Source organism: Homarus americanus, unplaced genomic scaffold, assembly GCF_018991925.1.
Source record: "Homarus americanus isolate GMGI-L3 unplaced genomic scaffold, GMGI_Hamer_2.0 scaffold367, whole genome shotgun sequence".
In the NCBI taxonomy this organism is placed as follows: Eukaryota; Metazoa; Arthropoda; class Malacostraca; order Decapoda; family Nephropidae; genus Homarus; species Homarus americanus.
This window is the reverse complement of record NW_024743709.1, coordinates 15,192,562-15,314,457: the sequence shown is the minus strand read 5'-3', so window position 1 is coordinate 15,314,457 and position 121,896 is coordinate 15,192,562. Positions and strand designations below refer to the sequence as shown.

General features: G+C 40.9%; 1 protein-coding gene across 1 annotated transcript; it reads left to right on the top strand.

Moving 5' to 3' along the window:
* Positions 1-618: 618 nt before the first annotated feature.
* Positions 619-97,202, top strand: LOC121877287 (galactose-specific cell agglutination protein gsf2-like). Its single transcript, XM_042382965.1, has 3 exons — positions 619-979; positions 96,353-96,766; positions 97,174-97,202. Exons 1-3 carry the CDS (start codon positions 619-621, stop codon positions 97,200-97,202), a joined length of 804 nt encoding a protein of 267 aa, XP_042238899.1.
* The last annotated feature ends 24,694 nt before the right edge of the window (positions 97,203-121,896 follow it).

Sequence of the window (121,896 nt, the reverse complement as noted above, 5' to 3'; positions counted from 1 at the left end):
GTGTGTGTTTGTATGAGTGTGTGTATACTTCTGAGTACCAGGAATAGAGGTTCATGTCCCAATCAATTTACTTAGTGACAGTGGGTAAAATTAAACATTCCAATTTCGTCCCGGGCCTCCGAAGATGTACTCCTAGAGACTGGTAACTCAAGAACATCAGGTAGTGATAACTGGAGTGTATTTAAAAGAAAAAAGCTTTTCGTAAATGCCCTGAACGTGGCTAACGGACGGTGAATATGACGTATGCCATGCTAAATATATATAGCACGTATACAACCCTTCCGCATCGTTATGTATTTTACCCCTCTTGAAGTTCAGGTGGAAATGAAAAACTGTGTATCAGAATGTACACGACAGAACGAAAGCTATTTATAACATCAACAGCAACAAACCAGTGCTGTTGCTGCTGTTACTTCTACCACTACTACTATTGTTACTGTTACTGCCACTGCTTCTACCACTACTACTATTGTTACTGTTACTGCCACTGTTTCTACCACTACTACTATTGTTACTGCCACTGCTTCTACCACTACTACTATTGTTACTGTTGCGGCCACTATTTCTATCACTACCATCATTGTTACTGATGCGGCCACTGCTTCTACCACTATTACCATGGTTACTGTTGCGGCCAATATTTCTACCACTATCACCATTGTTACTGATGCGGCCACTGCTTCTACCACTATTACCATTGTTACTGTTGCGGCCACTATTTCTATCACTACCATCATTGTTACTGATGCGGCCACTGCTTCTACCACTATTACCATGGTTACTGTTGCGGCCAATATTTCTACCACTATCACCATTGTTACTGATGCGGCCACTGCTTCTACCACTATTACCATTGTTACTGTTGCGGCCACTGCTTCTACCACTACAATTATTGTTACTGTTGCTGTCACTGTTTCTACCACTATTACTATTGTTACTGTTGCGGCCATTGCTTCTAACACTACTACTATTATTACTGGTATTGTTAATATTCCTACCACACTACTGTTACTACTTTTACCACTACTACCGTTTTTTTTTTTTTTTTATGGCCTCCAGTCTCCCCCAAGAGCTGTACCTTCGCCATCATTTTATTAACTTAGTATTAACTATCCTAATACATAAGAAGCTATCCTAGCTGTGTTGAGTTAGTTGAGCCGCAGATCTATGCGGCATTCAGTGACTGTTGCCTCATTGTCAATATCTGCAACTGTTGTCGGCTTTTGGGGCCGAAGCTCTCGTTCCCCTGAGGCAGAGCAAAGCCAACCGAAGGAGAGAGAAGGACAGTCGACATCTCATCCAGGCTGTAATATAACTTCTGGGCTGCTGCTTCTGTTCGGATAGCACCTCCGCGTGTGTGTCTGGCGTAGAAACATCTTGCACTTGGTCCCTTCCCACCAGAGGTTGTAAACACTAGAGGAGTGAAGCTGCCTTGATCAACGTTCTGAATTCTCTCCCCGTATGCCATTATCTTGTCGTTGTCGTTCCTCCTGTGTGTACCATCGAGAGCTAAGTTACAGTGATGTGCGGCCATGGGATAAAACAAATCCTGATGTCGAAGAAGGCTCGCTGTCCCCGCGTCCAGAATCCTCGAGCACTGACGTCAACACGGGCTTCGTTGGATGTATTTGAAGTCCTATGCTGGAAGATCTCACCGTCCAATGGAAGGAGGGTCGGTTCTACCATAACATCACGGCAGATTTCCTTTAACATATTTGCTGTGAGATCCCTTACTTCTTCATGCCTCATGCATATGAAGCCCCTTTCTTGCACACCATGGTGTGAGCGACGTCATAGGAAGAGCCACACACGCATTGGGAGGGCAAACCTTCAACTGACCTACCGTACCTTAGAGCATTGGCATCTGTAAATTCTTGTTTATTGAGACTGAAACCATTTGCCCTTATCGCTAACGTAGTTAACCAGTTCGAGGCGCCCACCTCCTGCGCTATAGCTACTTTTGTTTCAAATTCTTTGGTACTTGCAGCAACAGTTGCTGCAACTTATCACTTTGGCCGTGCTGTCGTTCTGTCGTAATGGACCTTCGAATCTTGTTTACTTCACTGGTATCCACCTCACCTGTTGCGTTCTGAGCTATTATATGGTCGGTGAGGGCTGCCGTGAGCTTAACTGAGTTTTGATGTTCGGTGGCAGGAATCTCCCAGTCTCGGCGGTAGTGCAAGGAGTGTTCTTTCTGCTGGGGTTAAGTGAGGGTGTTTCACTAATTTGGGAATGAAATTATCGCTGATAGCTTCTTCCAGAGGGTGGAGGAGGGGTCCGATATCAGGGATAGTGCGCATCAGGTACTTCCAGCGATGCTTGACTCCATGGGTGAATGCCGCAAAAGCCGCATGTGGCTCTGTGTTAGCAATCTCAGACAGATCTTGGATTTCCCTAACCCACTCATTCACCTTTCCCGTTACGTACTCGGTCTTGAAGTCCGTCGTACCGATTACTGCACCTAGGTATCTTTGGCCATCCTTTGTTATTTTGACTTCACTTCCACCGAACACTTCCATTGCCCGTTCATAATGTTCTGGCTTCACAATGAGAAAGGACTTGCTGGCGTTTGGGTGTTACCCTATTTGTGGGCAACGTGATGTTACCAGGTCTCACCACTTTTTGATGTCCTCCACTTTTCCTGCTCCTGTAAGGTCATGAGCATTCGCCACTTGCTTGACCTCAGTTGTCTTTAATTTTATTGTGAGTTGGAGCACGGATAGGTCTATTGCGTACATTGCCATTGCAACAGGGTCCCCTGCGTTGTTCCCTCAGTTGACTGTATGATGTATGATGGTATCACCTCTTAGAGCCTTGGTGTTTACTATATAGAGGTCTAATGGATTCTTATAGGTGTTTTCAACATACATTGCAAAGCTTGGACACTAGATCTTGATGTTGTGCAGTGCGGCCTTGCGGTTAAGTACAGTATGTTGAATGCATTGGAAACGTCAACCAGGAAAACGGCCTGACAATCACGCTGCTCAAATATCGTTCTCAGTGCGTGAATGGAAGCTTCCCCTTCAGCCTGGTGGCCAACACAAACTTGCAGGTTCCCTGCCGCTGCCCTGACATCATCCTTTACCACCTCCATTATGCCTTTTCCGATGATCCGCCTCAGCACTTCCCCCACCCCTATAGGCTTACATCCTGGACTCTCATCCAGGGGAATGAGTCGGCAGGCCGTCAGAGCATGGAGGTGTTGGCAGCACGAGGTTGCTAGCTTTCTTGCAAGGGCGTCAATGGCAGTGCAGAGATCACTTGCTACGGGGCCAAACTTGTTAGTGCTGAGGATGACTCCAACCGTTTGCATCCAGACCTGAAGGTCGGCACCTCCCTGAGTTTTCAGTGCCTTTTTCCACACCATCCCTTCTGTTATTTTCTCGAACAGGACAGCATTTGGTGGGATATAGTCACCCTGGAACCTGATGCCTTCGTCTTTACTTGCAGGGGGATGTTTTTCCAACAGCTGTTTTAATGTCTCTCTATTGGCAGAACACCACCAGAGGATTCCTCTGTGAGAGATCTTACCGCTAAAGACACTTTTCCCACACGCATTTTGTTTCCAAACTTTCTTGCAACGTCATCGGTGTTTTGCTTACCGTCTCTTATAAATTTTAGTCTTTCCTGTGGTGTTCTTGTTTCGCATAGGAAATCATCAAGGGCCCCACTCTGCCACATTGTCAATCTTATCTTCATTGCTGCCACATTTCCTTTGTGCTTAGTCTTTGTGTGTGTCCTCTGACAGAATAGATGGGGTATTATTACCAGTACTTGAAAAGCTAAAGGGGCAAGGAAGCAGCCCTTAGTGTACTCGGTTATGAGGCGAATCATTTCTTTGGTGGCCTCAAACTTAGGTGGTTCAAACAGGTTAGCTGTCGACCACCTGACAATTTCTGAGTAAGTTTCTTTAACCAATATGTCGCATTTTCCATCGACATGCCATGCCACTGTGGTGGCTGTCTCTCTTTCACCTCGTGGACATCTGCTACTATTGGAGCAGCGTTTATTGGTACTACATTTTCAGTTTGAGTAGACTCACTGCTATCATTTAGGTCTAGGATATCATCTGGCGGTTGGGTCCCGGCGATATCCACTGTGGCCTCCTGTGTTGGCTCCCTGCCATGTGGGTTCCGGCAATTGTTTCCCTTTCTGCAAACCACACATGGTCGGTTGTTTCTCGCACATTCACAGCTAGTGAAATTTTGGTACTGGCTAGCACAGACGCAACAATGTCTGTTACCCGGCATAGTGTTCCGCACTTCGGGCGACAGTTACGTCCGCCTCTGACATCTGCTTTGGTCCCATACAGAAGAAGAAACTCCTACTTATAAGGAAAGGGTGGAGAGATGACAGGCTGGACTGCTGTTTCCGGGTAGTAGGGGCATACGTGCGGGTGTGGGTGAGTAGGCCACCCCCCCTGAGGGCGACAATCCACACATCAGAATGATCCACTGGGAGCAAGAATTGTCACACCTAACACTTGTTTATATATCCTTGGCAGAAATAACCAATATTTCTATGGTCGCACTGATGTAAGATTAGTTATATATACTCACTTGGTCGGTCGTCACTACATGAAGTGACCGTTACTTGTGGGAAGCTACCGCAAGTGTAGAACACGTGGCCTTCTGTCACTGACCATAGGGGCGCGAGGCCACCCCCGCCAAAGTAGGCCTATCGACACTGGCACAGTGGCACACTGTACCAGCCGTCCCGCCAAGCACTCACAACTCGCTTCGTGATCGCCGGTGGATCCACGGAATATTTGCAATTAATGTCGTAAGGGATGAGAAGAACCTTCGGTGACAATGCTTAGGGTGACATCCGATATTCACCAACACTGTGAAATTCCCGCTCTCACACTGCCACTACTGTTACTGCTTCTACCTCTACTACTGTTCCTGCTTATACCACTACTACTCTTACATCTTCTACCAGTACTGTTGCTGGTATTTCTAATGTTCCTACCATTACTAATGTTACTGTTTCAACCATAACTGTTACTCTCATTGCCATAGATATTATTGATACTACTAATCTTTTTATTTCTCTTACGACTACTATTGTCTAACCTTTCCTTTTATTGATTCCGATAATATGCTTGCTGTTACCACCATTAAACACATCAGTAATAAATACAGCCAGTAATGCGACAACTCAATTTTTTTAAATTATTATATTCAGTTAACTCGACAATAATTGAGATGATGTCACCTAACACTTTAGTAATTCTGACCCCTGTTACTGTATTTTTTCACTTATACCAGATTTTAAATCGAGCTGGAAATTACCACGTATAAAATTAAGGAATAAACCCGATTATCCATATAAAAGTCTTAGTTAATCGCCTTATTGTACGGAAAACTTCTCTATTTTATAAATTCCTTTTCATCACGATAATAATTTTTCCAGCTGTTTCATCATCATATTGAAGACATACAATATCAGTCACCTTATTTTAGTCTTCTTTAAATCTTTATCGCGGTTGGAATCCTTCTCCGCTCTCGTGTTATGATAAGTCAGAATTCCTGTAGCCTTTACCAGATAACCTGATTATTCCTGGATAACTACTTTAACAGATTTACAGATCAACCTGGATTCCAGTTTTGGCATATAAAGTAAACCTTATGATGGAACTGTTTTATCAGATGGCTGCCTTATTTTGGTATTCCTATTGACTTCTTATCCGGTGATTATGTGGTACGAATGTTGGTGTAATAATAATAATAATAATAATAATAATAATTAACGGTTTATTGAAAGAGCTTGGCAGCCAGAAGGCTGAAAATATACAGTTACATATTTGGGGAATGGGTCACGAATTACAAATAATATACAAGTAACATAAGTGACACAAATAAGACATATAATAACTAGATGGGGAAAAGCTCAAACTACAGTTCATTTCAACATAGTGACAGTGTAAGGAGCAGTGTTTACTGTGAGTGAATACACTGATTTATTACAAGTTATTGATAATTTTTACAATGGTTGGGACTGGGCTGTTCTTATAGCGATCAGTTCGTGCACGTATGGGCTGGATGCAGTTGTGGTGTCGAACAGCAATTCTCGGACAAGGGATCTCAGGTGGTAGTAGGAGCCGGTGTCGGGGATGGTGTAGAAGCTTCTTACCAAATTTGCAGATGAGGTCGTGGTGATGGTCAGTGAGAGTCGAAAGGGTCAGTGTGTTGAGCGCTTCTTGATATGTGGAGTAGGAAGGGGAGAGAATAATCTTGCATGCCCTCTTTTGCACTTTTTCTAGGTGTTTACGTTGTGTGGCATTTAGGGAGGAAGACCAGGTGGGGAGGCATAGGTGAGCTTGGGAAGTATGAATGTTGTGTAAACACTGAGGAGCTCGTGTGCAGGAACTCCGAGGGACTTGAGTCGGCGGAGGAGGTGGAGACGGAAACTGGAGGATTTGATAACTTCACTGACGTGTGGTTTCCAATTTAGTTTGTTGTCTATGGTGACGCCGAGGAGCTTCGTGGAATCTACAACCTGGAGTGTGTTCGGACCTAGAGTAATGGAAGGAGGTGGGACAATGTCGGAGGAGAGGTTGATGTGCATAACCATGGTCTTGGTATGGTTGATGGTGACATGGTTGTTGGTGGCCCAGTTTTGGAGACTGTTCAATAAATCCTGAAGGGCGGTATAGTTGGGAGCAGAATTATTGACGCTGATCCCAATGGTGGAGTCGTCGACATATTTCCAGCGAGCAGGGGTTTCTCTTAGGGCATCATTGATGAGCATAAGGAAGCAGAGTGGTCCCATCTTGGTGCCTTGGGGGATGCCACAGGTGAGTGACTGAAAGGTGGAGACAGCCCCCGGAAGCGTACAGCTTGGCGTCACTGAGGAAGTCTGTAAGCCATGGTATAAGACTTCTCCGAAGCCCGAGGTCAATAGCTTTGTTGATGATTATATTGTGGTCGACTAGGTCGAACGCTTTAGTGAAATAAATGAAGGCGACAGCTACAGACGTGTATGTGTGTGTGCGCGTGTGCGTGTGTACGTGAGTGTGCATCTGTGCGTGAGTGTGTGTGTGTAAGTGGTTTGTTGTGGAGGTGTACTCGTCAATAATAAACGTGCTGGTTTAACTGACTGGCAGAACAACCCTTAATCTCGGACCAAAGCTGATACCTTCCGCTTAAAGAAAGCGCCAGCCAAGTGCGAGCTTTGCAGTCTATAGAATGAGTGGTTTAAAAATAAAGCATGTGGAATACAAAAAATTGCAGATCAACACAAGATGCCCGAATTGTTTTAATTCCACTAAAAATTTTTATGGGCCAATCACTCATGGCACAGCCCCCTCCGCTCATCCGACGGTAACTCCCTAATTAAAGACGAAGAAGGCATCCTTCAGCGCTGGAAAGAGCACTACCATTCACCGCTCTGCCTTAATACCGATGTGGATATGCTGCTTACCCAGCAGGTCCCTCAGCATCCAGAGCTGACCCATCTCAGCTATCCTCCATCCCTGGATGAGGTAGCTTGTGCCATCAAACAAATGAAAAATAGCTAAGACCCAGGGCCTGTTGAAATCCCAGCCGAGGTGTATAAAGCAGGAGGACCTCTGCATACCACCCATCTCCACTCTCTCCTGGAGAATACATGGGAAAAGGAGGAAATCTTCCAAGCTCCTATAGACACCTCCATTATTAATAGAAATAAGAACAAGGGAGACCGGTCAGACTGTGACAACTACCGCGAGATTTCGTCGCTGGCTGTAGCTCGAAAGATTATCGCCTGAGTCCTCCTCAACAGAGTTCTTCCTGAGGCGGAAACCTTCCTCCCAGAATCTCAGTGTGGCTTTAGACCATCATTTAGCACCGCTGACATGATCTTTGCTGCCCGCCAGATACAGGAAAAGTGCAGAGAACAGCATCGTGTCCTGTACATGGCCTTCGACTCAGTCAAGAGGGAAGCCCTCTGGTGGACGCTCAGCCGTTTTGGCTGCCCACCAAAATTCATTGCCATTGTGAGGCAACTCCACGATGGCATAAACGGCAGTGTCCTGCACAAAGGCACCCAGTCTGAGTTCTTCCCCATGCAAACGGGGTTAAAATAAGGATGTGTACTGGCACCAACTCTATTTCCATTTTCTTGGCTACCTTCATTACTCATACCAGAGCCAATTTAGCTGGCGGGGTGGACATCGAGTACCCGATGAAGGGTCTTTTCAATTTAAGACGACTACAGGCAGGAACAAGGGTGTCGACAGCTTCCATTACTGAACTTCAGTATGCAGATGACCTCACCTTTGTCGCTCATACTGACCGCGACCTACAGGAGATCCTGAACACCTACGAAGATGCGTTTCCGCACTTCGGGCTTGAGGTGAATGTAAAATGAAAGACAAAAGTAGTGTCGTAAAATTTGGTGAAAACATATGCTAATGGGCTAAGCTTTTCGTGCTCTCTGCCTTGTGGTAGGGGACTCATAATATTTCACTAGTTATATTTACTCTTCAGACAAAACCCCAACACGAATTTTATATATCATTGTACGTAAGACTCAGATTCTCTTTCAGCCTGCTCCTGGTTCAGACACACCACCATCCATCCAGCTTAACGGTACTACCCTCTCTAATACTACCCACTTTCAGTATCTCGGCTCCCACCTGTCCACCACCGCGGACATCGACGAGAAGATTCAACGTCGGATCAGATGTGCATCTCAAGAACTAGGAAGACTCCATACCCATGTCTTCAGCTGTTAGGAGCTGAAATTATTTACAAAGTTGCACGTATATCGAACAATGGTCCTCCCCACCCTGCTATATGACAGCGAAACATGGGTCACATACAGGAGGCACTTCAAGGCGCTTGAAAACTCTCACCATGGTAGAATCCGTGCCATCCTCCTAGTTTGCTGGGAAGACAAGAGAACAAATGCCAGTATTCCTGGTGACACCATCTGTAGGAGCATCGAAGCTACCATTATCCACGCAAAACTACGTTGGACTGGCTATGTTACCCGCAAGGACGACAGGAGACTGCCGAAGCAGCTACTTTACAGTCATGTAGCGAATAGTAAACGTAACACTGGCTGGCAAATGAAAAGGTATTTGGATAGTTTTAAGACAAAACTGAAAAGTGTCAAATCGACCCCCTCACCTGGGACACGATCACTCCACACCATAACGCTTGGAGGAGCACCGCACAAGAAGGTGTCAATACTTTCGATTTAGCCCGACTGCAGACCGAGGCAGACAAGCGCTAACTCCGGTAAGAAGCTGCCTCCGCCCCTCTCATACTAAATGTAGCCCTCCACACGTGCAACATCTATGGGCGACCCTGCAGGTCCCGTATCGGCCTCTCTTGTCACCTCAGAGCTCACCAACGAAGTTGACATCTTTAATAACTCATTTCATTATAATAATGATTATATTATAGGTGGATGATCGTCATACTTGATTCCGAGTGACAGCAAAGTAGTAGTAGGGGGTGTGAGTGGGTTTGTGCGAGGGTGTAGGGTGTGTGTATATGAGGAGGTCTGTGAATGTGGGACTCCATGAGTAGAGTATAGGGGAGTGTAGACGCTGTGTGGCCCTGGAGCTTTACATTCGGTCTCCCTCTCGTCGCTTCTCGCTCACATGAGCCTCGTGAACCATATCTCGTGCTGTCCTCTCAATACAGTAGGTGGGAGTAATTTCCGTAGCATTAATAGTCCAAGCAGCTATGATTAATATTGTTAATCTCATAAAATTTGAGCCAGTTTTTTTTTTCTTAACTTATAATGGTCAGTTTGCATACACTATCTACCTTAATTTTGTAGTTTACTTCTTTGTGTGCAGTAGATGATGATTTTAAAATATAACATTATTCGTAGAACAATCATCAATCAACATCATCTGCATCAACACTTGATCCGTAAAAGCTCGTATTAATTTATATGCTGTCAGTACGTAAGAATCAGTGTTGCTGATTCGTGCTTGGGGCACCCTCAGTCCTCCCAGCTGTGGAAAGGTACCTAACTTTACAGTTGGGGAAGCGAAGGTGGTCGAGTACAGTGCCGGCCATACAACCCTTATTATTATGTATCGAAAAGAGACTTAATCTACAGTGTGTTTCCCTTATAACAGGACGTCAAGCCTCTGGGACCCAATATCAATACTATACGAGTTTAATAAGTGAACGCATTAAAGAATATGACAGCCTTCACCTCCTCCAGTGTACACCTTAACAACTTTTTCTTTAAAAAATCGACACCTCTCTCTCTCTCTCCCCCGTATGGCCTCCCTAGTCAAAATCCCATTACAAAAATCCTGCACGTCTGGTTCCTGGTGACGGCCGTTAATGGCTTGGATGCCACTCACTCGGCCGTGAACCCCGTGAGCGCCGCCTTTAACGCCTTCCCAGCCTTCCAGTCAGCCACTGCTGACTTCAGCTATTAACACAACATCATTACCTATATAACCTTAAAACTCTGTCTACATCTTTATAACTCTCACCATCTGTAGTATACGACTCGTTGCGTCTATACTTCAAGAAACATTTAGTCTATACTACAAGACAACTTTTCTATACTACAAAACTCATTTTGTCTATAGATCAAAATTCATTTAATCTGTTGTGCGCGAGGTAGGACTCATAACACGGCTTTTGTCACCCACAGAACACGATAAAAAAAATTTCTTCCAACATGTTATTAATTTCGCATGCAATACAAGACTCACTTTTCTCCATTATGGACAATTCGTTACACCTTCAGCAAACTACTACGGGTATTTTATGTAACATTTGAGTCAGTTTCACGTGCGACATAATATTCACTTGTAACACGATTCATATCCCTGTAAGCCTTGCTACACACTGCGACTATCAGTTTGTTTACAAGGTAGGTCTCATTGTTATAATGTTTTTTTTTTTTTTTTTTTTTTTTTTTAACGTGGCCTCCAGCCTCCCCCAATAGCCACACCTTCGCCACCATTTATTTACCTTAATATTAAATATCCTAATACATAAGAAGCTATCCTATCTGTGTTAAATTAGTTGAGCCGCAGATCTATGCGGCATTCAGTGACTGTAGCCTCATAGTCAATATCTGCAGCAGTTGTCGGAGTAGGGGCAGAAGCTCTCGTTCCCCTGAGGCAGAGCAAAGCCGACCGAAGGAGAGAGAAGGACAGTCGACATCTCATCCAGGCTGTAACATAACTTCTGGGCTGCTGCTTCTGTTCGGAGATCAACTCCGCGAGTCTGGCGTAGAAACATCTTGCACTTGGGCCCATCCCACCAGAGGTTGTGAACACTAGAGGAGTGAAGCTGCCTTGATCAACATTTTGAATTCTCTCCCCATATGCCCTTCTCTTGTCGTTCTCGTTCCTCCTATGTGCAGCATCGAGAGCTAGGTTACGGTGACAAGCGGCCATGGGATCAAAAATCCTGATGTCGAAGAAAGCTCGCTGTCCCCGCGTCCAGAATCCTCGAGCACTGACGTCCACACGGGCTTCGTTAGATGTGTTTGAAGTCCTGTGTTGGAAGATCTCGCCATCCAGTGGAAGGAGGGTCGGTTCTACCATGACGTCCCGGCAGATTTCCTTCAACATATTTGCTGTGAGATCCCTTACCTCGTCATGCCTCATGCATATGAAGCCCCCCTTCTTGACCATGGCGTGATCGCCATCATAGGAAGAGCCACACACGCATTGGGAGGGCAAACCATCTACTGGCCAACCGTACCTTAGAGCAATGGCATCTGTAAATTCTTGTTTGTTAAGGCTGAAACCATTTGCCCTTATCGGTAACGTAGTTAACCAGTTCGAGGCGCCCACCTCCTGCGCTATAGCTACTTTTTTTGTCAAATTTTCTGGAACCTGCAGCAATAGTTGCTGCAACATGTCATTTTGGCAGTGCTGCCGATCTGTTGTAATGGACCTACGGATCTTATTTACTTCGCTGGTGTCCACTTCCCCTGTTGCATTCTGGGCTATTATGTGGTCAGTGAGGGCTGCCGTGAGCTTAAGTGAATTTTGATGTTCAGTGTCAGCAATCTCCTCTGGATTAGTTAGTCCCATCCCTCCCAGTCTTGGTGGAAGTGCAAGAAGTGTTCTTTCTGCTAGGGTTAAGTCAGGGTGTTTCACTAGTTTGGGAATGAACTTGACACTGATTGCTTCTTCCAAAGGGTGGAGGAGGGGTCCGATCTCAGGGATGGTACGCATCAGGTAGTTCCAACGATGCTTGACTCCATGGGTGAATGCTGCAAAGGCCGCATGTGGCTCTGTGTTAGCAATCTCCGATAGAGCTTGGATTTCGCTAACCCACTCATTCACCTTTCCCGCTACGTACTCGGTCTTGAAGTCCGTAGTGCCAATTACTGCGCCTAGATGTCTTTGGCCGTCCTTAGTTATTTTGACCTCACTTCCGCCGAAAACCTCCAATGCCCGATCATAATGATCTGGCTTCACGATGAGGAAGGATTTGCTGGCGTTTGGGTGGTACCCTATTTGTGGACCTCGCGATGTTACCAGGTCCCACCACTTTTTGATGTCCTCCACTTTTCCTGCTCCTGTAAGGTCATCAGCATATGCCACTTGTTTGACCCCAGTTGTTTCAAATTTTATTTCTTGTTGGAGCACTGATAGCCTATTGCCATTGCCATTGCAGTCGACTGTAGGATGGTATCACCTCGTAGAGCCTTGTTGTTTACTATGTAGAGGTCTGATGGATTCCTATACGAATTTTCAACATACATCGCAAAGCTAGGACACTTGATCTTGATGTTGTGCAGTGCAGCCTTGCGGTTAAGTATGTTGAATGCGTTTGAAGCATCCACCAGGAGAACGGCCTCACAATCACGCTGCTCAAATATCAATCTCATGGCGTGAATGGCCGCCTCCCCACCAGCCTGGTGGCCAGCACACACTTGTAGGTTCCCTGCTGCTGCCCTGACATCGTCCTTTACCACCTCCATTATGCACTTTCCGATGATCCGCCTCAGCACTTCCCCCACCCCTATAGGTCTACATCCTGGTTTCTTTTCCAGAGGAATAAGGCGGCAGGCCGTCAGGGCCTGGAGGTGATGGCAGCAAGAGGATGCAAGCTTTCTTGCAAGGGCGGCAATGGCAGTGCAGAGATCGCTTGCTACAGGGCCAAACTTGTTTGTGCTGAGGATGACTCTCCAACCGTTTGCATCCAGACCTGAAGGGCCGGCTCCTCCTCGAGTCTTCAGTGCCTTTTTCCACACCATCTCTCCTGTTATTTTCTCGAACAGGACAGCATTTGGTGGGATATAGGCACCCTGGAACCTGATGCCTTCATCTTCACTTGCAGGGGGATGTTTCTCTTTCAATAGTTTTAATGTCTCTCTGTTTATTGGCATCACCCCACCGGAAGATTCCTGAGTGAGAGATCTTACCGCGAGAGACACTTTTCCCACACGCATTTTGTTTCCAAATTTTCTTGCCACGTCATCGGTGTTTTGCTTTCCGTCACCCGTAGATTTTAGTCTCTCCTGCAGTGTTCTTGCTTCACATAGGAGATCATCTAGGGCCCCAGTCTGCCACATTGTCAATCTTCTCTTCATTGCTGCCACATTTTCTTTGTGCTTAGCCTTTGTGTGTGTCCTCTGACAAAATAGATGTGGTATTATTGCCAGTATTTGAAGAGCTAGGGGGGCGAGGAAGCGGTCCTGAGTGTAATCAGTCATGAAGCGAGTCATCTCCCGAATCATTTCTTTGGTGGCCGCACACTTGGGTGGTTCAAATAAGTTAGCGGGCGACCACTTGACAATTTCTGAGTAGGTTTCTTTGACCCATACGCCTGCATTTTCCATCGACATGCCATTCCACTGAGGCGGCTGTCTCTCATACTCCTCGTGGACACCTGCTACTGAGGGAGCAGCATTTATTAGTACTACATTTTCGGGTTGAGTAGACTCACTGCTATCATTTCGGATATCATCGGGTGGTTGGGTCCCGGCGATATCCACTGTGGCCGCCTGTGTCGGCTCCCTGCGACGTGGGTTCCGACACTGGTCTAGCTTCCTGCAATCCACACATGGTCGGTAGTTTCTCGCACAAACACAATTTGTGCAGTTTTGGTTCGGGCTAGCACAGACACAGCAAAGACTGTTGCCAGGCATAGTGACCAGCACCTTGGGCGACAGATACTTCCGCCTCCGACCTCTGCTATTGGGCCCATACAGACGAAGAAACTAGATCTTATGCGTATGAGGCACAGAGGTGACGGCCTGGCCTGCGGTGTCCGAGTAGTAGGGGCATACGCGCGCGTGTGGTTGTGTCGGGCACCCCCCATGTGGGCGATAATCCACACATGAGAATAATCCACTGGGAGCAAGAATTGTCACACCTAACACTTGTTTATGTAACTTTGGTAGAGATAGCCACCATTTCTATGGTCTCGCTGATGTAACATTAGTTATATATACTCACTTGGTCAGCCGACACTACATGGAGTGGCCGTTACTTGAGGCGACCGAAAGCGCGAGGCACTTGGCCCCATAGGGGCGAGAGTCGCGATGCCACCCTTGCTAGGGTAGGCCTATCGACACACTGGCACTGACACTTGGCAACTCCAGCCACCCACCATTCAAACACTCACCGGCTTACTTGAAGATCGCCGGTGAACACAAGCAATATTTGCGTTTAATGTCGTAAGGCATAAGAAGAGCCGTCGGCGATGATGCTCAAGGTGACATCCAACATTCATCGACACACTGTGAAATTCTCGCTCCCACAAACTGAGTATATCCCCACCAATAACACTTTAAATCAGGGAAGGCACCCCAACACACCCACGCCGCCCGGGCCTCCTCCTATCTACACTTTTGATAAATTCTTTTAGTACGCAGTCTGGAGTACTGTTTCCTCTAGTCATCAACAATAAAAAAAAAAAAAACTAATGGATAGATCTCTGTATTTGACAAGTGACTCTGCATGTTGAGAGAAGCTGCACTGGTGATAAAAACATTGAGTAACATGTTTATATCTTCGTTGTGGACGTCACACTCCTCTTCCGCTTTAATAACATATACAACTTGGGTTTTTTCCCACGAATTATGCTATGGTAGGAAGTTAGAACAGGATGCATAATACTGTAACCTTGATAGGATTAGTTTATTAAGGTACGTAGATCAATATCCCTCAGTAATACGTTTTTGTTCACCCTATTTACAGCTGTACCAACAAGGTAACTCGGAGCTGGTCTACTGGGGCTTATGTTAACGATGCAACAAAGATTTTTTTTACAGGGCTAACAATTGAAGCGTATAACAGTTTGAATGTGGGAAAAAAAATTATTATCTCATACTTAAGTTACGTAAGAATACTACTTGTGCCTTCGTAAGACAGATTTATTAACTTTGTCAAGATTTTCTATAAATTTAAGAAAAAATGCTAAAATAAAATTCAACGGATAATTAAATTAGACGTTAGGTTAACAATCAAATGAAGGAGGTAAGGTAGAATTTCTGCCTCTCCGGAGTCACAAGTAAGCATCCCTTAACCCCGTAGATATTCACACAAACTGACCCTCGCAGACGAAAAATAAAACTCATTTACAATTGCACTACTCGTACATAATGATAACATTTCAAATATTTTGTTTGAATACTCCGCATATTTTAATAATGTTTAATGAAATATCCGGAAGTGTGATGTTTTCCAACTGTTTATATAGTAAATAGTCATCGTTTAGTATCACCTTTATATGATGCGGGTGCTAAATACCAGGGCTTTGATTAGTGCGATGACAAATTTTTCCCAATATTATATATATCCCTAAACTATCTTCAAAAACAAACGAATTCACTGGGAAAAAATCTTATCTATAAATGCCAGCAACCATGTCACATCCAGACAAGTGGAAGAAAGTGTCTGTACCTGTGGTTTAATTGGTCAAAAGATAATCAATTGATAAATGGCAGGGTTGATGGCTAGTACTGGTGCATTGGTGGTTTTGTTTTTGTGCACACTCACTCACTCACTCACTCAATCACTCAAACATTTATGTAACATTTGGATCTTGCCTGATATTTGCCTCATAAAGTGTTAAATATTCCTCCAGGAAGATAAGAAAACCACGCATTGAAATGTTACACCGTAATTCTGCCACCTGACGAGTACAGTCCATGGGTATATCAGAACCAAAATACGGTCCACATATACTCACTCGTACTCTCATTCCCGTCTTATTCATTTACATTATATATTTATATACTTAAACTCACTCACTGTTTTTACGGATGTTTTAACTCTCCAACACCGAATGAAGATAATTAACATTTACAAACACTCCCATGTACACAAATGCACTTACAGTATATACATCTCATATACTGTAAATGTCCATGATGCATCACCTAGGAATACACATGATATATAGATATACATTTACACGCACAGATATATGCACACACAACCACTTTGTCCATACATACATGCATGTGTAGTTGCATGCATACTGCATTAAGTGTAGACACACTCATTTGCATGACTGGGAACTGTAAATGGTAAAGTCTTGTGTACACTTTAATGCCTTGCTTAGTATTCCTTTCTAAATGTCTCTATTCTTTAACCTTTTCAAAGAGATATTACTTTATTTATTACTTTGTTACTCTTTTACGGCATAAATGACATTAACTTATGTATGTACACACACACACACAAATACGCACACACACATACGCACACACACACACACATACGCCCACACACACACACTTACACACACACACTTACACACACACACTTACACACACACACTTACACACACACACACACACACATACACACACACACACACACACACACACACACACACACACACACACACACACACACACACACACACACACACACACACACACACACACACACACATATACACACACACACACTCACACACACACACACACACACACACACACACACACACACACACACACTGTAATCACCTTTAGAGCAATTAAGGGATAATAAGATCCGTCATGTTGAACTCGAATGTTATACAGTAATTCGGTCAAACCTGTTGAATACAATTCATTCTTAGTATTTCAAATAATAAATCATATATAGGTAATCATACATAAATGTTTATTCCACTACATATTCACATAACAAGCCTAGCCATCTTAGCTGTGCAATTGGTCCAATCATAACATTCATAGTGTGTGCAGCACTTCGTTTACTATATTTCCATGTTGTTACAATGCTAAACAATACAATGGACACAGTTTACCTGGTGTTCACCCTATGATGGTAAGAGTTAAATTGTCAGTGCCCCTTGTCGCATTTTTTTTTATTTTAACAAATTTATTGACAAAGCTTGTAGTACAGTTTGCCTATTCTGAGTAATTCAGTCAGGTCTTGACACTGAAGGTGGTATCACTTCTCACTGCCACGCAGGACAGAGGTTCATGCACAGAGAAACACATCATATTCATTAACAGCGAACAGTGACATCACCCACATGACTCTGACCCATATATACTGACATTACCCACATGAATCTGATCTATATATATATATATATATATATATATATATATATATATATATATATATATATATATATATATATATATATATATATATATATATATATATATATATATATATATATATGAGTCTTGACTAAACCGTACATGTATGGCGGTGGAGGGGAAGTTGAAGTTAATGTTTAATGAGAGTAGCTTTGCCCCTCAATAGAGACAAATTTTTTATTGAACTGGGTGAGCTTAGAATATGTTGCAGAATAACATAAAAGCAATCATCAAAGCAATCCAAGCCCTTAAGAAAAGTAAGGATCTACATGTTACTAAAGCAGATAAAGCCAACACAGTAGTGATTTTAAACAAAGATGATTATATTTCTAAAATGAATGACCTTTTCTACCTGTTTGACTGCACAGAACCATCAGTAAAATCATAACATTCACTTGATTTAATACTCTGTGTCTGTTAATAGTTTCTAGTGTGACACATCTCATCACATTGGTGTTTAACATTTGCTTACTACCAACAGGAGTGTAACTAATAGGAACTGATATATCCAGCCAAGGAGGAATGGCATTAATGGGTTCATCTGGGGTGATTGGGACATTCAGTTTCAAGAGCTCTGCAACACTCTTATGAAGCCATGCCCCAAAAAGAGTCTTTTGTGGAAGGTTAGCGAGATAGTCGGGATTACTTAGATAGAACATCAACTGAGTTTGAGCTGTAGTTTAGGGACCATTGTTCTTCAAAACTTTGACACAAAACATGGTATTAAGTAGATCTATCCTCTCAGATAGGGAGGGCAGTCCGAGCTCTTTCCTCATGTTTACAATTCTGGTTGATTTTGGGCATCCTAGAATGATGGGCATGGCTTCATTTTGCACTACCTCAAGGCTGTTGAGTTGTTTAGGCGGAATAGTCACAAGATGGAGAGCATGATAGTCAACTACAGAACGAATGAAGTGAAGATACAAGCATAAGTGATGTTAATTCCATAGCCCTTGCCAACAAGGGTTTTAAGGGGTTTAATGCATTGCATTAGTTTGGCACGAAGGTTGCCGACAAAGTTTGCATCGTTCACACAAATTCCAAGATATTTATAGGAGCTACATAGTTCCAAGGGCATGCTGTTAACGTTAAAGTCAGGAGGCAGAGGGTGAGCAGGACGAGGATTGAGGACCCTCGTCTTGTCAACAGATATTATGAGACCACATTCCACAGCACTCCGAGCAAATACATCCAGCAAGGCTTGGATCCTGAGCTTGATCTGTGTCATAATGCAGATATCATCAGCGTAGCATATTACAGCCTCGTTTGGCTGAACTGGAACGTCAGCAATAAGCTTGTGCAGCAGTATATTAAAGAGCATAGGACTTAACACTCCTCCCTGAGGCGTGCCAAGCTCAAATGCTCTCATTCTGGCACTTTTGACTCACCTAAACAGAACACTGGCATAACTGTTGGACAGATAACCCTTTATCCATGTCAGAAGGTTACCTTGGATGCCAAAATTAGCTAGTTGCTCAAGTATATTGTCTCTATTAGCTACATCAAAGGCTGATTTAAGGCCTTTGAAGGCTGTTTGTGTCTTATCTTTTGAGTGAACAAGATATTCTGCAAAGCATGTCTGTGTGCTGTGTCTGGGCATGAACCCATACAGATTAGGGGCCAGTTTGTCTTCGACTTGAAACATGAGACGGTTGAGAACAACTCTTTCAAGGACTTTACACATAGAGGATGTGAGTGAAATGGGCCTGAAGTTTGGAGAGTTAGCTTTAGGGATTGGTACTAAGCTTCCATGAGTCCATGTCTTAGGCAGAATACCCTGTGTGAGGCTCATTTGATACAGGTCAAGCAGTGGATGGTTAGAGATCTCATTTAACAATCTCAGGGTGTTATAGGTTATGACATCCTCACCAGGGGAGGATGATTCACCTTTTACTAGTGCTGTTGTTAGTTCGTGGTGCGTTCTAGGAAACTGGTCAGTAAGATCTGGTGAGGAACAGGCTATTTCAATATTGAAATCCCAATTTCATGTGTTGTTTTAAGATATTGCTGTATGTCAGGAGGCAGGGAAGTGATTTGTGACACACTAGACCATTGGTCTAATAGCATGTCAGCATATTCTGGGCTGAAACATTTCGCTGCGTCAGGTGTTTCATACACAAACAACCCCCCTCCACCACCACCACACAACGCCATCCTTCTTCCCGTCTCTCCATCTCCACCAACTCGACACTACAGGGTTATATACTGCCAGTGCCCAATAAAACATGACATGACTTACAGCCTAACATAATATTTGTTTGGGGGGTTATCTTAATCATTACTGCTTGCGGTAACACACACACACACACACACACACACACACACACACACACACACACACACACACACACACACGAGAGAGAGAGGGAGGGAGAGAGAGAGAGAGAGAGAGAGAGTGAGAGAACTTGTCTGTGCGGTCGTTACTTGACTTTGTACCTGGTTGTACACAGAGACGATCACGCGATTATCGCCGTAAAGTATTCTGAGATTCATGAAGGCAAGAGGAGGGAATTTAATTTTTGGTTCACGGGCCATATCATCCATTTCAAGGAGAGACTTGTGCAGTATATGAAAACTCCATCGTTTATTGCCGACTCAATTAGTTCATTCAGCAGAGCAACTGACTCAGCTTAGATGTGTACGAAGGAAAAGTTCATCCAAATATATGTTTAGTTATTTACTGAAAGAAAAAAAAATGTTGGAAGAGTGATGTCAAAATTTAACATCTTTTCATATATAATGTCTGCGAACTAAAACCTTTTCAACATAAACTGAAAATAAACACAGAGTTTGCTTAATATTTTGGCTGCTAACCCTGGGAGGGAAATGAGTCTCCGGTAGTGGGAATTGCTGGTCATAAATAGAAAGTAATTTATGTCCCGGAATGATTAATAATTTGTATACAGTGAAGTGCTCTCACTCTCCCTCGTTTCATTTGTATACGAACGACAATATATATTAAAACACTAAATATTACAGTGATTCATCATCGACTTGACGGGTTATCTCTCATGCGATGAAATAGTGAGCTCAGTATTGCACTATGTCATTTAATATGTAATTTATATGTACGTGCATCAAAAGCAGTCATATGGAAAAGTTGACGAATAAGTAACACGCATAGATAAAAACGAGTCTGGAAATGTGAACTGCAGGTGGTTACTGTGACATCAAAGCCCGGACAGGTAAATAAGCCGCGTTTGAAGTATTGCACACTAGGCTATTTAGAATAAATTTTGTATACTGTATATGTATCTGACTTTCGAAAAAAGTGGATTCAATTTTTTGCTAGCTTTGTAGTTAATCAAATGAGACTATCAAAAAACAAGGAGAAAGGATTAACAAAAGTTTTCTTCCTTGTGGCATTATCATCTTCATATTTTTTTCTTGACATCGACAGTGTTTTTCTGCTTTATAATATAACGGCTTAGTCGATACTGCTATTTTCTTCTTTTATTCTAAGCATTAAGTATTGTAGACAAAATCACATCAACAAAGTAATAAATGTTTGAAGTTCATTACCTGAATGAAGTTTGCTATGTTTACCATTTAGTCATACCATATTCCCGTGTTAAGGTTGCCAAGTGATAATTCTATAGGTCAGACATCCAGATCACCGTTCTGTGTAGTTCATCCCAAGGAATTTGTCACTGTTGGTTTACTGTAGGTTCATTCCTCAATGTCTTCTGAGCTTTGGGTTTAGGTGAATATATAACGAATTTCTTGAACCTACTGTAAAGGTCAAAGTAACTCCCAGTTATTGCCTTCACATTCTTAACAAGGTTAGTAGAATTTTTTTCTATGCTTGCCTTAAATCAGAAAAGAACGCAAATTAACGATAGTTTGGGGAATTCTAAGTTGCTGCTTTCAGACAGTCAGAGAAAATTTGAGGCAATATATTGGATGTGTTATGTTAGGTCATGGTAGGTGGAAGGGTAGGATGATACCGTAAAAGATGATGTCAAACGTCATTCTTATCTTCAACCAAAATAAAGTTTACCGATTTATCAGTAAACAACAACAGAAAGGTATGTACTATATGTATGTCTTCCCTGAATCTGATTAGTGGTTGCCAAACATAATTTGCTTGGCAACTACGTTACGAAATTCATTTGATTTTATGAACTGGTTTTTGCAACGTGTATGGAGTCCCTAGTTATTAAAACATAAAAAAAAACATATCTTTATTCAATTCATGCGACAAAAATGTACCGCATCACTTATGAAATCAGATAACATGTGATGGCCAGAGTAGTCTATACCACACAGTGTGATCTCAACCTAGTGCATCCCACACTGTGCCATTATCAGGTTTCATCCATTCAGCAACTGGAAAGGCGTCAGTTATTAAGATGCAACATGTTGTGTTGAGCTCTTAAAAATTTACCACGGGCCGCTCCTTGTAAAAGCTATAACCGATATTAAAATAGAACTGAATAATGTAACAGTTAAATATTTCCATATTTCGCTTTTAGACTTCCTAATGAGAGTTTAGAGTTGCAAAACAATGGACTTATAATTTAAACAAATAAATTAAAGTCTTCTATATAGAACACTGTAGAAGTATGTCATGTCTCCTGGTCTCAACATTCTTATCTTGGTGTGTTGACGTGATCACCGGCTGCTGGTCGTGGTGACACAACACTATTAGTCAGTGACCCGTATCTTGATAAAAAAAAATTATTTTTTCTTGTCAATGAGGAACCCTTCCTACATATGAGACACAATATTGGATAGCATAAAACTGTTGTGGCTATACCCTCTGGCTTTCCAATCCTGCGTGGGGAAGGTGGGCTCAAGCCAGCATCGCCTCACCCACCACAAGGTACCATGGCTCTCTGATTTCGGTTTACTTACATAAATATGGTCTTGTTTTCATGTATTTTACAATACATTCACACACAGTAGTATAGTGTATAAGGAAGCAAAGTGTAACAAAATTAAACCATAAGGAATCAGTAGTCACCCGAACCTTATGTTTTGTTCAAGGAGCTGCAGAAGTTACCCGAAAGGAAGCATTTGCTCATCAGTGGACACAGTCTCTGTCCGTTGTGAAGATGATCATCAATATGCTATGCGCAGTGGTACCAAAAGTGATATCTTGCACCCACTCCTGCAACAAGCAAATATTCAACAATCCTTTACCTTTCCAAAATCAGGTCTTCCGACCATGTTCCTGATTGGCGCTAGGGGATTTATCCTACGATACCAGACTCAAGGTGCAAAAACCTTTCAAGAGCTGATGACGCAGTATTGTAAAAAGAATCCATTTGAAACCAGTTAGCTGTTGTCATATCTACATTTCTCGGAGACAGATATGACTTTGATGCCACATCAAGTCTCAAACTGTATGAAAGGAAACATAGAGGAAACAAGTTACTGCCTAAGGAATATATCCCATCTGATATTCTGGATATTCCTGAATGGAAGTCATTCCACAACATCCCCTGTAACAAAGCAAACCTGTTACAATACATGGCGACACAGATCTTCCTGATGGCATTAGAGTCATATTTGGTGAAATTATTATTTACTTCTGCCACTTACAGCGGATAGTTCATTGTGCACCCCATATTCATCCTGTGAACGGTAGTGCAAAAGGATTACAGAGAAGATTTCACAAAGGGTCTGTATAACTAACCCCAGTGTTTAGTATATTAAGGCATTGAATGTTAGAGTATTTCATATACATTCTTTACTTACTTCTGTACATACTGTAGAGGGTAACTTATTCGCAACTGCGTGAGAACAGCAATGTGAGGCAATATGTCTGGCCGCACAATTTGTTATTCACATTTGAGTGGAAGGTATTCAAGCACATTGTGTGTTTGGTCCTAAACATGGGAAATGATATAGCTACTGAGTGCAAAAAAGTGGATACAATAATAATATGTAAGCTATCTTGCCATTAGAGATTAAGTGTTTTGCCATTTCACACATGGTAAACGGTGGAATGACTTTAGCCTGTTTGCATTTGTCTGCTTGCGTCAAATTCACCAATAAGTTCTTTCCTATTTTCAGTTTTAAGGGTTCTTTTTGAGAGACCCAGATTGTCTTTATTAGAGGCGAGTTTGGCGAGGGCATCAACTCTGTCATGTTCTTTGAGGCCGATGTGAGAGGGGATCCACAACAGTTTGATCTTTACACCCCGGTCAACAAGGTACGCATATTTGTGTCTGGCTTCAGAGACAAGCGCGTGACAACTTGAGTTGAGGGTATCAAGGGCAAAGTACTGAGGATAGAGAATCAGTGATGATGAGATTGTCAGTGACAGTGGTTTCAATAAATTTAGTAGCTGTGAGTATGGCAACTAATTCAGTTTGTCGAGTGGATGCCTAATTTGTTAATTCTAACTCCTTTCTCAATTGCATTACCGTTAGGTTGAGTCACAACGATAGCACTTCCAGCCCTCCCACAGGCGGTGTTACGAGATCTATCAGTGTAGATGGTCTGTGTGATTTTATCGTCAGTCTGTTGAGTGTGTATGTGTTCAAGAGCTCTCACTCTGGCAGTGTGTTGGAGATAAATACTTTGTATAATTAATCTTTTAGGTGGATATTTCGGCATTGTGATATCGAAGGGAACTGTCCGCCGGGATGGAAGGATGTGCTGTTGTGTCTCAACTTTGTGCAGATAATCTAGTGCAAACATCTTCATATGTGTAGCTGTAGTTTGAATCCATTCAGATTCACCAGTCCCATGATTCATACATTCTAGCAATTTTAAGGAAACAATGTTATCAGGATCACCACGCAAAATCCTCAGGACTATCATGAGGTTGACGTCAATAATTATTCGACCTTTGTCACTGGGTATACCTACAGTAGTTCTTTCCTAATATTAAGTACCTTAGTGCTCATGGGACATCCTAGGATATTTCTGAGGGCTATATTTTGCATTTCTCGAGCTTGACAATGACTTTCCCGGCATGAAAGGACCAGAACTGGTGCGTGGTAATCTATCAAAGATTTTATATAGCCTAGGTCCATTGTTTTAACACTTCTAATATTAACATCATAATGTGAGCTGTACCCCGCTACACTTCTAAAAGGTCTCATCTGTCAGTACATTGGCGGGTTAGGTCTTGTATGGCAGGTAGGGTACAAGGGACGGAAACACCAAGATATTTAAGAGACATAGTCAATAGTGTTGTTACATATCTTGAACTTGGCGGGGCCGCGTTTGCGGTTACCAGCTTGTTTGTTGAACACCTTAGTTTTCTCAGTGGAGATAATAAGACCGAGGTTCTCACAGGCTGCGTATACACGGTCCAGGGTGTTTTGCATTGCACGGTGAGTTTTAGTATGTACAAGAATATCAGCATAGCTGACTGTGATATTGCTGGGGTTGTCTGGTATTAAATGTAATAATTCATTCATAAGAACATTGAACAAAGTGGACTAAGTACTCCACCTTGGGGGGTATAAAGTTCCATATCTTTAACTTCACTTATGTAACCCTGAAACAGTGCAGCAGCCCTTCTGTTGGTGAGGTAACCACTTATCCAGTGTAACAGACGAACTCCTATATCCATTTTGGCTAGTTCGTACATATAAGATGCCTATTGACATTATCAAATTCAGCTTTTAGGTCAAGAAATGTGTTGTATCTGTGTCTTTCATCATCATGTACTAGTATCTGTGTTTTTTCTGGTAAGATACCATGTCAAAGTCAATTTCAATTGAGCTATCAAGCCTAGAACAATGTGAGGCGGGGAGTATGTTTTTTTTTTTTTTGGCACCACCACTACATCCTTGTGTAAGGTGAAGCGCAGAAGCGTTTACAGCGCCCAACAGGGAAGCATGCTAAGTTCATGCTTGCCTTTATGTCTCATGAATTAAGGCATAGAAGCCTGAAGAGTCAAGGGCGTAGAAGCCTGAAGAGTCAGTGGTTTATGTCATCAAGTTATTGGAAGCTCCAACAACTCCCTGAATACGAATTCGCAACTTTCGACTTACAACAGGTACCTACTTTACTGCTAGGTGAACAGTGCTAGGTGAACAGGGACTAATGGGGGCTAGGAAGTATGTCCAAATAACTTCCACCGGCCAGGGAATCGAACCCGTGACATCTTGCTTGCGAGGCAAGAGCGATACCGCTTCTACCACCGGCCCCCGGTATGTTTATACGTGGGACGCGGCACTGCAGGACTCAGTCACCTTTACCCTCACCACATGGGCGAGGGAGTGACCACGAGGGTAGGCCTGCCTCACGGGCACCTACACGCTCTACAGTGCCCAAGCCCCGAGTTAGTTCACTTGTTATACCGGCGACAGATGTGCAGTTATTGTCCTATAAGTTAAAGTAATCCTTCAAGTGACTGTGTTAAGAAGACCACCTAATATTCATTTACACACTGTGTGCCACCGTAATCATAAGATTATCACAGGTGGGTCACACACACAGCCCTGCCCGCACACACACGCTGAGGGGAAACTAGCGGTGACCATGGGAGAGCAGTTTCTGTGTCAAATACAAAAATCTTGATTTTGAATGAACTCGAGTGTCTGGATCATGAAGAAGCATACGACTATTTGCACACATTGCATACAGCTGTCGAACACATGGCTCCAGGCGTGTTGTGGTTCACGCAAATGATACTGATACTGTATAGTTCTTCTAAGTGTGCATCATTCAACAACATTGGCCTGCTGGAGCAGTTATGGATTCAAAGGAACGACAGGTGCACAGGTACCTGTGCATATGTTTGCTCAGTATGAAAAATCACCTGTAGAGTTGTGTGAATATTTGCTTAGTACCCAAGTTTGTACAGGATGTGACTCGGTCAGTAACATATTCAAACAAGGAAAACACAGAGAAGTTTCTGTTGCTCAGCGAATGGCAGACCATATTACAGAGTTTGCCAGATTAGAAGATACTGGTGTACAATGAAAGACAAAAGTCGTGTTGTGAAATTTGGTGAAAACATATGCCAAAGAGCTAAATTTTGGTGCGCTCTGCCTTGTGGTAGGGGGCTCTCATAATGTTTCACGAGTTATATTTAATCTTCGGACAAAACCGCTACACGACTTTTGTCTTTGATTGTACACGACGTTACACAGCAAGTCATCGACGATTTCAGGCACTTCATTGTAACTCTTTTTGGAAAGCCACCAGTTCCATCTCTGAATACTCTTCTGGAACATATTTTTGCTAACAGCAAAAGTAACACACGTTCATTGCAACATACAGAAGACTCCTTTTTATTCCACCTGTTGAGTGCTCCCAATCAGCTCATATTTGCAAGCAGGCAATAAATAGCAACATGACTCTTCCAGGTATCACCAACTTCGGTCGTTGCATTTGAAATAATCTGGTTCCCATTTTCATGTCAAAACCTGCAAGTGTGAAAATAATCTTCTGCAACTGCTCCAAACAGTTCTGTGGGAAACGGTGTTCATGTCCGAAAGCATCTGTACCATGTACTGCAGCCTTTTCCTGCTTTGAACAGCAAGTAGCCTACAGTGTGGACGCCTTCTGGATGCTCAAGATGAAGGCGACGAGAAGACGACGATGACGACAACGATGATGATGTAATAATGATAAAAATGAAAATAAAAAATTGCATACTATATCTTGATATTAAAATTTTTGATTCGTAAGCCTGTTGTGTTCGTGTACTAGAAAAAAATAAATGCAACTACTTTTCAACTTGAGACTCGCATACAAACATATATTCTATTATAGATAAAACAAAGACGGATTTGTGCAAAAATTTGCCAGATTCAATTCCGCACATCACTAACCTTGTCTTATATATGCTGCAGTACATCCAATTATATATGTTATGAATATAATAAAGTGGAACTAATGCCACTCGGCATGTGTATTTTGTATTCATAAATTGGTTATTTTTGACAACAAGGGTGCTTGCCTTTGTGCCTCTGCTGTAAGGTTGTGCAAGATAGCTCAGATGTCTAATATTGCTTCTGTAGAAGCTAAGATGTAACAAAAGTCAAAAGAGGTATTGATAATTTTATATCTTGAGGATTAATATTTTGCAAAAGACAAGGGTTTGGCTCCCTAACTATATGGCTTATGTCTCTCAAAAAGGATTAGGTTTCTACTATGAAAAACATATTAATATATACAAGAGTCAGCAATGCACATACGCATACTATTTTATTGTACACACACGCACACACGAAAATAAATACGTGTACGCATGGTCCGTGTAGATGCCTGTATAATTTATACATGGAGTGGCGTCCGGGCGTTGTGTTGAGGATGTGGTAATTCAGCTTACAACTCGGTCATAAACTAGGGCGTGAGATGATCGTCTGGGAAGAAGTTCGTACCCCGGAGGTTTGAAGTCGTGGGTAGTCGTGTGCGTGTGTTGTGAAATCAGGGAAGGTATTTATTGAGTGTTGAGTGAAGTCGGTGTGTGTGTGTGTGTGGTCGGAAAGGAACTGGGAAAGTTGTACGTTTGGAAAGGTAACTATGTACTATCGTAATAAGCCAGGCAGTTGTACAAATAATTGTCAAAAGAAGTGTCCAGCAGCACGGTACTAAAATACCAAACAGTCGTATATAAAACTAATTATTATAATGGAGAGAAGAGTCGCAATTATCGGAGTACGCAATTGCTGTACGTAGTTGGAATATAACATCAATAGTGTATAACAATATCGGTATATATCTATTCAATTACAGCACCACATTACAATATTTGTTGTAATTACAGCCATTTCATTATGTTTGTATTAATTTACTGCACGAGTATATTACATATATGGGCGTAATTACAATATTTTTGTGTGTGTGGAATACAATTATTAGGTGTACCTAGATATATTGAGGTCTATGTGGACGTGTGTCTAAAATGTGTTTTGTGTTCAAACTTTATTTTTACTCGCGATGTCATTGCGACTCTTAATTTATTTTGTAACTTGTTGAATAAAATTCTGGACCTTGAGTTTCATCTGTTAGATAAAGGCAGCGTCGTTTATATGGCAGATTAACGTTCGTTTATTCAAACGGTGAGAAAGTTTTATTTAATTACTCGGGTTTGGTATTATGACAGGTGCTTAGAATACTTTAAAATATAATCTATTTTTAGCAGACTTGATTTTGCATATAATTCATGGTATAATGCTTAGTGCTTATTATTATTAAAACTTTTTTTTTTCAAATATTGTCATCCATGATATGAAAATTATTTTATTTATACAACCGATTCTATTTGTACACATTAATGTTACTCATGAGGTTCACACACGCTCAAGTTGACTTCCCCCACATGTATCTTCTGGTGCTATATATTTAAACTGATAGCATTTTTGGAGAGGAGGAGGCGTAGGGGTGGGGGGAGGGGCATGGATGGGAGGAAGTGGGAGGGTGAGAGGTGGAGGTGGGAGGAGTGGAGGGGTGGGGGAAGGGGGAGGAGGGGAGGGTTGGAAGAAGGTGGGGGGGGGGGGCGGAGTGGTTGGGAGGGGTGTCCATAAAGCTAAAAGGCTGCATAAAACTCGAAGTCTTCATAAAACGTTGATGGTGGTGCATAACACGTGTCCCGCATAAACTCGCTTCGTCATAAACGCCCCGAAGCTTCATAGAGCGTTCGTGAAATGCTCCCATGGTTTCGGAAAGTGTTCAGATGGCTTCATGTAGTGCTGGGAATGCATGTATAAGAACGCTTAAACATAATATGCACACGGTGTTCAGATGGCTTCATGAAGTGTTTGGGAAGCAAGACGCCCCCGGACAGTATAAGTACAGTGCACAGTTTAGGATGCTGGAAGTTGTTTTTAAAAGGTTTCGAAAAGTGTTGATACATATGTCTAAAGGTTTGCTTAATGCGTGTGGTATTTATCCAGAAGATCTTCAAATCTTAACACAGCTTAGTGCTTATTAAGAAGGATTAAAGAAACAAGAGGTTTAAAACCATGTAAAGACTCTGAACTAAATTTCAAAGTGTTCTTTTGAAACATAACAAAAGTACAAAGAGAGAGTGATATGCTCTAGGTAATATAAGAACACTGGGGGAGGTTTTTCAAAATGTTGGGTTTATAAAATGTGTTTGTTCTGGGTGGCTGCACAAGGTATTGGGGGTGATTGTGAAAGGTGTTGGCAGTGGCTCTGGAAGGTGTGGTTAGTGGTTGTGAAAGGTGTTGACAGTAGTTGTGAAAGGTGTTGTCAGTAGTTGTGAAAGGTGTTGGCAGTGGCTCTGGAAGGTGTGGTTAGTGGTTGTGAAAGGTGTTGACAGTAGTTGTGAAAGGTGTTGTCAGTAGTTGTGAAAGGTGCTGGCAGTGGCTCTGGAAGGTGTGGTTAGTGGTTGTGAAAGGTGTTGACAGTAGTTGTGAAAGGTGTTGCCAGTAGTTGTGACAGGTGCTGGCAGTGGTTGTGAAAGCTGTTGACAGTGGGTGAGAGGTGAGAGAAATTTAGCTGATTTCCGAAGGTTTTAGCTTAATTAAGGGAAGGAGAGAGAGAGAAAGAATTTCATACCTAACCCTAGAATCCTTGATATCAAAAGACACACACACACACACACACACACACACACTGCAAGAAGTCTTTTTTTTTCTTTTCTTTTTTCGTGGCCTCCATTCTCCCCTTATAGCCATACCTTCGCCACCATTTTATTACCTTAAAATTAAATATCCTAATGCATAAGTAGCTATCCTAGCTGTGTTGAGTAAGTTGAGCCGCAGATTTATGCGGCATTCAGTAACTGTTGCTTCATAGTCAATATCTGCAACTGTTGTGGGCTTTGGGGCCGATGTTCTCGTTCCCCTGATGCAGAGACAAGGCAGACCTAAGGAGAGAGGAGGACAGTCGACATCTCATCCAAGCTGTAACATAACTTCTGGGCTGCTGCTTCTGTTCGGATAGCACCTCCGCGAGTCTGGCGTAGAAGCATCTTGCGCTTGGTCCTATCCCACCAGAGATTGTGAACACTAAGAGGAGTGAAGCTGCCTTGATCAGCGTTCTGAATTCTCCCCCCGTATGCCATTATCTTGTCGTTCATGTCCCTCCTGTGTGCCGCACCGAGAGCTAAGTTTCAGTGATGTGCGGCCATGGGATCAAAAATCCTGATGTCGAAGAAGGCTTGCTGTCCCCGAGTCCAGAATCTTCGAGCACTGACGTCAACACGGGCTTCGTTGGATGTGATTGAAGTCCTATGTTGGAAATTCTCACCGTCTAATGGAAGGAGAGTTGGTTCTACCCTGACATCACGGCAGATTTCTTTCAATATATTTGCTGTGAGATCCCTTACTTCTTCGTGCCTCATGCATATGAAGCCCCCTTTCTTGCACACCAAGGCGTGATCGACGTCATAAGAAGAGTCACACACGCATTGGGAGGGCAAACCTTCTACTGGCCTACAGTAAATTCTTGTTTATTGAGACTGAAACCATTTGCCCTTATCGGTAACGTAGTTGACCAGTTTGAGGCGCCCACCTTTTTTTTTCAAATTCTCTGATGCTTGCAGCAACAATTGCTGCAACTTATCACGTTGGTCGTGCTGTCGTAATTGACCTTGGAATCTTGTTTACTTCACTGATATCCACCTCCCCTGTTGCGTTCGGAGCTATTATGTGGTCCGTGAGTGCTGCTGTGAGCTTAACTGAGTTTTGATGTTCGGTAGCAGCAATCTCCTCTGGATTGGTTAATCCCATTCCTCCCAGTCTCAGTGGTAGTGCAAGGAGTGATCTCTCTGCTGGGGTTAAGTGAGGGTGCTTCACTAATTTGGGAATGAAACTGACGCTGATAGCTTCTTCCAGAGGGTGGAGGAGGGGTCCGATATCAGGGATAGTGCGCATCAGGTAGTTCCAGCGATGCTTGACTCCATGGGTGAATGCCACAAAAGCCGCATGTGGCTCTGTGTTAGCAATCTCAGACAGAGCTTTGATTTCCCTAACCCACTCATTCACCTTTCCCGTTACGTACTCGGTCTTGAAGTCCGTCGTGCCGATTACTGTGCCTAGGTGTGTTTGGCAAAAGCCTATTACTACATGATTTTAATAGCACAACTGGATTTTTTCTTCGGATAATCATTTCCTTTGCAGTTCATGCTCCATTTGGGTACTTTTTTCTAATATCTTCACATCGTCTCCACTCATGTGCTAATTAGGGTAGACGTTTCCTAGGTGCCATGTGAAGTTGTATTCTCTGGGTGGCCACTGATGGAGTTTTATATCTCTCTTACCCACTAGCTCTTTAGGTTAACCGGTTCATATTTATTTCAATTTGGGGTGATCTTCCTCATCCCTAGTGACGTTTTTTTTAGGGGGGGGGGGTGTATTTATTATTATTATTATTATAATTAATAATAATAATAATAATAATAATAATAATAATAATAATAATAATAATAATAATAATAATAATAATAATAATAATAATAATAATTGTTGTTGTTGTTTTGATCATCGCTTCAACTATCATTGGGAGTTTATTTATGGATGAAGAGAGTTATTTTTCCCCTTATTTAGTCCTCTGATGGTGTACGGAAAAACTCTATGCACTACACTACTTTTTCCTGCTCATTACGAAGGGGCTGTTTGATAAAAAGAAATAAAGAAAAAAATAAATAAACGTGCAACACAATTTTGGATTCCTCCATCACCTGAAGCTAGTCTGGAAATGGGCTGTACGCACCACAACACTATTTTGCCTCTCAATCACCAGGGGATAGTTTGGAAATTGGCAATACGGCGAGCAGAGGATCCTACTGCCAAATGGTGAGTGACAGCCGGGCGTGGACGCGTGTGTGTTTTTGACAGTGTGTTCACTGCTGTGCGCGGAGCAGCTTTCTGACCAGTTTCAAAGGGAAAAACACCCTTTAGCTCCCCTTTGCGTGTCAAATTGAACTGACAAGCCGATAAATGCGTTGTTATTTACATGGTTTTTCAAATTTGTGTTGTTGATGTGTAAACGACAGCAGGATTTCCGTTCCGTTTTGTGGGCAACAGCAGTCTTATGTGTCACTCATTGTGTCTTGTGGTAAACATTTATCAGATACCTGCTTGATGGTAGATCTTTTGAGATGTTTTAGTTGTAGTTCAATATTTCGATAGAGAACATCAAGAGACTAATAAATACTGGGGGAAAGAGAGGTATGGACGTGTATTTTAACATTATTTTATTCTTATACAGTTTATGCATACTCAAGATACAGTACTGGACAATTTATCACCCTCTGTTAAATAAACACTTTTAATTATGGGTTTTCATCTAAATCGAAGTAGCCTTTGCGTTCATACAACAACAACAAAATAAAATCAAGGACAAACTAAAAATGTTAGTAGACTTCCTCCCCAAATGCGTATATTTTAGTCAACTTAACCGTAAGATTGCTGTGACTACCAAAGCAATATAAAGGAATTTATCCGCCCATTATGAAAATATAGCAAAATGTAAATATCAAAAGTTTGCACAGCTAAACTATCCAGAGGCGTAATGCACTTTTAAAGTTGTCATTAATGTAGATGATACCATTATATAATTTACTGGATACTCCCATAGGACGGGCATTTTATGACGGCTCTGGCGCACTGAAGTGAATTAGTACATTAAGCCGTAATGGATCTATGTAGAGTGAGCTTTTATAGTGAAGTTCATATAAGGAAATTACAAAACTGGACCATTGAAGACACATAATATGAAGATGCAGTTATGAAGCAGTGTATTATATAAAACACCAAACCAGAGTGTATTAGGGGAAAAATTGTTTCTCACGTGGCAAGTTTTCTTAGCACGTGCTCATTGTTTTTGTGAGGCAGCTGTTTTTACCACCAAAGCTTGGGCGGGTTTAATTAACAGTTCTTCCTCTTGTTTATCCCATTCACCAGAAAACAACATCCTGCCCTCCTTTGTGTTTGATTATGTTGATTTGTTTGTTTTTATATACTAGTTGGGTTTAATATCATATAGCTCAAACCCCTTTAATTCTGAGGGTTTTATTATTATTATTATTATTATTATTATTATTATTATTATTATTATTATTATTATTATTATTATTATTATTATTATTATTATTATTATTATTGTTATTGTTATTATTATTGTTGTTGTTGTTGTTGTTGTTGTTGTTGTTGTTAATATATTTTCTGTTGTTATTGTTGCTCTTATTACAGTGCAGTTTAGAGTCAAAGTTCATTGTTGCTAAGAATAGAATCTGAGTTTTTAAAGGGAATTATAAGTTGGGACACCGGAGCTAAGAGTGTACGTCTAGACTCCTACTTGTACATTTGTGCATGTACTTCAGACCTCCATTATGTATGTAGAGCTTTTACATGTATGCTTGAGTTCCGGATTGTATAATATGAACCATACATGTACGCTTAGACTCCTGTGTACACAACGAGGCTCGTGTAAATACTCGTGGATCACTGAGTGTTAATTGAGGCCTACCTGTGTACACTAGTGCTACCACTTGTATGTCTAGGAACCTGGGTGTACACCTAGAGCTTGGATATGTACGTCTGGGGTCCGGCGTATACACAGGACTTGAAAATTCGACGAGCATACAGTAATATAGCACATGTCCCGGTATGTAAGTCCTTGGATCTTCCGGGTGATAAAAACATTAGAGATATGGTAGAGCGTCACGAAGTGTTGGAGGCAATAATAACCTAAGTTGTTCAGCAAGGAGGGGTGATCTGCCTTCATCTCCGCGTGTGTTAGTGTCAGGTGGTGGTGATCACAATATTTGTCATTGTACCAAAAGTATTCTCACGAGGAGCGTGATATTTGGTACAATGCCAGAGGAACAGTTTAGTTACGCATTCAGCCTCACATTCATGAAAGATGTTGGGCATGACTTCCTCTTGATCGACGCAGATGTGAGTTTACTGATAAAAAAAGACGAAGTGATTTATCAGTACTTATTTTTTTTTTTAATTTTAATGGACTGTTGGGCAAGATCCTGTCAATGTTTTAGTTATGGCGGAGTAATTTTTGTTAAATGTTCTTTAGCTTTTTTTTTTGTATTTTTCATGTACAATTTTTAACTTCTTTCTGCTTTATTATATTTTATTATCTAGTGTTGCCACACTTCGTAAAAAGTTTCCTAACTAAAATCCTCTTGTGGTTTAAATATTATTGTTTTGTTAATGGAAGAGTTTTAATGAAATTCTTTATTGGCAATACAATGATAATTATATTTTTTTCACGAAATTGTAGCTAATTAAGACATATTTACCAATAGTTGTGTTTGTTTTGTAATATATGCGGCTGATGAAGGCTCTTATATTCTCGTCCTGTAAAATTGTTGTTTGTTGCCATTAAATATTACTATGAAGACTGGAAGTGTTTACGTCACTGTTCATTGTCAAGAAGTTATAATAAAGGGTCAAGAGTTGCCTACAGTATATGTTGTGACAAGCTACAGTATATTGAACTCCTTATAAGACAGGTGATTGATGTAGCTCCTTATATGACAAGTGATTGATCTAACTCCTTATATGACAAGTGATTGATCTAACTCCTTATATGAGTAGTGATTGATCTAACTCCTTATATGACAAGTGATTGATCTAACTCCTTATATGAGTAGTGATTGATCTAACTCCTTATATGACAAATAATTGATCTTGCTCCTTATACGACAAGAGATTGGTCTATCTTCTTATATGACAGGTGATTTATCTAACTCCTTATATGACTAGTGATTGATCTAACTCCTTATATGAGTAGTGATTGATCTAGCTCCTTATATGACAGGCAATTGATCTAACTCCTTATATGACAAGTGATTGATCTAGCTCCTATGACTAGTGATTTATCTAACTCCTTAATTGTGACTATTGATTGATCTAGCTCCTTATATGACAAGTGATTGATCTAACTCCTTCTATGACTTGTGATTGATCTAACTTCTTCAATGACTAGTGATTGATCTAGCTCCTTATATGACAGGTGATTGATCTAGCTCCTTATATGACAGGTGATTGATCTAGCTTCTTATATGACAGGTGATTGATCTAGCTCCTTAAATGACAGGTGATTGATCTAGCTCCTTATATGACAGGTGATTGATGAAGTGGGTCAAGTCCAATTAGACCCCTAGTCACCGCCAGTGTAAACTAAACAATTTGACTGGGGTCGCTAATTGACTCCAACTCCAAGGGATCCCTATTACTGATTGGCCTCAATAATTATAGTTACGCTAGGTTGGGGCCTATTAGGACTGTGACCCATTTGTCCTTCACCCATAAGAAAATGAACGTATGACGCTACAAAAGTATTGGTATGAGGAGGGACCATTTGCACACACACACACAACACGAATACTTACCCTTAATTTACTATATACGTTTGTGAGTTATTGCACATCGAAATTTCCCCTTGAAGATGTGGTCTCATAATGTTATGATTATGTAACAAATGGTAACTTAGAAATTTGATTTTGCAGCTTAATAATACGGTTACAGAGTTTTAATTTCGATATGTATAAAGAAAGGTGAAATTAATCAATGGTTCGGCAGTTTCATAATCATAACATGGATAATTGTTACTGTATAATGATAGGGATATAGTCACCACCCTTGACGTTTGCGTAATTCTGAGGTATAATGTCAGCGTATTTTGTAATTATAATAAGAAATATCTTCTCTCGTACACGTTGTTCTCAATGTACACACGAATATTTTGTCCCGGTGCCGTTAAAACATTATTGAAAGGCAAAAGAGAGATTGTGAGCGTGCGTGCATGTGTCCTGACTACCCAGCGGGTCCCTCGGCACCCATAGCTGACCTACCTCAGCTATCCTCCATCCCGTGTTGATATAGCTACTGCCATCAAGCGGATGAAAAATAACAAAGCCTTAGGGCCTGATGGAATCCCAACCGAGGTGTATAAAGCATGAGGACCTCTGCTTACCATCCGTCTCCACTATCTCCTGGAGAATTATGGGAGAAGGAGGAAATCACCAAAGATCTTAAAAACACCTCCATTGTCAATATTTATAAGAATAAGGAAGACCGGTCGGACTGTGGCAACTACTGCGAGATCTCGCTGCTGTCCGTAGCTGGTAAGATTGTAGCCCGAGTCCTCCTAAACAGACTTCTTTCTGAGGCGGAAAACATTCTCCCAAAATCCCAATTTTGCTTTCGACTCAACAGGAAATGTGGAGAGGAAGCGTCATGGCTTGTACATGACCTTCATCGGTCAACAGGGAAGCCCTCAATCGTTTTGGTTGTCCAGCAAAATTCATCGCCATTGTGAGGCAACTCCATGATGGCATGAACGACAGTGTCCTGAACAATGGCACCCACTCTGAATTCTTCCCCATCCAAACGGGAGTAAAACAAGGAAGTGTACTGGCACCAATTCTCTTTTCCATTTTCTTGGGTGCCTTCCTTACTCGTGCCAGTGCCAATTTAGCCTGCAGGGTGGACATCCAATATCGGATGAAGAGACTTTTCAACATAAGACGACTCCAGGCAGGAACAAAGGTGTCGGCAGCTTCTATCACTGAATTTCAGTATGCAGACGACCTCACCCTCGTCGCTCATACTGAACGCGACCTACAGGAGATCCTGAACACCTACACAGATGTGTATGCACAGTACGTAGATGAGTTTGTACACTACGTAGAAGAAGCCTATGTACACTTCAGCGTTGAGGTGAATATAAGTAAGATTCAGATTCTTTTCAGCTTGCCCCTGGTACAGCCATACTTTCAATATCGATCAACGTTAACTGTACTACCCTCTCTAATGTTACCCAGTTTCAGTAACTTGGCTCACACTTGTCCATCACTGCGATCATCGATGAAGAGATTCAACATCGGATCAGATGTGCATCTCAAGCCTTTGGCAAACTCCGTACCCGTGCCTTCATCTGTAGGAAGCTGAAATTATATATTAAGCTGAACGTATATCGATCAGTGGTCCTCACCACCCTGTTGTATGGCAGCGAGGCATGGGCCACACGCAGAAGGCACCCCAAGGCACTTGAAAACTTACACCAACGTAACCTACGTTCCATCTTCCGAGTTTGTTGGGAAGACAAGAGAACAAATGCCAGTATTCTCGCTGACACCAACTGTAGGAGCATCGAGGTTACCATTATCCCTGAATACCTGCGTTGGACTAGCCATGTTACTCACATGGACGACAGCTATTTTACAGTCACCTAACGAATGGTAAACGTAACGCTGGCGGGCAGCGGACAAACCTAAATAAGTGCCAAATCAACTCCATTCACCTGGGAGACGATCACTCTACTCCGTAACGCTTGGAGAAGCACCACAATAGAAGGTATCAATACTTTAGAGTTAACCCGACTGCATACCGAGGCAGATAAGTGTCAGCGCCGGAAAGACACTGCCGCCGCCCCAACCACACTAAATGTAGTTCTCCACACGTGCAATATCTGTGGACGGCCCTGCCTCTTGAGTCACCTCAGAGCTCACCAATGAAGGTGACATCTTTAATAACTCATATCATTGTATCACAACTGAATGATCGTCAAATTCGATTTCGATTGACAGCAAAGTAATAATAGTAGTAGTAATGTGTGCGTGTGTGGTGACCTGTGTTTTAATGGTCAGCATGATCGCCTCACAAGCGAGTGGACCTGGGTTCGATCCCAAGGCAGGGTGAAACTATGGACAAGTTTCTTAGGTTATTTGCCTCTTTTTCCCATCATTATTTGGGAACTTGGATGTTAATTGATTTGCGGATCGTGTTTCAGGGTAATGGTTAGCCATTTCAGTTGGCGGGTTGTCCAGTTTTCTCGAATTATTCCTTGACTATAAGTCATGCAACTCGTTAGCTTAGGGCGTGGCTGTTGTGTTAGCGACAGCTTCTACACCTTAAACAAATTCACGCCCATGTGGCCATCCTCGTACACAAGGGGCAACCATTATTATTCTTATTATTATTATTACTATTAATATTATTTTTATTATTATTATTATTATTATTATTATTATTATTATTATTATTATTATTATGTGTGTGTGTGTGTGAAAGAGAGGGGGAGCATAAAGACTGACCGATAACGCTGATAGTAAACTAGATATATAATCAAAGAATCACGGTATAAAATGAGGCGAGTATCGTAATTTTCTGATATCGAAAGACTCCACCATCTAATTTGCATTTAGTAGGACTTTCTTCGCTCGATCTATGAAAGTCTCGTGTTTTTTTCTATTCCCCACATTCTTATAACAGGTAATCCTGATGAACCATGAAAGTGGTTAACTTTCTTCACCAAACTTCCATAACGTAATAACCAAGATAATATAAAGCCACCTTTAGGAGGTACCTTGTTACACAGGGCCAGTTTTAGGAGGCTATTCTAAACGTCGCCATGAAGAATTATGTAGTAAAATATCCCGCCTCATTACCCTCAAAGATTTTTCAGAGAGTTGTGAAATTTTCCTAAACTGGCAGATGCAACTTATACGACTGAGAGACATGGTTAAGGAGACAGTGAACGGCTGTGAGACATGGTTGAGGATACATTGAACGACTGAGAGACATGGTTGGGGAGACAGTGAACGACTGTGAGACGTGGTTGAGGATACATTGAACGACTGAGAGACATAGTTGGGGAGACATTTAACTACTGAGAGACTTGCTTGATGATGAACGACTGAGAGACGTGGTTGGGGAGACAGTGAACGACTGAGAGACGTGGTTGGAGAAACATTTAACTACTGAGAGACTTGCTTGATGATGAACGAATGAGAGACGTGTTTGGTGAAACATTGAATGACTGAGAGACATGGCTGACGAGACACTGAACGACTGAGAGACATGGTTGGGGAGACATTGAATGACAGAGACGTGATTGAGGATACACTGAACGACTGAGAGAAGTGGTTGAGGATAAATTAAACGACTGAGAGACATGGATGAGGATACATTGAACCACTGAGAGACGTGGTTGGGGAAACATTGAACGACTGGGAGACATAGTTGAGGAGGCAATTGAACCACTGAGAGATGTGGTTGGGAAGACAATGCTCATGTGATTGTACTTGCAGGGCAGGGAAAACGGATAATAGGTACAGCCATGAACAAAAATCTGTTTACACTCCGGAGACTCCGAACGGCTGGAACGAGCCCCCAAATTGCCTGTCTACCCATGTGTTGGGTTGTAGTATGTCATGTGGTTTTGGTACAATTTCGTTTTTTTGTTCGTGACTGTACATTAATATAAATTCGTTTCTTGATCATCAAAGTTTTATTTTGATCACCTGCATTTGGATGTTTCCTTATAAAGACATTTACCAAAAAAAAACGTCTGAATAGTGACGATCGCTAGACACTAATAAAAAACCCCACTTATTCCGAGGTCTCAAGAATTAGTTTATATCGTTGTTCTTTATATTAGATTACCTGCCACTCAAGAGATATATTACACACAAAATCAAATTGTCATGATGAAGGAGGTCATTAAAAGGACTTTTTACAGAAAACTTGGGCAGTGGAACCTATTATAAAAGTTTAACCCATAATGAAATTTGAACATTCATCGGGAGATAAATAGGTTTAAGGTATGTGTAAGATTAAATTTATTACCACAAATAATCAGCAATGTTTATTATGAGGAATCTCGTATTTGCTCTGTATAAAAAAAATGAAGTAACTTTTAATCTGAAATAATGAACCGAGTCTTGAAGTTTTGATAATCTTTCGATAGTTATATGCTTCCTTTCATTGAGTAATAGTCTCAACTCCTTGAGTATGATGACCTTAACCTATTGAGTACGATGATCTTAATACTGTCGTACTCATGGGGTTAAATAGTGTGTTGTTCTTGTAATTGTGTTACAGTAACGCATTAGGTAGAACATGTTCAAAGGTCGCCGATATCACCAAGTCCCATCGTCTGCCTGGTGAACACTCTTGGTACTTTAACTTTTCTCTATCAGAGTGGAGTATGGTAATGTCTCTCTATCGCTATGTAAACTTGTCATCTTTGGAGCACAGCGTATATATATCAGTGGTGTGGTTGGCTGATGAAAGAATCACACGTACTGGCATCACTCACTCTTAAGTCGTCTTTATTACTACTGACTCCCCAGTCTACTTTAGTAATAATCAGCACCACCTTGTTCGCCACACTGAGGTCTGCACCATTCTCTATCCTAAACCGCCCCTTGAATGAGCGTTATTGAGCAGGTCGATCCCGGTCACTGTTCTATTGCTCCTATACACAATTGAATATTCGGAGCTCTTGTTTGTTCTCTCGTTGGTGATACAATAATATTACATATTGGTTCACTGAGGTGGAACTTATTGACAAGCTAGGTAATTGGAGCCGCGTCAGGCGGATGTTCGTAGTATTTATTGCTCTGTTGAACACCTATACCGGCTTCCACCACCTTTTTATAAAGTACACTGTTGAAAGTCAGAATGTCTCTCCCTATAAATTATTTTAACCAGGGTGAATTATATTGCTTGTTTGTATAAGGTGTCCACGTTTTTGTCTTCCACCCAATGTTTTGTTCGGGGTGTCCACAAGGGTCATGTTCATCCCATGGCTCTGTTCAGGGTGTCCATAATGTACTGTTCCTCCCATGGCTTTGTTCAGGGTGTCCACATTGTCCTTTTCCTCCCATAGCTTTGTTCAGGGTGTCCACAATGTCCTGTTCCTCCCATGGCTTTGTTCAGGGTGTCCACAATGTCCTGTTCCTCCCATGGCTTTTTTCAGGGTGTCCACAATGCCGTGTTGCCCCTAACAGGACTTTACACACAACCTGTATAAAACTTCGGAGATCATTGTGGACATCCTGTATGGTTACACATAATACAAGGGCAGCTGGGAAAAACAACTTTAATTTTGTCTTCAGGCTCATCACATTACTGTATATACAGGACCTATCAGCAGTGAACACCAGAGCCAACAAACAAGAAAAAATATCAGTTTTGACAGTCGAAGTGAAATTTTGAAATACAGTTTGGGGTATTGTAGAAGGTCAATCTTTGAAGCGATGTAATCTACATACTGACATAAAGCAAGAAAACCGATTTCCAAGTTTTAAAGTCTCCTCTATAGAAAACAGAATGAGAAGAGGGACAGCAAGGAAGGAAAAATTATCCACATTGGTTTATTGATATATTTGTTTATTCAAAAAATTAAATAAATGTGAATGTTTAAGTAATTTTACTATAAATTTTGGTGTTGTGAGACACAGTTGTCCAAGAGATGTATGCAAAGGCCTGAAATAAATACAAGAGACCTTAATAATAAGGCAACCAAAAATGGATAAAATAGGTCGTGTTACTAATCTATGTTACTAATCTCTGAAGTGTTCATAGTTCAGTGTTTAGAGGATATTGACTTGTATAAGGTGGTCGAAAAGTCTGTTTACCTGCAATAATTATCTATAATAGTTCCTTATTATACCTTCATAGTTATATACCAGTCTTACTTACACGATATATTGGAAATGGTATCCACTTCTAACATTTACTGTGACTATTTCAAAATCGAATACGGGAGATGAGTGTCAGTAGAAGGTAAAGTAACTTTAGATTAAGTTTTCTCTTTATTACTGTGTATAAGCCATCCAAATGATACAAAACTGATAAACTGTGAGCTGCAGTACTGCATATACAGTAGTGTATTTAAAAACAAATCTTTTCGATTGTGTTACAAGTAGAAGATGATAATTATTATTTCGTAACATGTTTTATTGGAACATTGATTTAAGAATTTCTGTGTATGAAGTTAAAGGACCAAATTATTTTAGGTACAGTAGAATATGTTAATAATGATTTGTTTCTTTGCCCTCAGGTAAGTGACTTCACCGTGACGTAGTGTTATACGATAACCAGTGTTACAAGTAAGTGCGGTTGATGTTTGTTTTAATTATTGGTACTACTGTTACAGTCGGTCTCATCACCTGTCAAAGAGTCTCAAGTCTTTCATCAAGACCAACCGCATTAGTCACCAGGTGTGAACGAACAATTTCCCTCCTAAGTGTAGCATTAATTGAGTTAGCTACAATAGGGAGTAATGTGCTGGGGTATGAGATATGCATCCTAAGTGTACTAATGACAATGGTTTAGGGTAAATAATACCCCGAGTATGTTCAGTGATGCTTTAATGTGGTCATAACAGTATATTAGTTTAGGTAATACTTAACTGGTGTCATTACGCTGAAGAGAGTAATGTTGAATATGGTACGGCTTCAGACACACTTATTAGGCTACCTTGATTAGACAACAAGTAGGAAATTTAAAGCTAAGATTGACAGTTCTTGTGTAAACTACCACAGTAAATACTGTGACAAGCGTGAATAGGTTTTTTTGCATTGGGACATTTGCCTACAAAATATAAATATTTGACTATACGACCTATGTGTGAGCACGTGTGTTTGCACGATCGTGTTTGCGTGCGTGTGTGTATGTTCGATAAACTGTCAGTAACTTAGAGGAGACTGTACTGTAGACTCAGTATACATATTATTGTACTACCTTGAAGTTAGGTATGATATAGTTTAAAACATTAAATATCGTTGTCGACCCACACGAGACTAAGTCCTTTAACTACAAAGAACGACTTGTTTACCTTCAGTAGGCTATGGTTTTATAGTCTATATATGCTTGTGGCGTGAATAGTGACGTATCGTATATGTTTATTATGTAGCCATCAGCATCATTTGCCTGGATGAATATGATAATTCAAACTAAGGAAAAAGAGTCACTCAGCTGTGATTGAAGTTTACCAACGAATAGAATGAGGATATATATATATATATATATATATATATATATATATATATATATATATATATATATATATATATATATATATATATATATATATATATATATATATATATATATACTTTTTTTTACAGTAACAGACTTTCATCGTTAATTGTGTTTTGGAAATTTCACCAAATTCCTCCACACGAATTAACTTTATAAAGAAGGGAAAATTCGGTAGCTGCAGTGTCATAATTTCTTTCGGTGACGTTTGTTACGATAAAGTAATCGCGTCTGTGTTTAGCAGATTTGACAGAATATAATTAACCTTTATAAAGCTCTTAAGAATAGTTACATTTAATTACTTTCCCCCTCTACTTGGATCTCTAAAAAGGAAATATCGCTTCTCTATATGTGGCAACACCTTCTTCAGTATAAGAGCACAAGAACCGTATCTTTGGAGACGTTGCCTTTAAGGTGACACACTTCTCCCTCGTAAAATATTCATTTGGTATATAATGGCATCAGTACCCAGGAGGGATTGAACAACCTCGTCTTCCAGTCCTAACCTGCCAGAACTGAAGGCCAGGTGAACATGTCCATCTTACATTCCCAAATAAGGTCTCAAGTTAGGACATCTTTCACAGGAGCCTCACTCTCTTCCGTCCAGTAGAGTTTAGTGTATTGTGGTGTATGTTGCTTACATTGTGGACTTACTGTACACACAACAACCTTTAATCTATCAAGTGTAGTGTTGTGTTACTGTAGGAGACAACACACACACACACACACACACACACACACACACACCTATTCCCTCATGGGGTGAGTATTGATCCACAATCAGCTAGATAAAGTGTTGCCGAACAGTCAATGGTGTGCATGAAGGTAGAAGAGGTAGTGGACGTTGGTGGTAGAGATACAGTGGGCGTGGATGTTAAGGATTACAGTGGGCGTGGGTGGTAAAAACACAGTGGGCGTGAATGGTAGAGAGACAGTGGGCGTGGATGTTAAAGAGACAATGGGCGTGGGTGGTAGAAACACAGTGGGCGTGAATGGTAGAGAGACAGTGGGCGTGGATGTTAAAGATTACAGTGAGCGTGGGTGGTAAAAACACAGTGGGCGTGAATGGTAGAGAGACAGTGGGCGTGGATGTTAAAGAGATAGTGAGCGGGGGTGGTAAAGACATAGTGGGCGTGGTTGGTGGAAGAAAACTATGACCGCCCCTAACCTCACCAATCACTGCCAATAACCTCAGCAATCACGACCGCAAAACTCTCTTGGCCACCAACCTCACCACCGCCAGCAGATAATCCGTCAGCTGACCGAGAGGCTCCGGGAATGATCCAGTGTGAATGACACCTGACAATTATTTTTACATCCCAAGGAATTAACGAGCTTTAAATATGCCATGGAAAATGGGTATGAAAAAGTTTGGCGAAAAGAAATTGACCTTCGTGATATATATATATATATATATATATATATATATATATATATATATATATATATATATATATATATATATATATATATATATATATATATATATATATATATTATTTGTTTTGTTTTTTAATTTTTGAGATTTTTTTATTGGTACATGAACCAGAAAACGTATTAGGTTTCTTATTGGAGTTGTTCAGTGGTTGAAAACATCTTTATATAATAATGTCTTTGTATTGAATTTGACTTTTTCAGTTAAGATATTGTAGCTTGTAAGATCCAAACACACATGAATTAAACAGTTTTATTTACCTTTTTTCTCTTTAATTATAAAATATGTTCATCTACAGGTCAATCAGTGGAAGAACACACCATTTCCCGAACAGTGTTCTTGTTTCTGTGTTTTTGTTTGTTTGTTTAGGTCTCTTGTACTATAGCTGTTACCAGCAGTTAATGTTCCATCAGGCTTCCGATGCTGCACTGGAAATTCTGGAGCAGTCATCCTCATCACCTCTTAACTTTTACCTGACTACTACAACGGTAGTTTAATTCAATCCACAGTGTAATTCCCAATCATTTTTGTATTCCACATTGCCGCCACCTGTCTATAATGGTTAGATGTTCAGGGGCCAGCGCTCCCCTCATACATACAAATGGATCTGTGAGGTGCAGAAGAGAAAAACCTCCCCACAAAACTTCTGTGACAGTTATTTATTGTAATTGATTAAATTACGTTCCTCGCTTACATTGTACTCGCTGGCCAGAGTGTGAAGTTTTGGTTTATGTGGACCTGACTTCATTAACTTTACTTTTACTTATATCCACGTGAACTGATGGTCGCTTTAGGGCATTTTTATCAATTCTGGACTTTGAAGACACGAAAAATGTAATCTCATTATAATTAACATTATGATATATTATAAATACTATATCTTTACCATAACCTGTCAATTGATAATGTACTAGATGTTAAAAATACTTCACTGTTTATAAATTGTCATACAAACGGACAAAAGACAAGATAGTTCTCTCCTCACGATGGTGCTATACCAAGACATGTCTGGAGAAGCAAGCATAATAACACGCAAACAGGGAAGTTTACTTTGCTCATAACACTTGATTATACCAGGTCACGTGTAAACGAGCCAATCCCGCGAAGTAAAATAATGCTTGATGTAACGTAAATTATAATTACTCGAGTGTGTGTGAGTGTGTGTGTGTGTGTGTGTGTGTGTGTGTGTGTGTGTGTGTGTGTGTGTGTGTGTGTATTAAGAAGAAGAGTGTAATGCCTCATCCAATGAAATATTAAAGAAGTGGATTTCTTTTCTCGTTTGCATCTTACTCCGTAATATATGTGTAACAATAATAATAATAATAATAATAATAATAATAATAATAATGGAGATGGTGGTGATGATGATAGTCGGTTCTATTGTGGTGTTAAGCCTTCAGTATGTTTGTCCTCTCCGTCCTTGTTGTACACTTATTGGTCCTACAGCTCTGTTTTCAGTCTTGGCATGTGGGATGATAGTCTCTCCAAAGATGTTCAATGGGGGGAGGTGAAAATAACGGTAGATAAAAGCTATTGTACCAGTTTAATGTAGGGGAATCACACTAATATACTATATACCCTTTCCATTTTCATATTTAGTACTGTTCCTTACAGGTATCTCCAGACAACGACCCTAACCTCCGTTTCCGAACTATATGATTCATACTTGCTTCCTTCCGTCAAGAAGGGTGAACTTGTATCTTCAACAAGTATAATCTCAGCTCCCGTCACCCTAATTTCGAATTCCCAACTCCCCATCCCACACTAACCAACCACGACCTGTTCTGGCTTAAGGATTCACTTCCCTACAACCTTCATTTGTATACTTTATCTTTCACTCTCGTGGCAATTATAATTTAATTCAGACTTTTTAATTTCTAAAATTAAAATCATTCTTCTAATCACTCGACTGAAATTATTGCTAGTATGATTTTAGTATCTACAATATATATATATATATATATATATATATATATATATATATATATATATATATATATATATATATATATATATATATATATATTCAATCTTATCAGGCAGCTATAGATGATCCTGTAGTATAAATAATCCTTTGTTATTAATAATCTCGACCATTAAAATTATTCAAGCGATGACGCAAACTACGTACTTTTAGCCTTGTTCTTTTAGTCTCTTCTGTGATTGGTTCTTCGGTCAACGTCTTGTTTCTTTACCATGCACTCTTTCTTCCTGTCTCAGATCCTCCCTTTATCCGACATCCTCTATCTGGCCTTACTATAGAGCTGATTTATTCCATCCCACCGGGTACAAGCTCTCTGGAATCATCAGAGCTGAGCAGACGAGGTTGTCATCCTTCTGGACGCTGGGGTGCAATTCCGCTCCTCTTGGTAACGTAGAATAACTTCATTGTGCCATGTCGTCTAGGGGAGTTGCTATAATTACGGTCGTGGACTCATAATGAATGAATACCACTATTCTCCATACAGTATACACTTTAATTCAGCGTTAGCTTGGACGGTGAGGCAAAGCCATGCCAATATGAAGTGTTTGAAGATCGATGAGGAAATTAGGATGGTCACAAAGATCCCCGACGTAGAGGACAATTAGGGCTCAATCTGGTTTATATCTTTGTCTGATGATGCTTACTAAAGCGCTGCTCAAATCATATTTCTCCGTAGAGTGCTAACTCACCTAGATTGTTTATAAACTTCTGTGGCAGCTGCACTTGGCGGTAAGGTTGTTTTGGCATCCCATATTAATAATGTGCCCAGAAAGAATTTAACCCAATAGCTCATTGGTTACGATGGAGGATTATAGGAATAATATTAAGGCTGTCTGAGCGTCCAGGTACCTGAGACTGTAACTTACTTACACTGAGAGAGGTTAAAAGATTTTCAAACAAAAACTTAACCAAAGTGTCTTACTTACTTAACCTGGATCTGTTGTAAATGGGTGAAAAGGTGAAATGCTTTATGAGGGTGCACCTCTTTTACCCTGCTGGTCCTCCTGGTCAAGTTAGCACGGAGATCAAAAACACGTCGCTAGAATATTTTGTTTAGTGTAATAACAGATGCAAGTCGCATCTCACTTTGCTGATAAATAGACGATATGAGGTCATTAATAATGTCAGACATAATGATTTATAAGTCAAGAAAACTGAATCAACTGATACTTAAGTCTATTGTAACTTGTTTAGACGTTATCGATCACACGTGACCGAAACTAACCTGAGTCAGTCTGTTTAAACCGCGCACCTAATTTGTGACCTCGTGTCAGCGTTGCGTATGGCAGGTACTGGACAACCAACTCGGAGAACAAACAATGCAAACGTACCTACAACACTACATCTTGTGACTTTAGGTCAGCTGGGGTACAATAATGATGCAGCTGTCTTGTAACTCCTTGTGATCTATTCCATGTATCATCAAACATTACTGAGAGGCGCATTATTATTATGCCTTTTAATCCTGTACTACTATTCATACCAGTGTAAGGACCCCCCACACCAGTGTAGTGTAGTAGAGGGTGAACAGAATAAAATATAAATGAACTGAACAACTCAGTGTACGCGTGATGACATTTTTCTGCCGTTTTGGTACATGTTTATTAATCAAGTTATGAGATAGAAAATGTCATATAATAAAAAGTAATTTGACTATTCCATACGTTTTCGGTGTAGCATATATTATTTTATGTTCACATTATTATTTTTTTATATTCGTTTAACTTTTAATGAACACTAAAATAGAGCAACTGATATATACGAGGCGAGGATATATATATATATATATATATATATATATATATATATATATATATATATATATATATATATATATATATAATGCGCGCGCACTCACTCACACACACACACACACACACACACACACACACACACATGTACAGTATAATAATACATAATAATAATAATAATAATAATAATTAACTTGTCAATAGGCTTTATAGCTGAAGGCTGAAAATATACAGTTACATATTTGGGGAATGGGTTACGAATTACAAATAATATACAAGTAACATGAGTGACACAAATAAGACATATAATAACTAGATGGGGAAAAGCTCAAACTACAGTTTATTTCAACATAGTGACAGTGCAAGGAGTAGTGTTTACTGGGAGTGAATACACTGATTTATTACAAGTTATTGATAATTTTTACAATGGTTGGGACTAGGCTGTTCTTATAGCGATCAGTTCGTGCACGTATGGGCTGGATGCGGTTGTGGTGTCGAACAGCAATTCTCGGACTAGGGATCTCAGGTGGTAGTAGGAGCTGGTGTCGGGGATGGTGTAGAAGCTTCTTACCAAATTTGCAGATGAGGTCGTGGTGATGGTCAGTGAGAGTCGAAAGGGTCAGTGTGTTGAGCGCTTCTTGATATGTGGAGTAGGAAGGGGAGAGAATAATCTTGCATGCCCTCTTTTGCACTTTTTCTAGGTGTTTACGTATGTGCGTGCTGTATGTACGTATATGAACAAGAAATAATAATTAAAATTTTATAGCAAATTAACAAGAAAAAATCACGGTTTATGAAGTATTGAAATGATATAGGCAAATAAAATTAGGTCCATTTTACAAGTGATGACTATTACAGGGAGAGCCATGTGGGGTAATGTGTGGACCGTACAGGACTTTACTCCCTGTTAATAAAAATAATAAATTGGGTGATATTTATCAGTGAATTTCGTAAAATAGTTTAAAAGCATAATGAGCTCCACACCTAAGCATATTTATACAAAATATGCTGAAATATTGCTTAATTTTTCGAATAATTAATTAATGATATGAGAATTTATTTACTGAACAAACGGTTTGTTGAAATAAAGTTTATTTTGGTATTTGACGTAATTCAATTTGTTTCATTTCCAGTTTGTGTGTTTTTTAACTTATCTTCTTGATCTTTATCCTTTCTTATCCCATTCCTTCCTTCATGATTGTCCACTCTACTCCATGCTACTCTTGCCTACTTCACCCTACTCTTGCCCACTTCACCCTACCTTTGCCCACTTCACCCTACCTTTGCCCACCTCACCCTACTCTTGCCCACCTCACCCTACTCTTGCCCACCTCACCCTACTCTTGCCCACCTCACCCTACTCTTGCCCACTTCTCCCTACTTTTGCCCACTTCTCCCTACTCTTGCCCACTTCACCCTACTCCTGTCCACTTCACCATACTCTTGTCCACTTCACCTTACTCCTGTCCACTTCACCCTACTCTTGCCCACTTCACCCTACTCTTGCCCACTACACCCTACTCTTGCCCATTCGCACCCCCTCCCTGCCCACCCCACCCCGCCTTGCCCACTCTGAATCCCACTCCCTGCCCACTCTAACCCCACTCTGCCCATTCTCCAATCCTAATCCAATCCCCACTCCCGTCCATTCCAACCTACCTTGGGCCCCACCTCCAATCCCCACTCTAACCCACTTCAGCTCCACCTAATTCCGGGCTTCAAATTAATTCCAATCCTAATTCCTGGGTCTCAACTTACCCAGCCCAACTTCTACCAATCTCACCCCAGTTCCACACTCACCCCAACACTGGTCCACTTCACCCAAATTCAGACTTCAGCTCTGCCTACCAATCTACCTGCCCACTTCACCCTACTCCTGTCCACTTCACCCTACTATTGCCCACTTCACCCTACTCTTGCCCTTCCTTCGGTTGTGTTGATCATCTCCCGCCAGATCCGTGACTCTCTTCTCAGCCACCCTTACCTCCCCACACCCTAACTCTCGCTTGTTTCCACATTCTGGTGCCCGCTAAGCCTCTCCCTCTATCATGTTTCCTTCTGTAATTATGAAACTTTCTCACTCCTTTATCATCCTCCTGTTCTGCCTTACTGTACCTACCCTCCTAGCCCTTAATCTCTCTCTTGCTCCCTTTGCCCCAGCCTTCCCTCCCTTCCTTCCTTTTCTTCAACCTGTCCTTGTTTCTACCCTCCCTCCCTCCTTGCCTTCTATCCTCCCTCTTTCTCCAACATCTCCCTCCCTTCAACATTCCCTCCCTCCCTCCCTTCCTCCCTCATAATCACCTACTCTCTCTACACCATCCCAGGTCACATAAGTTTTCCCATTCCCTCTTGGTCTCTCCTCTTTTTGTTTAGTCTAGTTCCTTGTCTCTCTTTCTCTGTCTCTCTCCATTACCATATAATCCTACTTCATTTTCATCTCACCCTTGTAAGTAATGTTTAAATTCACATAACTTAAACCATAGCTTATGAGCCCATTATTTAATTTTCACAAATCAATGCTTTTAATGTCTACTAATTAATGTGTACATAAATTACCCCATAACTCGTTTAAATTCAAAGTTCAAATTATTTTTTTTAATGGATTCCGACAACAAAATGCATAAAATGGTGGTAAGCTGCAGCATAAAACAGTGTTATTAAGGAAGTCGTCAGAGGCAAGAGCTCTGGTTATAAGCCCATTAGGGAGTGTCTTGCTGTATTTTGTCTTGATGCCTGAGTGAAGATGTGTTGACACTGGAACACTCCCTCTGCCGTATTATATATATATATATATATATATATATATATATATATATATATATATATATATATATATATATATATATATATATGCGCGCTATCTTGTTATCCGTCGAGTTCCAATTTGATTCTTCGGGTCACTGGAGATGTAAATGCTAAGAGGCACTGACTCGACCACTAAGAGGCGTCATCCTGTCAGTTTGGTGTTAACGTGTTGGCCCTCACGGTGATTCATTCGGACTCACTCTTAATGGCACTCTCAAGACGCCTCTATTAACGCGCTGTGGATACGCTAACGTTAACGAAGACATAAATTTCAGTGTTATGGATTCTATTTTTTGAAGTATACAGAACTATTTTGTTACGAATTTTCATGAATGCAGTTATGATAGTTTCACTACGCCTCTCATATTAATTAATATGCAAATAGCACTTAAAAACATTACAATATGTACAAATGCAATTAGGAATTTCTGAAATTTATTTATATATTGTACGGAACTTAATTATTCACTCACCTGTATTGTTTGATAAAGCGCTGTATTGTATACGCCTTTAATATGAAAACATGAAACTGCAATTGTCTGTAGACTGAAACATGACGAAATTCCTGAATTACACCCAGTGTCAACTAGGACGGCAAGAGTGGCAAGTGTGAGTCCATTGACTTTAATATACGAGTGTAACTACGGCGGGTACTGGAGGCTCTCATCTCCCAGCGCACCATGACGCCAGACTATCTCTAGTGAAGCGAATTGGATACAACAAATGCAGGGTGGATGTGTGTCAGTCCAGGAGGGATGGGCTGGCATGCCACTCTTGTTATCACGTCGAGTTTTACTCTAAATAACGTCCCCGTATATACCTGTCCTGTAAATAACTACTATATAAATACCTATCCCGTAAATAGATATATTTTAAATGTTCGTAAATAAATGTCAAATTTATAATACCTGTCTTGTACATAATTACTTAGCATTTACGTATCAATAAGTACCTTACAAATAGCTGTCTTATAAATACTTAACGACCTTATAATTAACTGCCCATCGTTAAAAATACCTCCCTTGTACATTATATACCAACTGTGTAAATACCTCCTTTGTAAATAATTGTCTATAATATGGTTATCCTTTGAAATAACTGTTCTGTAAATGCTTCCCCTCATATCTCCTTTTAAAATACGCCCCTTAAAATTCAACCCCTAATAAATACGCACACCTGAAGATATATCAAATACGCCTTCTTAAAAAGTCTCGCCTTCAAATATTCCCCTCTATAAAATGCTCTTACTATAGCTTCCTTGTTAATTCGTACCTTTAAAATATCTCTTTATAAATACGCCCCTTTATAATATTTCGTCCCCTATAAATACACGCCTTAGAATATTTCCTCCCTGTAAATACCCCGCTTTAAATTGTCTTCCCCTCATGAAAACGTCCCCTTGACATAGCTATTACTACTTTGCTGTCACTCGGAATCGGGTATGAAGATCATTCAGCTATGACACAATGATATGAATTATTAAGGAAGTCACCTTCGTTGTTGAGCTCTGGGGTGACTAGAGAGGCCGATACAGGACCAGCAGAGTCGGTCACAGATGTTGTAAATGTGGAGGGCTACATCTAGTGCGGAAGTGGCGGCGGCAGCATCTTTCCGGCGTTGGCGCTTGTCTGCCTCGGTTTGTAGTTGGGCTAACTCGATAGTGTTGACACCTCGTGTGGTGCTCTTCCGAGCATCACAGTGTGCAGTAATCGTCTCCCAGGTGAGGGGGTCGATTTGGTACTTTTTTAGGTATGCCTTAAGACTATCCTACCTTTTCACTTGTCTGCCAGTATTACATTTACTATTCGTTAGGTGACTGTAAAGTAGCTGCTTTGGCAGTCTACTGTCGTCCATGCGAGTAACATTGCAAGTCCAACGTAGTTGTTCCTGGATAATGGTAGCATCGATGCTCCTACAGTTGGTGTCAGCGAAAATACTGGCATTTGTTCTCTTGTCTTCCCAGCGAACTCAGAGGATGGAACGTAGACTACGTAGGTGAAAGTTTTCAAGTGTCTTGAGGTGCCTCCTGTATGTAACCCATGCCTCGCTGCCATACAACAGGCTGGGGAGGACCACTGCTCGATACACCTGCAGCTTTCTGGATAATTTCACCTCCCTACCTCCCTACAGCTTAATACACGGGTATGGAGTCTGCCAAAGGCTCGAGATGCACATCTGATCGGATGTTGAATCTCCTCATCGATGAGGAGGTGGTGGACAGGTGGGAACTGAGATACAGAAAGTGGGTAACTTTAGAGAGGGTTGTACCGTTAAGCTGGATGAATGGTGCAAGTGTGGCAGAAACAAGGGGCTGGCTGAAAGAGAATCCGAGTCTTACGTACATTCACCTCAAGGCCGAAGAGGCCATGTGCATCTATGTAGGAGTTCAGGATTTCCTGTAGGTAGCGTTCAGTGTGAGCGACAAGGGTAAGGTTTTCTACATACTGAGGTTCAGTAATGGAAGCTGCCGACACCTATCTTCCTACCTGGAGTTGTATTATGTTGAAAAGACCCTTCATCCAGTACTGGCTAAATTGGCACTGGCACGAGTAAGGAAGGCAGCCAAGAAAATGGAAAAGAGAGTTTGTGCCAGTACACATCTTTGTTTTACCCCCTTTTAAATGGCGAAGAACTCTTACTGGGTGCCATTGTGTAGGACACTGCCGTTCATGCCATTTTGGAGTTGCCTCACAATGGCAATGAATTTTCGTGGGCAGCCAAAACGGCTGAGCGTCCGCCAGATGGCTTCCCCGTTGACCAGGTCGAAGGCCTTGGTTAAGTCGATGAAGGCCATGTACAGGTCACGGCGCTGTTCTCTGCATTTTCCGGCATCTGGCGGGCAGCAAAGATCATGTCAGCGATGCCAAGTGATGGTCTAAAGCCACTGGGAGATTCTGGGAGGATATTTTAAACCTCAGAAAGAGGTCTGTTCAGGAGGACGTGGAAGATAATCTTGCCAGCTACGGACAGCAGCGAGATCCCCTGCTAGTTTGCACAGTCTGACCGGTCTTCCTTGTTGTTATGAATATTGATGATGGAGGCGTCTTTAAGAGCTTGGGGGATTTTTTCCCTTTCCCATATATTCTTCCATGAAAGAGTGGAGACGGCTGGTAAGCAGAGGTCCTCCTGTTTTATGCACCTCGGCTGGAATTCCATCAGGCCCTGAGGCTTTGTTATTTTTCATCTGTTTGAAGGCAGTAGCTACTTCACCCAGGGGTGGAGGAAAGCTGGGGTGAGTCGGCTCTGGATGCTAGGGGACCTGCTGGGTAGTCAGAACATCCTTATCGGTGTTTCGAATGAGCAGCGAATGGTAGTGCTCTTTCCAGCGCTGACGGATGCCTTATTCATCTTTAGTTAGGGAGTTACCATCGGATGAGCGCAGGGGGGCTGCACCATGAGTGATTGGCCCATAGATTCTTTTAGTGAAATTGACAAATTCTCGCATCTTGTGCTGATCTGCAAATTTTTGCATTTCACCTGCTTTATTTTCTAAACCAGTCGTTCTTTAGTTTGTGAAGTTCATGCTGGGCCATCGCTTTCTTCATGTGGAGGTTATCTGCTTTGGTTTGAGACTGAGGATTGTTTTGCCAGTCAGTTAAAGCAACGCATTTATCATTGAGGAGCAATTTGATTTCCGGGTCATTTTCATCAAGCCAATCCTGTTGTAGTCTTTCGATCTGGCCAAGGGCCTCTCTGCAGGTTTTAGTCATGTCTGTATCGAGAATACCCAATTCAGCACTGGGATTTGGGTTGTTTGTTGTCGGCTTGTTTATTTGCCCATGTTCGAGCTGCTTTCCGAGAGCATGTGCTCTGGCTGGATCCTCCAGACTCTTAGGGTTAAAACGTCTTCTGGAAGCTTGTTGCCTTCGCCGTTTTGAGGAGACGGGAAGTGAGAGCTTGGCTTTGACGAGCCGATGATCAGTGTCGCAGTGGTCTGAACCATGCTTGGCTCGGGTGATGAGGTTATATCGGTGATCTCTTTCTCTGACAATAATGTAGTCAATGAGATGCCAGTGTTTGGATTGCTGGTGTTGCCACGAACCCTTGAACATGTCGGATTTTCTAAACAAGGTAGTGGTGATAGTGAGGTTGTGTGTAGCACACGTGCTGAAGAGAAGTAGGCCTTTGGGATTACACTTGTCAAGTCGATTTCTTCCTCTGATTCCCTGCCAAATGTCAGCATCTCTGGCATTGAAGTCACCCTAGAGAACAACGTTATCTTCTCTTGGGATAGAGGTTAGCACTCTGTCAAGGTCGGCATAAAAGGCCTCCTTGAAGTCATTCTCTGTGTCCATTGTTGGGGCATGTACACTGATGAAGAAGGCATGATGTGACTGTTTCAGTGGGACTCGGTGCGTCATGAGGTGCTTGTTGAACCCAAAGGGCATTTCATTTAGCCTATGTAGGATGCGTTGGTGGATGGCAAAGCCAACTCCATAAATGCAGTTTCTCTCCGGGTCAGGCTTATCCTTCCAGAAAAAGGTATAGCCAGAGCCCTGTTCTGTGAGTCGACCTCATCTGGGAGCCGGGTCTCACTAATCGTTGCTATGCCGATGTTATACCTAGCCAACTCCTTTGCCATAAGGGCGGTTATTCATCCAGGATGCTCATTTGTGCTAGAATCCAGAAGGGTCCTGACATTCCATGCAGCGACCATAAGAGGCTGTATAGTTTGTTTCTGTTTTGTTCTGTAAGTATGACTGTTTTTTCAACCGCATTAGGATGACCTTACTGGGTTTGGTTGCCCCGTTAGATTGGTTCTCTTAGCAGGCTATGTTTAGGGCACTTTTTCTAGCCCCCTCCCCATGTGGGGTGAGCAGAGTGGCTCCTCGAAAGGGTTGCACAGTCGCACAGACATGACCGGATTGCACTGTTGCCTAGATCCAAGTGCATAAACGACTTCTTATCTATGCCACCCATGTGCAGAGTTGTGACGAGAGACTCCCGGCAGACATCTTTGCCTGTCCCCGTCGCCACTCGTCCGTCTTATAGGACCTTTGAGGGCATAGAGGTTTTGATGATGTTTAGAAGTATGATGAGCTGGATGATGGCTGCGCATGAGTTGATTTACGTAGTGAGGCAGGAGAGTAGGCTGCAACCACATAGCTTGGCTTTCCCTTTTCCTGATTCAGTGGTGCAAGGGTTGCAATGAGTGGAGAGGAAGAGTTGCAATGGACTGCCAATAGCCCAGTTTGTTGGGTTTTGCCTTAGTAGCCTGTCCATCATGCATTGCCTTCGTCTGCCTATACAGCCGTTGGGGACTTGTTGGAGCTGTGTAAGCAAGTCTGCCTCATGCGGGGCTCCACCACATATTTTTTGTTCGGGGTTTACTTGCGTAGCCTTATACCTACCAAGGTTAATCTGCAGGGCAGCGGGGCAGTGGTTGGTAGGAGCCAGGACGTTTCCACATGCTAGTGGGCCTATGCGTCGTCCCTCTGGGGTCCACTGCTACTCGGAGATCCACCTGTTGGTCTAGCCTGGGCCCACGCGGCATCCAGTTACCGTGTGTTGCCACGAGGAGTATGTTTACTGGCAGGGAAAGACTTATGCAAGATGCTTCACTGCTCTCCACAAGGGATAGACAGCGGCGGTAGCTGAAAGCGAGAAGAAACAAGCAATGGTTGCACCTTAACACTAACATAACCTGGTGCTGCTCTGGCAGCAGCCACATCAACTGTTATGTTGGCCCATACTAACTCCTTCCCCTGAACCCCTCCTCCTCACTGGAATATCAACAAATTCTCGCCAGAAGTTACTATTTCATTTAGGAAAGGAATGGAACCAGTGTTGAATAGTGGTGAACAGTGCTTAAGTCAGTGAAAAACAACTCGGCAGTAACAGCTGAGTGGTACACAAGCTAACCTTCACACAGTGAGGTCCCAGGTACCCAGTGATAATTCCCCCTGAGACTCTACAACACCAGCTATGTGTTAATCCGTCCACGATAGGGAGGCCTGGGACCGCACCTCACTCACTTGAGTGAGTGAGGTCCTGTGACACCAGACCACGTGGTGTCCCCATGATGCTACGACACCACATAGTGAATGAGTTGCTTCAGCATCATGTGAGGTTCCTCATAACACCATCCGTGAGGGAATTACTACACATAAGAACATAAGAATGGAGGAAACTGCAGCGGGCCTATTGGCCCATACTGGGCAGTCCCTTTTACACCCAACCCCTATTGCTCATATAAGCATCCAAGCTATGTTTGAAACTATTCAGCGTATTCGAGTTAATGATGATATTTGGTAACTTGTTCCATTCATCCATTACTCTGTTTCCAAACCAGTGTTTACCTATTTTGCGCCAAAATCTAAATTTGTCTAATTTAAAACCATTGTTACGAGTTCGCTCCTGGTTGGATAGTGTGAGTACCTTTGTAATGTCCCCTTTGTTTAGCCCTGTCTTCCATTTATAGACCTCTATCAGGTCGCTCTACGTCTCTCGAGGGAGTGCAAATTTAGATGCTTTAACCTGTCTCTATACTCAAGGTTCCTAATGCCTGGGATTAGTCTTGTCATTCTCCTCTGAATTCTTTCCAAGGATTCTATGTCCATTCTGTAATACGGTGACCAGAACTGAACTGCGTAATCCAGGTGTGGTCTCACAAGCGCAAGATACAGTTTTAGGATGACCTCGCTAGTCTTGTAACTAACACTCCTTTGTATGAACCCAAGTACTTTATTAGCCTTGTTATGAGCAAAAACACATTGTTTACTTTGCTTAAGGTTCCTACTTATCACTACTCCAAAATCTCTCTCGCAGTCGGATTTCTCTATGGCATCGTTGTTCATATGGTATCTGGTTTCCCTGTTTACATCTCCTATACTGAGTACTTTACATTTGTCCACGTTGAATTTCATCTGCCATTTTTCAGACCATTCGAAAAATTTGTTTAGATCTTCCTGTAGTTTTGTGGACTACTCGTCAGATTTAATAACGCGTCCTATTTTAGTGTCATCAGCAAATTTACTTATTTTGCTGTCTATGCCGATATCTATGTCGCTTATGTATATAATAAATAATACTGGTCCAAGTACTGAGCCTTGGGGAACTCCACTAGTGACGTTGCTCCAATGGGACTTAGTGCCGTTAATGCTCACTCACTGTTTCCTATCCTGTAACCACACCCTAATCCATTTAAGGATATTACCTTTGATGCCATGTGCTTCTACCTTTCTAATTAGTCTTTCGTGGGGGACTCTATCGAAGGCTTTGCTAAAGTCGAGATATACCACATCATAATTGTGCCCGTCGTCCACCAATTCGAAAACTGATGAAAAGAATGTTAATAGATTAGTTAGACATGAACGTCCGCTTGTGAAGCCATGCTGGGAATCATTGATCAATCTGTGCTTCTCCAGGTGATTTCGAATAGAGTTTGAAATGATTGCTTCCAGTAATTTGCCTACTATTGATGTTAGACTGATTGGGCGGTAGTTAGAGGATAGTGATCTATCCCACTTCTTGAAAATCGGTATTACATTCGCTATCCTATAGGATTCTGGTACTACACCTGTTTTTAAGGACATGTTAAACGACTTTGCTAAGGGCATACTAAGCTCTTCCTTACATTCCTTTAATACTCTGGCAAATATCTCATCAGGACCAGATGACTTATTAGGCTTTAGTTTGTCTATTTGCTTACTAACATCGTTACTAGTCACTACTATCCCGCTTAATTTGTTTTCTTCACTATCTCTGAATAGAGTCGGTGCCTCTGGTATCATGTTTAAATTTTCGGTGGTGAAAACTGTTGAAAAATATTTTTTTCAAATTATTGCTCATTTCTCCTCCGTTATCAGTGAGCTCGCCGGTATCTGACCGTATTGGTCCAATCTTTTCTCGTGTTTTTGTTCGATACATGTGGTAGAATCCTTTGGGGTTTGTCTTCGCCTCCCTTGCTATCTTACCTCATTATTCCTCTTGGCTTTCCTTATCTCGGTTTTAACCCTACTCGCCAATATCTTATAATAATCCCGGAGGTAAATTTTGCCACGATTTATCCTTCTATCTATAGCCTTCCTTTGGCCAGTGATGTTCTTTAAATAATTATTTATCCATTTAGGGTCATTGTTGTCTGATCTGAGTTTCTTGTATGGTATGTTCTGCCCTTATGCATTAAGTAACTCATTATTTAAATTGTCGTGGAACTCGGCAATCTCAGATCTCGTTATCAGGTCGGTGTCATCTGTCAGGTTCACGCCCAAGCGCGACACCCCCTCTCTCAGCTGCCTCTTTAAACTGTCAAAGTTTGCCCTTCTGAAATCTGGTGCTTTAGTGGAATTTTCCTTACGTCTGCCCTGAAAATCTAAGTGGAATCTAATTTCTTTGTGATCGCTGTTTGCAAGTTCGTTCCCTACCTCGACATTGCTAATGAGGTTTTCTCTGTTCAACAGAACTAAATCGAGTATATTATTACCCCTGGTGGGTTCGGTTATATGTTGACTTAGGAAACAGTCCTGGATCATTTCAAGAAAATCCTCTGATTCTGAGTTACCCGTAAGGTCAGTCCAATCTATTTGGCCAAGGTTAAAGTCGCCTACTATACAGACTTTCGTGTGTATGGAAGCCCTGCGCATTTCATCTCAGATAAGTCTCTAATTGACTCTATCAAGATTGGGAGGTCTATATATTACTCCTGTGATTAATTTTTCCCTACCGTCTATTTATTCTATCCAAATTGTTTCTGTATTCCGCTCAGTTTTTATTTCCTTATTTATTTCACACTTCAGATTATCCCTGACATAGATTGCTACTCCGCCTCCTTTCCTGGTCTGCCTATCGGTATGGAACAATTTGTAACCCGCAATTTGGTATTCGACCGGTAACTCACGTGAGTCTAGGTTGATCCATGTTTCAGTGAATGCTATTATATCAATTTTTTCGGTACATACCAAGGCCCTAATATCATCCATTTTGTTTCTCATACTTCTACTGTTCGCGTAGTAGACATTTAAGTTAGTCGTGTTCTGAGTCCTCCGTTTACCGCGTTTAGGTTTAAACTCGCTGTCTAATTTAGTTTTGTCATCATTCCTAACACTATTTACCTGTAATCTTTCACTTTGTTTACCCGCTCCCACTGCAGTCTCCTCCACCCCCGTCCCCATATGTTCCCCTAGCAGTTTAAAGACTGATATCTTTTGAACTGCCCCTCTAGAGACCCAGCCAGGGTTGCCACCCCAATGTGATGCCCCTCACAACACCATCTGTGAGGGAATTATTACACCACATCAGGCCCCTCATGCACCATCTGTGAGGGAATTACTACATCATCAGGCCCTCATAACACCATCTGTGAGGGAATTACTACACCACGTCAAATCCATCATAACACCACCTGTGAGGGAACTACTACTCCACGTGATGCCCCTCATAACGCCATCTGTGAGGGAGTTACTACACTACGTGTCTTCTGTTCCATACCTCAGCGCACAAGATCTACTTGACCTCCACTGTAAACATTAATCTGTATGTTCCTTTACCTTTCTCTAATGAAGGCTTTTGTTAAACCACCAATGTCAATGTATGTAATAAGTCATTTATGTCCAATGTATGTTTTCAGCCTTCGGGCTGCAGAACTTTTTCAATAAACCGTTAATTATTATTATTATTATTATTATTATTATTATTATTATTATTATTATTATTATTATTATTGTTATTTTTATTATTATCATTATCATTATGATTATCCTTATCATTATCATTATTAATTTTATTATTATTATTATTATTATTATGATGCTGCCATACTGGACGCATTTCACCACCCTGTGTACACACACACACACACACACACACACACACACATGAAATAGCTACCCTAATAAGTACGCCCCCTTAAAAATATACCCCCTTACAATTGCTCCCATTATAAATATATATCGTATAAATAACTCCCCCTATGAATACGTATCGTGTAAATGGCTCTAATAATGAATACTTCCTCCTTTAAAGTGCACCCCCTCCCCCCTGTAAATATGTATCGTGCAAATAGCTCCCTCATCCCCCAACGCTGTTATCACAAAATTACATCTACTTTCAGTCCCTGCGCCTGTGGTCATTATTAATTATCTAGATTACATGGTTGTGTATCGGGTCATGATATTCAAACATGTCATGGGGTCATTATAGAGAGTTATGACACGAGATGAGCCTATTGATGACGTTGCTTTACTTGTGCAGCCTGATCTAACAAGGCACCGAGTGTGTGAATATAGGAGAGATTATTCCTTCTATGTTGTTCATTTTGGTTTAATGAGATTTGCTTAATCCTAACCCTCAAGGGCGACGGTTTTATTGTGTTTTTTGTGTGTATGTTTGTTTGTTTATTGTTAGTCTGTGTTGGAGGAAAATAGTTTTAAAAGTGGGTCAAGGGCGACGGATTATTGGGTTTGTGTTCGTATTGGTCTCTTTGTCTACCTTTGTTATTTGTCCTTATATCTCCGTCTATCTTCGTCTTTCTATCTTTCCTTTTCGGTCTTCTTTTTTGCCTCTCTGTCTGCCAGTGTTTATTGGTATAAAATAATTGTAAAGTGGATTAATCGACGTTGATGAAACTTATGGATTGAGTGTTGACTAAAATGACATGGTTTGATCTTTGAAAGTCAGGTCAGGTAAGGCTGAAGTTGTGCACGGGTTGCTTTGGGAGCCCGCTTGAGTGTAGTTTAATTTATTATATTTTCATAAAATTTTCGACAATAGTTTCTTTAGTGTGGAGTTTAGTGACGCTACTGCTCCAGAACTCTCCTTCTGCCCATATGTGCTTTAACTGTTAGCTGGATATTGGTATCGCTGTTAGCTTTACTAATATTACTACAGATTAAGTGCTGAAGTCATCTTTGAGCTACGGAGGTGAACTGACGCATGCTATCATAACGTAAATTGACAAAATTTAGGAAAATCAGACCAAGCTATTGATAAGCAGAGAAAATTTAATATCCATAGATTGCTTTAATGTAATTAGACGTATTGGAACGTGACCTAAACTAACCTCAGTCAACCTATTACAACTTTGACCCGAGCGTCAGCCGGGATGGGAAGGAGCTACTGGGCGAATTTACGCATTGCTTGTATAACACAAAGTTCTGCGGTGTTTTTAATACACTACCCTCCCACTCCCCACACCCACAAAACGAGTGCCCGGTATCTCGGACACTTTTGAATTTAAATGATGAAATTTTGTTCATAACATGGTACGTCCGGCTACTTGTTACTAATATATTTGAATATACGATGGTGGTGAGGTACAACAGCCTTCAAGCCTCTGTGTACACACCAGTGTGGCCTTAAAACTGACTCAACAAAGCCCTCTCTCCTTGACACCCCCTGTTACTGATTATTTTGGGGAAATTTCTTGCACTTTGCTTCCCTCACTGAAAAAAATAGTTACATAATTCGTCATCGGCATCGATAACGTTTGACTGATGAAAGGTGACGGGTGGATTTTGGGCTAATAAATGGTAACTAAGGAAGAATTTTTCTCGATACTAAACCGTAATGTATAATCATTACCTAAGAATAACGACTATAGCTAGGTAATACCCTGATACAGTAACTGAGTTTGTGTTAAATTAGCTTAGTCACTGGCAGGACAAACACACAATATTCATCTCTCAATTCCTGCCTTTGTTGTCGATCTTGTGATGCTATCTGCATAATCAGGTAAGGAATAATTTGAATATCTCCAGCTCTGTGTATTTCCCTTTCATTTTTCTGGCTTCATTTTGTTAAGTCTGTGTTTGTTCACTCGAGCTGTTTCTTTTATATTCGTAAATTTTGTCATTCACTTTTTATTTATATATTTTGGGTATTTGTTAATAGTGTTTAACCTTCTTTTCATAACACTTTCTCTATATTTTTTCCTTCCTTTGTTGAGTTCATTTTCTATTTTCTTTCGTATTTGCTCACATCTGTTTGGAGATGTCTTCAATGACTGTATTAATTTTTAGGTGTTTCGACTGCCCAGTGTTGTTTGATACGTTCTGTATACGTACGTTATAGCATGGTAATTACCTCGTTCTAAAATGCTTTAAGATACGAACTGTCATTTAGATTTTGTTTGCATATAGCCTAATATAAAAGAGGGTTTAAGATGTACGTACATAATGGAAAACAAACAATAACAATATGTAAAATAAATATACAAAAATGAATATGAGATACCGGCATTTAAAATATGGGAGGGGAGTTAATGTATAACAGTGCTGTACCTATAGAGGTGACTCGTGAAGTTTAAAGTTGTGTTTACAAAGAAATGTAGTAATTACGGATCATATATTTAATATATGTCGGGCATAACGGGGATTACACTACACAACAATCCCACAGTGTTAAGTTATGATATTAGGAAAATATACCTTAGCTAATCTCTTCAGTTTAGAAGAAGGGTATACTAAAGTGATTAACTGCCTCACTGAAGAAAAATCTCACTTTTCATCATATAACAGTAATAGAGGAGAGTGAGAGGTGAGGAAAAAGTCTGAAGGAGAGTGAGAGGTGAGGAAAAAGTCTGAAGGAGAGAGTGAGAGGTGAGGAAAAAATTTGACAAGAAAAATAACAAAATATCGTTAAGAGTGACACGTAATTTTTAGCTCTGTACACGACTATTGATTCACCATCTGGTTATTTTAATCAAGGTTGTTTAAGACTTTTCCCGTGACAACTAAGAGATTTTATATGGTAAAGAAGAACCTTTTGTAAATACCCGTCTAAGAAATTGGTTCACCATACTCTAGGAAACTATTATATATATTGAAACCATTGACAAATTTCCAGGAATGTTTAGTTCGTAAACCGATAATTAGGAGACAGTTTTGTACGGGTGTCAGTCTTATATATATATGAATATATATATATATATATATATATATATATATATATATATATATATATATATATATATATATATATATATATATATATATATATATATATATATATATATATATATATATATAAATTATTACGAACCACACCATCTATTGTGTCATGATCTAACTACCCAGCACTACCGAGCAACGCCATCTGGGGACGAAACCCGAGTATGACTAGTCTTAGTCACCACTGCGGGTTTCCTTTCTCCATATCCTGGTTGTTGCGTCACCTCCTCCAACTCTTCCTCATCAGCTCCGGATCGAGGAGAGTTCAGTTCACTCTGGGAAGTGACCACCCTTGGATTACCTATCCTGGAAACCTATGGCACAGTGACTACCTACCATATTCTTCAATACTCAGCCCTACTCGTCAGACACTTCAGCACCGCACTTGAGTATTGTAACCCTATATTGCCTCCCACCTCCACTTGCTTCAGATTGTTGTATGTTGTATAAATATGTATATACTGTTAAGCCAATGTTGCGTATGTTTAAGTTAAGTATGGTTAAGGGTAAATTATAGAAAGCTGGATATTTTGTTAAGGAATTTATTGTACTTTATTATACACAACAAAAACTCGCATCCTTTGTCTACCCTTTTATAGTCCGATTGTCTTTGTTTGTTTAGTTTTTGTATTGTTGTTGCCTGTTGGGATCTGGGTAGACTTTTAACTATTTTCTAAACCAGTTTCTAAATCCCCAACTCGTAACAAAATATATATATATATATATATATATATATATATATATATATATATATATATATATATTTATATATATATATATATATATATATTATATATATATATATATATATATATATATATATATATATATTTATATATATATATATATATATATATATATATATATATATATATATATATATATATATATATATTTATATATATTTATATATATATATATATATATATATAAATATATATATATATATATATAAATATATATATATATAAATATATATATATATATATATAAATATATATATAAATATATATACCTGTATATAAATATATATATATATAAATATATATATATATTATTATTATTATTATTATTATTATTATTATTATTATTATTATTATTATTATTATTTCGTCCCCCAGGCCCGTTGTGGGTCGATGACTGACTTGTGCCCAGATGGGCTATTCCCCATAAAACAGCAAGAATGTGTACATTCGCATCATTGTAAAAATGCTAAGTAGTTTACAGACACCCAAACAACAAAGGGAAGTAAAGGGGGAAAGGGTGTACTGTACCTATGTTTTCTCCCATGTTTTATCACAGAGCTCATGCATCTTACTGCTGTGTTAGGTTGACATGCCACTCTCTTGAGGAGTCGACACAAAGTCTTAAGAAAACGAGATGCGTGATATTATCTATAAAGCAACAAAACCAATTTGTCTAACTTCGGGGCTGTAAACTCCGTTGTACAATAAAGTTGTTCGTCAAAAATTTACTCAACTTTTTGTATTGAGAATTTGACGTTACATGCAATCTTAGGCATTTCTATAGCGAAACTCATGTGTAAAGGTACTACAGTATACATAATGGCTTGACGTATGTAATTACTAAAAGACAAATGTCTCTTTACCATTTACGTGATAAACCTGATTTGTAAATATTAAATGCCTAATTTCAAAACTTGTGATTGATAGATAAATATTACATTTTATTTTGACGTTTTAATCCCCACAAAAAAAGATTAAATATGTAAATCAAAATGGTTGTCAGCCGATGTACCCGAATGATTCCCGTGGTAAATGTTACATGACGCCCTACAGTAATGACTGACACAGTTTTACATATTAAGTGGTTCATATATAACGGTGAAGATTCATTTGTTTTGATTATTTAATACTTTTAAATCGGAAATAATTGTAGATTCGCTCTAATTTGGAATGTGGAATCATTTGTGTGCCCCCTTCTTTCTTTCTTTCTTTATTGCACTATCTCTCTCCAGATTTTAAATTATTATTATTGAAGTGTTTCCAAAGTGACAAAAAAGTAAATATCTGAATTATTAACATTTTCGCTTAACTCCTCCAGGGGATTATCTAGTATGAACCTTTTAATAGTGGTGGTATTTTTTCATTATGTTCATAAGTGGATAACGAAAACAAAAACATTAAATGAAATACAAACAAGTTGATGCCTCGATTTGTTTACACAGGAGTCATAATTGTGCAGACTATTAAACATTTCTTCACAGTTAACGAGAATCATCTTCGTGTACAGGGAGTCTCAAAAGATGTGCACCACCTCAGGTATCTGCCGTGGCTCTAAATACAGGAATGTACAGGTGTAAGACTCTGTATCATCAGTTGATTACTTTTATTTACTGTTCGTGAGGAAGTTCTTGTAAGTGTGAGTAAAAGTTGTCATAGTGGTAATAAATGCAAACACCATTAATTAATTTGTTCTATCACTTTGTTTAATTGCATGGTGTCTCAGAAAAAGATATATACACACTGCCTTACAGATTTTCGTAGAGATTTCATGAGTGTTGGTATTGTCTTCACTTGTATGACCTATTGACCTCCCACATCAATAAGTGAAAACAGTCAAGTATTATGTTTTAATTCTTCGTAATGATACACAGATAAATGTTCGTCTTTCTTTCGTGAATCCCCAAATTACGATTCCAAGACGAAATGGGAACTATTTTAACGAATCCTTAGTTGCAGATTTCTTACATCTTAGATACACATCAAATCAGCCCCTATCGCATTAGGCTGTAACCTAACCATTAGGATTAAAACCCATTCGGAACTGAAGCCAATTAGGTCTGGGCTCCAATCCTAATAATTTGAATAGCTTAGGCTGGGGCCTAGTAGGACAGGGGCCTATCAGATGGGCCACCCTAAAGATTTAATCATTCCAAACGAGAAATGACAACAAGGCCTTGTAATAGTCTTTATGCGATCGACGAGACATAATTGTAAGACAGTGTTTGAAAAGTTTTTACAAAAGACGGGATTAAGAAATAGAAGTTTAATATTGCATATCTTCATTCTCCCACAATCACTCCGTACACCGACAAATATGAAGAGTACAGAGGTGTTTAAACGCGTGAAAGAAATATAGATCACAAAGTCCCTATAGATTTTAGCCCACAATTATTTTCTTGAGTAATCTAAATGAGACTTTGCTGTGGTTATAATTTCAATAACTTCGCAAAAGAAAATATAAAAGAGTTTGTATGGAATGAGCTCGTGAGTACCGTACCATAGAGCAAGTCATAATAGAAATATATTTTCAGTGAATCAAATGTCTTAATTCAATGCACAACACTGATAGTTCAACTAAGCCCTGAGTAAACATCTTCATGAAAAACGTAGCTTTGTTTCTAATGTTTTCTAGAACCGACTCACTTGATCTTAAGGACAGGGGCTGTAACACCTCCAGAGGGAAGGATTTTGTAATCAAAATCTATTACTTAATCTTACATCCCGACACAAAGAGCCAACGGCTGAGGATTAGGGAGACAGGTCAGCCTTAATCTGTCTAGTGGATCACGTAGGTGTTGCATGATGCCAAGACCACATACCCAAGTCTTTGTTGGCAGCTGACATATTGCTCACCTTTTCTACTCGTTTCTTTTACCAGCGATTGGTTTTCTGTTGATTAAATTCATGCCGGAGATTCCTGCCAAAGTGATATGCTGAGTGCTTTCTCTCGTGTATAAACTTTTAGATATTTGTGAGGGAGGAGGCGCAGATTGTTCTTGTGGATTAAGGAAGGATTTGTACACGCTAACAACATTTTTCTTATTTCCAGGCCCTATTTCTCTTTTGTTTTGTTGTTGCTGTGCGTCTTGACAAGGGCCGCCCGCGTATCCTACTCCCCGCCTCTCTCACTCAACTCGTACTGCCATCAGCGGAGTGTTTACTTACTTCACAGCTGAGCGAGGTAGTACAATCGTCCCTAAAGAATATATGAATGTTTTCGCAGTCCACTGGAGGCTGACAGTCGTGTACAAGGAATTTATAATTGACATGGCAAGGACCAGACACCGTGGAATACTCCAAGGGGTAAATAAAGGCACGCTGGGGCGTTTTCCCTTGACAGGCTGCTAGGTAGTTCTAGCGGGTTATATTATTAACCTCTTCCCGGCCAGGTAGACTACACCAGACGGTGTCTTTAACTGAGCTGTTTTTGACTTAATTATTTTTTTGAAGGTTACCTTTGGCAAAACCTTCTAGATATCATCATTACCGAAGATTTCTACAGATTCACTTACCACGAGAAACTTGTGTGCCTTTTAGAATAAGTTTCTACCATTACCGTTGCTTCATTTTTTATTTCGTTCTACTTCAAGTATTTGTTTTGCATCACCAATAAATCAATATACACCTACGTTTTACTTAGTAGTGGCTCCTCTCCTCTGTCTCGCGTCTCTTTGGGTCTTTCAATTGATTACTCAGTCAGTCTCTTAACCCACCAACATTGTAGAAGATCCACTTAACACTGATCTACGCTGCTCAACTGCCGTTCACACTCAACCCTCACTCCTTTTAGAGCACGTTGCAGTAGCTGGTGCAAATAGTTCAATATCTCCCGCACTTGACTCTACTTCATTATTTAACCTCCCCTTTCCCACCCCAACTAAAAAATGCTACGTAAATATCTGAAATTCTCTGGTATCTCGGTTATGAGCCGTTCAGCCATATTACACATTCCGTCTCTTCGCACTCACTCACGATCTTGCTTTTTTTATTGTGTTCAACCTCAGCTCTTTTTTGTACGTCATTCTCGCCTTCTTCGCCTGACTGATTTTGTTTTCTTTTCACTTAAAATACCATCGAACTCTGGCAAATACCATTTCTGAACCTTTAAAAAAAAATCTGTTTAACTTATGATTTTAAATTCCCAGTTACCATGATCTCTCGCTGTCAGTCATTTGCAGTGATACACCAGCACAGGTGTTCCTCGTCTTTGTTTGAAGTCTATGATATTTGTTGGTACAGAAAGCTTTTCACACACACACATTAATCATTACAAAATGTTCTCACAGCTTGCTTGCTTGCTTGTGTGACCTTGTCCAATTCACTCATTCTGGTTCACCCCAGAATCTATACACAGCGCTACTGTGCTTGTTCGTAACCTACCGCACTGCTGAGATTTCGTAAGAAAATTCTCTTTCCTTTCATCTTTTTTTCCTCGCAAATCCAGTGAATTAAATCATCTCACACCGTTGAATTTGCCTTCTACTGTATATATAACCTTTATCTTTCATCATCAGTAATATACAGTCTAGAGGAACTTCTGAACATTTACTTACAAATGTTCTTTTCTATAGTTTATGGCATTGCATCAGGTAATCTCTGCACATGCCATTTTTCATTCCAGAAAATTAGTTAAATAAAAAAGGTAAATAAGAATGAATTATCATTTACTGTCACATAACTTTTCGTAATCGACTGTCTCAATCGGTAAGCGAAAACGTATTATTTACTCCAGGAATAAACTTAGTCCCCCACCACTTACAAAGACAATGACATAATGTAGTAATAAAGTAAAATAAAGACTCTCTGAGCCTGCAAATCTTGTGGTAAATAATGTGTTGATATACCCACCAATAATGAGATGTCATAAGTATAGGGAGGTCTTGTAGGTAGACACCAAAACAACAAATATTGACCAAATTTGGTGCCGTAGTCAAGAGACGAATAAAGAATTACATGGACAAACAGAAAAAGACATGACGCTCACCCTCTCGTTACTTCTTGTATAGTACGTACATGATGATGGAGACTCAGGCTTAACTCTTTCCTCCGTAAGTATTCTTGAGGCAAGATATAACCCAGCCACGTGTAAGAGATTCACTTTTCACGGTGATAGTGTTGAGCCATGAGTCTCTCTGTAATCTTTTGTATTGGTTTAAAAGTTTATTTCTGTGCCCAACGTCTCTTAATCCAGAGCCCAGCTTTGTCGGAAATATTCTATTTTATTTAGAGCCCCGGCATGATAGTATAACACAACGTATATTTTTTCTGTCTCCTCTGGAGATTTGTTTGTTGAACACGAGGTTTACAGGAAAATTCCTATGGAGACATTGGCTCACAAGAATGAGACAAATGTCCTTTGATTTTATGCAAGCATTTGCATCTTGTTTCCGAAGGACAAATTAATATGTCTGTTCGATATTTTCATTATATTTTCACGCGAACGGAATTAAAGTTAGAACACACATGAGAGATCGTCAAAAACATTTACAAACTGGATATACAGTATAATGGAGAAGCAGAACCACAACATGCATTTTATTTGTCAATATAGCTACTGTAGTCTCCGCTGACTTCAATACATATACTATATTTTCTTTCACTTACTATCTCAGTCTTTTACAAAAATTTTAACTGCTCCTCAAACCACACCTCGGTTGTTACCGACTCTTTCTTCAGGTAGGGAATTATTTTACTTCAGACATGATTTATCATGTGTACAGAAAATTAATTCTTCAAAAAGATCCTCGATCATACGTCCTTATCGCAAACATTATGTCAACATGTAAGGAAAGGAAATGTGTCATCGGCATTTCTTGAAGCAAACAAAACATCGGGCGATAAATAAAAAGACAAACATTAGTTCCCCGATACAACTAATTTACTGAGGGGCAGGAAACAAGATCAACAAGTTCCTTAGTTCCCACCTCGGAATGACCTAAACAAGGTGCACGTTTTCTCATTACGAGACAAACATTTCTTAACGTGCTGGAGACAGACACCGCTGTCTATTACTTAATGATATAAATGTACTGTAGATGTGTAACTTGAGGTTCACATTGACCTGGTTCGTGCTGCAGTGTCAGGTCATACAATTGTTGTCTGTCCTCCACACTACCCAGAAGGACTATTTGGTGGTCGTGGGAAGGAGACAGCTGGGGCCACTTGGCAGAACATTTTTTGATATGACTGAACTTGAAGATAGCCTTTTGGAAACATTTTAGTGTGGCTTAGGAACTCTTACCTTTCTTCTGCTCTGGACAATATGACTTATGACATCTGTATAGATTTAGTATTTGAAAAAGAGTGAAAATGGGTCCTTTAGCCCCCTGGGCTTCGGGCTATGGGCGTTACCCCCCCTTCACGCGGTTATATTCAGGAACATTGAAAAAATAAACTAAATAAAAAGCAATTTTAGTCTTACAAACTGGCCATGAATAATATAAACAGGAAATAAATAAATTTCCTTATCACAGGTTGAAAATACCAGGGCAATACTATGTTTTTACTATTTGCACTATTAACAATCATTATTAGTGTTCCAGTAACTGATCACAATACTAAACATGTGCTTGGGGGTTGGGGGGGGGATAGAAGCACATGGTGAAGTGAGTCAAGTCCAAGGACGAGATTCCTACATCACAAAAGCTGAGAAGCTACTGAGAAGAGACTGGGAGGCTCTCATGTGTGAGTGAGTGAAAAATAAATACTGTACCTATTTGGCAACATAATCTAGCCAGGATCGCCCTTTTTATAGAAATGGGCCTGGGAAAGATCAAAACGTCATGTGACGTGACCCGAAGTTCTACAGACACACATCACAGGACGTGACCCGAAGTATGGCGGCTGGTTAGAGGCAGTGGGGACACAGCAACCTTTCCGATGCACAAAGAAGCAATCATAGTCGACTGCTTTCATTTCCCCAATTGTAAAGTTAAGTATCCAATGCCATTCATAGCTAAGCGAAATCCTTGGCACTAACCAGGGACTCCTGGGACATAATGCATTTGTGGACAACTTAAATATTTTGTTGCATTCGTAATGTCGTGACATTTCATATCAAGTCTTTCGGAATCATTTCTTCTGAAAAGTAATCATTATTCATTGTCATCCATATTCTTTAGCAGTCATGTTATTAAGAAATTGTTCCTCTCCCTTCAAAAACAGTTGAAGTTAAGGGAAAAAAAAATAGTAAGCAGACAACACCGCAGCTTGGAGCGCAGGTTTTTGGCCGGGAACAAGAGCGTCTGCACGATAGTTGAGGTGGCGATATACCTCATTATGGTGCTGTTTCTCCAGTGTTCTGGTAAATGTGTCAAAGGTTAAAGAAAGTGTTTTTAAAATTATTTACTGATAATGTGAGTAACAGCAGGGACCTTCGTCTACAAATTAATTAGTCCTCAAGAAACAGGATCTGAAGCCCATGTAGGAACTGAGATGAGTTATGAATATTAATGCAATAATAGAAAGTTACAGGTAGTATTTGTGGAGCCTAATTAATTATTCTTGCTACGATTGGAATACAAATATCCAGCCCACCGTGATCATTTCCTGTACGGTACATGATGATGACAAAACATTACTATAAACCTACTGTCCGTTGTAACGCAATCTACTGTAATGATTATATGGAAATTATCAGCACTATACCAATATAGATGCAATTAACTCATTATTTGAGAGATATTAATGAGTAAAGATTCATTGTTATATTACTGTTGCATAATCGTTCTTTGAATGAAAAAGTCATTAAATTGTAAGGCTGCTCTAATTGAACGACACTATTGTTTTTGTTTTAGATTGGCAGTGTATTGGAAAACAATTATCATATAATCCTCTTCAAATGTATCGGGTGTCACTTTAGCATTAAATGTGAAAATTAATGTGTTTTTTCAGCTGCTTCAGTGGACCGTAATTATATATATATATATATATATATATATATATATATATATATATATATATATATATATATATATATATATATATATATATATATATATATATATATATATATATATATATATATATATATATATATATATATATATATATATATATATATATATATATATATATATATATATATAATTTTTTTCTGAGCCATTTACTTCCACCAATGAATCTGGATATTTAGTGTCTGAACGTTCATCTTCTATATATATATATATATATATATATATATATATATATATATATAAAAAAATACGATATTCACCCGTAATACATAGTACGGTATTTAAGCATCGCGAGTCACGTTACTAAAAAGGTAAACGAATATTAAACCTGGTCAGTTCCTCATCGCCGGAGTTTGAATATAAAGACACTAATGATCTTTAGGTAAAGTCTCATGAACACGTGCAGAAACATTTAACTTGTAATTGGAAGTAAGGAGAAGTGCAAGTAGCTACCTGGGGTCTTGGTCCTAAGGGAGGGAATTTAAAATATTAAAGGAAAGAATAGATTCACAAGTGAGAAGAGCTTCACTTCCTCGAATTTCACTTTTGCACAGTCCTGGGAGTGTTGGTTATGTTAAGAAGGCCTTGGGCAGGAGTTTTTGCTGTAGATGGCGGAGTGTTTAGGGGCAACGATAAATATATGATCAACATGGTTTTGGACATCACCTTGCCAACAAATCGTGGCATTAATGTTAGTTCTGTTAGTTCCTGGCAGATACAAGCCCTACTACTGTATAATCTGATACGCAGTTTCAGAATTTCAGCTCTAAAGCATACCGAATGAAACCTGTGATTTGTTGCAGATTATTTGATGTTGTTCATTCATTTGCATTTGTCAAAGTTCGAAGTACTGTATGAAAACTAATTAGTTCCTGGTAATCAACGGTAAGGTATTAAAGTTAGAAATTTTCGGTGAATTCTTCAAGAGTAACTGTTCCAGCAAATTATTTTATGTATTAGTTATATGATGAAGGGCAACACATTACATCATATGGTAAAATTCGTTATTTATAGACTGACCTCGTGAATCACAAAGGGATTCTTTATTCCGTCGAAGGTGACTTCACACAAGTGAAGGCAGTGCTACCCCCGTGGCTTCGTTAGACACTACTAATTGTTGGGTATCTGCCTTCAGCTCTACCAGGTTTATAGTAATAATCGTTAATGATTCTGCTAATGTAGTAACAGTAGAAATACTAAAACCAAATGATAACTGTTACCATGTTATCATTAACATTAGTAACCAAAATTGCCAATAGAAATTTTTAATGTTATTTTCCATAAGGTTGTGAAAATACCATTGATAACACTGAAACAGAATATACAGCGAGGAAGGAGAATAATGATGGTTAATATGGTGGAAAGTATACCAGGAGAGATTGAATGGTGACTGGTCTGTGAGGGGTAAGAATACAGTGATGGTGTACATTTTGAATATACTAGCACAGGAAGGGTGTGTAGTGAGATTATATTGTGAGCAGGATTATAGTGAAGGCTACTACAATGAGCCAGCATGTTGTATGGGGTAGTATAGTGAGTGTTAGAGAAAGTATATAATGAGGGGCAATATAGCGAAAGTGTATTGTGAGGGAAGATTTAATAAGGGTGGTTATAGGAAAAGTATACTGTATATAATGATAACAGCACAATGAGATGTTATTGTAGTGAAAATAGATGTGATGGAATAATAAAGTGGAAATGAAGTTTAGAAGGTGTGAATGTAGTGTCTATATAGTAGGTGAAGTGTAGTGAAGATGAGTTTTTGGGTAGAAAGTGTTTGAGTAGTGAAAGTGAGTGATAGTATATGATCTAGGTATAGTGATAGTTGGTAATATAGAATGTGTGAGCATAGTAAAAGTATGAAGTTTAGAAAGTGTTCGAGTAGTGGGTTATATAGTGATAGAGGGTAGAGTGAAAGGGTAAAAAAGTCATGGGTGGTGGTGGTGGTATGGTGGGAGTATAGTGGAGGTTGTTGACAAGCTACACTGGCCAGACTAATTACACACCTTTGTCGCAGGTGCCGTCTGCTCTTTTGTACCCCAGCTTCTCCCCCTTGTTGTCTCTCTGCCTCACTACCTCTTTCTCTCCCTCCCTCTGCCTCACTGCCTCCCTCCCTCTCACTGTCCACCTCCCTCTCACTGCCTCCCTCCCTCTCACTGCCTGCCTCTCTCTCACTGCCTGCCTCTCTGCCTCACTGCCTACCTCCCTCGCCCTTCCTAACTGCCTCTCCATCTCTACTTCTCCTCCCTCTACATCCCTGCCTCCCTGCCTCCCTCCCACTCACTTTTGTTTTCCTCTTTCCGTTCTCATGTTTTTCTCTCGAATTCTGTATTTCACCAGACGCACTTTTTCATTTATCTTTTACGGGGTATATTTTCACCTTGTTGTTATTGTCAATGTATTTCATTGTGTATTTTTTTATCTTTTAAGTATCAACATGTTTTTAATTTCAAGTAATCGTCTTTTTCCTTCATCCTTTTCGTTTGGTTTCTCATTTTTTTTCTTATCCCCATTGCTCGCGATTCTTTGATATGTCGTTTACACAAATGAAGAACTTATTACTATCACGTTTAGAATTAATGACTATGCGCACTTACACACTGTTTTTTAGTGGGAATTTGCTCGTATTTATCAGTCAATTGATCCACAGCAATTTGGCAATATGAGGACCTCCTCTACATCACACTGCTGAGTTAGTTTCCTGGATTTCCTGCACAAAAACCTGCAGAAACGTAAGGAATCACTGGCCGTTGCCCTTGTTGACTTCAGAAAGGCTTTTGACCTTGTTGATCACCGCACTGTTATCAACAAGGCCATTGCACCAGAGCTGCCCACCAACCTGGTCTCATGGCTCACTGATTTCCTGAGTAAGCGTCGTCAGGCAGTCAGGTACCAGGGTTCTATCTCTACAATCCAACACCTCACCTGTGGTGTTCCCCAGGGGACCAAGATGAGACCACTGTGCATCCTAATTCTGATCAACGACGCTCTATCGGACACTCCTCACAGGTGGAAGTACGTGGATGACTGCACTGTGGGGGTTATAGTAGACAACACCTCACCGGACTACTCATCGCTACAAGGCACCCAGGACAGGCTACAGGCATGGACTATAGAGAACAAAGTCACCATCAACCACACCAAAACCGTAGTCATGCACATCAATACCGCCACCACTCCAGTGCAAGCTCCAGCACTCACAGTGGGTGCCCATCCTCTCCAGTTAGTGCAGTCTGCCAAACTCCTGGGTGTTACCATAGACCACAAACTGGACTGGAAAGCCCATGTAAACAACACAATCAAGGAAGCCTCGTACCGACTCTACATGCTACGACGACTCAGGTCACTTGGGGCACCCACGCCAGAGCTGAGGACTATCTACAACGCCTTTATTCTCCCCAAATTAACTTAAGTGTCACTAGCCTGGTCGTCTTCCCTCAACTCTATCCAACAACGTCAACTAGAGAAGGTACAGAAAAGGGCCTGCAGAATCAGGCTCGGTGCAGACATACTCCGGCTACAACAACGCTCTCTCCACCCTGGAAATGCCATCCCTCAGTGACCTCCACTGCCAAGCACTAGCAAGATTTGGCAGTAGACTACTGTACCATCCTTGTCATCGCCACCTCCTGCCACCGGCAGCCCCCCGCCCGCCCCCCGGCCACTTCGTGCAGTCCGCCACTACAACAAAATTCAGCCCATTAGAGCCCGCACTGACAGATATAAGAATAGCACCATCCCATCTATTGTTAAAATAATAAACAACTCCTGATTTATGTACTGTACAGCCCTGTAATTGTATTGAACGCATATCATTAAACTTACATCACATGTAAGTTTGTATATTTTCAGCCACCGGCTGCAACTCTATTAATAAACCGTTTATTATTATTATTACTTTATTACACACGACTACTACTTTGCTATTACTCGGAATCGAGTATGACGATCATCCAGCTACGATGCGATGTTAAAGAGTTATTAAAGATGTCACCTTCGTTGCTGGGCTCTGAGGTGACTCAAGATGCCAATACGGGACCGGCAGGGCCGTCCACATATGTTGCTGGTGTGGAGGGCTACATATAGTGTGAGAGGGATTCTCCTGCCAGTTCACACAAGGACCTGGTGGTACCCCCCAAACACAAAAGATGAGGACCATTCCTTCAGTTACACAAGGACCTGAAGGGACCCTCCAAGAAAAAACAAACAAGAAAGAGCAACACTATATGCGTAACCTTAAAGATGGGGGAATATCCTGTCAGTTTCACAAGGACCTGGCGGGACCCCCAGCACAATCACAAAAGATGAGGAACATCCCTTCAGCTACACAAGGACCTGAAGGGACCCTCCAACAAACCCAAAAACATCACCTATATTAGGATGGCATTTTAAACTAGCTTAGCTTAGCTTATCTAAACTCCCTTGCCCCTGGAGGACTGAGGGACGTCTGTCACTGGTTTAACCACAAAACAGCCCCCCGCAAGGTGGAAAGCCCACCTGCTTTCATTATCCTTCTGTACTTCCCACTTCTTAACTGCACCTTGCCCTAAATATCCTTGATCACCTCAGAGCCACGGCTCTCTTATCTCGGTGTCCTGACTGACTGACTGAGCTACGTCTTTCCGGTGCTGACGCATGTCTGCTTCTGTATGCAGTTGAGTTAACTCTAAATTATTGACATCTTCTCGTGTGATGGTTGTCCAAACGTTATAGTGTGGAGTGATCGTCCCCCAGGTGAGGGGGTCGATTTGGCAATTTTTTCAGGTTTGTCTTAAGACTGTCCTTATACTTTTTCAGTTGCCCACCAACGTTAAGTTTCTATTAGTTAGTTGACTGTAAAGTAGCTGCTTTGGCAGTCCATGCGGGTAACATGGCCAGTAGAGCGAAGTTGTTCATGGATAATGGTAACCTCGATGCTCCTACAGTTGGTGTCAGCAGGAATACTGGCCTTCTGTATGTGACCGATGTCTCGCTGCCATATAGCAGGGTGGGGAGGACCACTGCTCGATATACGTGTAACTGTGTAGATAATTTCAACTGCCTACATGTGAAGACACGGTTTCGGAGTCTGCCAAAGGCTTGAGGTGCACACTTGATCTGATGCTGAATATCTTCATCAATGTCCGCGGTGGTGGACAGGTGGGAGGCAAGATACCGAAAGTGGGTAACATTAGAGACGGTAGTAACGTTAAGCTGGATGGATGGTGGAGGTGTGTTTACGCAACTGCGTAGGTGTTCAGGATATCCTGTAGATCGCGTTCAGTGTGAGCGACAAAGGTGAGGTCGTCTGCGTACTGAATTTCAGCAATTGAAGCTGTCAACACCTTTGTTCCTGCTTGGAATCGTCTTATGTTGAAAAGACCCTTCATCCAGTCCTCGATGTCCACCCCGCCGGCTAAATTGGCACTGGCACGAGTAAGGAAAGCAGCCAAGAACATGAAAAAGAGAGTTGTGCCAGTACACATCCTTGTCTAACCCTCGTTTTGATGGGGAAGAACTCAGACTGGGTGCCATTGTGCAGGACACTGCCGTTCATGCTATCGTGGGAGTTGCCTCACAATGGAGATGGATTTTGGTGGACAGCTAAAACGGCTGAAGGTCTGCCAGAGGGCTTCATGTTGAACCGAGTGAAAGGCCTTGGTTAGGTCGATGAAAATCATGCACAGGTCACTTTTCCTGTACCTGGCGTTCAACAAAGATCATGTCAGTGGTGCCACGTGATGGTCTAAACTCTTAAGCCACATTGTGATTCTGGGAGGAAGTTTTCCGCCTCAGTAAGAAGTCTGTTTAGGAGGACTCGAGCAATAATCTTGCCAGTTACGGACAGCAGCGAGATCCCCCGGTAGTTGCCAAAGTCTGACTGGTCTCCCTTGTTCTTATAAATATTTACGATTGAGGCGTTTTTAATAGCTTGGGGGATATCCTCCTTTTCCCACATATTCTCCAGGAGAGAGTGGAGATGGCTGGTAAGCAGAGGTCCTCCTGCTTTATACACCTCGGCTGGGATTCCATCAGGCCCTGATGCCTTGTTATTTTTCATCTGTTTGAGGTGGGTCAGCTCTGGAATCTGAGGGACTTGTTGGGTAGTCAGGACATCCACATCGGTGTTTCGGTTGAATAGTGAATGGTAGTGCTCCTTTCAGCAGTGAAGGATGCCTTCATTATCTTTAATTAGGGAGTTACGGTCGGATGAACGGAAGGGAGCAGCGTCTCGAGTGATTGACCCATAAAATGTTTTAGTGAAATTGAAAAATTCGCGCATCATGCGCTGATCTGCAAATTTTTGTGTTTCACTTGCCTTTTTTTTAAACCAGTCGTTCTTTAGATTGCAAAGTTCACGCTGGGCCACTGCTTTCTTCTTGCGAAAGGTATCGGCTTTCGTCCGAGACTGGGGGTTGTTTAGCTAGTCAGTTAAAGCAGCACGTTTTTCATCGACGAGTACATTGATTGCCGGGTCATTTTCATCAAACCAGTCCTGGTGTATTCTTTCGATCTGGCTGAGGGTCTCTCTGCAGGTTCCTGTTATGAGTGTCGAGAAAATCGCATTCGGCACTGGGTTTTGGGTTGTTTGTTGTCGGTTTGTTTATCACACCAAGTTCGAGATGCTCTCTGAAAGCATGTGCTACCGCTGGATCCTCCAGACGCTTAGTTTTAAAACCTCTTCTGGAGGCTTTTTGCTTTCGCCATTTTGGGGCGACGTTAAGCGATAGCTTGGCTCTGACGAACCGGTGATCAGTGTCGCAGTGGTATGAGCCATGCATAGCTCGGGTAATGACGACATCTCGGCGATCTCTTTACTCTGACAATGATGTAGTCAACGAGATGCCAGTGTTTGAATCTTGGGTGTTGCCACAAACACCTTCAACTTATCGGCCTGCCTAAACAAGGTATTGGTGATAGTGAGGTTGTGTGCAGCACACTTGCTGAGGAGGAGTAAGCCGTTGGGATTGCACTTGCCTAGTCCATTTCTCTATGGTTCCCTGCCAACTCTGACATTGAAGTCACCATGGAGCACAACCTTATATTCTCTGGGGATAGAGGTTAGCACTCTGTCGAGGTCGGCGTAAAAGGCGTCCTTGATGTCATCCTCTGTATCCAGTTTTAGGGCGTATGCACTGACCTAAAATGCATAAACGTAAGTGATTCAGTGAGACTCGGAGCATCACGAGGCGCTTGTTGATCCCAATAGGCATTTCAGTTAGACTGTGTAGGATGCATTGGCGGATGGTAAAGCCGACTCCATAAATGCGGTTTCTCTCCGCAGCAGACTTACCCTTCCAGAAGAAGGTATAGCCAGACCCCCGTTCTTTGAGTTGACCCTCTTCTGGGTGCCGGGACTCGGTAATGGCTTCTATATCCATGTTTTACCTAGCCAGTTCTTCTGCCACAAGCGCATTTCTTCTTTCAGGATGCTCATTAGTGCCAGTATCCAGAAGGGTCCTGACATTCCTTGCAGCGTCCAGAAGAGGTTGTATAGTTTTTATTAATGTTTTGATCTCTGATTATGATTGTGTTTTCGACTGCATTAAGATGGCCTTACTGGGTGCAGTTGCCCAGTCAGGTTGGTTTTTTAGGCAGGCTATGTTTAGGGCACCATTTCTAGCCCCCTCCCAATTTGGGATGAGCAGAGTGACTCCTCTAAAGAGCTGCTGAGTCGCACAGACAGGACCGGATTGCACTGCTGCCTAGATCCCAGTGCATAAACGACCATTATATCTGTGCCGCCCATGTGCAGAGTTGTGACTAGAGACTCCCGGCATCATCTCTACCTGTCCCCTTCTCCACTCGTCCGGCGCCATACGACTTTTGGGGGTATAGGGGTTTTGATGATGATGATGAGAGGTATGATGAGCTGGGTGATGGCTGTGCGTGAGTTGATTTACGAGTATGTGCTGGAGGCAGCCTGCAACCATACATCCTGTCTCTCCCCTTTCCTGATCCAGTTGTGCAAGTGTTGCAATGACTGGGGAGAGGGAAAGTTGCAATGGACAACTGATAGCCCAGTTTGTTGGGTTTCGCCTTCTTAACCTGTCCATCATGAATTGCCTTTGTCTGCCGGTGTAGTCGTTGGGTTCCCATGGAGGTGAACTCTTCCGCCTGTACCACTGTTTGGTGGTCTTGTTGGAGCTCTGTAAGTATGTCTGCCTGATGCGGGGTCCACCGCAGATTTTTCGTTCGGGGTTTACTCCAGTAGCCTTATACCTACCAAGGTTAATCCACAAGGGACTGGGGCAATGGTTGGTAGACGGCAGGACGTATCCACAAGCCAGTGGGTCTATGCGCCGTCCCTTTGGGGCCCACTGCTCCTCCAGCCTGGGCCCACGAGGCACCCAGTTACCGTGTGTTGCCATGAGGAGGCACAGCAGGAGTATTGATGGTGAAGAGGCTGTGTACTGGCAGGGGAAGACTTATGCAAGTTTCTTCTCAATTCACCACGAGGGCTAACCAGCGGCAGTAGCTGAAAGCGAAAGGAAACAAGTAGTGCTTGCACCTTAACACTAACATAATGCTGCCACACTAGACGCATTTCACCACCCTGTGTGCGAACACACACACACACACACACACACACAAACCATATTATATGAACCATAGGTCAATAACCCGTTGGTGGCTTATTGAGACGCATCTGTGATTAGTGGTAAACATTGCTAATTAGCCGCTTTGACGGAGATCAACGCTTTTTTCGTTATGAAACATTCGATGTGAAGGCCACTATTGCTGGTGAAGCCAGGGGAGTGCGTGGGTGTGATGGAGAGGGAGAGAATACTGATTACACGTCTGTGGGGGGGGGGGGTGTTGTTAACAAGAATTCTGGTCAACGTTCCGTTTAGATATTCCCGCCCCATCCTTCCATTTTGCAATATCTTGATAATCATCCCACCATTCCCTCATTTGCGGTTATTAACATAATTATGATCACCCACTTCTGAATCCTGATTAACAATCAATTAATAATTTAATACTTAGAAATGTTCTCATATTAATGTGACCTTTAATGGCTTGATAAACTCGTCGTTCTTGAGGAACGTTTTATCAAGTTCTCTGTGATAGTCTTTTTCAGAACCTTTAACAGTTTAGTTTCTTCCTCTTCCTCCTTCACACCTCCATCACCATCTTCATCTTCATCATATTTTATGAACTTCTTCACCATCATCATAATTTTTTTTATTTTGCTCACTGTGAAACATTCATTCAGTCTTATTTTTTCCTGACAATTACCTTACTGCACTTTTACTTACAAACTTCCCACGGGTAGCTAATCCAGAACCACCTCGTTGAAACACCATGATCGCCATAAAGCTAATGGCAGTTCGTATACAATATTCTTGACCTCTCCTGTTGTCTGTGTAGCCTAAATATTATATCCAACATTGACAGATGACACCCACTTGTCTCTCTCTGGCTGGTCTCAGAATACACTGCTACAAATATTTCATTGTTCTCCCTGAAGACTTTCTGTTCCAACTGTTATATATAGAAGTATTTTTTAAGGCTGAATTCATATGCCCCTAATACACCGCATATTTCTTAGCACCACCACTACTGACGTATACTCCCACCTCTACATCCACACCACTATATCAAAACCACTACATCCACACCACTACATCCACACCAATACATCCACACCAATACATCCACACCACTACATCCACACCACTACATCCACATCAATACATCCACACCATACATCCACACCAATACTTCGACACCACTACACCCAAAACCACTACATCCACACCACTACAGCTACACCACTACATCCACGCAACGACATCCACACCACTACACCCTCACCTCTACGCCCTACACCCACATTACTACATCCACATCCCTACAAACACACCACTACAGCCACACCTCGACACCCACACCTCTATACCCACACCTCTACCTCTCACGCAAATGTGAATAACAAAGTGTGCGGCCAGACACACTGTCCCACACTCCTGTACACACGCAGTTGCGATTAAGTTACCCCCTTTATGCTTAATAACTAAACAAAGAATTTAGTTGAGATACTCTAACATTCAATGCCATAATATCCTGACCACGGGGGGCTAGTTATAGAGATCCTTAGTGAACTCTACTCTGTAATGTTTTGCGCTACCGCTCACAGGATGAGTTTGGGGTGCACAATAAACTAGCTGCTGTTAGTGGCAAAATAAAAAAAAATTAAATCACTACACCCACACTTCCACCCACACCACTACAGCCACACCACTACACCCAAACTACTACATCCTACACCCACACCACTACATCCACACCACTACACCCACGCTTCTACTCCCACACCACTACACCCACACTGCTATAGCCACACCACTACGCCCACACCCCCATGACTCCTATCACATCTTCAGTACGTGTAACCTGCAAGAACACAACCTGTGACGGAGCTGTTAATATTCAATTTTGTTTCAGTAAATGTTATTTTGTCGCCATTATTTTTCTCAGCTCATCTACGTAATGCTATAAACCTTTGAAAATGTAGCAATTTGTCGTGCTATAGTGCCTCTTTAAATTAACTTTCTCGGCCTTGGTTTAAGTAGTAAGGGAGAAGGATGTGTGGTGGGGCAAGGTAAGGAGTTCACGTTCATAATGTGAACGTGAACAACTTTAGCGCCTTCTCCCCTGGTCTGTATTAATGTCCAGGGGAGAGAGCGCCGAGAGCAGTGAGTTCTTATATGTCTGATAGTAGGAAGGAGGGCAGCTAAGACTGCGTGCGTGTATTAATATTTTCTGTGAAAAGCAAAACAAAAAACACTTGAAACCGTTTACGGGTTTATGACTCGTGTTATGCATGCACTGTGTGTATTAGTTCTTCGGAAGATAATGTATCTTTATTGTGAAGATACATAAGTAAAGTTATTTTTATATCTTCCTCAGTTTAGTGTTCTATAGATTGTACTAGAAATGAACTTTGTAATAATTAGCACAAAAACTTAGTTTCGGTTGTCAGAAGCAGGATACGTAAAGGTTCTTCTCATAATGTCAAGAGTGATACAATACAACTTTATTTTTTTAACTAAAAACCTCAATTCAACGGTGTTATACTCTGAGACTTGAAGTTCTTCGTCCTTCAAGGCTTAACTGGTAGGAGGAGCCTAGTATAATATCTCGTTCTTGATTGGTGCGCCAAATGCAGGTAGGAGGAAATAAAAGATATATATCACAGGTAATTGGTGGAGGAGTTTGTAATGGGCGGAGCCCCAATGTTTATTTTGTTGTTGTGAACTCTGGAGGTTTTTGTATTGGAATTTTATGATAATTACCTCGTTAGCGAGAAGCAACTGCGGTGGAATTATTTTCAGTTCTTTTGTGTGGGTTTTGTTTCTACTTTGTCTACAAAGATATACGATACCAAATTCAGTCTCCTTTACTTTGTATATTGAATTTATTTTATTTTATGGACTGCTGACTATGTGATTCATACCATCTTAAAGTGACAGCTCTCGCTCACCTTACCCAACCGAGGAGTGTTTACAGCTGCTGATGAAGAATTGGGTTAACCTTTTGGCCAGATTCTCCCAAATTTCTCCAGTTTTAAAGCAAGACATGCAGAAGTGTGCTAATATTGATAATTCTGGGTGTATTAACGCGTTGTGCGTGCATGTGCGAATTGGTGCGTAGGTGCGGGTAAGAATTAGTGCCGTGCAATAATAATAATATAATAATAATAATAATAATAATAATAATAATAATATTTAACGGTTTATTGAAAGAGCATGGGAGCCAGAAGGCTGAAAATATGCAATTACATAATTGGGGAATGGGTCAAAAGGTTGACAAATAATATACAGGTAACATAAGTGATAGAAATATGATCTGTAATAACTAGGTGGGGGGAAGGTTATACTACAGGGCATTTCAATATAGTGGCAGTGCAAAAAGGTAAGATTGCCTGGGAGTGAATACACTGGTTGATTTCGAGTTATTCATAATTTTTACAATGGTTGGGACTGGGCTGTTCTTATAGCGATCAGTACATGCTCGTATGGGCTGGGTGCGGTTGTGGATTCGAACAGCATTTCGCGGACGAGGGATCTCGGGTGGAAGTAGGGAAGCCGGTGTCGGGGATGGTGCAGAAGCTTCTCACCAAATTTGCAGATGAGGTCGTGGTGATGGTCAGAGAGAGCCGTGAGGGTCAGTGTGTTGAGCGCTTCTTGATATGTGGAGTAGGAAGAGGAGAGAATAGTCTTGAATGCCCTCTTGCACTTTTTCGAGGTGTTTACGTTGTGTGGCATTTAGGGAGGAAGACCAGGCAGGGGAGGCATAGGTGAGCTTGAGAAGTTTGAATATTGAGTAAACAGTGAGGAGCTCGGGCGTCGGAACTCCGAGGGACTTGAGTCGGCAGAGGAGGTGGAGACGAAAACTGGAGGATTTGACAACTTTACTGACATGTATTTTCCAATTTGGTTTGTTATCTATAGTGACGCCGAGGAGCTTAGTGGAGTCTACAACCTGCAGTGTGTTGGGGCCTAAAATAATGGAAGGGGGTGGGACAGCGTAAAGGGGAGAGGTTGATGTGCATAACCATGGTCTTGGTATGGTTGATGGTGACGTGGTTGTTGGTGGCCTAATTTTGGAGCCTGTTCAGTAAACCCTGGAGGACGGTGGAGTCGGGAGCCGAGTTGTTGACACTGATCCCAATGGTGGAGTCGTCGACATATTTCCAGCGAGCAGAGGTTTCTCTTGGGGCATCATTGATAAGCGCAAGGAAGCAGAGCGGTTCCATCTTGTTGCCTTGGGGGACGCCACAGGTGAGTGACTGAAAAGTGGAGACAGACCCTCGTAAGCGTACGGCTTGGCGTCGGTCACTAAGGAAGTGTGTATGACATGGTTTCAGACTTCTTCGAAACTCGAGATCGATAGCTTTGTTGATGATTAAATTGTGGTCAACTAGGTCAAATGCTTTGGCGAAATCAATGAAGGCGATAGCCACAGACGTTTTTCGTTGTTCCAGATGGCGGTATATGTAGCCGAGAAAGCTGACAAGACAGTGAGTGGTGGAGGAAGTTTTCATAGTGCAATGTCAGCAATAAGCCCAGTCAAACACGAAACTTTCACACATTAAACTGGGAATTGGGGTGATGACAATGGGTCGTAGCTCATTTAAGGATTGTGGGCTGGTTGACTTGGGCACTGATGACACATATGAGGTCTTCCAGTCAGCTGGGCATCTTGCTTGGCTGAGGGAAGCATTGATGATGGAGCAGAGGGGTTTAGCTAGTTCCGGGGAGAACTCCTTGTAGAGTTTCATTGGTAAGTCAATGGGGGTGGTGAAGCGCTTTAACTTCAGTTTGTCCAGACGTTCTTGCTACCAGCCCTCTTCCCCACTGACTTAATAGAAGAATTTGAAGTAACAAACGTCTGGACATTAGATAATGCGTGTGTGTGTGTGCGTGCGCGAGCGTCTTTAAACCACGTTCTTATCTGGTAATGTTAATAACCATCTTCTCTTTGTTCCAGGTAAATGACAGATCGGAATAGCTTCGTCTTCGTCTACTTTATACTCGAGATACTCAGGTACAGTAGTGCTGCCTCTTGATGCTCTTTCTTGCTGCGGTTCGCTGTAACACATTATCTAGTGTTGAGTAAATTCCATATAGACATTAGATAATGCTCTCCTCTCCATACTGTGAATTGTCTGGTAGCATAACACTTGTCAACACACACACGCTGGTCAACACTTGCTTTTGCTACCTAGCAGCACTTGTCAGCGTTATATTGCCCCACGGACGTTGTAATACAGAAGAGAATAAGTATTTACTTAGGAATCAAATTAAAAAAAAAGGAGAATTTTAGTCACCATTAATGCTACGAGACGCGTGAAGGTAAACACCCAAAAGGTTGTGAATTGTCTCTGGCCATCTTGTTTAAAGTATGACCAAGTGAAGGACTATATTCCTCAAAAAATCCTCTGAGGATCCGTTACTGTAACCCACAAGGCGCTACCAAGAATTTATGCGTTAAACCTCTCCCCTTATTTTTCTCTCTAAATTATTGTCTCGGCCAAAGCACACTTTAAGGATCATAATCCAATTAGAAAGACTGTGAGCACAATAGACCTCTTTTGACCCATCCCTGTAGAAAAATGTTCAGCAGAATCTGTTTACCGCGAAAAATCACAAGCTCTTAATTAGTATTTGTTATATACTTGAATAATTTTTCTCACTAATTTTTTAATGCATATTTTGACAATACATAATAGACCCTAAATTTAACTACTTTCTCTCCAAAATGCTAATATCAGTAAAGTGTATATATGAAATAGTAGTACTGTACTATTACAATGGGTATTTACTACAAATACAAAAATATCGCCGTCTTTGCATTCCTTAAAGCATTCTTATTCATCTCCAAATCCCTCGAAACTTTATAAGTAATTGTAGTATTAGTGTTGTCCCTCCGCATATGTTTAGAATGCTTTCGTTTACACAACCCATTGTCCTATTCGTAAATTACTAGGGTAGATATTTCAGAATCAGAAGAAATTAGCTGTTATCAGGGTTTTTTTAATCATTGTTCAGTAATATTATGGGATATCACAAGTACCAAGGCTATACCCCACTGCCCTACTTGAAGTTAATAATTTCACCTGGATGTCATAGTCAGGGCCTTGGCTCATACAACCACTGTTTACCAGGTGTTTGGTCAGGAACACTTCACTACATGTGTAAACATCGGTCGCTGTCAGGTGTTCGTCTCTCCTGACGCTCATGAATATCTATCCATGAAACGAACATGAACTTAAATGAAGTATTAAACAAATTATTTAGTCTTTCGTAGAGCGAGTTGTGACGATGTATGATCACCAAGCCACAGCGAGTCATGATGACCTCGTGTGTAGAGCAGCAAATCGTCAAGTAGTTAACCTATGGATGCAATATTAAGAGGTAAATAGAGCATTTTATATAAGAGTTGAAAATCGAATTTCTTTACTTCCAAGAAATAAAGTTTATATTTTTTTATAGCTCACACAGTTGTTTAATGACTGCCAAACCTTGATCTTTTTCATATAAAGCCTTAACAACGTGTGTGGTTTAAAGGAGATCGTTGCAAAAGTTATCGAGATGTCGTCTTGAAACAATCGGCAGAAGAACCGAGAAATGTAGACTGAACCAAGAAGTTTCCCCTGCGCTAAAGAGTTATTAGTGGGTGACCAATTTCTATTTGTGGTATTAAATGCCTGCCTATATAAGTTACAACAGTGACTTGTATAATATTGGTAAAACAAGAGGTTATGAAAATTAAACAGTTTTGGAGATATGTTTCTGTACACTGTGTCACGAAGAGTACAATACTTGGGAAAATCATTTTACCTCCAAATGCAGCAGAAAGAAACACAATTTGCCATTTAATATGGAGGTCGTAACTTGACCGACAGTATCATAGACATCATTCCTCTCAGTTTCATTTTCGGCTGACTTCCTGTGACTGCAGTGCGTCCTATAAATTTAGACTATAAAAGAACTCTGAGGTCAGTGTTCGCCCCTCACACTCGCCCTACATCCGCACACTGCAACTCCCTGCTTCACTAACACAAACCATCCACCCACCCATATATATATTTATATATATATATATATATATATATATATATATATATATATATATATATATATATATATATATATATATATATATATATATATATATATATATATATATATATATATATATATATATATATATATATATATATATATATATATATATATGTATGTGTGTGTGTATGTATGTGTGTGTGTGTGTATGTATGTATGTATGTGTGTGTGTGTATTTATATGTGTGTGTGTGTGTGTGTGTGTATATATAAAGACAGGACAACAACGCTTGATCTAACAATTATTAATTAATGCTAGCGGACAGTTCTACATCTGCTAGAATGCTCAAATAACTAACATGATCGACGAGTGACCTGAGGGACGGAAGCACTGCGTGTCCCCGACGTGACAACCTGACCTGCCTTGTTGCTACCCTGGTCCTTCTGTTGTGTAAATGATGAGTCATTGTGTCACGCAAGATTAGCCTTTCTCTTGGGACAGTATCAGGAATACACATTGTCTGTCCTCCATCACATCCCCAACTTCATTACCGTATGTGCTGAACCGGTGTTTTATTTTATACATTGACAACAACTGAATTCAATAAGTCTTACTTAGTATACATAAGTTAAACACCATCTTATGGTTTTCTCAGCAATATAACCACTAGTTATTTTCTGTATTTGTTTCTACCCAAAGTTAAATATTATTCTGTACATGGCGACTTACCACAATGTACCAACAGTGACCAAGGTTTTCCCAAATAGAATCAAGAATATTAAAGGCTGACAAATGATGAGACATAGGTAATTTAGATCTTAAAACTACTCTTAAGTCAAGGGAGATGTGCCTCATTTGTGCTACAGAAATGGCAGTATAATTTACTGTCGTTGAATAACCTTTACTCAAAAACTTAAAACATCAAGGTCCGGTTAATCAATGCCTCGCGGCTCAAGGGATCATATTACCAACGTCTGTGTACTGCTTATTAATCTGTTTTATATTATGTTTACTTGTGTATCATTATTATTATTATTATTAGTAGTAGTAGTAGTAGTAGTAGTAGTAGTATTGTTATTATTATTATTATTATTATTGTTGTTGTTGTTGTTGTAATTGTTAATTTTGTTGCCGTTTTTGTTGTTTATATTGACAACTTTTTTAAAGCTTCTGTGTCTCCGTAGTGTTCTCTTAATGTATTGAACGGTCTGATCTTAAGACTAGTATTTAATGCTTTGTTATTTAACACCATGTATGACGTAAACTGAAGAATACTGTACGCGAGAGGTTATACATTTCTTAAGATCTAACTAGCTTTTATGTACACTAATTTTGTTTACGAAGTTTATTCACTTAAATTGGTTATCTTTAATTGGTTCCCCTTAATTGATTCCCTTATATTTGTTCCCTTTTGTTTCTTCCCTTTAGTTTATTCAAACTCTCCTTAATAGGATGTTACTCGTTCTAGCGAAACAACCCAAGAAGGATCACTCTTGTTCGCCATGCAGGAAATATTCACGCTACGAAAAACACAGACACGCCTCCAGGGGACGTCTCCAGCTATAACATTTTCAAAAGGCCAGAAAATTCCACTTGGTGAGCATACACTAGAGTTTTCTCGAGGCTTGACAGAGTTAAACCACACAATTTCCAGAGCTGTTGAGACAAGTTGGATACATACACTGTGTGGTCTGTAAAGCTTTGCTCTAGACAAGGAAATAATTTTCGTAAAGCTAAGATGTACGATGCTTCTCTTCAAAACATTTTAAGAAAGTTCATTTTGTTGTCTGTCGGCACTACTCCGGTTTCCTAGGAACATCTTTCTTAACCACTTTCATGATATCTGGCTCTTCCCTCTCATATTTATGCAACTGCCTTTGTTAACGTTGACTTTTATCAGTGTAAAACAACTGAAACTTGTCCTCAGTATGCTGCTGCTCCTCTCTAACAATCCATTAACCAATTACGGGAATTTTGGTAACTTCTGCAGCAAGCGCAGTGGTGGAAGAGACCGTCCCAACAACTCTAGAACGAGAGAAGTTGTTTTGGTTCTATCTGGCGACCCTTCAGTTTGGCCAGCTTCGATTTGGCTTTTAATTCGTCTTGGTTGTCTTTCTTGAGATTCAAAAAACAGACGAGTTCAGCTTGGATGTGTTCATTGTTTGATAATTTTGGTTACGTTTATTAAGAACTTTTAAAAACATAATCTATTGAAGAAAAATCTGACTTATATACATTAAAACATATGACACGAACACAACCGTATCTCCCCTAGACATGATAATTATATACTGAACGGATAAATGCATAATAACCATTATTATTATTATTATTATTATTATTATTATTATTATTACTATTATTATTACCGTTTATATTAATATTCTTTACCTATGCATCTTGCATGAATTTTATGGTAATTATATTTTTAACTTGAATTTCTAAAATCTTAGGCAGTTATTATTTTGGTGAGGGGACTCCATAAGTTCTTCATAAAAGTCAGAACCATTTTTCCCTTGCAACACCTTAGGTTAGATTTCATTAAAGTTAGTCATATGGGTTTGTGGTTTTTCTCGCTACATAATTTTTTGGGGGGGTTAGTGAAATCTTAGACATAATTTGGCTGTAAGGTTTTTGCTATGAGGTCCAATTATCTTTGGGAGAGGAAAAAGACGTAATTATTCGGTAAAGATATACTGTAGATTAGCACATGGATGAGGCACTGGTGATGAAGATATTTATATTAATTTTTATATTAAAACATTATTTAGACAGATATAAATTGGGCAATAACAACAACATTGACACGATTGAGCCAAGTGAGAGCCTGAGCTCTCTTAGTGGCACCTGGTATATACTGTTCATTTATCTCACGGATTTATTATATAACATTTAGTATCATGTGGATTGCTGCATGTAACATGTGTTGGTAATACATATTAGAATGTTACCACGATTATCATCGTTTTTTAAATTCATGTTATATATATACACTTATTTATGGTATACTGTAATCGATATACAGTAATGTGATAATTGGGTGGCAGCGATTCAGCATGAATTGTGTAATGTTGAACACAAAGAAAGACACAGTCATGATCGTGTCGTGGTGACAAAATATACTGCAATAATATTTTTTTTCATGATGGTATATAATGGTGCAATAAAGTAAAAAGTAGAAAAGTAAGAGCTACAAACATCTTAATACGCACCTGTAGACCGTAGATGTCTTTTAGGAGGTTTCTCTGGTTTGTCCGGAACTTGAAATAATTATTTCCAATCACGTGATTAACTGACTAATAAACAATAAAGTACAGCACAGCAATAAATATTAACATCCTCAAACTTCAATATTTTCAATTTAGAAAACTGTTAGTTTGTGTGGTCAGATATTTTTTTTTCAGGACGTGTGACAGACAACTGGGGGCTCAAGGTTTATGTTAGTTATAACAGGAAGCACGAGGGGGAGGGTGAGGGGCGTAGAGAGTGAGATGTTTAGGTTTTCAGGAAGAGACCATGAACACTGGAAACGATTTGTTGTCTCAAAATGGCATAACAATTGATATATATATATATATATATATATATATATATATATATATATATATATATATATATATATATATATATATATATATATATATATATATATATATATATATATATATAGGATCATATGAAGATCCTCCCCCAAACCTGCTTGGGGAGGATCTTCATGATCTCTTGCCACCTGGGGAAGGTGGATCATCAGTTGGATACTTTGGGGAAGGTCTTCCTTAGTCCCAAGCGCTTTCGTGTAATTCACATCTTCAGGGGTGAGTACAGACTAGAGAGAGAAATACAAATCAAGGTGTATATATACAGAGGAGGGTGAGACCAGGTCCACAATGGTCAGGTATTAGGTAATGACCCTACTAATCTTTAAATAGCACACAACGGTTGGTGGTCAGGTCAGATGGTCAAGTGACCCGGCCTTCTCACCTGATCACAACAATTCACAGGAGACCATATCACAAATGGATGGCTTTACTTTATACTGATACATGGCTTCCATAATGAGGAGGTCCGTCTCACAGTTGCTCCTGCCAAGAACTGAGAAATCAGACGGCGAAAACAGATGGTCATGTTGGTGGGCGTGGTTACGGATAGCTGAATGTGGTGGTTGTGTGATTAACTGGCCTTTCCGGACGGAACGGCCCAAGTGTTCATGGATGCGAGTTATCAAATGTCATTTTGTTTTACCTATATATGCTGCCCTACAGCTAGCACACGTAAATTGATAAACAACTGAGAATTGCAGGTGTGTGGGTACGGTGTCTTTAATTTTAAAGAATTTTGTAATTGAACTCTGGGTTTTGAAGACTAGTCTAAGAGAAATTTGTGGATAGAATTCCTTGAAAAGCTTCTTTAAGTTTGTTTTTAATTTTGCGGAAAGTAAATTTTATTGTATATCACCTGTATTTTTTAAAACTTTTTAAAACTGTTTTGTTCTCTAGGCTCTGGTGATGGAAAATGATTTTCCGAAACGTTAGTGATTAAAGAAACCCAACTTAGTCAAAATGTTTGTGTTTTCCCTAGTTCTCTTCAATATGAAACTACGCGTTCTACGTAGCAAATCCATGAGACAAAGTAACACAAAGTACTAGTTATTGTGATATGCTAATGTTATAGGGTTAATGGATGTGAGGGTGACAGCGTTAGCTGAAATGGACTGTGGAATGTATAAGTTTACCATTAATATGATTCTTTCATCATAGTTCAAGCGATGGAGTAATTTAGTATAGTTTTGTCATGGATTTTCTTCGTGTATTGAGGATTTGAAGACCCCTTGGCTAGTGACCTTTTACACGAATAAGGGAATCTTGTCTTTAACCTGTAAACCCGATAGAAACAGCTTAAACAAAGCTTTGACGTTTAGCAGGAGAATGTTGTTCTAGCTTCAGACATTGTGGGAAGGTGAGAACTTGTACTGATAAACTAATATTCTAACAACAGTGTTGACGGGGTTCTCTGGCCAGTCGCCGTGTGTCTCTGGCACATTTTTCTTCTCACTCGTCCACTTGGGTTTTATTTTTACTTTGTTTTTAACACCTGCCATCCAATGCCACTCTACCTCTATTTGTGTGTGTATTCAATAAACCCTTTTTCTGTTTCATTTTATGTTGTTGCTTGTATGCTTTATTCGCCTGCTGTTTTTCTTTCATATACTGCATATATATATAAATATATATATATATATATATATATATATATATATATATATATATATATATATATATATATATATATATATATATATATATATATATATATATAATGTGTGTGTGTTATTCATCTCATGGAGTGGAGAACACGCCTACACCTTCCTCTTAAGCTGTGGGGGATTGTTCCTTATTAATGGATTTCTTATTATTCTATTATATCGTATCGAAGCATAACGTTGATATTAAGAGCCTTCACTTTTAAGGTGAGTCAAGTCATTATGAAACGGTAGAGTTGAGGTCTTATTACATAACTGGGGTCTCTTACTCCTGGAACTAGATGACAATCCTTTATCTATAAACAATCAGGATAACAAACTGTCCTGGTAAGATTACAGAATGAATTCCTCTAAAGAAATACAATTCTATAGTTATAATAAGAAAAACAAAACAAGGTAGGTAGGAATCTACCTGCGTATGTTAATTATAAACCTTAATTTCAAATAATTTTCAGACATCTAAAAAGCGAAGCAAATTCTTGATTTCTTATTCCATCGTGTAAGTAATGGAGGGGATCAGGTTTATTTAGTTGGCTTCAGGATGCAGTAGATCCTATCCAAGGGTAGCCATGCACAATATCAAGAGACCTAAAAGAAGGCAACCATAAATTGTATATACGTATATAACCATATACATGTTTCAGTGAATTCTCTGAACATATATATGATAGTATGTAACATGAAATATATGTGTATTTGTTACTCTGCACTTTTTTTTCTGTATTGTCTTAATTTCTGTATCCTAAAAAAAATCACTATAAATACAGCGATCCAAATTTAGTATTCCATCAGTGTTAGTTGCGTCATTCAGTCCTGTTGTACTGTATGTGTGTTGTTCTCACGGGGTCTACTGTATACTCTTATCTTTTTTTTGCATGTGAAGTGTTCATTGTTATTAATCTGTTTGTTTTTATCCATCATACAGTATGTTTCATACCACTCTCGGATATTGCCTTGCCCTCTGTGTGTACTCTCACGCGTCATAGTTTCGATGCACCCTCTACCCCTACTCCTGACTCGATGGAAGTCGTAGCTCTGGCTTCATACCGAACGTCCCCCCCCACCCTCAACCCCCTTTCAACCCCTCTCAACCCCCCACCCCTCCTCTCACCCCCTCTATCACCCCCCCCACCCATCGTTCAGTAGTGCAATGTGGTAGCTCGAAGCTTCGCTGGATTGTACGAATAGCAGTTCATGATGTAATATTTGAGAGAATATATACACGATACAGGTTTCATAAGTGACTTCATAACACTTTATTTACCATCACTATACTTAACATCACTATACAAGAGGGACCGTTCGGGTTGCAGCCCTGACTACGACTTCCCGCTAGCCAGGCGTAAGGGATAGAGGGTGCATTGAAACTATGGAGCGTGAGTGTACATGTTTCTCTGTTTTACCATTTATCATTCACACATTCACCTCTCTCTCTCTCTCTCTCTCTCTCTCTCTCTCTCTCTCTCTCTCTCTGTTTCGTTGTTTCCCTAAACCGTGTATTTCATCACATGTTTTTTTCTTTAGAATTTTTTCTTCTTGTCCATGCAAGAGTAGTAGTCCTCCTGTCACACATCCGCAGATGTAAATGAGGTCTTGTCGTGTACATGTTGGCTCGGATGGCAGTGGAGAGATCCTTCTAAATGATGCTATCCTTATCCTCAGTCCCTCCTACAACACTGGGGATCCGTCTACAGCAATTGGGGTTCCTCATGTAACACGAGAGATCCTCTTGCAATACTGGGGGTCCTCCTGCAACACCGAGTGACGCCTGCAACACTGGGGTCCTCTTGCAACACGGGGTCCTGTTGCAACGCTGGGGTCCTCTTGCAATGCCGGGGTTCCTCTTGCAACACTGAGGGTCCTCTTGCAACACTGGGGGTCCTCCTGCATTACTGGGGGTCCTCTTGCAACACTGGGGTGGTCTTGCAATACTGGGGGTCCTCTTGCAACACTGGGGGTTCTCTGAAAGAGGGTTGTTGCTCTCATCCTCAGTCCTTCCTGCAACACTGCAGAGATCTGCCACCCAACGTGAGCCTTGTTATTGTGTTCAGCGTTTTTATCCCAGGATGCACCAGAGTTTCTCAAATTGTTCTCTTGGTAAGTTTTTCCAGCGAGTGCAATCCTTTTTTCTGCCTTTATTTTGTTTGTTTGTTTGTATGTTTTTTTATCCTTGAAACTCTCCTCTTGCTTGTACGTTTTATATGCTTGAATACAGTTGTGTGTGGGTGTTTGTGTGTGTGTGTGTGTGTGTGTGTGTGTGTGTGTGTGTGTGTGTGTGTGTTTAATTTTGTTGTTATTATCACTACACACACACACACACAGTGAGTGAGGTGTGTGTTTATCTTCTGGTTGATTTCCTCTGTTTATTCATTTTTCATCTTGTTCCGTTTACAGTTTAATGTTCTTGTACGTTTTCCCTGTTAGCGGATATACACCGAACACTTAACGGTATTATTATGTTCTGGAAGCTTGTACAGCACTTGTGTATGTTCTGTGTTGATATACTCTACTTGCCTTGGTCTCTCTGTTTGTACTCTTGTATTAATTATATTGTCTCTTATTTTACTCTTCTGCTTGTACACTTTTCTCCACTTGTGCAAATTTCTTGATTAGTACACTCTTTCCAGCTTGTACACCTTTATCTAACACTTTTCTCAGCTTATACACTTTTCTCCGGATGTACACTTTTTCCTCGTATGTACACTTTACCCTGCATGTACACCTGTCCCTACAGGTACACTTTAACCTATATGTACACTTTCCCCTGCATGTACACTTATCCCTGTAGGACCACTTTCCCCTGCATGTACACTTATCCCTGTAGGACCACTTTCCCCTGCATGTACACTTATCCCTGTAGGACCACTTTCCCCTGCATGTACACTTATCCCTGCAGGTCCACTTTCCCCTGCATGCACACTTATCCCTGCAGGACCACTTTCCCCTGCATGTACACTTATCCCTGCTGGTACACTTTCCCCTGCATGTACACTTATCCCTGCTGGTACACTTTCCCCTGCATGTACACTTATCCCTGCAGGACCACTTTCCCCTGCATGTACACTTATCCCTGCTGGTACACTTTCCCCTGCATGTACACTTATCCTTGCATGTACACTTTCCCCTGCATGTACACTTATCACTGCAGGACCACTTTCCCCTGCATGTACACTTATCCCTGCAGGACCACTTTCCCCTGCAGGTACACTTTCCCCTATATGTACACTGATATCTTGATACATATCATATACCACTTTTATTTTTCTCTACATTTTCATTCTCCTCGTGAAATTTATATACATGTGTTACATTGAGACGTGTATAGTGAGGCTGTTGTTATGTGAATTCTATTGTTAGTGTCTTAGGTTCTTGTATTATGACTTGTTATATTGTTGTTCTTGCAGTATGGCTCTTTATTTCAGTGTGGCCCTTGATTCAGTGTGGTTCTTGATTCAGTGTGGCTTTTGATACAGTGTGGCTCTTGATTCAGTGTGACTTTTGATGCAGTGTGGCTTTTGATGCAATGTGGCTCTTGATTCAGTGTGGCTCTTGATGCAGTGTGGCTCCTGATGCAGTGTGGTTCCTGATGCAGTGTGACTCTTGATGCAGTGTGGCTCTTGAGCCAGTGTGGCTCTTGATGCAGTGTGACTCTTGATGCAGTGTGGCTCTTGATTCAGTGTGGCTCTTGATTCAGTGTGGCTCTTGATTCAGTGTGGCTCTTGATGCAGTGTGGCTCTAGATGCGGTGAGGCTCTTAATGCAGTGTGGCTCTTGATGCAATGTGGCTCTTGATTCAGTGTGGCTCTTGATTCAGTGTGGCTCTTGATGCAGTGTGGCTCTGATGCAGTGTGGTTCCTGATTCAGGGTGGCTCTTGATGCAGTGTGGCTCCTGATGCAGTGTAGTTCCTGATTCAGTGTGGCTCTTGCTGCAGTGGTTTTGATGCAGTGTGGTTCCTGATGCAGTGTGACTCTTGATGCAGTGTGGCTCTTGAGCCAGTGTGGCTCTTGATGCAGTGTGACTCTTGATGCAGTGTGGCTCTTGATGCAGTGTGGTTCTTGATGTAGTGTAGCTCTTGATGCAGCGCAGCTCTTAATTTAGTGTGGCTCTTAATGCAGTGGTTTTTGATGCAGTTCGGCTCTTGATTCTGTGTGGCTCTTGATTCAGTGTGGCTCTTAATTCAGTGTGGCTCTTGATGCAGTGTGGCTCTTGATGCAGTGTGGCTCTAGATGCGGTGTGGCTCTTAATGCAGTGTGGCTCTTGATGCAATGTGGCTCCTGATTCAGTGTGGCTCTTGATTCAGTGTGGCTCTTGATGCAGTGTGGCTCCAGATGCGGTGTGGTTCCTGATTCAGGGTGGCTCTTGATGCAGTGTGGCTCCTGATGCAGTGTGGTTCCTGATTCAGTGTGGCTCTTAATTCAGTGTGGCTCTTGCTGCAGTGGTTTTGATGCAGTTTGACTCTTGATTCTGTGTGGCTCTTGATTCAGTGTGGCTCTTGATTCAGTGTGGCTCTTGATGCAGTGTGGCTCTTCATGCAGTGTGGCTCTAGATGCGGTCTGGCTCTTAATGCAGTGTGGCTCTTGATGCAATGTGGCTCTTGATGCAGTGTGGCTCTTAATGCAGTGTGGCTCTTGATTCAGTGTGGCTCTTGATGCAGTGTAGCTCTAGATGCAGTGTGGCTCTAGATGCAGTGTGGCTCTTGATTCAGTGTGGCTCTTGATTCAGTGTGGCTCTTGATGCAGTGTGGCTCCTGATGCAGTTGTGGTTCCTGATTCAGGGTGGCTCTTGATGCAGTGTGGCTCCTGATGCAGTGTGGCTCCTGATTCAGTGTGGCTCTTAATGCAGTGGTTTTATGCAGTTTGGCTCTTGATTCTGTGTGGCTCTTGATTCAGTGTGGCTCTTGATGCACTGTGGCTCTTGATGCACTGTGGCTCTTGATGCACTGTGGCTCTAGATGCAGTGTGGCTCTTAATGCAGTGTGGCTCTTGATGCAATGTGGCTCCTGATTCAGTGTGGCTCTTGATGCACTGTGGCTCTTGATGCATTGTGGCTCTTGATGCACTGTGGCTCTTGATGCAGTGTGGCTCTAGATGCGGTGTGGCTCTTGATGCAATGTGGCTCCTGATTCAGTGTGGCTCTTAATGCAGTGTGGCTCTTGATTTAGTGTGGCTCTTGATGCAGTGTGGCTCCTGATGCAGTGTGGTTCCTGATTCCGGGTGGCTCTTGATGCAGTGTGGCTCCTGATTCAGTGTGGCTGTTAATTCAGTGTGACTCTTGCTGCACTGTGGTTGTTAATGCACTTTGGCAACTGTGAATATGAAGGTCGAACTGCAGATTTGCGTCCATATTTAGTATTGTTCTTGTGTTGCAAAATTTCTATGTAGATGTTCCATCTTTGCAATGTTTCAAAATGAAATTCAGCGCTGTTCTGGATTTGTCTCTCATCATTTTTTTTAAGTCTTTTCTTTCTTGATGTTTCATTCTTATGTTGTGACGTTGGTTTCGTGTGTTGCTACTTAACTTTCGTCTGTTGTGAAACTGCATTCGTGTGTTGTGATGTTGTATTCGTTTGTTGTGGTGTTACATTCGTTTATTATATTGTTGCTTTCTTGTTATGTTCTTGTTTCGATGTAGCATTTGTTTGTTGTGATGTTGCATTTTTGTTAAACTCTTGTGTTGTGATGTTACTGTACATTTTTTTGTTGGTATGTGTGTATATACTATATTCTGTAATCACATACTGTACTGTTACCTTGTTTGTCAGTGTTGCTTCCGTGTGTTGCATATTCTAGCCCAGGGATCTATTGTTGTTGTTAGTGTAGGTCAATGTTTCTTGTCTTCTATTTTTGTATTCTTTACTTTCATTTGTTCTTTTAAGTCTATACCACAGTTTTCATGCCTTAACATTTTTATTCTTTTGGTAATCTTTCTTACATTCATTTTTGTTGCATTTCGTTCTTGTCTGTACGTTATTGTATTTTCAAGTTATATTTATAAGTTCTCGTATAAACAGTTTACTTCAATTTCTCTGTTTTCGAGGCCTTTTTAAACTTGGGGAAAACAGTGGATTGTTTCTCCAGCTTTGCAAGTTTAGGATGTCGGTCTTACTTTGTCGGTTGCAGTCGGTGTGTATTTTCACAAAGTTAGATCGCGTTGGCTGCTGTGTGTGGGCACGGAGCCGAATATACTTGGAGTTGTGTCACCTGAGAGTCCAGCCAGTGAATGTGGGAAGGTGAATCATAAAATGTCGGTCGTAACAGCGTATCTGAGAGTACACTACAGTGTCACTCAATGCACTGTGCCTGGAAGAGTGCATCCTACTGTAAGACATGTCTGTTGGTATGTCAATCGATTCCTCTTTTGTGGGAGTTGTTATAAAGTACACCGCACTTAAGATAGGACGAAGCTACTGTAAATGATTGTTCGTTCCGGGAATAAATGAGTTTTAATAATATACTTTTACTGGGCGTGGCAGATCAAGGGTCACCATGCTGTGTGGTAAACTCCTGGAATTGGCGATTCTAGGTAATTTAATTGAGTATACTTAATGCCAGATGGAGATGGTAGACCTACATTTTCTACGACATACACAGTGATCTACGTTTAAGTTCAGATTTTGAATTAAATTAACCTTAAAGTAGCACGATACCCCATGCCTCCTTTTACCCACTATTAGTACTACCATAAGTAATGTTTGGGATGCCACTGTTGGCCCAAAAATATTCGGAATATTACAACATAGATTCACCCCAGAATGTATTCCTGAATGTCACCAAGGTGGAAGTCAGGCCTTGCCGGGCTTCGTGTTGGCTACTTCAGCCTGACACTTGGTTTTTTAAATTTATCAAGGACGCTGACCTGCAGAAAATATATTGTAGTTTTATCATATTTAAGTATAGCCATAAACTTTTAAGTATTTTATCTTTAATTTCGTTATATTAATTTGAGGTAGAGCACCTATAAGTGAATACAACGTTACATGACTTACGCTGTTACGACGCCAGATCATCGCATCCTGACACTCTCCAGTTTCATAATGGCCTGGCACCAGTGGAAACGGTATAGTAAAGAGGTATACAGTGATACATCTCCTTTATATTCATTTCTCACAGTGAACTGTATATGTCCTGTGGCAACACAACTGAGGCCTCAGTCTGTGACCTATTAAACATGCACGCTGGCCACTGTCACCCGTGTGTTTGTTACCTGACATGACGGAAAGTCGATATCGTCAAACCTCTCGGTTGGTTGTTTTTATGTTTGATTCTTATTTGTTGATTGTTAGCACACTAGTGGCCTCAGTTATGAACTGATCCTTAGGAAACTCTCAGTTAGTCTGATATGTTGACATCTACGAGGTAACTTTACTTAATTTACGTCTTCATATCACTCTGATTCTCTGCAGCGCTTTCTTGCATGTTGCTACAGATGTGTTCAGTCTTTGATTTGTCAAGTTGTAATATATTTATATGATAATTGTTTTCTTCAAGTTCCGCACAGTGGTCTTCCATGTAACTGATTTTTATGGAGAACCACAAAACAAGAAAGAATATAATTAAGTTCAGTGCTTTTTCAGAGCAGACAATGCTCCTTTACGAATTTGCATTGCAGATGAAGAGCAAATGGTGTTCTCCACTGTAATTTCATACAATGAATTTTTCTCACCCAAATGACTGCAGATTACCAGTGTTGTAATTTTTCAGAAAACAGTTTTCTTTGTAGTGTAGGATGTTTCATACTTAGCCGCATTAATATTATCTTGCATACCTCTAATGCAAATTATATGTCTGTGTATGAAAAGGATGTTTTCAGTAAAATCTTTCACGTATACACAAATGCGTAAATGTAACATCTGGACAAAACACGTCTTTCATTCCGGCTCACCCACACTTTAACTCACTTCAAGAACACGTCGGTGGGTCGAGCGAGGCGCCTCAAGTCCGCTCGTTATCTAGATCCCAGTGAGAGTGTTCTGGCTCCCTCCTTCACCACACCCACGGAGGCGCGGTCTTCCCTGTTGGCAGGGCTGGATGTTGACAAGTGTCAGACCTAGTGGTCTCTGCAGTGTTGGGAGGGGACATAAGGTTCAGTGTTGGCAGGGGTGTCAGACATGAATGTTTAGGTGTTGGGAGAGCATCTGTTTTGGTTGTTCGGGGAGGGAAGGAAAGGACGTTAGTTGGGGTTATTAAGGTAGGAGGAAAGACCTAAAAGAGAGGAACGTGAAGGTAAGATGAAGGGGAAGGTTCCAGGACTTGAGGTGGAGGGGGTGAATGAAGCGCTTTAAATCTTGGAGGGCCCAGGGGTAGTTTAGTTTAGTTTAACAAATTTATTGACAAAGCTTGTAGTACAGTTTGCCTATTCTGAGTAATTCAGTCAGGTCTTGACACTGAGGGTGGTATCACTTCTCACTGCCACGCAGGACAGAGGTTCATATACAAAGAAATACATCATATTCATTGATATATATATATATATATATATATATATATATATATATATATATATATATATATATATATATATATATATATATATATATATATGCTGATAACCACAAGGAAGAAAATGTAGTTCCTCGTGTGATTTTATCAGATATATATATATATATATATATATATATATATATATATATATATATATATATATATATATATATATATATATGTATATATATATATATATATATATATATATATATATATATATATATATATATGTGTGTGTGTGTGTGTGAGGGGGGGAGTACAGGGTGAAGGATGCGGGGAGAAAACTGGGGTGAAGGATGGGGAGTATACTAGGTGAAGGATGTGGGGAGTATACTAGGGTAAATGGGGGAATATACTAGGGTGAGGTATGTGGGGAGTATACTAGGGTAATGGGGAGTATTAGGTGAAGGATGTGGAGGGAGTATACTAGGGTGAAGGATGGGGGAGTATACTAGGGTGAAGGGATGTGGGGGATATACTAGGTGAAGGATGGGGAGTATACTATAGAATGAAGGATGGGGAGTATAGGTAAAGTATGTGGGGGAGTATACTAGGGTGAAGGATGTGGGGAGTATACTAGGGTGAAGGTATGGGAGTATACTAGGGTGAAGGATGTGGGGGGACATACTAGGGGTGAAGGATGGGGAGAATTAGGGTGAAGGATGTGGGGAGTATACTAGGGTGAAGGATGTGGGGAGATACTAGGGTGAAGGATGTGGGTAGTATACTAGGGGTGAAGGTTGTGGGGAGTATACTAGGGTGAAGGATGTGGAGGAGTATACTAGGTGATGGGGAGTATACTAAATGAAGGATGTGGGGAGTATACTAGGGTGAAGGTATGTGGGGAGTATACTAGAATGAAGGATGTGGGGAGTATACTAGGTGAAGGATGTGGGGAGTATACTAGAGGTGAAGGATGGGGAGTATACTAGGGTGAAGGATGGGGAGAATACTAGGTGAAGGATGTGGGGGAGATACGAATGGATGTGGGGAGTATACTAGGTGAAGGGTAGGGGGAGATATAGGGGTGAAGGATGGGGAGTATACTAGGGTGAGGGTGATGTGGGAGTATACTAGGGTGAAGGATGTGGGAGTATACTAGGGGTGAAGGATGTGGGGGAGAATACTAGGGTGAAGGATGTGGGGGGGAGTATACTAGGTGAAGGATGGGGGAGTATACTAGGGTGAAGGATGTGGGGTAGTATACTGGGGTGAAGGTATGTGGGGAGTATACTAGGAAGGATGGGGAGTATACTAGGTGAAGGATGGGGAGTATACTAGGTGAAGGATGTGGGGGAGTATACTAGGGTGAAGGATGGGGAGTATACCAGAATGAAGGATGTGGGAGTATACTAGGGTGAAGGATGTGGGGAGATATACTAGGTGAAGGATGTGGGAGTATACTAGGGTGAAGGATGTGGGGAGAATACTAGGGTGAAGGATGGGGAGATACTAGGGTGAAGGATGGGGAGTATAATGTGAAGGATGTGGGGGAGAGGGGGTGAAGGATGGGGAGAATTAGGGTGAAGGATTGGGGGGAGTATACTAGAGTGAAGGATGGGGAGTATACTAGGGTGAAGGATGGGGAGATACTAGGTGAAGGTATGGGGGAGTATACTAGGTAAGGATGTGGGGATATACTAGGGTGAAGGATGTGGGGAGTATACTAGGGGAGGAAGGATGTGGGGAGATACTAGGTGAAGGATGTGGGGGAATACTAGATGGAAGGATGTGGGGATTGGTGAAGGATGGGGGAGTATACTAGAATGAAGGATGGGGGAGATACTAGGGGTGAAGGTATGGGGGAGTAGAATAGGTGAAGGATGGGAGTATACTAGGGTGAAGGATGTGGGAGATACTAGGAATGAAGGATGTGGGGGAAAGGGTGAAGGATGGGGAGAATGAATGAAGGATGTGGGGAGTATACTAGGGTGAAGGATGGGGGAGTATACTATATATAAGTAGGATGTGGGGGAGTATACTAGAATGAAGGATGTGGGGGAGTACTAGGGTGGGATGTGGGGAGTATGCACTAGAATGAAGGATGTGGGAGTATACTAGGTGAAGGTATGTGAGGAGGTACTAGGGTGAAGGATGTGGGGAGTATACTAGGGTGAAGGATGTGGGGGAGTATACTAGAATGAAGGATGGGGAGTATACTAGGGTGAAGGATGTGGGGAGTATACTAGAATGAAGGATGGGGAGATACTAGGGTGAAGGTGGAGGGAGACAGGTGAAGGATGTGGGGGGAGAATTAGGTGAAGGATGGGGGGAGTATAGAAATGAAGGATGTGGGGAGTATACAAGGGTGAAGGATGTGGGGGAGACTGCTAGGTGAAGGATGTGGGGGAGTATACTAGGGTGAAGGATGTGGGGGATATACTAGGTGAAGGATGGGGGAGTATACTAGGGTGAAGGATGTGGGAGAGCATTAGGGTAGAAGGTATGTGGAGGAGTATACTAGGTGAGGATGGGGAGATACTAGGGTGAAGGATGTAGGGGAGAGCATTGAGGGTGAAGGATGTCGGGAGTATACTAGATGAAGGATGTGGAGTATACAGGGTGAAGATGTGGGGAGTATACTAGGGGTGAAGGATGGGGGATATATGGGTGAAGGATGTGGGGAGTATACTAGGGTGAAGGATGTGGGGATATACTAGGGTGAAGGATGTGGGGGAGTATACTAGGGTGAAGGATGGGGTTGCAGAAGGATGGTATACTAGGTGAAGGATGTGAGGACTAGGTGAAGTGTATATACTAGTGAAGGATGTGGAGGATATACTAGGGTGAAGGATGTGCGGGAGTATACTAGGGTGAAGGATGTATATACTAGGGTGAAGGGATGGGGAGTATATTGGGTGAAGGATGGGAGTATACAGATGAAGGATGTGGGGGATAATGAGGTAAGGATGGGGGGATATACTAGATGAAGGATGTGGGGAGTATAATAGGGTGAAGGATGTGGGGGAGTATACTAGGGTGAAGGATGTGGAGTAACTAGGTGAAGTGAGTTATGATGTGGGGGAGTATACTAGGATGAGGGATGGGAGTATACTAGGTGAAGGATGGGAGTATAATAGGTGAATATGGGGAGTATACTAGGATGAAGGATGGGGGAGTATAATAGGGTGAAGGATGTGGGGAGTATACTAGGGTAAAGGATGTGGGGGAGTATAATTAGGGTGAAATGTGGGGAGTAATTAGGGTGAAGGTTGGGGAGTATACTAGGGTGAAGGTTGGGGGATTATACAGGGGTGAAGGATGTGGGGGAGTATACTAGGTGTGAAGGTTGTGGGGAGTATACTAGGGTGAAGGATGGGGGGAGTATACTAGGTAAAGGATGTGGGGGAGTATACTAGGTGAAGGATGTGGGGAGTATACTAGGTGAAAGATGTGGGGGAGTATACTAGAGAAGGATGGGAGTATACTAGGGGAAGGGATGTGGGGAGTAAACTAGGGTGGGATGTGGGGAGTATACCAGGATGAAGGATGGGGAGATATTAGGTGAAGGATGTGAGGAGAAGGGTGAAGGATGTGAGGGAGTATACTAGGGTGAAGGATGTGGGGAGTATACTAGGTGAAGGATGTGGGAGTATACAAGGTGAAGGATGGGGAGTATACTAGGGTGAAGGATGTGGGGAGTATACTAGGGTGAAGGATGGGGAGTATACTAGGGTGAAGGATGGGGGAGTATACTAGGGTGAAGGATGGGGGAGATACTAGGGTGAAGGATGTGGGGAGTATACTAGGGGTGAAGGATGAGATACTAGGGTGAAGGATGGGGAGTATTAGGGTGAAGGATGTGGAGTATACTAGGGTGAAGATGGGAGGAGTACTAGGTGAAGGATGGAGGGGTATTAGGGTAAGGATGGGGAGTATACTAGGGTGAAGGATGGGAGTATAATAGGGTGAAGGATGTGGGGAGTATACTAGATGAAGGATGGGGAGTATAATAGGTGAAGGATGGGGAGTATACTAGGATAAGGATGGGAGTATAATAGGTGAAGGATGTGGGAGTATACTAGGATGAAGGATGTGGGGAGATATGGGGAAGGATGTGGAGGAGTATACTAGGGTGAAGGATGTGGGAGTATACTAGGGTGAAGGATGTGCGGGGAGTATACTAGGGAGAAGATGGGGAGTATACTAGGGTGAAGGATGGGGGATATACCAGATGAAGGATGGGGGAGTATACTAGGGTGAAGGATGTGGGAGTATAATAGGGTGGGATGTGGGGAGTATACTAGGATGAAGGATGAGGGGAGATAATAGGGTGAATGTGGGGAGATACTAGGTAAAGGATGGGGATTATACTAGGGGTGAAGGATGTGGGGAGTACTAGGTGAGGTTGTGGGGATATACTAGGGTGGGTGTGGGGAGTATACTAGGTGAAGGATGGGGGTGTGGGAAGGATGTGGAGTATATTAGGGTGAAGGATGTGGGGGATACTAGTGAAAGGATGGGAGATACTAGGGGTAGGGATGTGGGAGTATACTAGGGTGATGTGGGGAGTATACTAGGTGAAGGATGGGGAGTATACCAGGATAAGGTGTGGGGAGTATACTAGGTGAAGGATGTGAGGGAGAGTATACAGGGGAAGGATGTGGGGAGTATATAGGGTGAAGGATGTGGGGAGATACTAGGTGAAGGATGTGGGGAGTATACTAGGTGAAGGATGTGGGGGAGTAGACTTGGGAGTGAAGGGGGAGTATACTAGGGTGAAGGATGTGGGGAGTATACTAGGGAAGGATGTGGGGAGTATACTAGGGTGAAGGATGGGGAGTATACTAGGTGAAGGATGTGGGGAGTATACTAGGGTGAAGGATGGGGAGATACTTGGGTGAAGGATGTGGGGGAGTATACTAGTGAAGGATGTGGGGGAGTATACTAGGGTGAAGAATGTGGGGAGTATACTAGGTGAAGGATGTGGGGGAGTATACTAGGTAAAGGATGTGGGGAGATACTAGAATGAAGGATGGGGAGTATACTAGAATGAAGGATGTGGGAGAGTATACTAGGGTGAAGGATGGGGAGTATACTAGGGTGAAGGTATGTGGGGAGTATACTAGGTGAAGGATGTGAGGGAGAATACTAAGGTGAAGGATGGGGAGTATACTAGGAATGAAGATGGGGAGTATAAGGGGTGAAGGATGGGGAGTATACTAGAATGAAGGATGGGGAGTATACTAGGGTGAAGGTATGTGGAGATATACTAGGTGAAGGATGGGGAGTATACTAGGGTTAAGGATGTGGGGGAGTATACTTGAATGAAGGATGTGGGGAGATACTAGGTGAAGGTGGGATTATATAGGGTGAAGGATGTAGGGAGTATAATAGGTGAAGGATGTGGGGGAGTATACTAGGATGAAGGATGTGGGGGAGTATACAAGGTGAAGGATGTGGGGATATACTAGGGTGAAGGGATGGGGATATACAAGGGTGAAGCATGGGGGAGTATACAGGGTAAAGGATGGGGGATATACTAGGGTGAAGGGATGTGGGGGGAGTATACTAGGGTGAAGGATGGGGAGATACTAGGGTGAAGATATGCGATAGATATAGTGAAGGATGTGCGAGATACTAGGGTGGAGATGTGCGGAGTTTACTAGGTGAAGGATGGGGAGATACTAGGGGATGAGGAGATACTAGGTGAAGGATGTGGGTGAGATCTAGGAAGTGATGGGGAGATATTAGGGTGAAGGATGGGGAGATACTAGGATGAAGGATGTGGGGAGTATAATAGGGTGAAGGATGTGGGGGAATACTATGTAGGATGTGGGGGAGATAATAGGTGGAGGATGTGGGGTATACTAGGATGAAGGATGGGTAATAGGGTGAAGGATGGGAGGAGTACAGGGGAAGGATGTGCGGAGTATACAGGTGAAGGATGTGCGGGGAGTAAACTAGGGTGAAGGATGGGGAGTATACTAGGGTGAAGGATGGGGAGTATACTAGATGAAGGATGTGGGGGAGATACTAGGGTAAGGATGTGGGAGTATAATAGGGTGAAGGATGGGGAGTATACTAGGATGAAGGATGAGGGAGAAGGTTAGGGTGAAGGATGGGGAGATACTAGGTAAAGGATGTGGGGGGAGAGTGAATAGGTGAAGGATGGGGAGTATACTAGGGTGAAGGTTGTGGGGAGTATACTAGGTGTGAAGGGGATTATACTAGGTGAAGGGATGTGGGGATACTAGGTAAGGATGTGGGGAGTAACAGGTGAAGGATGTGGGGAGTATACTAGGTGAAGGATGGGGAGTATACTAGGGTGAAGGATGTGGGGGTATATAGAAGTATGAGTGAATGAGGGTGAAGGATGTGGGGGGAGTAAACTAGGGAAGGATGTGGGGGAGTATACCAGAGATGAAGGATGTAGTGGAGTATACTAAAGATGTGGGGAATATACTAGGGTGAAGGGATGGGGAGTATACTAGGAAGGATGTATATACTTAGGTGAAGGATGTGGGTGAGTATACTAGGGTGAAGGATGTGGGGAGGTGAAGGATGTGAGTATACTAGGTTAAGGATGTGGGGAGAGTATAGGGGAAGGATGGGGGGAGTATATAGTGTGAAGGGGATGTGGGGGAGTCTAGGGTGAAGGATGGGGGAGTATACTAGGTGAAGGATGTACTAGTGAAGGATGGAGGAGTATACTAGGGTGAAAGATGGGGGAGTAGGACAGGTGAAGGATGGAGTATACTAGGTGAAAGATGTGTGGAGTATACTAGGTGAAAGATGTGAGTATACTTTGAAGGATGGTGGTGGTGTGAGAGTAATGGCTATGATATATATATATATATATATATATATATATATATATATATATATATATATATATATATATTCGTTATCCTGGGGTCCAGCGGTTCGCGTTCCCGGTCAGTCATAGGCTCGTGGGCCGTGGTTTCGAATCTTGGGTTGAGGTGTTTATATATATATATATATATATATATATATATATATATATATATATATATATATATTAGTGAGGAGATATCCCCTTCAATCAATATGGATAAAGGTCTATCTCTAAATGTGACTATATATTTCCAGTAAATTGATTGCAAAGTAAGAAATACAAATATATCCTACGGTCTTGATACAAGCGATAAAAATTCTGCATTTTTACCAACACGATTTCTGCTGAGCACAAAAAAAAAATCGAAGACAGCAGTATTCCAATTTCGCTTATCTGGCGGAGTCTGACTGAGACAGATCTGTAGGGAATTTTGAAGGCAATTTATGATCTTTTACGTATATATCTTTCTGCTTCGTTGTTTTTTTTTATTTTTTTTTATATACACACGTTTGGGATTTGTATCACACATTTACTTTACCCTTTGGAAGAGCTGAACTATGTGACGTGGTAATACCTATGCTTTGTGTTAAGTTCTCTTATAAAAGAATATTTCAAAGTAAACAAAGTCGATTACATTTTTCCATTGTTTCGTATCACAACGAAAATGCTGGAAAAAACAAACGGGGGTGAGCAGTCGAGCATTGTTTTACCAGTGGCGTATTTCCTTGGTCTTCTCTTTGTATTTTTAGCTGCGCCCCAGCTCTATGAATACTTATCCTGGCTGACTGCGTGATTGAAGAACTGACTGACTGAGTGACTGACTGACTGACTGACTGATCGATTGATTGATTGATTGAAGTGAAAATTGTTTTGTCTTTCCTGCCTTATGCAGCTTTTGACCAATTCTTGGGCACTCGTGCTAATTCCTAGATAATCCGTCTGCTAGATTTTGCGTCCCCGGCCAAAAGAAAAGAGGTGTAGGATCCGGGTTTGGAATATAACCAGACACAAGGTGTCACATTCAACCAATTTATGTCGTATGAGTGGCATATCTCCTCGCTAACATTATATATATATATATATGTATATATATATATATATATATATATATATATATATATATATATATATATATATATATATATATATATATATATATATATATATATATATATATATATATAAAATCACACGATTTTATCAAGATTTATCTTATCACGTTTTCATTGTGGTTACATATATATATATATATATATATATATATATATATATATATATATATATATATATATATATATATATATACACTCCATACAGTGATGTCTTCCACGAATTGCCTCATTTCCCAACCGGATCTCTTGCTGTTCCCGGCGGCACGGATATATTCTGCGGTATATCTGGACCTTTTAAGCAAGTTTGAACACAGAGTGTCACTCTAAACATCAGAGCTTATCCTAGCGACACATCTCCCCACTCCTGATATATTTTTTTTAATTTGCTCTGTTGTCTAAAGGTCTCCCGAGTATCGTCCCTCGCCACCCAAGGGATCTCAAGTCCCCGGTGACAAGGAGGAAGGCGGACGTGCATCTGAGTTTATCGAGGTGGCTGTGGACGTGGCAGGTCTGAGATGCGGGAGTAATGACAAGAGTTTAGCCGGTGATGCCTCACTGACACCTCCCTCACTTTGGAGGAACACTGCACAGACTCATACCTCCTGCTGCTGGTGGGAGGTGTGGAGGTGTAAGGAAGGAAGATGTGGGGAGTGGAGAGGAAGTAGGCGTGGGCGACCAGAGGAAGGAATGAAGAGCAAACGACATTACAGTTCGAGTGACAGAGAGCGAGAGTGAGAGATAACATGCGTTGGTGGAGATTGAAGTAGGAAACGTAAGAGAGAAAACGGAGAAAGAAAGGAGTAGAGAGTAAACGCAGGGTATGAACCATAAACTTACTTTCTCAGTATTAACTTTCTCAAATTACGTAGGTATAGAGACTCCAGGGTTGACTAGGAGTACCACGAAGGCTTATTAACAGGAAGGCTCAACACTGTACTCGTATACTGGGGGTGGAAATTACCCTCCCCTCCTCGACCAAGGCTTCAGACTGGCCCTCCCTTCCCTCCTCGACCAAGGCTTCAGACTGGCCCTCCCTTCCCTCCTCGACCAAGGCTTCAGACTGGCCCTTCCTTCCCTCCTCGACCAAGGCTTCAGACTGGCCCTCCCTCTCCTCCTCGACCAAGGCTTCAGACTGGTACTCCATCCCCTCCTCTGCCAAGGCTTCAGACTGGCCTTCCCTCCCCTTGACCGAGGCTTCAGACTGACCCTCCCTCCCCTCCTCGACAAAAGCTTTAGACTGGTTAACTCCACACCGGGAGGCTTGTACCCAACTCACAGGCGAAACGTGACGTAAAGGACAACACAATATCAATTTAGGGAGATAATTGTCTACTGCGATCGTAGGAAAGCGTCAACAAACACAGGCAGGTTAGCATGAGGATAAATGGTAGCGCACCGATGACACTTCCATGAAAACGTGACAATATTCTATTTGCTTGTCAGTTATTTTCTCTGATATACTGATTTACACCGAACCTCCATGTTTCTAATACAATAAAATTAAATAACTTGTGGGACATTAGTGTAAACAAGGGTTAAAAGTTCTTATTGAAGAAATTATGTGATTCGGATCTTATTTTATTTTGGGCTCTCTCTCTCTCTCTCTCTCTCTCTCTCTCTCTCTCTCTCTCTCTCTCTCTCTCTCTCTCTCTCTCTGGGTTTCTCTCGCTTTCTCATGTGTTTTTCTTACCACCCCACACTGCTTTCTATTTCAGTTTCTTTTTACTGTTTCCTCTCTGTGCACCCTCCACCACCTCCACTGCTCCAATTCCTGTCATCGTTCTCTTCCTCCCTCACCACTATCTCCCCTTCCTCCATTTATTTCTCTCCTTCCCGCCCTCTCTCTCCTCTCCTGTGTCTCTTTTCTTATATTCAGCCTTTAGGGGACGTGACCTCCAGTCTCCCTTTGCCTAACAGAATACATGTTGAGCTGAAGAATTTTCCCTGTCTATAAGCTGCTCAGTGTCTCGCTAAGTCCCCAAGTTACCACCCGCTGAGCAGACAGCTAAGACGACAACGCTACTCGATACCCTCCCCAGCTGAAACTCACCCAACAGAATCAGTCGTCTACAGCTGAAACTGAGCGAACAATATCATTGCTTTCTACAGCTAAGACTGAACAAACATTAACTAACTTCGACTGTTGAAATTAAATGTATATTTATTTTCTACAGCATTAACTACTTTCTCTGGCTAAAACTGAACGAACATTCAGAACATTCACTACTTTCTACAGCTTAGGCTGAGCCAATATTAACTACTTCTGTACAGCTAGACGCTGAACGAACTTTCACTGCCTTCTACAAATAAGACTAAACGAACACTCGCATTGTTTCAGCTGAAGCTGTGTGAACCTACAAAATGTACAACTTGTGACTCAGAAGCAGCAGTATAAGTGGTAAACTCCTGCGCACTTAACCTGAGGTGGGGAAGGGGGTAGGAGACGGGGTCATCTCTATTATCTTATCCTGTGTATGTCTGTGTGTGTGTCAAATAGCTCCACGATGGTTAAACGATTATTATATGGGTGCTATAACCGCCTGAGATAGTGCGTAAAACCTTCTAATGTAAGGTGAGCGAATTTTCATATTTCGGGAGAGGCATCAGGCACTGAACGCTCGTCTTCAATCAACACATCTTGACAAGGCTGCCGCTCGTCCAAGTCCAAGTCCAAGACAAGGTAACAAAGAATAACAGGCAACTTAATAGTGACTAAATAGTTATACCAGCCAAGGAAGAGTAGATATACCCGCTTAGGAAGACTTAATTTACTAGGATAGGATATATGCCAGCTTATGAACACTATATACACCAGCTTAGGAAGACTTAATATACTAGGATAGGATATATGCCAGCTTAGGAACACTATATACACCAGCTAAGGAACACTATATACACCAGCTTAGGAAGACTTAATATACTAGGATAGGATATATGCCAGCTTTGGAAGACTTAACAAGCTAGGATTGGATATATACCAGCTTAAACTATATATACCAGCTTGGAGGACTAAATATGCCAACTAGGATGGATACACTCAACTTCGACAGGTGAGTATAAGTGATAAACCTAACTTTAATAGACAAGGGAGGGTGACTACACCAAAACTCGCCTAGTTAGAAGCTGAGTGAATTCACATAACTTTCCAACCATCCAAAAGTTATTACGCATGATATTAACAGTTTAATGTGAAGTATTACACACAACGATACCAGCTGAAAGTGAGTGATATTATTTTGCATGTAGGGGTGATTTAAGAGTGAATGCACAAACAAAGAGTGAGTGCACAAGGAGTTTTACAAACAATGAATGAGTGCATGTAACTTTAGTGATACATGTGACTAAATGTAACTCATAGAGGCACAGTGTGGACTTGACAGGTTAGAATGAGTGAATAATCGTAATGTCGGATAAGAGTAAAACGTAACTTTGCCCAGTGAGTGCACATAACTTACCGTACGTCTGAGAATTAGTAAATACACATTGGTCGGCCACTTACACGTGAGCTAACACGGGGTGGGGTGATGAGTCAATTTAATTACTGGGCAGTACAAGGCCATGTGCGTATTTTGTGTTGTGTTTGTATGTTTTGTATGTGTGTGTGTGTGTGTGTGTGTGTGTGTGTGTGTGTGTGTGTGTGTTTGTATGTGTGTTGTAGTGTGTGTGTGTGTGTGTGTGTGTGTGTGTGTGTGTGTGTGTGTGTGTGTGTGTGTGTGTGTGTGGTTTGTGTGTTGTAGTGTGTGTGTGTAGGTAGGGGTAAAGACCTTCTAACCTTGCATCTCATTATTGCCATTACGACATCACCTTTGATTTACCTGTAATAAATATGTCAACACGTTTACCGTCAGTTAAATACTTTAAAATAGTTTACCTTCTTTTGTATTTGTAATTGATTTTTATTTAGAGGAAATATGTTCGGAAACAGAACAACTATAAAACAAAAGTTACTCGTTATCACATACTTACGGTAAACAACGTTGAATAGATTACACATCTCCGGGGACGCGAGACGAATTAATAGCAAGACCGGAGATGAGGTGTAAAATATCCCAAATCTTGAGAGGGTGAGAAAAGAGTAGTTAAAAAGAGAGTGAGGAGAGAGAAAGCTAGAAGAAAGAGAAAGCAAACAGAGAAAAGCGAACAGAGAGAAAGTGGAGAGAGAGAAAGCGAAAAGAGAGAGAAAGCGAGAAGATGTAGAAAGTGGGAAGAGGGAGAAAGCGACAAGAGAAAGAAAGCGAGAAGATGGAGAAAGTGAGATGGATATAGCGGAAAGAGGGAGAAAACGGGAAGAGGGAAAAAGCAAGAAGAGGAGGAAAGCGCGAAGAGAAAGAGGAGACCAAATATTACAGACTCCGTTTTTTATTACAAAATCTAATCATTGTGGTGGTTCTTGGTCGCCTGTCCTTCGTCTCTAACTTCACTAATAATATAAGCGGACTGAAATTAGACCTTGATTCATTTACATGTTCCTGCTGACCTGTCGGGAAGCATCTTGATTTGCCAATGTTCCTCTCTCCGTCCTCCCCTCACTTGTTAACCCTATTACACAAACTACCTGGTATAAGGAAATTAGCTGTTTGTTTGTGTATGTCATAATAATAGGTGATCTAATTGTACATTCGTATGTTTCCATATAATTGGCCAGAACATTGAAGTTTTCCCCTTGACTTTTCTCTGTGTGATGGACATAAGCGTTGACAGAGATAAATCAAGTAACTCTTCTTCCCTTTGCTTCTTGTAGGATTCGAGCCCACACCTTGCAGAGTAGTAGGCGACGTCGTTACCACTGTAATTTATTTCAACCTGACATTATCACAACCCACGAGGAAGTTAACTTTCTAGTGGCTTGTGATAAGGTCAGGTTCAATTGATTTCGGGGCTCATCACCTGAGTGAGTGTTGCACTCGCCGCCTGACCCAACAGTCGCCTACTCGAGTTGTGCAACTAACCACTAAATGGAACCAGAACGGGTAACTAAATCTGCTGAAAGGTGATGGACTGCAGCGCCGATCACGCTGACTCCCTCTATAATGAAATCTGTCTTCAGCTTACTGTGTCCACATTGTCTTTCATTAGGGACCCACATTCTCCTTCAAATGACTCGACCATTCATGGTACACTGGTGGGAGGGTCTCTGCATACCACCGTGGTCTATGTGGTTTTTTAAGTTTTCCAGGAATAATGTTTCGTTATTTCACATATGACGCGCGTCGGAAGGGATATTCACTTTATCCTTTTGTTAATCTCTTTCTCAGTTGACAAAACCGTTTCCGGATAAGTTTCTATTATTCAGTTGCCCCTAAAAAATAATATAAGCTATAAGAGTACTTGGGTCGAGGAAGGATTCCATTGATTGTTGGGGTCAGAAAATCGGAAATGAAGGTCACATACAGTCACTAGAGGGAGTGGATGGGGGGGTCACCAGTAAGCCATCAACTCTGTGTTCTATTAAACACTGCAAGTCTCTCCTTCCGTATCTTACTTTGTTCAACCATGACGATTTGCTGCACATTGTGATCACCGAGGCATCACTTACCTATGTTATCTACACAAAAAAGCCCTCTTCAAAGTAGAATTTTTTTGTGTGCTATTTTTTACACTCGGAGGTTAAGGTGGGTAATGCTTAGTAATGTGACAGGATAAATGTGTTTCCTTTAGTGAGGGAGGTAATCACCAGATTATAGGTGATAAACGTAAATGGGAAATCAGACCAAATCTCTCACCAGCCATAATCAACCAAATGTATATAAGAAGGTTATGGTTCAATAAGTAAATAAATAGAAACGTCTACTAGTTTTGTTCTTGCGAGTAATACTTTGAAGACAGAGAACAACCCACATTATTTTACAGAATAGCTTAGTATTGGTGCAGTAGGTGATATATAATAATATTGTTGTGCAGGAATAAACCACACTATCATAATATAGTAATTATTGTATTATTTTCTTACAAGTAGGTACAGCAGAGAGAGAGAGAGAGAGAGAGAGAGAGAGCATTGCCTGTAAACAAGTAAACAAAAACAAAAAAAATCCCCAAAGTTAGGAGGGAGAGTGGAGAGTTGAGGTGACTACAACAACATACATTAGTGAATCGTGAAGTGTTCATTCATTTACGTTCCTGAATTTAAGTTTGTCAGCCTTATGGTAGAAGGCGTTTATCCCTCTTGTGTGTTTGTCTGAGTTTATACAATGATATAAATTTGTATCTTTTAACAGACATATAAATGAATAAGTGTAGTCCTTAAAACATTTAACTAATAATGTAGCATCAGTCATAAAATCCAATACAAACTAACGTGAGAAGTATATTCCAACGTTCTATACATATAAACAAGAGAGACTTACTGTTGCAATCAGGAAAGTGCTAAGAGGCTTCAGCACTCTGCAGTTAACTGTACCTAGGACGTATTTTTGACACTATTAACTATTTCATGTATTTGTCGGTAAATATCACAGCGGGGCTAATCATCCTCGTTACATATACCATGAATAAGTCTGGTGTTGTGACGTCTATAAGCTTACTCAGTGACAGCAGGGGTGAGTTGACCAGCCAGTCAGTCACTGTAACTTGGGTAAAGCTTCAAGCTAAACATAGGAGATGAAGAATGAGAACTTTCTGGAAATAGTTGTGAAAGTTTCCTAATTGCTTATAAATGGGACGTCGAATACTTATCGTTAGTCATTTCAAAAACTAGAAAAGTAAAGTTCTCAAAAGGTAAGAGAAAAAATAATTGTCGTTAGTTATCAAATTTCTGTCATTTGTTAAAGATAATTCTCTGTTATGTAAGATTGTTTGTGTGCATTTAGGTGTCTTAGAATGTTTAAGTACTACACATACTTTTACACCCTAGTTTATCTGTAGGTGTCTGACGTTGGCACTCGTGTCCAGTAACCGTATTGTATCAGTCTTTATGATGTCAACAACAGGAAAGCTTAAAAAAAAAAACACAACACAAAGCAATAGAAGAAATTATGCAAGGAAATGTTTATACCTGCACTTTTGTGTCGACAAGTACAGTACGTGTACAAAAAATCCAGATACTGGTACAATACATGTACTGTAAATATGGACATACGTAGATATAAACAAATATAGAAATAAACAATTGTAGAAGTAAAAAAAAAGAAAAACGAGGGAAACACCTCCTCTTTTTCCTCCGTCTTTCCTATTTCACTCATTCATAATCATCCTATTCCTTATTCTAATTTGTGTCCCGGTGATTCTCCTTAATAACTGTTGAGCTGCCCAAACCACGAACCTCTCCTCCCTCCCCGCCTTTCGCCGTTCATTCCTCTCCTTATAGATCGTGATGGTAGAACTTCCTCCCATCGCGTATCTTTCCTTCAGTAACCAACAGGTCCTGAGATGATGCACGATCAAGTGACTCCAGAAATCAACAACTTAATTAAACACACACACACACACACTACTACTACCACTACTACTTCTACTACTTTGCTGTCACTCGGAATCGAGTATGACGATCATCCAGCTATGGTAAAATGATATGGGTTATTAGGGATGTCACCTAGGTTAGTGAATTTTGAGGTGACTAAAGAGCCCGATACGGGACCGGCAGCATCGTCCACATTCGTTGCACATGTGGAGGGCTCCATCTACTGTGGAAGTTGCGGCAGCAGCGTCTTTCCGAAGTTGGCGCTTATCTGCCTCGGTTTGCAGTCGGGCTAACTCGAAAGTATTGACACCTTCCCGTGTGGTGCTCCTCCAAGCGTTACGATGTGGAGTAAACGACGCTCAGGTGAGGGGTCGATTTGACACCTTTTCAGCTTTGTCTTAAGACTATCCTTATACCTTTTCAACTACCCGCCAGCTTTACGTTTACTATTCGTTAGGTGACTGTACCGTAGCTCATTTGGCAGTCTACTGTCGTCCATGCGGGTAACATGGCCAGTCCAACGTAGTTGTTCATGGATAATGGTAGCCTCGATACTCCTACAGTTGGTGTCAACAAGAATGCTGGCATTTGTTCTCTTGTCTTCCCACCTACAGTACATCTAGTGCGGGAGGGGCGGTGGCAGCGTCTTTGTGGCGTTGGCGCTTGTGTATATATATATATATATATATATATATATATATATATATATATATATATATATATATATATATATATATATATATATATATATATATATATATATAAATATATACTGTGTATGTGTGTAAGTAAATTTACACACAGATAGATAGAAGGACGTATCCACAGACGAACACAAAGACTCAGATAAAAATAAAAAACAGAACAAAGAACGTATATATACAGAGACAGTGAGAGTGAGATGAAAGGTATTAGAGTGGCTCTTGGAAAAGATCATTGTCAAACGCGACCTTCAACTAAATATTTTAATTAAATCTGAAAATCAAATCGTGATTGACCTGAATTTTCAGTTCTTTCAATGAAATTATAAGAAATTCCATTGATATCCCTCAATTAACTTGATTTGTATTTTTAAGCAATAGATTAAAAGATTTGAGAGTTAGAGAGCTAGTCCTCAACATTGATGTTTCCATTTTAAGTGTCGAATTTGACCTCGACTCATCTCGTATCATTGAATTTTAGGTTAAGTAGAACAAGTTAATGTTAAATAGGCGAGAGAACAGGGTGGCGAAAACTGTACCTATTTAATCATTAATTATCATAGTAGTTATTTCATATGTTTCTCGTTACTATTCTTATGATTGACTAATTTTAACCCCAAAAGTCTCAGTTTTGTAGTTTTCATTTAAAGATCGGAGTCTGGCGTAAAGTTTGAGTGAGAAGAGTTTAAACCAAAGCAATCACCTGAGCCGTGTGACCTTGAACGATGGTTTATCTTACCCTGATGTAAGAGGTACGCTGGTGTAACTGGATGTGTATTTGGGAGCAGGTTGTGTAAGCTCTTGCTATTTTCGAGCCTTTGATAAAATCAGATTCCTTCCAATTGGCATGGATGGGTTAGTTTAGCTGTCCTGAGTTTTTAATAAATTTTAAATATTCTAAAGTAAAAAATTATAAAACCCGATAAATTAATGCTAACTGTATAATATCTACTGGTAACTAATGCCGACGCGACCTTGACCCATAACTTCTGGTAAAAATATCGAGAATATTTTGTTAGTGTTTATGAGGCGTGTTACTAATCCCTCTCCTCCTCAGGGACACACCGGCGGTCAGCCAGATTAATCATTATATCAGGATAATCTTGATTAAAAGGTGTCAATTAGCCAGAGCGACCATCGCGAAGTTAATCTGAAATTTTTAAAGGTAATAGCTCGATGTGTTAGACTAGCAAACACGAATTAACCAGGCTATCAAACTTAACCATATTGGACACTAACGACGTAATTGACAGGTAAATTATTGTCTTATACTGAATAGGTATACACACAGACTTGAGAGATCAACATACTCGGTTTATGATAATAAGTGACTGACGAGCAGGTAATACCCAACAGAATGTTAGTCTTAAATAATTTTTGCGCAATAATATCATATATACTGTAGTCCGTGTAGAGGAGGAGAGTGGCTGTAGTGAGGGAGAAGTTGGCAGCTGTGTGGCGAGGCCGGGCACTCACACACTCAGCTACCTGGCCATACACACACACACACACACACACACACACAAAGACCATCCTGGAGTAAATATTATAGCTTGGTGTATTGTACGCACTGGCAAACAAACACAAACGCAAGAAAGCATGCTCTCTCTCTTTCCTTTGTCTGTCTCTGTTCTCTCTCTCATCCCTCTGTTTCTCTCTTCCTTTCTCTACCTCTGTCTCTCTGTCTATCTCTCTCTTACACAAAAACTCGCTGTCATGCGCACAAGTTAAACTACGCACCCATGCATCCATATACACTTGGATGGATATAAGTGCAGACACTTAGTCACTTGGCATGGGGCTGGTATACAGGAGGTGAGTGTAGAAGCAGCAAGACTCAACTTGTAGAGCTGCGGTGCTGGCACTGTAAGACACCAGCATGAGCCAGTTACCTAAGTCACGGCTGCACCACATTCCTCCTCCCTGCCTCACCACCTAATTGTTGCCAACACCTACACACACAGGTATGTTCGTCGACGCACACACACACACAGACACCCAGATGTATACTGTGCACACGGTACACATGTGGAAAGATGTATATTCAAATGCAAGAATACAGTCAGGTAGTCTCACAACAACTGCACCGAGGAAAGGTGGTGGTGGTGGGTGGAGGGAGGAAAGTTAACATTGTTACGTTTAATAATTAATTCAGTCTGGTGTTTGGTCTTTCCCCCACCAAAAGTAAAATTCAGTCTGGCTTCCTCTTGATCTTCCTCGCTTAATTTTCTTAGATCGTCTGTAACTTCAAATCTGTTTGGCATCGGATGTTTACTTGTTCAAGATGTTGGTATAAAGATAGTCCTCTCATTATTAATCCTTAATAATTTTTTTCATAGCTGCTTAATGTTCATCCGTGTGTTGAATACTGACATCACATTACGCAGATTGGTTCCCATCTTTCTTATCTTACCTTGACATAAACAAGCCGAGGTTCTTTCTTGACATCAACCACAGTTCCCCCTCTCTCCCACTCAGCAGTCAAGTATTCAGGTCTAAAGTCACTTTCATTTTCACTCTTCATATGATATTCGTTCCGCCGCTGCGTGCTTATCTGAAACAATAAGCTGTGTTCCCAGTTCCACCAACCAAGAAAAAATTCATATAAAAAGATTATTCTCCCTCCTTATCGTTATTGAAACTCTTTGGTGAGTTTGTGTTCTCATTATCTGCATCATTTATGGTTACGTCATTAGTGATTTATCAACCATTTTTGTAATAATGTATAGATCACTCTACCTTAGTCACTCTTTAATACGCCTTGTGAACCCTTCCAGCAGTGCCGTAGTTCACGTAGTCATCCTCATGTACAATAGTAATATTCCTGTTGTTCCCTGTTCAAGTATTCCCAAGGAATACTTGAAAAAAACCCATATAATCAACAAATGTATTTAATAAGGATAGATTTACAAACACACAGTACGAATGCATAATATGACAAATGTAAAAATAATGTAAAACAAATTTTTACATTGGAAATAACAATATTGAAATGATTCCTCGCCAGTAACTAAATTTACTATTACAGTACAACACATAAAATATAATAACAGCATATATTGAATATGCAGTGTTAATATATAAAGTAATGAAACCAAATTTAGTGTTTTATATTAAAACAAAAAACTATAATACTGTTGCAATATTAGGTACTACTGTACTCTACAACTAAGTATACACTGATGGTCACGTTTCCAAACATTTTGTCAAACTTTCAGCTGTAAGAATATTCATCATGAAAACATTTGCATGAAAAATATTAAAATTAATGCATTTAAATTATAGAAAAATAACTCCCTAGAATTTCCCGGTAGTTGCGACACATTTACCGGGATATGAGTTGGCAACATATTTTGCTCCCGGGCTCCTAGATGAACCATATATATATATATATATATATATATATATATATATATATATATATATATATATATATATATATATATATATATATATATATATATATATATATATATATATATATATATATATGCAAATGATCAGGTATATGCTGATAACCACACGGAAAAAGAAAACACGAAGTTCCCAAGCGCTTTCGTGTAATTCACATCTTCAGGGGTGGGTACAGTCTGTACTCACCCCTGAAAATGTGAATTACACGAAAGCGTTTGGGAACTTCGTGTTTTCTTTTTCCATATATATATATATATATATATATATATATATATATATATATATATATATATATATATATATATATATATATATATATATATATATATATATATATATATTACGAGGTGTATTCAAAAGCAGCATTATATAGTAGGTAAGCTATCAAAGAAAGGCAGGGCATAATTTACCAATAGGCCAAGTAGGC

What these genes read in the sequence shown, in the direction of transcription:
- LOC121877287 (XM_042382965.1), top strand. Translation starts at nt 619, where the DNA reads ATGGTTACTGTTGCGGCCAATATTTCTACCACTATCACCATTGTTACT. An exon ending in CACTACTACTATTATTACTG is followed by an intron (nt 980 to 96,352) that starts GTATTGTTAATA and finishes TTATCCCTGTAG; the next exon opens with GACCACTTTCCCCTGCATGT. An exon ending in AGGACCACTTTCCCCTGCAG is followed by an intron (nt 96,767 to 97,173) that starts GTACACTTTCCC and finishes CTCTTGATGCAG; the next exon opens with TGTGGCTCTTGAGCCAGTGT.